The following is a 132789-nucleotide window of genomic DNA, read 5'->3' as shown; positions in this document are numbered from 1 at the left end:
ATGCATTGATCCTAAACACCTCAACCGGGCTCTGAGACACTCACATTACATTATGCCCACGTTGGAGGATGTTCTTTACAAGCTCCCGCAGGCCAGAGTCTTCACACTCGTGGACGCCAGAAATGCCTTCCTGCAGTGCAAGCTCGACGAGCCCAGCAGCTACATGACCACCCTTTGGACACCCTGGGGCAGGAAGAGGTGGTTGAAGCTCCCGTTTGGTGTCTCCGTGGCTCCAGAGGTGTATCAGCGGAAACAGCACGAGCTGTTGATGGGACTCAGTGGCGTGGAACCCATAGCAGATGACATCCTCGTAGTCGGCTGTGGGGACAGTGATGAGGAGGCAGAATGTGACCATGACGCCAAGCTGCTGGCCATGATGGTCAGATGTAGACAGGTCAAGCTAAGGCTAAGCATAAAAAAGCTTCAGTTTAAAGTGCCAGAGTTCCGCTTTCATGGGCACATCTTGTCCTCCACCGGATTGAAGGCGGATCCTGAAAAAGTGAAGGCTGTCTTGGAAATGCCCCACCCATCTGACGTGAAGGGAGTGCAGAGCTTCGTCGGATTCGTCACCTACCTGGCCAAGTTCCTACCGCGGCTCTCTGAAGTGTGTGAGTCACTAAGGAGGCTCATGGACAAGGACACCATCTGGCATTGGCTACCAAAACATGACGCAGCGGTGAGGGAAATAAAACAACTGGTCACCCAGACACCTGTACTGCGATACTACGATGTGTCAAAATCTGTCACGATTCAGAATGACTCAAGCCAGTATGGACTTGGCTGTTGCCTCATGCAGGAGGACCAGCCTGTGGCATTCACCTCTAGGGCACTCACCCCAACAGAGCAGAACTATGCCCAGATAGAGAAGGAGTGCCTTAGCATTGTGTTTGCATGCCAACGCTTCCACCACTACCTGTACGGGCGCGACAATATTACCGCAGAGACAGATCACAAGCCCCTTATTGCTATATTCAGCAAGCCTCTCCTGAATGCCCCGAAACGACTGCAGAGCATGCTACTGACCCTACAAAACTACAACCTCAAGGTGGTGTATAAGCCAGGGCCAGAGATGTATGTGAGTGACACGCTCAGCAGGGCTGCTGCATCAGACACTCACACACGCTCCATGCATGAACGACACAAAGTGTGCAGCTTACAAACAGAGCAAGTGGATGTTGAACACATCAACCAGGCTGACTACTTCAATGTCACGGACCAGCGCCTTATACAAATCAGACAGCACACAGACAGGGACAAGCAACTCCAGGCATTGAGGTCTATGATTCTGATGGGCTGGCCCGACTGCAAGGAAGAAACTGCTTTAGCCGTCAGAGATTATTGGCCAGTCAAAGAGGAGCTCAGTGTTCAAAACGGAGTAATATTCAAGGGTCAGAGAGTCGTTATTCCCCGGTCTCTGCGCCTTGAGATGTTGGCGCGCGTGCACTCAAGTCACATAGGAGGTGAGGCCTGTTACAGACAAGCACGTAACACACTGTATTGACCAGGAATGCAGAGTGAAATCAAAGACTATGTCAGTAAATGCACAATCTGCAATGAATATGCCATTGAGCAACAGAGAGAGACGATGATGTCCCACGAGCTACCGATGTGCCCCTGGCAGATAGTAAGTCTAGATCTCTTCCAGCACAGTGGCAAAGACTTTCTGCTGGTAGTCGATCATTACTCAAACTTCTGGGAGATTGACCTCCTCCCCGACCTCTCAGCAGAGACAACGATCAAACGCTGCAAGGCTCAGTTTGCCCGCTATGGCCAGCCAGATAGGGTAATTTCAGACAATGGACCCCAATTCTCCGGAGTTGAGTTCCGAAAATTTGCTGCAGAATGGGAATTCGAGCACGTCACTTCATCACCACGACACCCAAAAGCTAATGGGAAGGCGGAGTCCGCAGTCAAAATCGCAAAGAACCTCTGCAAAAAAGCTCTGCGAGAGGGCAAAGATGCCTGGAAAGCAATCCTGCAGTGGCGCAATACCCCGACAGAAGGCATGGATAGCAGCTCGGCCCAGCGCCTCATGGCACGGTGCTTAAAAGCAGCTCTGCCAGTAGCCAGCACTCTCCTGGAGCCATGTGTGGTGACAGACGTGCTGGTGAAGCTACATCACAGAAGACAGGTCTCCAAGTTCATCTATGACAAATCAGCAAAAGACTTACCTGAGCTCAGGGTGGGTGAAACGGTGCGGATGAAGCCACTACCAGGGGACCGGACGGGCCTCTGGAGACTCGGATCCTGTGCACAGAAAGTGGCAACACGCTCCTACTTGGTCGAAGTGAATGGATTGCTGTACCGTCGTAACAGGGTTGACCTTCGGATTGCTGAGCCAGCACCTACTCAGAACCCTGATGGTCAAAGGGGTCGCATGACAAAAGACAGAACCCCAGCAAGTCACATGGGGCCTGAGGCACTGGGCGAAGAGCCAGGGGATCACAGGTCGGCCGCTCCCTCGCCCATCAATACTCCCCTTAGACAGTCAGGTGACACGCCTGTGCGGGAACCCGCAGTCCTCGCAGACAAGCCCCCTGTCTTTTCACACTGTGGGTGTCTGTCCCAGCCACCAAAAATACTTAATCTGTAGGTTTCCCATTAGGGATTGTTGACAGACAGATAAAAGTGAAGAGAGTATCAAAATGTGTTAAGTTGTTACCTGAAAAAAAAAAAAAAAAATGTTCATGTTGGAAATTATTACTAGGATTGTTTTGTAAGTGAATTGACAGATCCTCTCCTATTTTATAAAAGGGAAGATGTTATGGGTGTAAAATGGCACAGCGATGCCATCTGTTGGTAAATGTTAATTACTGCAACTCCAGTGTTTTTACCGGTGTGCTTGAAATACCCGGATGTATTGCAATTTACTGAACAAGACTGGTTACTCGCATCAATGCCTCTGTCTCGTCATTTAACATACAAACAGTACGGATCATAAGAAAATCCATACCTAAATTGTTAGGATTGTAAGAAAAGCCATTCGTGAAACATGAATGTAAACGTTAAATTTCATCTGTGAACATACAAACACCATGTTACGATTACAGACAACATTTTAGACTTGAGCAAATCTTGTGTTGCAATTCTGATGTACAATAATACCTTTCAGAGTTTTGGCAGTTTCATCTCACCAACAAAAAAAACATGCACCAAACAGTTTGTGAGGAGTGCTACTTCACATTTTCAAGTTAAAAGTTTCCATTCTCTATTACTCCTGTTGAGTTTACCTCATATTTAGGTAGCTAATATAATGGATTTGTTTGCCAGCGTAAGTCTAGATAGCACTAGCTGTATTATGCCTACAACAGTGAAATTTCAGTCCGCTAGGTGTATCTCTACAGCATGGACATATCTCTGGGTGACGTGGATATCCCCATGCATGCACGACTAATTTAATATTGTACCATCCCATTCTCTGGGCTCTGTCTGCAATCATAACCAGTATTATATACCAGGAATAATGAAACATAGAATAATAGATGTTTGGTGAATCTATGAATTATGTTTGCCACTCAAAATATTTTGATATTTCTTTCACCACTCTTGCCAAATCATATTCTGTAGGAGGGGTTAATATGAATTTCAAATAATTTGACATGATTTATATGAATCGGGTCATGAACATTTGGACTTTGAAATGAACATGGGAGAGGTTAAACACAGGCTAAGTCTGGCATGAGCTTATTCCCACACTTTACAATAATTCTGTTGCAGTGGTCTTAGGTAGTCTCTTTATAGGCTATTCCCTCCATCGCGACACTGCTGCCCAGTTGAAGAGTTTGTGACCTCCATGCAGCACCACAGCACCATGCGCCTTCGGAAAAGCACCCCTTCTGGAGGCATGCAGTCATAGAGTCATTATACCCTAATATAGGCCTATTTGCCTACTAGCCAAATAAAGTGCAGAGCATGCATGATGCATGCAACTTGTCATTCCAACATAATAGAACATTTAATTCATCCTTCATTCAGTTCAGTCAGTTGTAATAGGAACTAAATCAATGAGAATAGAACAGTCTTATCCATTTGTTGATTGAAATTCATGTGTATTCAAAATTATCTAAATTCCCCAAAGTTCTTTAGCTTATCACTTTAATAATTCAATGTTAAATTTAGGCCTATCCAAATAAAAAAACTTGAACTTGTAGGCATTGCAATTTAGGTTATAATTTTGGGTATTGGTGTCTTGCAGAATCATTTTAGAGTTCTATTTGTGTTTTATAACTGTTTTTATTATAGGGCTCCCCTTAAACAGAGACTCTATCTCACAAGCCTCTAAATATAGCCTCTAAATATAGCCTCTAAATAAGTGTTCAACAAAATAGTTGAAGAAGCATGTGCATATGGGACTCTATTTCGCTCAGGACAGGTTATAGCCAAGACTTAATAAAAAAATATATTGTCTCATTTATTGAAATGGATATAGCCTCTGCCGATAACGTTGTGCAACGCAAATGGCTATAACAAGCCTACATACAGAGTAGAATTCACTAATACAATTCACTAGTCAAAATGCCTAATACAAGGTCTACAGTCCGTGCTCCCAAATACTGGAAAAAGTGTGATTCATTAGGTTACATGATCACCACAATAGCCCACGCGGATATAAAAATGAATTATGAAATTATATGACCATTAAATAACACACAACAGCATTGCATAGGCTTAGCATAAACAGGTGTAGACTTTTTTTGTGAAATTGAGTTAAAATATTTACTAAATAAACTAAAGTAAAAATAAAATAAAAAATATAAAATAATATAACAATAACGAGGCTATATACAGGGGGTACCGGTACCGAGTCAATGTGCGGGGGTACAGGTTAGTCAAGGTAATTTATACATGTAGATAGGGGTAAAGTGCCTATGCACTTTACCCCTAAACAGTGAGTGGCAGCAAAAAAGGGGGGGGGGGCAATGGAAATAGTCTGGGTGACCATTTGATTAATTGTTCAGCAGTCTTATGGCTTGGGGGTAGAAGCTGTTAAGGAGCCTTTTGGACCTAGACTTGGCGCTCCGGTACCGCTTGCCGTGCGGTAGCAGAGAGAACAGTCTATGAGTTGGGTGGCTGGAGTCTTTGACAATTTTTTGTGTCTTCCTCTGACATCACTCACTATATAGGTCCTGGATGGCAGGAAGCTTGGCCCAAGTGATGTACTAGGCCGTAAGCACTACCCTCACCAGGCAGTGATTCAACCGGTCAGGATGCTCTCGATGGTGCGGCTATAGAACTTTTTAAGGATCTGGGGACCCATGACAAATCTTTTCAGTCTCCTGAGGGGGAAAGGTGTTGTCGTGTCCTCTTCACGACTGTCTTGGTGTGTTTGGACCATGATCATTTGTTGATGATGTGGACACAATAGAACTTAAAACTCTAAACAGCTCAGGCGATTATTCTAGACAAGGCTTTTCTGTGTCTTTTTCATTCTCACACAAGTAATTTGCTGAAGGCTGAAGGCTGTACTACGTCATCTACTGGTATAACGTCGTTATTGAATGCAGTTCTAAAACAAGCTCTAGACTTTCATTTTGGAAAGGAAACCAGAAGCTGTATACTCTAACGTCTGGGCTAGTGTTGCTTAATTGACTAGCTAACTTCAACTAGCTATGCTTGGTTCATGTCCTTTTCAGATGCCACATTACTGACAAAAGTTTGTACGCATAAAAAAGATCTGTTACCGAGTAAAGGGAGATGTAAAGTAAGAATTGAACATGTAAATGTTCATTCATAGTCATAACATCTATTCTAACGTTTACATTTCATGTTTCACGCATGGCTTTTCTTACGATCCTAACAATTTACGTATGGATTTTCTTTCCATCCTAATGATACGTACGTTCAACTTTTTGGCAAGTATTTGGCTCTATAGAAAAAACCCTGTGCCCAAGAAACATGAGTGGACAACAGAAGTCCAGAAAGATGAATGGACAACAGTGAAGTCCAACAATGGAACAAAAAGAGCTAAAATTGTTGTGGAAAAGGAGTCTGATGAATCGTTGCTTGTTGGAGTATGTTTTTTGGATAAAGATGTTTATTTGGGAAACCCTTCTGAAGTCACGAGGATGGTGAAGAAGGCATTGGGAAAAGTGGATACAGTCAAAGTAACAAAGGAGTGGTATGGTGTTGACATCGTGTGTATCTAAAGAGCAAAAGGAGCGTGCATTGTGGCTCACGAAATTATCGACGCATGAAGTAAACAGCTTTGATTTTTGGAGCAGGGCACTGGTAAAACTTATTATCTCTGGTGTCCCGCTGGACATTGATAGTCAATATCTTAGGCTAAAAATTCCAGGAGTAGTTCATGCACATCACTTGACCCATATGGAGAATGGGAAAAGGAGCAAAGTGTATCTGTATTATTGATGTTTGACGAGTATTTACTATGGAAAGTTAGGTTATATAAGATACGCCGGAAGAGCGTTCGTGCAAAACCTGATGCAATGTAAGAAGTGTAAAAAGTTTGATGAAAGAGGTTGAGGTGTCAAGGATCAGGGCTGTACAGCAAATCTCCTACAATATGTGGAGGCGGTGAAGAGCGTTGAAGGGGGAAGAGGCCACAATTCTGAAGTAGATATGGGGGTGGATGCACCACAACCAGTTGCAAATGTTATACGTTAATCAAGTGATTTGGATACACTTATTGTGAAAAGGTGGATTTTGTGCATGTATATGTTACCAATGTGAAATGGCTAGCTAGTTAGCGGTGTGCGCGCTAATAGCGTTTCAATTGGTGACGTCACTCTGAGACCTTGAAGTAGTTGTTCCCCTTGCTCTGCAAGGGCCGCGGCTTTTGTGGAGCGATGGGTATGCTTCGAGGGTGGCTGTTGTCAATGTGTGCAGAATGTCCCTGGTTCGAGCCCAGGTAGGGGCGAGGAGAGGGACGGAAGCAAAACTGTTACATTGTAGTTGGCTGTTTTGGCTTCCAGCGCAAATTCGCTCTGTAAACAGAACATGTAAGGTCCTTGGAATAAGGGGTAACATTAGGCACCTTTGGTCCAATATTGGGCTTGGGTCAAAGGTGATTAGGAGCCTTAGGCCAATACAGAGATTTGAGTTTGTGCTTCAGTAAGGTTGGCTTCTTAGCGTTCAATGCCATGGTCATCAACTGTACCTCAGAAATGGATCGTAAATCACAGAAAACAGATGTTGTGGTGACACCTGCCGAGATGTACTTGGGTGTATGAGGTTTTATTGCAGAAGAGTTTCAAGGTGTGTTTGTTGAACGAAATAGTCCCGTCCTCCAAGGCCGTCAGGCTGGTGTAGGATCAGTTAGGGTCAAAGTAGAGGAAAGGGGTGGTGTTTTTTATTTTTATGAAATTGTGGTATATTGGTGTAGGATCAGTTGGTGGTGCCATTTTTTTTCCTGGATAAGAGGCAATCCGTAATTTCAATTAAGACATTAATAAGCGAGCTAGGACAGACATAGTCAATATAACTATTTCTTCAGCACTTTTGAAATGTACAGCGACAGAATTCAGAAAATGGGCCATTCTTACAGTATTCTCCCTGTACACCAAGTCAGAACCGTAGGATAAATAAAGGGGGCATACACGCACAAAATGAAAGCTCTTTTAATATTCAGTGATTACATTTCTCTAAAACAGGCTTTAGGCTACATGTGCATCACCAAGTCAGAACAGTAGGCTAAGTTATGAGGGGGAAAGGGACCAAATTATTAGGGTGGGGCACATGGAATACTTACAGCTTGCTACACAACATACACTTAATATTACTTTCTTAGCTACATTATACATACCTCCCTGACATACTACATCATTTATGCAGCAGCATATAATATATTTTTGGACTCACCTTGATGTGCTGTGCTCACTTGAACAGGAAGGTGGTGCAGCGGGCCTTGTGGGCAAATTTTGTCATCAAACTTTGTCATCAAAGTCTGGCATTCTCTGGATTAATGGTGCTTTCAAGACCACTAGGAACTCTGAAAAAAAAACAAGGTTGAATCATGACGTCAGTGATCTTCAGGTCGGCAATCTAGAAAGAGGTCAAAGTTCCCAACTTGGAATTCCAAGTTGGATAACTGTTCAAAACGTATTTTCCCAGTCGGAGCCCGTTTTAGTCAGAGTTCCCAGTTGTCTTGAACTCACTGAAGTCTGAGGTTTCCCAGTTACGAGTTTCCAGTTGTTTTGAACTCGGCAGAAGTCATGCTGGATTGACAGCGTGGCCAATGTATTCAACCTTCTCTGGCTCATGGCATGTGAATGTTTATCCGTTTAAGCTTGAAAAAGAGACCCTTAAACCCAGACTTGGACCACACACTCACTTCACTGAATAGCAGCCTAGTGATTTATTTGAAATCCTTGCAGTTAGCCATTGATTCCTTCCAAACCAGTCATTGTTGAATTTACGATTTACAACTTGTTGTGTAATGTTTATGTCCAATGGCAGATGAGCATCGATACGTTTTATCTATAATTGCTCTTCAAATGTCAAGGATGGAAAAGGATTTTCCAGTAGATTGTCGACGTGATTCATGATGATGACTGCTTGTCTAGCTTGCTAGCTAAGATTTTGAAAGTATGACGTTGACATGATCAGTTCAGTCAAAGCTACGGTAGATTTAACATGATTTGATGTCCTTTCATCTGTGGCCAATGACCTTGAGCCTTCTTGGATGGACACTTCTAATGTAACTCTATGGCAGCACCCAAGGGGCTTGAATTTTTGAGCTGTCCTTGTTGATTTTGCGGTAATGAAGTGTCCCCATGAGTGACAGAACACTGAGCCAATCACGGTGCAACTAGAGAACATTACCAACCTCTACGCTCCGTATTTTCCGCTGGCTGCCCCACCACCACAGAAAGCACTGAGCAAGGCTGAAACACTGCCTTACTCAAGAAAGACAAAAGAGACCATTTTTTTGTATTGTTTGCAAACCAATATGTGACACGTATTAATGTCAAAATAACATGAAAAACATAATTAAAAAATGTATGTATTATTTGTATTATTTTTAGCTAAACATGTGGGGCTCAAATGACGGGTTGCCACTGAATGTAGCAAAAATAACCTAAGTTAGAACAAAAACACACAATAAATAAAAATAAGAAATAACAAGAATATAAGAGAAAGTAAGAAGCAATTTACAGGGTCAGTGTGAAAAGATGGCGGAAGCAGAAGCTGATGTGGAGTGTGAATAAAATGGCAGGGGAATCAAGAAGAATTTGAATATTGTTCAAAAGAATAGAAAATGGAGCAAAGTAGCATACAGTAATGAGAATGTCCCTTCTTATCTTGTAGGAGTACATTTTCTTAATGAGGAGCAGCTGATTGAATTACCAATTTTGAAAAATGAATTTGATATATTCAAACTGGTGGAGAGAGTGCTGGGTGAAGTGAAGGCAGTGAGGATTTTTTTGATCTTCTGAGGATCAGAAGGAGCGTGTGTTGCGTCTCACGCAATTTGAGAAGTTTGATGTGTCCTGCGTGTCTCTTCGGAACAGGGACCCCTGGGACAGGGGTAATATCTGGCGGTTCGTGGCCAGTTGATGTTGCAGAGATATAAAATATTCCTGGAGTAATTGATGCTCGTTGGATGAATTGTGTTGTCAAGGAAGAAAAAGTGTTTTTTATGCTCTGTTCTTTATCTCTCCCTACTCAAGTGCAGTTGGGATCTATAAACTACAGAGTCCGAGCATTTGTTCCAAGAACAATGCAGTGTGTTCATTGTAAAGCTTTTGAACATGTTTCAAGTGTTTGTATAAGGGAGAAGCCGAGATGTTCAATTTGTGGAAAAGATCATATGTTTTTAAACGTGATGAAAATGTGACATGTCGCAACTGTGGTGGGAACCATGAAGCCATTTCTTCAGAATGTGGTCAAAGTCAGGGCTGTCCAGAGCATTTCATATGCAGCAGCTGTTAAAAGGGTTGAGGATTCAAATGGTGCTCCTGAAGAGTCCATGGTGGTGGATAGGCCTTCACTGAAGGCTGCAGGGGTTGCCGTTCAACAGCAGGACCCAGATATGTTAAAAGGTTAACTTCCGTCCCACCCTAGTCAACAGCCAGTGGAATCTCGTGGCGCGAAATACAAATACCTAAAAAATGCTATAACTTCAATTTCTCAAACATATGACTATTTTACACCATTTTAAAGACAAGACTCTCGTTAATCTAACCACATTGTCCGATTTCAAAAAGGCTTTACAGCGAAAGCAAAACATTAGATTATGTCAGGAGAGTACCCTGCCAAAAATAATCACACAGCCATTTTCAAAGCAAGCATATATGTCACAAAAACCAAAACCACAGCTAAATGCAGCACTAACCTTTGATGATCTTCATCAGATGACACTCCTAGGACATTATGTTATACAATACATGCATGTTTTGTCCAATTTTTTTACATTAGCATGTGATGTTCAGAACTAGCATACCCACCGAAAACTTCCGGTGAATTTACTCAATTACTCATGATAAACGTTCACAAAATACATAACAATTATTTTAAGAATTATAGATACAGACAGGGGCGGAAATCCCAGGGGGGACGGGGGGGACACAACCCCCCATCCTGGGAAAAATATGATTTGTCCCCCCCAATATATCACTGTAAACATAACTATGTAATTTAAATAATATTAATAATACGCAATGAAAGCAATTGTGCTGATTATAGACACTTGATAGCGCGTTTTTAAGTTTCAAAAGATTGCGACCACCCCGCCCTTTGCCTCACAATGGTTTGATCCACTGCCAGTTCCTTAGTTGTCAATGTAACAGAGTGTTAGTATCTACTGTCTGAAAGGCACTCAATGCACGTAACTGACGTGAGGTTAATCCAGTCAATCGCGCCAGGGTTCACACACACCCTAGCTGAATTTGCAGAGCTAGCGCGCAAATATTAACTATTAAGCTAGCTAGTACCTATTCCATTTACGTGGCGTCGTCAAAGATGGAATCTTTGCTATCGTCAATTTATTCCAAGATCAGCATGCATGTAAGTTAGTGCTTCAAAGTCCCTGTGATAAGGTTAGCGATAAACTGAACAGAACTACACTCTCTTCTACCATTGTTTTAAATATATTTAATGGTCTCGTTGCAAAAGCTAAATTGTCGCAAGGGAACTTTTATTTATTTATTTTATTTCACCTTTATTTAACCCGGGTAGCAAAGATTATAGCAAACACCACTGAATTGGTGCTCGCTAGCTTTGCAAATTCAGCTATTGCTGGAAGCCAGCCAATATGAAACAAACTATTAAAATTACAAAAGGTTGCAGCATATGTTGTGTAAATGGTGAACTCATACAGCTGTCAACTCTTGTCACTGCAATCCGTTTCACATTTGCTAGCTACCTTTTAGAATGAAGCCCATATAGAATGATAGAAGATAAGATGATAGAAGCCCATCTCCTACTGTAAATAACCTACACACTGTGTGTGTGTGTAGCCAGCCAGGTAGAAAAATGGCAGAAAAAAGACGGACATCAGAATATTTTTCAGTACACCAAAACGCAAAGTAAGAACCCTAGTAGCCTAATATCTCAGACTAGTTGATAAAATGTTCATAAGAAAGAAGTTAAATGCTAATGGCAATGTTTCACAATGATGTCATTAGGCAGAGCAGGCAACAGATGGCACACAGACAGCAGAGTTGGGGACAGATATGCAGGGACAGACTGGCAGAGACAGGGAGTCTCAGGTAAGTTTGTTGAGTCTTTGTTTGGCAACATTATGAAAGGTTCTCAATTTTTTTTACTTGTAAAATAGGAACATAATTGGAAAATGCCATGGATACCCCCACTCTCAACTTAAACTGGTGACTGAACTATGATTTGTTAAAGGCAATGGTATTGCTGTTGTGATTAGTTGTGTAGTTTTGGGTACAGGTAGTTAGGAGTACGGCAAACACCTTATTTCTTTGGTTCCTCAATATACATTTACCATATTACAACGTAGGCTATGTGTTACAGCACTACTTTTGGTGTCCCCCTCAGGAATTGCTCTTGAGAAAATGTAATGTAATTGTCCCCTCCAAAGTTGATATCAGATTTTCGCCCCTGGATACAGAACTCCTTTATGCAATCACGGTGTCAGATTTTAAAATAGCTTTTCGGCGAAGCACATTTTGCAATATTCTGAGTACATAGCTCGGCCATCACGGCTAGCTATTTTGACACCCACCAAGTTTGGGAATCCCTAAACTCAGAATTACTATTAGAAAAATTGGATTACCTTTGCTGTTCTTCGTCAGAATGCACTCCCAGGACTTCTACTTCAACAACAAATGTTGTTTTGGTTCCAAATAATCCATAGTTATATTCAAATAGCTCCATTTTGTTTGTGCGTTCAGGTCACTATCCAAAAGGGTGACGCGCGAGTGCATTTCGTGACAAAAAAATTCAAAATATTCCATTACCGTACTTAGAAGCATGTCAAACGCTGTTTAAAATCAACTTTTATAATATTTTTCTCGTAAAATAGCGATAATATTTGAACCGGGCAACGTTGTATTCATTCAAAGGCTGAAATAATTTTTTTTTGAATTCTCGTGAACGTGCATCTCCAGTGTCACTGTCCCCAGGCTGACCACTCACAAACTCTCCTGCTGTTCTTCGCCCAGAGACAGCAGACACCCCATGTCACTTTCTGGCGGCTTTAGAGAGCCAATGGGAGCCTTAGAAAGTGTCACGTTACAGGACAGATGCTGTATTTTGATAGAGATGCAACAGAAGGGCAACAAATTGTCAGACAGGGCACTTCCTGTATGGAATCTTCTCAGGTTTTGGCCTGCCATATGAGTTCTGTTATACTCACAGACACCATTCAAAAAGTTTTAGAAACTTTAGAGTGTTTTCTATCCAAATCTACTAATTATATGCATATTCTCGTTTCTGGGCAAGAGTAGTAACCAGTTTAAATCGGGTACGTTTTTTATCCGGCCGTGCAAATACTGCCCCCTAGCCCCAACAGGTTGTTAAGAAGGTGGACTTTGTGGCCTTTATAGCTATGGTGATTAATGGCCCTGCCAAGGTGGAGAGGAAGTCCAGGAAAATAAATATCATTGTGGATGCGGCGAAACGGTTCCAGGGACTGAAAGACTTCACGGAGGAGTTACATGGAGTATTGTCACAAGTCATACCACCCTCTCAGGTCATAGAGCCCGAGAAGGGAGATATGGAGATTTGAAGGAAGGAAGAAGTGGGAGTTTTTGGTTTTGTCAATGTGTTTTATTTTTAAAAAGTATTTTTTTTGGGGAGGGGTTTTTAAACCGTAATGTATCATGGGTACATTGTAACTGACTGACTACAAATAATACTGACTACAAATAATAATGAGTGGTTATTTATAGATCAGTCAATCGGCAGTTGCCTGCACCGTCGGCTGCAATGTCGAACAAGCCCAGTATTACCAGAGGAAAAGGCAAAGGGATTACTGGGCCCAAAATCTGTTTTCTTCAGCAGGTGGTATTTTTTTCGCTCACCAAGCAGAGTTTTTTTTTATGGCAGTCAATGAAAGTGTCGACTTTGGTTAACAGCAAATGTAATTTGCTACGTGTGGTTTATTTGATCGACTAGACGTTTCGTAATGCTTAGGTGTAGCGATATAAGTAGGACACGTCCTAGCAACTTTTGAGAAAGACACTTTATATCGGTTGTTCACACGAGTATCTGCCCTCATTGGCTAGAATGGTCCCACCTGATCTGGCCTCCTCCCGTTTGCCTTCCTTTTAAACGAGTGGGGACAAGACATGTGAATTGTTTTGCTTTCAAGAAAAGGGCGCCATTGAAAGGAGTGATTACTGGGGTAGCGGTAAATGTGAACGCTGATCAACTGAAGGGGTAGATTCAAAGTGTTTGTGATGCTCATCGTTTGGTGTGACGCAGACCGGGTGGCGTGAGCGGTAAAACAGAAGAGTCGTTGTCTGTTCTTTTGAGTTTTGATGTTGAGTCTTTTCCGAACAAAGTGATTGTAGGATATACGTTATCCCGTACAAACGTATGTGCTGAATGCATTACATTGATACAGGTGTCAAGTTTATGGGCATGTGACATCAGTGTGTAGGAGGGAGGGTCCTACGTGTGAGAAGTGTGCAAAAGGGCATGAGACAGGAATGTGTAGCATTGGGGAAAGTAATGGTATGTGTTCATTGTAGGGGTGTCCATGTGGCTGGAGATCAGAAATGTCAGGTGTGAGAGAGGCAGGTTGTTTCCAGGGTTAGAGTAGTGCAGAAGTTGTATGCTGAGGCAGTGATGAAAGTAGAGGAAGATGGGTCAAGGGGGAGGGATCCTGAGAGCAGTGGTGTGAGTAGTAGATCTGTACCAGTTGTGAGGGCATTTTCTGTTAAACCTTACTAATGCTTGTGTACTAAAATATCCTTCTTTAAGCCTAGGCATTGAGATTGACAAAGAAACAAACTCATATAAGATAGAAAAGTGTGCGTGCATTAATCAGAGGCCTGTTCTAACTGTTCTGTGTGTAGCATGACCCCGTGATGTCTGGCCACTCAGCCAAGAGCTGACAGAAACTAACTGGTTCCTCTTAGCTTAACTGGAGACAGGGCAAGGTGTTATATTCTGCACACCAGTGATACAACTATTGTTCTGTTTGGAGCCTATTTCTGGGCGAAAGATTCATGTTTTGTGTGTTTGTGTGTGTGACCAGTACGACCATACATCATCTGAGCTGACAATCAAAGGCGCTTGCTTGTCCAACTTGGGGGAACTGTTGAGCTACTGTTGGAGGAAGTATGTCTGGAGTGACTTCCTGTCATTCTGGCACCTATTGTCCTCACTCATTTGCGACAGATTGAGGCAACCTTTTCACCCAGGTGTCTGTCTCCCTCACACACACATACACATACATAGAGTCACGTGTTTTGCAGATTCTTGCATGGGGTAGCTTGACTATATAAATGCTCCTGTACTCTTTGTACAGCAGGCTCTCACTCCATTTCACCTGTGTGGATGGTGCGACCAGCCTTGTGCGCGGCCCAGTGGGTCTCCCGGTCGCGGCAGAGCCTGGACTCGAGCTCAGAATCTCTAGTGGCACAGCTAGTACTTTGATGCAGTGCCTTAGACCACTGCGCCACTCGGGAGGCTAATCAAAATATATTTTATACTTGAGATTCTTCAAAGTAGCCACCCTTTACCTTGATGACAGCTTTGCACACTCTTGGCATTCTCTAAACCAGCTTCATGAGGAATGCTATTCCATCAGTCTTGAAGGAGTTCCCAGATATGCTGAGCACTTATTGGCTGCTTTTCCTTCACTCTGTGGTCCAACTCATCCCAAACCATCTCAATTGGGTTGAGGTTGGGTGACTGTGGAGGCCATGTCATCTAATGCAGCACCATCACTCTCCTTGGTCAAATAGTCCTTACACAGCCTGGAGGTGTGTTGGGTCATTGTCCTGTTAAAAAACAAATGATCGTCCCACTAAGCGCAAACCATATGGGACGGCGTATCGCTTGCAGAATGCTGTGGTAGCCATGCTGGTTAAGTGTGCCTTGAATTCTAAATAAATCACTGACAGTGTCACCAGCAAAGCACTCCCATACCATCACACCTCCCTCTCCATGCTTGACGGTAGGGAATCAGACGTGGAGATCATACGTTTACCTACTCTGCGTCTCACAAAGACACCGGTTGGAACCAAAAATCTCAAATTTGGACTCATCAGACCAAAGGGAATATTTCCACTGGTCTAATGTCCATTGCTCATGTTTCTTGGCCCAAGCAAGTCTCTTCCTCTTATTGGTGTCCTTTAATAGTGGTTTATTTTCAGCAATTCGACCATGAAAGCCTGACTCACTCACTGTCCTATGAACAGTTAATGTTGAGATTTGTCTTTTACTTTAACTATGTGAAGGATTTATTTAACTCAAATGAACTTATCCTCTGCAGCAAAGGTAACTCTGGGTCTTCCTTTCCTGTGGCGGTCCTCACGAGAGCCAGTTTCATCATAGCACTTGATAGTTTTTGTGACGGCACTTGAAGAAACTTTAAGTTCATTAAATGTTTTTTTTGACTGACCTTCATGCCGTAAAAAAGTAATGGACTGTCGTTTCTCTTTGCTTATTTGTGCTGTTCTTGCCATAATATGGACTTGGTATTTGGTATAGGACTCCCGAGTGTCGCAGCAGTTTAAGGCACTGCATCTCAGTGCTTGAGGCATCACTACAGACACCCTGGTTCGAATCCAGGCTGTATTACAACTGGCCATGATTGAGAGTCCCATAGGGCAGCGCACAATTGGCCCAGCGTCATCCAGGTTTGGCCGGTGTAAGCCGTCATTGTAAATAAGAATTTGTTCTTAACTGACTTGCCAAATTAAATTAAGGTTAAATAAACAAAATAAAAAAATGACCAAATAGGGCTATCTTCTCTATACCACCCCTACCTTGTCACAACACAACTGATTTGCTCAAACGCATTAAGAAGGAAATAAATTCCACAAGTTAACTTAACAAGGCACACCTGTTAATTGAAATGCATTCCAGGTGACTACCTCATGAAGCTGGTTGAGAGAATGCCAAGTGTGTGCAAAACTCACCAAGGCAAAGGGTGGCTATTTGAAGATTCTCAAATATAACATATTTTGATTTGTTTAGCACTTTTTTTAGTTACAAGATGATTCCATATGTGGTATTCCATAGTTTTGATGTCTTCACTATTATTCTACAATGTAGAAAATAGTCAAAATATAGAAAAATCCTTGAATGAGTAGGTGTGTCCAAACGTTTGACTGGTACTGTACATGCAATGAATTTTCCACCAGGTTTATGTGCCAGTGCACCACAAATAAGCAACGCATAACTACATAGGATTACCGATTTTTGGGGATTATCATCAAGGTTTGTGTTTTCAACACCACAACCAAGTAGAGTATGTCAATCTCGACAAACAGATATACTTGGTTTGACAATCTCCGAATGTCATTAAACTTTTTGGTGTTTTGTAACAATGTCTCTTTCCATGAATCGAGTGGCTGTTGTGCAGTTTGGATACTGGAATTATATTAGTGAAGGGGATGAACATGTGCAAGTAGCCTACAGGAGACTTTTGAAGTAGCCTGATCAGAGTAAATCATTGTGACTAAATGTGTTTATGCCACACATAATAGGTAATACATTTTAAGTCAAATGACAAATATTTAGGCTGTATTGAAGCGTTATGTTCTAGGTTCATGAATAGCCGCTCAGATCGGAAAAGGAGGCAGAACATATTAAGCTTTCCTGAATAACTGGGCCTGCTGGAAGCATAGGCCTATATGATCAGAGTACGATTTGGTAGAATTGATGGGCAACAGACAGTGCATCGGTAGGTAATCAGAAGTAAAAATACAGCCAGGCTGGCCTGCTACTGTGCCTTTCCGTAATCTTCTGAGATTAGACCCAGAACTGTGTGGTGCTGTAGCCTAGTCTATGTAGGATCATTGTATTGTCCCTAAACAAGATCAATAGGGGATATTTTTCAGCTACTTGTTTTCACTGTTCTTTCATGCGCACCTGGCCTCTGCTGCCTATTGGCTATTTATATAGAAAATGGGGTAGATTTGAATGATTTTTATGTGTGTTATGATTGCTACTTAGCCTATTGCAAATCTGGACGATCCACCTACCATTATTGTTGCTATGGATAGAGGGCAGGATAGTCAGTTCACTGGTAGACTATTAGGCTATTGATCTGTGGTATAGTAAGCATGCGGAAAAGCGTAGTGCATAAGGGAAGTACCAAAACACCTTGATATGGGAGGTACAAGCAGATGAGGAAAATGTGGCTATATGGAAGACATTATATAGTAAATCCTGCAAAATGGCTAATGTAAATCAGGGGAAAATGCACTACCCTCCCCTGTACCCAATAAAAAAAACACAACCCTCCCCAAAGCAAAACAAATAACGTTTGACAACCATCCCTAACTCACTGTATGTTGAGGATAAAGATACTTTAGGTTGCTTACTCCAAAACATGATTAGTGACTTAAGTTTCCAGACATTGCTTTTTGTGTCTTCCCCTTTTAATAAAAAGTTGACCGGCTAGTTAGGTACATTGTGTTGGCACTAGTGATGGGTCGTTTGCGAACGAGTCGGCTCTAAGAGATGGCTCTTGTAGGTGAACGTTGGGATCCGGCTCGCATATCAGAAGAGCAGAATCTATCATTTTTATATTAAGATATGAATAATCAAGAGATTTAAATTAATAGAATTAACTAATTCAAAGAACCTGAGAAATAAAAAAAATATAGGCCTAAATGCTCAAGCGCACACATTCGTTCTGACTGTCTGCTCAGACTAACAGCCTCACCTGTTGTTCCTGTCAATCAGACACGCAGAGTCAACCAATGAACCAAAGATGCGTGGGGGAGGGCCAGAGCCAACTCACACAGTCACACACTTAGCAGCCGAGGAGAGAAAGGAAGGACAGCTGTGAAAACAACAGCTGAAAAATGAGTCAGAAGCACAGTAGCATTTGGATGCATTTTAATAATGTAGAATTTGCCAAAACAAAATCTCATATAAAGCCTGTTCTACGCCCAACCTTCACCGGCACATGCGAACTGTGCACCCAACTGTGAAGCTTGCTGTAGCGGAGCTTCGAGAAACTAGTGGGCCTGCTAGTGATAGTGGTGGAGCCAGCACCTCCACACGTGGTGATGTATCCACTCAGTCAAGTACGCCTACTCCGCGACCCACAGCAACGCAGTCTTCTATGGACCAGTTTATGTCAAATTCTATGTCTGTAGCAAAACAAGGCCAAATTGATATTGCATTGGCTAAAATGATTGTCACTGATTTCCAGCCATTTTCAATTGTGGAGGACAGAGGGTTTAGAAATTATAGCAATAGTCTAAATCCAATGTACACAATTCCAAGCAGGAAAACCCTATTCTGTTGTTTTCACAGCTGTCCTTCCTCTCTCTCTCCTCGGCTGCTAAGTGTGTGACTGTGTGAGTTGGCTCGCATCTTTGGTTCATTGGTCACTTCATTGAAGATTTTTCGATGTCTAGCTGTCTTTTGGACTGCTTTGAGTTCGGCGACAGACACACCTCAGAACTTGGCAGAGGAACTGTTGAGTGGCAAGTAGATGGAAAAGTGGTCTGTTGTGTTAGCGACAATGCAGCTAACATAACCAAAGCCATGAACATTTTTAAATGAACTCATCATCCATGTCTCGCCCACACAATCAACCTGATTGTAAGAGATGCTCTGAAGGTGATGAAGCCAACTGTGGACAAAGTGAAAGCAGCAGTGGAATACTTCCACAGGAGCACAGTAGGTGCTGAAAAACTAGTCTACACAACGCAAGATGGGGATGCCTGAGCTGCGGCCTAACAAGACTGCACTACAAGGTGGAATTCAATAGTTTATATGTTGAAGCAGTTTCTTGAGTCAAAGGATGCTATCATCTCTACCCTGGCCATTGTCAATGCACCCGTTGATGCTCTGACCCAAGAGGAATGGGAGGTGGTGGTGGAGGAGGAGTTGTGTAGAGTCCTGGTACCCTTTGAGCAGGTCACTGTGGAGATCAGTGGAGAGAGGAACAGTAAGCAGTTATTACTACATCATTATTTAATCCAGTATTATATATGTACAGTTGAAGTCGGAAGTTTACAGACACCTTAGCCAAGTACATGTAAACTCAGTTTCACAATTCCTGACATTTAATACTAGTAAAAATTCCCTGTCTTAGGTCAGTTAGGATCACCATTTTATTTTAAGAATGTGACATGTCAGAATAATAGTAGAGTGACTTATTTCAGCTTTTATTTCTTTCATCACATTCCCAGTGGGTCAGAAGATTACATTCACTCAATTAGTATTTTGTAGCATTGCCTTTAAATTGTTTAACTTGGGTCAAACGTTTTGGGTAGCCTTCCACAAGCTTCCCACAATAAGTTGGGTGAGATTTGGCCCATTCCTCCTGACAGAGCTAGTGTAACGGAGTCAGGTTTGTAGGCCTCCTTGCTCGCACACACTTTTTCAGATCTGCCCACAAATTTTCTAGAGGATTGAGGTCAGGGCTTTGTGATGGCCACTCCAATACCTTGACTTTGTTGTCCTTAAGCCATTTTGCCACACCTTTGGAAGTATGCTTAGGGTCATTGTCCATTTGGAATGATGTTGCCAGCCCCCGTGCTTCCCAGTTGGGATGGTGTTCTTCGGCTTGCCCCTTTTTCCTCCAAACATAATGATAGTCATTATGGCCAAACTGTTCCATTTGTTTCATCAGACCAGAGGACATTTCTCAAAAAAGTACAATCTTTGTTCCCATGTGCAGTTGCAAACCGTAGTCTGACTTTTTCATGGCGGTTTTGGAGCAGTGGCTTCTTCCTTGCTGAGCGGCCTTTCAGGTTGTCGATAAAAGACTTTACTGTGGATATAGATACTTTTGTACCTTTTTCCTCCAGCATCTTCAAGGTCCTTTGTTGTTCTGGGATTGATTTGTACTTTTCTCACCAAAGTACGTTCATCTCTAGGAGACAGAACGCGTTTCCTTCCTGAGTGGTATGACGGCTGCGTGGTCCCATGGTGTTTATACTTGCGCACTATTGTTTGTACAGATGAATGTCGTACCTTCAGCAGACGCTTGGAAATTGCTCCCAAGGATGAACCAGACTTGTGGAGGTCTACAATTGTTTTTCTGAGGTCTTGGCTGATTTCTTTAGATTTTCCCATGATGTCAAGCAAGCAAAGAGGCACTGAGTTTGAAGGTAGGCCTTGAAATGCATCCACAGGTACACCTCCAATTGACTCAAATGATGTCAATTAGCCTATCAGAAGCTTCTAAAGCCATGACATCATTTTCTGGAATTTTCCAAGCTGTTTAAAGGCACAGTCAACTTAGTAAACTTCTGACCCACTGGAATTGTGATACAGTGAATTATAAGTAAAATAATCTGTCTGTAAACAATTGTTGGAAAAATGACTTGTGTCATGCAGAAAGTAGATGTCCTAACCAACTTGCCAAAACTATAGTTTGTTAACAAGAAATTTGTGGAGTGGTTGAAAAACGAGTTTTAATGACTCCAACCTAAGTGTATGTAAACTTCCGACATCAACTGTATATGAGCAGTAGATGAGAATGTAGTATCAGTAGACAAAACATGAACCTGAACTAATAAGTTACTGTTCTCTCTTTTCAGCTATGTGACAGCCTCAAGAATTATGCTCCTGTGTAATGGTCTGCAGCGAGTCACAGCCAGCCGCCAGAGAGAAGCAAATGTAACCACAGGACATGTGACAGAGTTGATAGACACCCTTTGTTCATCAATGGACAAAAAGTTCCATGAATGGAATATAATCACGTGCTATCAGAAACCGCTGCACTTGACCCCAGGTTTAAGAAGTTAGCCTTCAGTGATGCCAGAACGATTGATGAGGCTCTTCAAAGAATAACCTCAGCAGCAGGGAGGGACAGCCCCAGCAGTCAGCTGGCTCAGGCACCAGGGCAACAAGAAGAGGGATCAGATGGAGCAGAAGCACCAGCAGTAGTGCCACAAACTTCTGCTGTTTGGATGCTGTTTGACGAGAGAGCAACTGGGGTTGCAGCCTCCGAAGGAATCCCTCAGCAGATGCCATAATGGAGGTCCGATCCTATTTGGAGGAGACCCTCCAAAGATCTGCAGATCCTCTGAGCTGGTGGAAGAACAAGGCCTCTGTCTACCTACGGCTTACTAAAGTCATGACAGGGAGACTCTGCATAGTGGCCACATCCGTTCCCTCTGAGAGGGTCTTCTCGAAAACGGGACAAGTAATTACTGAGAGAAGAAACCGCATCAGCCCCTCGAAAATGAAGCAGCTTGCATTTCTGAATGCAAATTTCTCATAAAAGGAAAATATGGTCAGCATTGCTGTGTGCTGCTGGTTATAACATGGCAATAAAGAAGAGAGAGAAAAGAGGGACCAGTTTAATGTTTTAAGTGGGATGCTGCAGTTTTGCACATTGTTATTTATTTTTCTTTGATATGGTGCAATATTCTGTTATGTTGTTCAGATTGTATTCGTTTTGAATGGTTACATTTATATGTACTTTGTTTGTATACATTAAAAAAGTTATACTTTAAATGCACATGTGTAATAGCATCCTTTTTTACATTTATTTCAATTTGTGGGATGCTGCAGTTATGCAAATAGTTTATTTTTCTTTGATGTGGTGCAATATTCTATTATGCTGTTCAGATTGTATTCGTTTTGAATGGTTAGATTTATATTCACTTTGTTTATACATTAAAAAGTTATACTTTAAATGCAAATGTTTAATATGATTATATTTATAAGCACTTTGTTTATATACATTAAAAAAGTTATACTTTAAATGCACATGTGTAATAGCATCCTTTTTTACATTTATTTCAATTTGTGGGATGCTGCAGTTATGCAAATAGTTTATTTTTCTTTGATGTGGTGCAATATTCTATTATGCTGTTCAGATTGTATTCGTTTTGAATGGTTAGATTTATATTCACTTTGTTTATACATTAAAAAGTTATACTTTAAATGCAAATGTTTAATATGATTATTTTTCATAACAAACCAATGCATTTGTACATGCATTGTGGTTAAGGTAGAGTATGATTTCATTTAATAATTTAATTAGAATTGTTTTAACCCCAATCATAGTCAAACTATCGCAAACTGTATGACTTGAAAAAATACAAAACATATATTTTTTTCAGAGCCGTTTGGGAGCTGAAAGAGCCGAACGAGCTGGCTCACTGAAAAGAGCCGGAATGCCCATCACTAGTTGTCACGGGAAGTGCTGGTCCACTCTCGTTGAAAAGAAAATGGCTAGCTGTATCGTAAAAATTCATGAAAACTAATATACGTTTTTTGGTCTTAATGTAATGTTAGGCGTAAGGTTAGCAGTGTGGTTAATGTTTGCTTTAAAATCAAAATGTAAGAAGATAAATTGTAGAAATAGGCGGGGTTTATGACTTTGTGGCTGTGTAACTACTGACGCTCGTTTAAAACAAGCTAACAAAGTAAACATACTAACGTTAGCTAGCTAGCTGGCTTGCTAGCCAATATAGAATGAATGACCGGTTATTGAGTGCCTAGTTACTCCACAACATATAGTAAGGGGAAAATATATCTACAGTAGTAGCAGGTAAGGAAACACTAAACTAACGTCGAGTTTACTGTGTTTTAGCAGGCAGGTCACAAACGACGCCTAGCTAGCTAACGGCCTGTGGCTAGTAGGGGGGCAATAAGCTAGCTAGCGAGGTACTCCTAGCTGGGTAACGTTAGCTATGACAGAGATTGGATACACAATAACATTACCGTTTGCGAAATTTAAAACCTGCACAATTGACCTTAGCAAATTATGCTAGTGCTAACTAGCAAACGTTAGCTAGTAACGTTAACAGCAGCAGTAGTATTACGTTAGCTTTATAGTCACATAAAACAATGAGATATAGTTAACTAGTAGCTAACGTTAGGTCGAAAAACAATGTATGATTATCTTCAACCTAGGCTAGTAAACGCTTGATTTAATTTTTTGGCCATAGAGAACCATTTCATATAGCTGATTTCAGCTACTCGTTATGACCTGCCTGACAAACCTTGAAAACAAAACGAGCGAACAATGACTTCACCTACTCTAACATCAATTAATAATCACAGGGAATATTGGGTGTCAAGCCGGGATATGGGAGCTGATGTGCTTTTACTCTTTGACGTATAGTCAGACACCATCATGCCTCTTGTACAGCCATGGGGGTCTCTCGCTTGATCTCTGGTCTGAATTTGGCCAGTATGACTGTAGCTGGAGAAATGTCCAGACCCCAGAAAGTGCCACGTTTCCCTTTGGTTGATCCAGATGCTAAATGTTCCCTTTTAAAATATTTGTATTTTTATTATTGCAAAATTTCAAGAGTCCTCTTCATGTCTCTCCTATAGGCTCCACGGTAGCTAAGATGGAGGTGCTGTGTTTCCGGTTGCCGGGTCACGGTGACGCCACCCTGAAGAGCATGAACTCCCTGAGGTCCAGGCAGCAGTTTTGTGACATCACTATAGTGGCCAGCGGCAGGCAGACGTTCCGGGGACACAAAGTGGTCCTTGCTGCCTGCTCCCCCTTCCTTAGGGACCAGTTCCTGCTCAACCCCTCCTCTGAACTGCAGGTGGGTGCCAGGGAAAGCCACTGTGTTACACACTATTTAGGTTATGTTTGATAAATGTTGAGTGTCAACTTCAGATGTACTAGCCCCTGACAGACACTTCTTGTCACATACCCTTTCAATGATCTGACTGTTTTAATAGGCATATCTTTGAGCCTGGGAAGTTCTCAAATGTTGCATCATGCCAGCTGTGGTTCCAGTCCTATGCCTCATTATGGTAGATTCTATCACAAGTCTTGCAGGATATGACACTAATGGCTTACACGATTGATCATAAGAAAAATACACTACATGACCAAAACTATATGGACACCGGCTTGTTGGAACATCTCATTTCAAAATCATGGGAGTTGGTCCCCCCCCTTTGCTGCTCAAACAGCCTCCACTCTTTAGGGAGGCTTTCTACTAGATGTTGGAACATTTCTGCGGGGACTTGCTTCCATTCAGCCACAACAGCATTAGTGAGGTCGGGCACTGATGTTGGGCGATTAGGCCTGGCTCGCAGTTGGTGTTGAAGTCAGGGCTCTGTGTAGGCCAGTCAAGTTCTTCCACACTGATCTCGACAAACCATTTCTGTATGGACCTCTCATTGTCATGCTGAAACAGGAAAGGGCCTTCCTCAAACTGTTGCTGCAAAGTTGGAAGCATACAATGACATTCTAGACGATTCTATGCTGTAGCGTTAAGATTTTCCTTCATTGGAACTAAGGGGCCTAACCCGAACCATGAAAAACAGTCCCAGACCATTATTCCTCCTCCACCAAACTTTACAGTTGGCACTGCATTCGTGCAGGTAGTTGTTCTGGCATCCGCCAAACCCAGATTCGCCCGTCGGACTGCCAGACGGTGAAGCGTGATTCATCACTCCAGAGAAAGCGTTTCCATTGCTCCAGAGTCCAATGGCAGTGAGCTTTACACCACTCCAGCCGATGCTTGGCACTGCGCATAATGATCTTAGGCTTATGTGGAACTGCTCAGCCATGGACACCCATTTCATGAAGCTCCCAACGAACAGTTCTTGTGCTGATGTTGCTTCCAGAGGCAGTTTGGAACTCAGTAGTGAGTGTTTCAACCGAGGACAGACGATTTTTACGCACTACGTGCTTCACCACTTGGCAGTCCCGTTCTGTGAGCTTGTATGGGCTACCACTTTGCGGCTGAGCTGTTGTAGCTCCTAGATGTTTCCACTTAACATAATTTCCAATAACAGCACTTCCAGTTGACCGCGGCAGCTCTAACAGGGCAGAAATTTGACGAATTCACTTGTTGGAAAGGTGACATCCTATGACGGTGCCATTTGGAAAGTCACTGCGCCCTTCAGTAAGGCCAGTCTACTGCCAATGTCTATGGAGATTGCATTTGAAGGGGTGTCCACATACTTTTTTGTGTATATATAGTGTATCTGAGACGTAACAGCAAAATATCTGTTTGTGTTTTTTTCCCCTCTATTTTGCCCTCTAGGTGTCAGTCCTTCACAGCTCCTCGGTGGTATGTGAGCTGCTCCAGTCCTGTTACACTGGTGTGCTGCAGTTCAGCCCCAAGGAGATAGTGAATTACCTGACGGCCGCTAGCTACCTGCAGATGGAGCATGTTGTGGAGAAGTGCCGGGGAGCCCTGGGCAAGTACATGCAGCCAAAGAACCCCAGCTCACCAAAGGTTAGTTACTTATTTTGGTTAATGTATAGTCAAAGGCACCCTATTGAAATAATTGTTTGAAATCACAACGTAAAATGTTATTGTACCGTGCTTCAATTGTAGAAGGCAAAATAATTACTGAACTTATCTATTATGTGATTTATCAAAGGCTGGATTGTTTTTACCTGTGAAGACGTTGAACTGGCTCGTCTTCATTCTTTTTCTCTCCACCGCTCATTTTCAGATCAAGTCAGAAGAGAGCCAATCGATGCCAGTGACAGTCAGTGGCAGCAGCCACTCCCTTATGTCAACCTCTGCTGATCATTCCTCACTGCAGCCTCACAGCCCTGTACAGTCTCAGGCTGATGACCATACAGACTCAAACACTAAGACAGATATACAACACGATGATGACCCTAACACAATGGATGAGATCAAAGTAAGGCAATTCAGGAACAACACTTACCACTGCATCCATCTGTACATTTTTTGTTGAGTATTTGAATGCTTTTTTTTGTTGTAAAAAAAATTGTTTACCAAGTTATATTTGAGAGTAATTTCCAAATACTTATTTCAAATACATTTAACCATGGTATTTACAAATAGTATGCAGTGCATTTGAGGATTTTCAACTACTTGTCTTTTCAAATAAAATATATATCTGAATAAATACTTTGATCAAATGTATGTGAAAGTAGTTGAGATATTTTAAATAGTATTTGAACCCAGGTCTGGTAGCACACTCAAATCGGTCTCATGTTGTTCCAGGTGAGAGTAACAGAGGAGGGCAGGGAGGATTATGACGTGTTCCGGATCTGCATCGAGGATGAGCAGGAGCCGGAAGAGAGGCGAGAGGCAGAGGAAGGCGGAGAGGAAGCCACAGAGGGGCATCAGGGGTGCCAGTACCAAGATACGGACAGTGACATAGTGGGAGGAGGCAGGGGTGATGATATGGCCCCAGCTGAAATGGCCATCCGCAACAGCGGCTTCGAGAGGGAGGGGCTCCAAGGCTGGAGGCGTAGACTCACCGACTCACCCAAAGTGGGCCGGGGGAGGGGGAGGGGTTTCAAGAGGAAGCGTGGCTCGTACCGCGAGAGGGAGAGGAGGCCTCTGGGTATGCAATACCAGGAGGCGTGGCGTCTACCCACCGGGGCGGAGATGATGCAGGGCTTCGGCCTGGACTTCAGCCAGGAAGCCATGAGGTCAGCATTCCTCTCGGGGGGCGATCTCCCACGGCTAGACTACGGGATGGGGGAGGTTCAGGGAGAGGAGCTGGTGCCCCGGGACGGGAATGGTCAGGCTCACTACAACCTGGATGACCCCAGTGGTGATGGAGGTGAAGGTAACATGGGGATGGCGGCTGTGCCAACAGGTGGTGACGGGGCGGGGGATGAATCTGTGGCTGTGGTGGGCTCCACCTCCAGCACAGCGGGGCCGGTGGCATGCGAGCAATGCGGCCTGACCTTCCCCTCGGCCCACTCCCTGGCCGTCCACACGCGCGCCACCCACTTGCTGTACGTGTGCCCCTGCTGCGGGAAACACTTCAACCACTCCAGCAACCTCAACCGCCACATGACCGTGCACCGCGGTGCCAAGGTCCACCGCTGCCCGCTCTGCGACAAGACATTCACGCAGAAGTCCACGCTGTGCGATCACATGAATCTACACAGCGGTGAGCGGCCTCACTGCTGCGCCTACTGCCACTCGCGCTTCGCCCACAAGCCGGCGCTGCGGCGCCACCTCAAGGAGCAGCATGGGAAGACGACCGCTCAGAACAGCCTGGAGGCACAGGCCGAGATGGAGCGAGTGGCAGGGCCAGGGGAAGGAGAGGGAGACACTCAGGACAGATTTGACTTTTGAAAAGGACACTGGAACAGGGAGGGGGGAGGAGATGCTCCCTTACCCCTCCTCTCAGCCAAAATGTACACTCATTGACTAAGCGTTGCAGTTGGAGGTACAGGGGGGTTATTCAAGCAAGTGGCTGTGTGCTTACCTTCTGCTCTAATTGCCAAAATAGTGGTTTGGAGTGTGCCTTTGAGTTTGTGGGTTGGAAATGAGGTTGTGTGTGCTGGAGGGATTTACTAAGATCTTGAAAGGGAAAACCCCTACTTTTAGACCTGGGGTGCACAACTCCGGTTTGAAGCTCTGGCCAGTCAATGACATGGCTTGATTATTTCTCTTAATTATTTAATTGAAGGGGGGAAACGATGACCTACTGTACAGCACCGTGGCTCTGGAGGACTGGAGTTGTGCACACCTCAGTTTTAGACCTTATTGTCTCATTTGTAACTCACTGGCTGACCAATAAAATATTTTACATTTGTGTATTTGAAGGTGAGCTTCTTGTTGGATGTTGGTATGTACCAGCTGATTTGTAATGTGTAATTAGTTACAAACATTTATTTGTAACAATGCGTACTTAATTAAGTGTAAGACAGTATATTTAAAGAGGTACCCAAAATAAAGTAGGCTGTCATTCCATAATCATGCTTATCACAAAAGGACAAACAGTAAGAGACCTACACTTTGTGCAATGCGCGTTTACTCAAGACTCCAGACACTATTCTGTAAATGTGCACAAAATGACATGTGACTTGGTGTGCTCAGCTGACATGTTAATATACAGTGCATTTGGAAAGTGTTAAGAACCCTTCACTTTGTCCACATTTTGTTACGTTGCAGCTTTATACATCTCTGCACTGTATCGTGCTAAACCAAAGGAAACAGACAAATCGATGCATGTGAGAGGTAAGTGGATTTCATGGCCTACAGCTATGAGACATGCACTATTGTGTTATTACATTGATACAGTGCCAAATCTAATTCGATCCTTTGATTCAAAGCAAGACCGCATCAGACAACCAGATGGACAAATGTATTGACGTGATTTATTGAGCTCCACAAAACAATGAAACCCCTGGTTGCAAGATCAAACCACAATCTCTGTTCACATGGTCATTGCCATTACACATCCTGGCCATGAATGAAATGTAGCATCTACTCAGAACTGACACATGGTGCCGTATCGCGCTAACAGGCAATCAACAATCAACACAAAATGCAATATAGAAAATGCATACAAAGCTAATTCGTTGATTCTTACAGATCTCCAATGTGGCACGCCTCTTAGCTCATAGGAAATCCTCACTGTACACAACCTGGTTTCTCTTGTCTCTGTAGGAACCTTTGGCACTGTTCTGCACAGCTGTGAGGGGAAAGAGAGAAAGTATACATGAATCCAGAGTTGACACTTCCTGTCATACACTGCTTGTTAGTCCGATCTGTGTTTGACTAGAACTGATATTTACCCAGAGTGGCCCAAACAGATTTGCCGGTGGCTGCCTCCAGCATGGGCTGCTTCCTGGCGATGCTGACTTTGATGGGGACGTCTCCCACCGTGCTTCCATTCAACTGGGAGAAGAAAGGTGTATAGATGATAGGTTTTACACTATAATGCCTTAAGTTGGGACAGGGAGCTAGAGCTATACTGACCTCTGATACAGCTTGGTCTGCAGACTCCATCTTCTCAAAGGTGATGAATGCACAGCTAGAAAGAGAAAGACAAGGCTGTGTTCATTATGCACCAAACAGAACAAAACAGTGAGGGACTTACTGGACTAGTTTTAGTTTAACTGTAAAACAATTTCAAACACTGAACATTTTCAGTTTTGGATGCTCTCCCAATCACACACCCACAAGGACATAAAAGTAATGTAGCCGTACTTGCGTGGTGAATCCATGGACAGGTCAATGATGGTGCCGTGTTGGGAGAAGGCTGAACGCAGGTTGTCCTCCACAAGGCCAGTTCCATACACGTACACCGTGTTCCCCTTCCTCACCCCCCTCCGCTCCGGGTACGAGTCTGATCCTGAGAGGGGGAAAGGGAGAGAAGGGAGAAGAAAAACAGTTCCATTATTCCATCCTTGAATTTGTATTTTGAGCTAAACATCCTTTTAAGAATGCCAATGATAAGACACATGAAAAGACAGAAGTCCAGTAAATGAATACTCACGTCTGAACGGTCCGTCTCGCTCCCGTGACTCTCTGTCTCCTCCCCTTTCCCGGTCTCCGTCCTGGCTCCTGTCTCTCTCGCGGTCACGCGGCTCTCTGTCCCTGCCCCGGTCGCCGCTGCCCCGGTCTCTCTCTCTGTCCCGGTCTCTCTCTCTGTCGCGCTCCCTTTCTCTGTCCATCTCTCGGTCTCCTCTGTCTCTCTCTCGCTCCATGTCTCTGCTGGTGGAAAGGCCGCCACTTCCCTCCTCCTCGTCACGAGCCGCCCGGTCACCTGGAGTGACGAAGCTGTTAGAGATCGAGATGTTAAACCGCCTTATACAGAGAACCAGCGTCTATTATTCATCAGAGCTTTTAGGCTTACCTCTCGTACAAAGATTTTCTGTGGGCTCTTTTGCCAGCCTGGAGTAGAAATTAAAATTTAAAAGCAACAGCATCAGTTGTATATTTCCCCCCAAAAAAATATCAAAGTCACTGGTTCTGTGGCCACAATACAGGTAGACAGCATTGGTAAAATACTGTAAATGCATGCCATTTTGTAGGTAGAGTTCATCAATTCATTGGCTGATTTTACATGGGATGTCATATAATTCTAATTTTACCTCAGAAAGTTCCTCATCAGTGGACATGCTCCTTTGGAATGGTTGGAAAGCCACAGGGCCTGGGACTTTCTCTGGATCCTGGTAAACAGAAAGAGAAAATATAACAAATCATTACTAAACCATAAATTGATACGTTTGAGTTCCATCACAGACTAGTTTGTGTCAGATTTAAAAGGCATTTGCAACTCTGTCAGCTTTAAACATGATTATTTTTATTATTATTATTATGTATATAAATTGTTGTATCAATAATTTATTCTATGATCAAGTCACATTACACATCCTTGCATATTGCATTTTGGATCTCACCTTGAGCTTGATCTCTAGCGTTCTAGAGCGCTTGAAGCCAGAATTCTTGTTCTCTGACTTGATGGCGCTGATGGCTCCAGACTTGATAAGCATCTTTGCCTGCTCTGTAGCAGTCGCTGTATCTAGCACCGGCTGGTCTGACAAAGCTAGGAGGGAGAGAGTAGATGCAACATAATCAACTGTGACAAAGTTTTAAAAAGTGAAGACAAAGCCACATACTTCGCTTCAATCCACTCTGATTGGTCTGGCTGGTTGAACTCTGCTGCTTCTTCAAAGCCAGCAGTGCCTTTTTCTAAAGGTGTGAGGATAGAGGGAGAGAAAGAGACAATAAGAGGTGTAAACACTAAGGCCAATCGGAGTTTGGTAACATAATAATGATATCTAACTTTCAACATTATGAGTGTGATGATGATGACTGACCGGTGAATTTAACAAAGACCTAGGACTACTCCTGATCACATCTGCAAATGTGGGGGCAGTGACACATCTCATTGTCAGAAGCAGGATATGGATACATAGATTTCTCTCTAGTCAAGTGAGGAGATTCTTAAAGTTTTTCACCTTTTTCTTGAGTTTGGCATATTTCTTCTGCAGAGACTCCTCTTCCTCTGTCAAAGAGCTTGGGAACACCACCATGTCGAACCCAGCTGGAAAGTATTGTGAAAAAGGAATGGACAACCAGAATACTGGACATATTTGCACAACACAATGAATACCAATACACAAGTGTGGTTGAATTCAACTCTATAATGCAATTGCATAAACTCAAAAACTACTATTCACACTTTGTTCACGACCAAATAGATTTCTGATTCTACATTCTGCATGCATCTGACAACATTTTAAAACCTTACGTTAGCTTGTTAGTTGGTTGGTTGGCTAGCTACCTATTAACATTAGCTGCTACTACTAGCCATCTACATTGTGTTACACAGGGCAGTGGAAAGTATATAATTGCTTATCAACAATATGGCAATGCAGCTTTCAGACTACAACAATAAACAAAATATCCTACATTGACACTATTGTATTTAGAAATGTAATTATTTTGTTACCTCTGTCACGTTACTATAGCTAGTTGTAATCACACCCATTCACGAACACAAAAACACAGGCGCATGAAAATGACGTCAACAGTTGTTAGGGCGCATGAATAAGAAAAATCACTATTCAACTTGCTAAAATTTATGGAATAAGTCAATTATAAGGAATGCATGGCCTACACTTGACAACATTTAGTAAGAGAATGTATTAATATTGAGATATATATCGTATTACATATGGCAATTTGACCTACTTCCGCCTACCAATCTTTGCCATTTCCGAATAGACAGTGAACTGCTGCACCAACTTTCATCTGCGGTGGAGAAATGGAAATAATAGGTGAAGGAGATTTAGATAATATCAGATAATATGTACAGATAATGAATTAGGCATACGGTTATGGCCATTGCTGTAAGCTTTGCTTTAAAGTAACTTGCTAGCAATACAGTTTGCTGGCGAATATAACAACTTGGGTTAGCCTAGCTAACGTTAGCTAGCCAGCTCAGCTCTCATTCAAGTTGCAGAAATGTAACGTTAGTCCCTCTCAACATGCGCAACGTGTTATGAGCAGAATCTTATCAGCTAAAGCAGTAAATGATGACATTGCAATATATGTTTATATGATTCAATATCTACAATGGACTCTAATGTATTGCGCGATAGAGGACAGCCCATAGAAACTAGGCTATTCATCTCAATCCCATGTCTCTCTCCATAGATCTTCCCCCTGTAGGCCCCACAGATCTCCCGCTATCCCTGCTGGAGATGGGTTGCTCTGGCAGGTTTGAGCTCATCACACATCCACAGCCCAATGACCAGACCCTGTATCCACAAAGCACGGTCAGTATGACTCGCATCAAATTTTATTTGTCACATGTGCAGAATACAACATGTGTATTCCTTGCTTACTTACAAGCCCTTAACCAACAATGCAGTTTTAAGAAAATACAAAAAAGTAAGAGATAAGAATAACAAATAATTAAAGAGCAGCAGTAAATAACAATAGCGGTGCTATATATAGGGGGTACCGGTACAGAGTCAATGTGTGGGGGTAATATGTGCATGTAGGTTGAGTTATTAAAGTGACTATGCATAAATAATAACAGAGTAGCAGCAGTGTAGAAAAGGGGGGATGCAAATAGTATGAGTAGCCATTTGATTAGATGCTCAGGAGTCTTATGGCTTGGAGTTAGAAGCTGTTTAGAAGCCTCTTGGACCTAGACTTGACACTCCGGTACCGCTTTCCGTGTGGTAGCAGAGAGAACAGTTTCTGACTAGGGTGGCTGGAGTCTTTAACAATTTTAGGGCCTTCCTCTGACACCGCCTGGTATAGAGGTCCTGGATGGCAGGAAGCTTGGCCACAGTGATTTACTGGGCCGTACGCACTACCCTCTGTAGTGCCTTGCGGTCGAGCAGTTGCCATACCAGGCAGGGATGCAACCCGTCAGGATGCTCACCATGGTGCAGCTGTCTCAGTCTGTGGTTGGATTCTTATCTGAAAACTCCCCGCCATTTCTACAGATATGAAATGACTGCTTAAAGTATGCACGCAATATATTGCATATCTCCATCTACCTCTACTTGTCTAAGTTACCTACAGTAGGTGTCACCTACCTATCCTAGGCCCTTAAGAACCGCAAAGGCCTGCCATCAAGTTTAAAGGAAAGGAGCAAACTTCAGTTTGGAAAGCATCCTGTGTTTACATAGGAGATGTAGATCCTATCTAATCTCTCCAGCCTATTATCTCCCTTATGTGTTTCTATCATTAATTTAACTACAGCTCCCCCATGGACTCCCTCCCACCAGTGTGGGCCTGGAGACAGAGGTAGAGAGGCGCTTCCTACGCGACCCTGCCTGGCTTCCCATACACGATACCGACGCTGCCTTCCACAGGTTTCTGAAGTGAGTCTGCCTACAGTGCCTTCAAGTATTCATACCCAAGGGCTTAATCCACATTTTGTTGTGTTACAGTCTGAATTCAAAATGGATGACGTTTCTTTTTTTAATATATTTTTTCCATGTACACACAATACTCCATAATGACGAAATGAAAACATGTTTAATTTTTTAGAAACAAATATATTGAAAATTAAATACAGAAATATTGAACATACATATTCACACCCCGGAGTCAATACACGTTAGAATCACCTTTGGCAGTGATTACAGCTGTGAGTCTTTCTGGTTAAGTCTCTAAATGCTTTACACACCTGGATTGTACACTATCTGCACATTATTCTTTATACAATTCTTCAAGCTCTGTCAAGTTGGTTGTTGATCATTGCTAGACAGCCATTTTCAAGTTTTGACATAGATATTAAACCCTCCATGGGTTGATAAATTGGATTTCCATGGATTATTTTTGTGTGATTTTGTTGTCAGCACATTCAACTATGTAAAGAAAAAAGTATTTAATAAGATTATTTCATTCATTCAGATCTAGGATGTGTTATTTTAGTGTTCCCTTTATTTTTTTGAGCAGTATATATAAACAAAGTGCATATAAATCTAACCATTCAAAACGAGTACAATCTGAACAGCATAATAGAATATTGCACCATATCAAAGAAAAATAAATAACAATGTGCAAAACTGCAGCATCCCACTTAAAACATTAAACTGGTCCCTCTTTTCTCTCTCTTCTTTATTGCCGTGTTATAACCAGCAGCACACAGCAATGCTGACCATATTTTGCTTTTATGAGAGATTTGCATCCAGAAATGCAAGCTGCCTCACTTTCGAGGGGCTGATGCGGTTTCTTCTCTCAGTAATTACTTGTCCCGTTTTCGAGAAGACCCTCTCAGAGGGAACGGATGTGGCCACTATGCAGAGTCTCCCTGTCATGACTTTAGTAAGCCGTAGGTAGACAGAGGCCTTGTTCTTCCACCAGCTCAGAGGATCTGCAGAGGGATCTGGAGGGGCTCCTCCAAATAGGATCGGACCTCCATTATGGCATCTGCTGAGGGATTCCTTCGAGGCTGTATCCCCAGTTGCTCTCGTCAAACAGCATCCAAACAGCAGACGTTTGTGGGACTGGTGCTTCTGCTCTATCTGATACCCTCTTCTTCCTGGTGCCAATATTATTTAATTACATTTTTCGTTCTTTGAATTAGTTAATTCTATTCATTTAAATCTTTTGATTATTCATATCTTAATTTTTATTTATTTTTATGAATAGATTCGGCACTTCTGATATGCGAGCTGGCTCCCAACGTTCACCTACAAGAGCCATCTCTTAGAGCCGTGAACGGCCCATCACTACAGTGTAGATTAATTATTAAATAATGATTTTTAAGCCTTGAGACAATTGAGACATGGATTGTGTATGTGTGCCATTCAGAGGGGGAATTGGCAAGACACAAGATTTGTGCATTTGAACGGGGTATGGTAGTAGGTGCCAGGTGCTCCAGTTTGTGCCAAGAACTGCAATGCTGCTGGGGTTTTCACACTCAACAGTTTCCCGTGTGTATCAAGAATGGTCCACCACTCAAAGGACATCCAGCCAACTTGACACAACTGTGGGAAGTATTGGAGTCAACAATTGAGGCTGTTCTGAGGGCAAAAGTGAAGGTGTTCTTAACTCAATATTAGGAAGGTGTTCTTCATGTTTTGTACAATCAGTATATTTTTAGCCTTGTGTTTTAGGTTATTGTCCAGCTGAAAGGGGCATTTGTCTCCCAGTGTCTGTTGGAAAGCAGACTGAACCAGGTTTTACTCTAGAATTTTGCCTGTGCTTAGCTCTATTCCGTTTTCTTTTTATCCTGCAAAAACTCCCTAGTTTTTGCCGATGACAAGCATACTCATAGCATGATGCAGCCCCTACCATTGATGTGTTGTGTTGGACTTGCCCCAAACATAACGTTTTGTATTTAGGACATTTGCCACTTTTTGCTACTTTTGCAGTTTTACTTTAGAGCTATAATGCAGACAGGACGCATGCTTTGGAATTGTTATATTCTGTACAGTCTTCCTTCTTTTCACTCATTTAGGTTAGTATTGTGTAGTAATTACAATGTGTTGCTCCATCATTAGTTTTCTCCTATCACAGCCATTAAACTCTAACTGTTTTAAAGTTACCATTGTCTTCATGGTGAAATCCATGCGCGGTTTCCTTCCTCTCCAGCAACTGAGTTAGGAAGGAAGCCTGTATCTTTGTAGTGACTGGGTGTATTGATACACCATTCAAAGTGTAATTAATAACTTCATGCTCAAAGGGATATTCAATATCTGCTTTTTAATTTTTTTACCCATCTACCAATAGGTGTCCTTCTTTGCGAGGCATTGGAAAACATCTCTCTTTTTTTTGTTGAATCTGTTATGTTTGAAATGTAATGCTTGACTGCGGGACCTTACAGATAATTGTACGTGTGGGGTACAGAGATGAGGTAGTCATTCAAAAATCATGTTAAACACTATTATTGCACACAGAGAGACACTGTACATCTTATTAGGGTTTTGCTTGTTTACTTTTTATTGCTTTGATGCCATATAAATCTCACTTGGAAAGTGGTGTTGAAGGGGGATTCAGTGGTCCAGATGAGGCTATTCACCTGTAGTGAAACACTGTTGTACCACATGGTCACAGAATTAATTTGAGGTAACAGACTTGTTGTTTTTCTCTAGGCTGACTGAGCGAGACGTTCATGTGGACTCTCTTCTCCATTGCTCTTCGTCTCCTCTACACTCTGGCATCTCAGTAGTCAGAGATCCAACGACAGGAATGCTTTTGGACTTCACTGAGGTACATGCTATTGTCATCTGTAATTAAGCTATGCTGTCTTAGTCTGTGTGTCTTAATAATACCGCTATGATCATAATGTGACTCATTGGGAACATTCAGAATTGTAGCACTTCCCTGAGTGATCTATTAATCTCATTAAAAGGTCTACTTCTTTTCATACACTTGCTACACATTTTACAACCCAGTGTCTTTAAATCTCCTTCTCACTCTCTGTCCAGGTGTTACTGGGAGACACAGGCATCTCTGCTAAGAATTCTATGTCCCTGCAGCGTCCACCAAACCCTAATCCCTCTGAGAGCCTCAGAGGAAGCAACACCAACTACCCCTTTCTGCCTGGTGGGTCTGAGTCCTCACCTAAATATATTATCAGATCCATATATACTACATGACCAATATGGAGTTGGTCCCCCATTTGCTGCTATAACAGTCTCCACTCTTCTGGGAAGGCTTTCCACTGGATGTTGGATGCACAGAATCGTCTAGAATGTCATTGTATGCTGTAGCGTTTCCCTTCACTGGAACTAAGGGGCCTAGCCTGAACCATGAAAAACAGCCCCAGACCATTATTCCACCTCCACCAAACTTTACAATTGGCACTATGTATTTGGGTAGGTAACGCTCTCCTGGCATCCACCAAACCCAGATTCATCTGTCAGACGGCCAGATGGTGAAATGTGATCCATCACTCCAGAGAAGGCGTTTCCACTGCCCCAGTGTCCAATAGCGGCGAGCTTTGCACCAGTCCAGCCAATGCTGCTTGGCATTGCATATGGTGATCTTAGGCTTGTGTGCGGGTCCCCGGCCATGGAAACCCATTTCATGAAGCTCCCAACGAACAGTTCTTGTGCTGATGTTTCTTCCAGAGGCAGTTTGGAACTCGGTAGTGAGTGTTGCAACCGAGGACAGATGATTTTTACGCACTTCAGCACTCTACGGTCCCATTCTGTGAGCTTGTATGGTCTTCCACTTCGCGGCTGAGCCGCTGTTGCTCCTCGACGTTTCTTCTTCACAGTAACAGCACTTACAGTTGACCGGGGCAGCTCTAGCAGGGCAGAAATTTGACAAACTGACCCGTTGGATGGAATGGTGGCATCCTATGACGGAGCCACATTGAAAGTCACTGAGTTCTTCAGTAAGGCCATTCTACTGCCAATATTTGTCTATGGAGATTGCATGGCTGTGTGCTCGATTTTATAGACCTGTCAGCAGCGGGTATGGCTGAAATAGCGTAATCCACAAATTTTAAGGGGTGTCCACATACTTTTGTATGTATAGTGTATATTCATATATGTATATATGGCTCTGAAATATATAATAAATATTTGTCGTAAGTTAAGTCTTGCCTTTAGTAAATATTTATATTCTATCTTGTTTACATAGGTGGTATGGACGAGCTGACACTGGAGCAACTCAAGACGAAATCCGAGCTGGAGGAAGACATAGACTTTGAGAACGGTGAATTTACCTTTTATTGTGGAGGGGCAATGGTCTTCCATACAAAAGGCTGCCTGTGCACAGGGAGGCGGGTTAGTGTGAGGCGGGATGCTTACTTTACAATGAAAATGCAGACTGAAAGGACCTTTGAAATAACAAACACTGTGTGCTGTTCCTGGGAACCAAATGGCTCTCTTCAAAAATCGGAATACAGATTTAAGTGATTACAGATCTTTTTGTGATTGAGTACATGTTTCTTGCTTGTGTCATGATGTTTGTGTAAGTAACATATCTATTTCCCTTTACTTCAGGGTTACTCACAGTGCCACCTGGACTTAAAGTTGGGATGGACTTCAGTGACAAAGGTTTGAATGGACATGCACTACATGACCAAAAGTATGTGGACACCTGCTCGTCGAACATCTCATTCCAAAATCATGGGCATTAATATGGAGTTGGTCTCCCCTTTGCTGCTATAACAGCATCCCCTCTTCTGGGAAGGCTTTCTACTGGATGTTGGAACATTGCTGCGGAGACTTGCTTCCATTCAGCCACAAGAGCATTGGTGAGGTCGGGCACTGATGTTGGGCGATTAGGCCTGGCTCGCAGTCGGCGTTCCAATTCATCCCAGAAGTGTTCGATGGGGATGAGTTCAGGGCTTTGTGCAGGCCAGTCAAGTTCTTCCACCAAAACCATTTCTGTATGGACCTCGCTTTGTGCACAGGAGCAGTGTGATGCTGAAACAGGAAAGGGCCTTACCTAAACTGATACCACAAAGTTGGAAGCACAGAATCGTCTAGAATGTCATTGTATGCTGTAGCGTTAAGATTTCCCTTCACTGGAACTAAGGGACCTAACCCGAACCATGAAAAACAGCCCCAGACCTATTCCTCCTCCACCGAACTTTACTGTTAGCACTACGCATTGGGGCAGGTAGCGTTCTCCTGACATCCGCCAAAACCAGATTCTTCCGTCAGACGGTGAAGCGTGATTCATCACTCCAGAGAACGAGTTTCCACTGCTCCAGAGTCCAATGGCGGCCGATGTTTGGCATGCCGCATGGTGAGCTTAGGCTTGTGTGCGGCTGCTCGGTCATGGAAACCCATTTCATGAAGCTCCCGACGAACAGTTATTGTGCTGAAGTTGCTTCCAGAGGCAGTTTGGAACTCGATAGTGAGTGTGGCAACCGAGGAAAGATGATTTTTACGCCCTACGTGCTTCAGCACTCTGCGGTCCCGTTCTGTGAGCTTGTGTGGCCTATCACTTCGTGGCTGAGCCATTGTTGCGCTAAGATGTTTCCACTTCACAATAATAGCACTTACAGTTGACCAGGGCAGCTCTAGCAGTGCAGACATTTGGTGAACTGGCTTGGTGGAAGGGTGGCATCCTATGACTGTGCCATGTTGAAAGTCACTGAGCTCTTCAGTAAGGCCATTCTACTGCCAATATGTGTCTATGGAGATTGCATGGCTGTGTGCTCGATTTTATATACCTGTCAGCAACAGGTCTGGCTGAAATAGTCAAATTCACTCATTTGAAGGGGTGTCCACATACAGTAGCTTCGTATATATAGTGTATGTTCCTAAGGGTTATCCTCTTAGCTTGAATAAATATATAATTTTCTTCCTTTTTTAAATTCTCTCTGTAGATGCCAAAACCACAAAGGGAGAAATCAACCTCCTGTCCCTCCTATCCACCTTTGATGACATCGTAGACTCCCAGCCCGAGGCAGAGGAGAAAGAGAAAGGACTCGGAAGCGGAGATGCTCTCAAACTACCCAGAACCAACAGCCTGGATGACCTGGGGATCAAGGTATTCAATAAATACTTTTTTTCTGTTTATTGATGAATAAAATCTACATCTAAAATGTAGTTTCCCCTCTTAACTTAGCTTCTGTTTGTTATGTTCATATACTTAAAGGTGGTTGTTTATTTCCTCCTGTAGGACTCTCCCTCTACACCTGGGACCACCTCGACAGAGAAGAAAGATGGAGGAACGACCAAACCAGGAAAGGGCCACGAGGAGAAGAAGAGATGGGCTATCCCAGTAGACATCACCTCCCCTTGCGATGACTTCTACAAACGCATCCCCAACCCTGCCTTCAAGGTACTGTGATGTAATGACAAAATATGTTGGTGGTTTGGTAGATGTAGTTGAATATGTCGATGACCAATGTGTTGATTAGTCCCATGTAGATTAAAGAAGCCTGTTCATTGACATTACCTGGTACCTACAAATATCGCAGGGTTTAGTTTTATAGTTTTATGACATTATTACACTCTATTCCCTTATTGGCATAGAGCCTTGTTCATTCCACAATACTAATGTGATCCCCACCTCTCCCAGTATCCCTTTGAGTTGGACATGTTCCAGAAACAGGCAGTGTTGAGGCTGGAGGCCCATGAGTCTGTGTTTGTGGCAGCTCACACATCAGCAGGCAAAACCGTGGTGGCAGAATACGCCATAGCACTCTCACAAAAACACATGACCAGGTGTGTGTATTTACATGTTTGACATGCTCTCTAAAATCTCTAATCCAACAAGGTAAAAATATGGGATTTTATCAGATTTATACAAATTACTGATTTTATGACCTGTATCATTGAAATTGATGAATAGGAAATTGACTTGTTCCTGGTTTTCCATGTTGTGCCCATCACAGCCAATCACAACATGGTGCATCTAACCTCCATGTGTTTGCACCCTCTGATAGGACCATCTACACCTCCCCCATCAAGGCGCTGTCCAATCAGAAGTTCCGGGACTTCAAGACCACCTTTGGGGATGTGGGGCTGCTGACTGGGGATGTTCAGCTGAGTCCTGAAGCCTCCTGTCTCATCATGACCACTGAGATATTGAGGTGACGTAATATATACATCATACAGTGCATTCAGAAAGTATTCAGACCCCTTCACTTTTTCCACATTTTGTTACATTACAGCCTTATTCTAAAATTGATAAAATAGTTGTTTTCCTTATCAATCTACACACCCAACTCCATAATGATAAAGCAAAAACAGTTTTTTAATCTGTAAATAAAAAACGTAAATATAATGTTTATATAAGTATTGAGACCCGTAACTCAGTACTTTGTTGAAGCACATTTGGCAGTGATTACATCCTCAAGTCTTCTTGGGTATGATGCTACAAGCTTGGCACACATGTATTTGGGGAGTTTCTCACATTCTTGTCTGCAGATCCTCTCAAGCTCTTGTCAGGTTTAATGGTGAGTGTTGCTGCACAGCTCTTTTCAGGTTTCTCCAGATATGTTTGATCGGGTTCAAGTCCGGGCTCTGGCTGGGCCACTCAAGGACATTCAGAGACTTGTCCCGAAGCCACTCCTGTGTTGTCTTGCCTGTGTGCTTAGAGTTGTTTTCCTGTTGGAAGGTGTACCTTCGCCCCAGTCTGAGATCCTGAGCGCTCTGGAGCAGGTTTTCATCAAGGATCTCTCTGGACTTTGCTCCGCTCATCTTTACCTCGATTCTGACTAGCCTCCCAGTCCCTGCCGCTGAAAAGCATCCCCACAGAATGATGCTGCCACCACCATGCTTCACCGTAGGGATGGTATTGGCCAGTTAATGAGCGGTGCCTGGTTTTCTTCAGACATGACGCTTGGCATTCAGGCCAAAAAGTTGAATCTTGGTTTCATCAGACCAGAGAGTCTTATTTCTCATGGTCTGAGAGTCCTTTAGGTTCCTTTTGGCAAACTCCAAGCGGGCTGTTGCGCCTTTTACTGAGGAATGGCTTCCGTCTGACCACTCTACCATAAAGGCCTGATTGGTGGAGTGCTGCAGAGATGGGTGTCCTTCTGGAAGGTTATCCCATCTAAACAGAGGAACTCTGGAGCTCTGTCAGAGTGACCATCGGGTTCTTGGTCATCTCCTTGACCAAGGCCCTTCTCCCCTGATTGCTCAGTTTGGCCGGGCGGCAAGCTCTAGGAAAGGTCTTGGTGGTTCCAAACTTCTTGCATATAAGAATGATGGAGGCCTCTGTGTTCTTTGGACCTTCAATGCTGCAGAAATGTTTTGGTACTTTTCTCCAGATCTGTGCTCCGACACAATCCTGTCTCGGAGATCTCCTGCCAATTCCTTCGACTTCATGGCTTGGTTTTTGCTCTGACATGCACTGTCAACTGTGGGACATTATGTGTGTGTCTTCCCAAATCATGTCCAATCAATTGAATTTACCACAGGTGGATTCCAATCAATTTGTAGAAACATCTCAAGGATGATCAATGGAAACAAGATGCACCCGAGCTCAATTTCGTGTCTCATAGCAAAGGGTTTGAATACTTATGTACAGTAAATGACGCATTTTTGTTTTTTTATTTGTAATAAATTTGCAAAAATGTCTAAAAACGTGTTTTCACTTTGCCATTATGGGGTATTGTGTGTAGATTGATTAGGAAACATTTTAATTTAATCCATTTTAGAATAAGGCTGTAACGTAACAAAATGTGGAAAAGAGGAAGGGGTCTGAATCCTTTCAAAATGCACTGTATATAGTTGAAGTCAGAAGTTTGCATACACTTAGGTTGGAATCATTAAAACTAGTTTTTCAACCACTCCACTAATTTCTTGTTAACAAACTATAGTTTTGGCAAGTCGGTTAGGACATCTACTTTGTGCATGACACAAGTCATTTTTCCAACAATTATTTACAGACAGATTATTTATCTTATAATGCACTGTATCACAATTCCAGTGGGTCAGAAGTTTACATACACTAAGTTGACTGTGCCTTTAAACAGCTTGGAAAATTCCAGAAAATGATGTCATGGCTTTAGAAGCTTCTGATAGGCTAATTGACATCATTTGAGTCAATTGGAGGTGTACATGTGGATGTATTTCAAGGCCCACCTTCCAACTCAGTGCCTCTTTGCTTGACATCATGAGAAAATCAAAAGAAATCAGCCAAGACCTCAGAAAAAAATTGGATACCTCCACAAGTCTGGTTCATCCTTGGGAGCAATTTCCAAGCGCCTGAAGGTACCACGTTCGTCTGTACAAGCAATCGTACGCAAGTATAAACACCATGGGACCACACAGCCGTCACACCGCTCAGGAAGGAGACGCGTTTTGTCTCCTAGAGATGAACGTACTTTGGTGCGAAAAGTGCAAATGATTCCCAGAACAACAGCAAAGGACCTTGTGAAGATGCTGGAGGAAACCGGTACAAAAGTATCTATATCCACAGTAAAACGAGTCCTATATCGACATAACCTGAAAGGCCACTCAGCAAGGAAGAAGCCACTGTTCCAAAACCGCCATAAAAAAGCCAGACTACAGTTTGCAACTGCACATGGGGACAAAGATCATACTTTTTGGAGAAATGTCCTCTGGTCTGATGAAACAAAAATAGAACTGTTTGGCCATAATGACCACTGTTATGTTTGGAGGAAAAAGGGGGAGGCTTGCAAGCTGAAGAACACCATCCCAACCGTGAAGCACGGGGGTGGTAGCATCATGTTGTGGGGGTGCTTTGCTGCAGGAGGGACTGGTGCACTTCACAAAATAGATGGCATCGTGAGGAAGGATTAAATTATGTGAATATATTGAAGCAACGTCTGAAGACATCAGTCAGGAAGTTAAAGCTTGGTCGCAAATGGGTCTTCCAAATGGACAATGACCCTAAGCATACTTCCAAAGTTGTGGCAAAATGGCTTAAGGACAACAAAATCAAGGTATTGGAGTGGCCATCACAAAGCCCTGACCTCAATCCCATAGAAAATTGTGGGCAGATCTGAAAAAGTGTGTGCGAGCAAGGAGGCCTACAAACCTGACTCAGTTACACCAGCTTTGTCAGGAGGAATGGGCCAAAATTCACCCAACTTATTGTGGGAAGCTTGTGGAAGGCTACCCAAAACGTTTGACCCAAGTTAACCAATTTAAAGGCAATGCTACCAAATACTAAGTGAGTGTATGTAAACTTCTGACCCACTGGGAATGTGCTGAAAAAAATAAAAGCTGAAATAAATCATTCTCTCTACTATTATTCTGACATTTCACATTCTTAAAATATTGTAGGGATCCTAACTGACCTAAGACAGGGAATTTTTACTTAGATGAAATGTCAGGAATTGAAAAACTGAGTTTAATTGTATTTGGCTGAGGTGTATGTAAACTTCCGACTTCCACTGTACATATAACATTACACGTGATATCACACATCAACCCTATGGAACACTGTTTTTATACTGTCTAACATTCTCACTGAACGCATACTATGGTTATACATTGAGTCATGTAGGCCAACACATCAGCTTGACTAACATATTCTATCTCCCTCTCTCTCGTAGGTCCATGCTCTATAACGGTTCAGAGGTCATCAGAGATTTAGAGTGGGTGATCTTTGACGAGGTTCACTACATCAATGATGCTGAGGTAACAGAGAAGCCTCGCTGTCAAAACCTTCCCCTCTCACTGTTTTAGTCAGTCGCGTATCACTAAATCTCATTCTCACGTTTTCTTTCCCTCCCCTTCTGTCTTTCTCTCCCTCTTAGAGAGGAGTGGTGTGGGAGGAGGTTCTGATCATGTTACCTGACCACGTCAGCATTATTCTGCTGAGTGCCACTGTCCCCAACGCTGTGGAGTTCAGTGAGTGGATCGGGTACGTTGTCAACTATTGCCTACTGTCAACACCTGTCAACACCAAACCCAACGCATGTATGCTCGGAAAGACACGGTTAAACCATGCACGCTTGCTTGAGTACATGACCTACTGAGGAAAAACTCTGGACCCTAATTCTAGGCTATATCTAGGGCCCAGAGTATTTCTTGTTTAAGTCACATGGTTCGAAACAACTCCTGGTCCTAGTTAAAGTGCAGTAATAGCCGTTACGGTATGGAGCTTTTATAGTGTTCAGTGTTGTGCTTGGCTTCTAGTATATAAATGGAATGATGTCTGAGCTGTGTGTGGATGCTTCAGTTTCTCCGCTCCCTTCCTCTCCCCTCTCCAGGCGCATTAAGAAGAAGCACATCTATGTGATCAGCACAGCGAAGAGACCTGTGCCTCTGGAGCACTACCTGTACACAGGCAACAGCACCAAGACCCAGAAAGAGCTGTTCCTACTGCTGGACCCTATAGGCAACTTCCAAACCAAAGGGTACGTACACACACACACACACACACACACACCTGGGCTCATGGATATGTTTGGGTTGTCATTAGACTTGGGACGATAAAACTAAAATTATTGATACCAACCGTTGGTGGTTTCTTTGTTTTTAAGGTACTATTCTGCAATAGATGCCAAAAAGGAACGCACCAGTAAACACGCCCAGTCCTTTGGGACGAAAAATGCATCTCAGAAGACTACACCCAACCAGGTACAGAATATCACACCTACTCACTCTGTCTCTGCCCCCCTTACCCTCTCTGTCACTCATTCATCCTCATTGAAGCACATCTGTCAGTCTTTGAACATCTTCTCCACTTTGCCATTTCTCCATATGCCATCTTCTCTCTGTATAATTTCTTTACTCTTTCCCTCTCCATTTTCTCATCCCTCTCTCCATTTCTCCAACAGGACCGGGCGGTGTGGCTTTCCCTCCTCCACTTCCTGTCCCAGCGCCAGCAGACCCCCGTGGTGGCGTTCACCTTCTCCAGGACGCGCTGCGATGACAACGCCCGCTCTCTAGCCTCCATGGACCTCACCAGCTCGGGGGAGAAGAGCGAGATCCACTCCTTCTTCCAGAAGAGCCTGAGCCGCCTCAGGGGAGGGGACCGCCAGCTGCCCCAGGTAAGGGTGCACTCTGGCTGGGACCGGTTTTCTTCCATGTCTGGAAGAACTAAGACCTGCCTATCAAGTGTACCCATGTTCTACTGTTCTACTGTTTCATGCAACCATCAACAATGCAATGAATTCGGCTCACATTGCTTCAAATGTATTATTCCCTATCATAGCCAATTGTAGCAAATAGATTGAACTGTTGGAAATGTGACCTAGGAATTGTTAGATTGTACATTTACATTTTAGTTGTTACTTTTGGCTAATATTAAAGATAATTTACTGATTCATTACTGGAATAATTAATTGATTTGATTAATTTGGTTATCCTATCCAGTAGTTATCATTAAGCGTTATACCATTAATCACCATCGACAATAGTCTAATCAACAGTCAATTTACTATATTCTCATTCTGAATAGCCGTCAGTTCTGGAACTGCAAAAACCCAGTCGCTCGTAAATGACTTCAATGCCTATAATTAATTCAAGTTTTTTTTTACTAAACTAAACTTGTTGGAAAATGAGGTAGTTAAGAGATATGATATACTGTGGGGTACATTAGAGCATTTCCGTGAAGTGAATTCTTCCTCTGGTCCCAGCCCATCCCGATAGTGAACTCAGTCAGTTAGTCTTGAATGAGCATACAGTGCGTTCCGCACGATCACCTCTGGGATGATTGCTTCTGTCTTGAGTAGGATATGGTCTCGTCGATAGGTGTTTGGCTTCCAAGGAGATGTAGGTCATTCGTTCAACTGGTGTGGCCCACCGCGAAGTAACTTGATCTGCCAGTCTCTGTTTTAATTTTTAATTTTAATTTAACCTTTATTTAACTAGGCAAGTCCGTTAAGAACAAATTCTTATTTACAATGACGGCCCTAACCCGGACGACGCTAGGCCAATTGTGCGCAGCCCTATGGGACTCCTGATCACGGCCGGTTGTGATACAGCACAGGATTGAACCAGGGTCTGCAGTGATGCCTCTAGTACTGAGATGCAGTGCCTTAGACCGCTGCGCCACTCTGGAGCCCTGTTAGCAAGTCCTGTAGTTATATTCATAGAGGCCGGGCTGATTAGGCCGGACAAGGTGTCACAGGACCACCCTGTTGATTCTGAGAATTCAGCACAGTTATGCCCATTGAGATTTCCTCATAAGTGTCAACAGTATGTTCCTACTATGCAGAAAACAGTCCAGAGGATGAAATATGTAGCATGTAGGTTCTAAACATGCTTTGAGTAAAATATACATTAAATTCCCTTTTAATGACATAGAAATATCAGGAGAAAACTCTCACAGTATGCTTCAAGTTATACCAACATGTTACGAGTCCTTCAGTTTGAAACGTGTTTAACTGTCGCTGGTGCAATTGCCGCTACTTTTCCCTCTTGTTCAAAGGAAAATCAGAGCCTGACCCCCCCCTCTTTCTTTGAATCTACATCCACGGTGCCTGAAAGTCTAGTTAGTAATCAACAGTAACACATGCAGGTCGTAAGATGGTCTGTAAGATGGTCTGTAAGATGGTCTGTAAGATGGTCTGTAAGATGGTCTGCTGATCGGAAGAAAGCGTCTGTTCTTTGTCTCCTCAACATCCCCAGGGGACACTCGGAGTCCTAAAACGGGGAAAGGGAGAAGGGTTCATGTTGTTCTTGTGATAGGGGCGTCTCGTAAGCTACTCAGTGACTGGAAGGGCTGACCCCCCTTTCACCACATCGATACGTGCACAGGGAACATCTGCCCCTTCATCATTCATAGCTTGAGGGAGGCACTGTCGATAACAAAACTACTCGTCTTGGCCTGGAGGGCGCGTGACCCTCGTCGTGGGCTCTCGTTACAACAGGGTCATTTAGCAGATGGTCTTATCCAGAGCGACTTACAGGAGCAATTAGGGTTAAGTGCCTTGCAGCGACCATTCAGTTACTGGCCCAATGCTCTTAGCCGCTATGCTACTCGCCGCTTCACCTGTCTTGTTACCAACCCCTCCTCTGTTAGATCCTGTTGATGAGGGACCTGCTGAAGAGGGGGATCGCCGTGCATCACAGCGGCATCCTGCCAATCCTAAAGGAGGTCATTGAGATGCTGTTCTCACGGGGGCTAGTAAAGGTGAGTCTTATTGGTCCAATTTTTGAATCAGTGTGACAATTTGTCAATATCTTGAAACGCCATGTTTGATCAAAAGCCCTAACTTACATCCTCTACCTCTGTCATCAAATCCCAATTTATTTAAAGTGCATTTAACGTCTTGACACACTTTACAAATGAATGTCTCTCTCTCAGGTTCTGTTTGCCACTGAGACGTTTGCTATGGGAGTGAATATGCCCGCGAGGACAGTTGTGTTTGACAGCATACGGAAACACGATGGTACCGGCTTCAGAAACCTGCTGCCTGGTACGCTCCCTTCCTTCCCTTCCTTCTTATGCGTTTATATACACAACTTCCTTTTCATTCTTTCACTCTCTCTTTCTTAGTCTCTCTCTCTGTCGCTCACTATCACTCTCTGTGAAGCAGACGTAACATCAGCACTTTCGTTATGGCAAAAGGAAAAGTAATTTAATTAATCAAGGGCTTAATGTTTTTGAAGGCACTCTTGAATTAACAGCTGATTTGCACATGAATTCAAATGAGGAGGAGAATTTGAAACGGATAGAAAAGCTGAGTGTGAGTGCTTACCGGAAGTATTTTCATCTGATGCCACTTCAATCTCTCTCTCGCTCTCTCTCGCTCTCTCTGATGTTTGAGTGGAGAGGAAAAAATAGAATGGATGTTTTTCTACATGTTTAAGAGCTCTTAGTAACGTATGACCAGGGTTTCCGTTAGCCGGTAAATGCCAATAAATATAATTGTTCCGGTCAAATTGTCCGGGAGAAAAATAAAGTCCATTGCAAAATAAGGTTTTTTATTCATTGATGGAAAACCAGTCTATGTGTTCCAACTTCAAAGGCAAATATATTTCATAGGCTAATAAATCCTCAAGCTGCTGGGTAATTTGTGTCGGGTGTGTGTGTTTCTAATTTTACTCACGCAAAAGATGCAAGGTCCTCATAAGGGATTTAAGCTGCCGCCCTAGGCCAGATCAACATATGCCGCCCCTGTGTCATGTATAGCATAGAGATTTGGAATGAATTGATAGGGTAGAGTAATGATGTGTATCATGCGCAATTGGTGCATTTCAGTTTCCACGTATTCACATCGGAGAGTTGCAATCACTAGGCAGCCAACTGCCTGTAGTAGGAAACAGAGTTGTTATCAATAAGCCACGTATATCATACATGACACAAGTCACGACCCCACAATAGTTCAAATTACAATAACCGTAATGTTTATTAACATCATCCAGTAGAAATGTTTATTTTAATTCGATTTCATTTACAATGACGGCCTACCCCGGCCAAACCCTCCCCTAACCCGGACGACGCTGAGCTAATTGTGCGCCGCCCTATGGGACTCCCGATCACGGCCGGTTGTGATACAGCCCGGGATCGAACCAGGGTCTGTAGTGACGCCTCTGGCCGCTGCACCACTCGGATGCCTCAACTGTTAAAAAGAGCGAGATATCGTTTGAGCTTTGCCAAATTTTCATAATGGAAACCCTGAGTATGACTAACCTCTTTTGTCTCTGTCTCTGTCCCGGCTTGCTCTCTCTCTATGTCTGTAATCTGTAATCATGAAGTGCTTTGAGAGGCTGGTTATAGCACACATAAACTCCATCATCCCAGACACAGTAGACCCACTCCAATTTGCATACCGCCTCAACAGATCCATAGACAACACAATCTCTATTGCACTCCACACTACCCTCACCCACCGAGATAAGAGGAACACCTATGTGAGAATGATGTTCATTGACTACAGCTCTGCGTACAGCACCATTTCCCCATCCAAGCCTCATCACCAAGCGTAGGACTCTGGGACTGAACACCTTCCTCTGCAACTGGATCCTGGACTTCCTGACAGGCCGACCCTAGGTCTGTGAAGGAAGGCAACATCACATCCGCCACACTGACCCTCAAAACGGGGGCCCCACAGGGGTGTGTGCTTAGTCCCTTCCTGTACTCCATGTTCACACACGACTGCGTGGCCATGCACAACTCCAACACCATCATCAAGTTTGCTGACGACAGGACAGGGACCTGGCAGTGTGGGGCGGAACAGCAACCTCTCCCTTAACGTCAGTAAGACTAAGGAGCTGTTTGTGGACTACAGGAAGGGGGGGAAGCACGTCCCCATCCACATCGACAGGGCTGCAGTGGAATGGGTCGAGAGCTTTAAGTTCCTCTATGTTCAAATCACAAAGAACTTAAAATTGTCCACTCACACGCGCACAGTCGTGAAGAAGCTTTCATCAAGGCAAGGTGTGACTACTTTGAAGAATCTCAAATATAAAATATATTTTGATTCGTTTTTTGGGTTACTACGTGATTCCAAATATGTTATTTCATGTCTTCACTGTTATTCTACAATGTAGAAAATAGTCAAAATAAAGAAACACCCTTGAATAAGTAGGTGTGTCCAAACTTTTGACTGGTACTGTACATATACTCACTCCATCATTTGCTCACACATACATTTATACCGACTCTACACACACCCACTCACATACAATCATCATATACGCTGCTGCTACTCTGTTTATCATATCCTGATGCCTAGTCAACTTACACCGGTACATATCTACCTCTATCGATTCAGTATCGCTGCACATTGTAAATATGCTACTGGAACTGACCCTGTTTATAGTATGCTTGCTTACTTTGTGTCCTATTTTTAAATCTCGTGCGTTTTTGTTCTACCTTCATTTTAGTGTTACATTGTTATTGATTACTGCGTTGTCGTGGTTAGAGCTTGCAAGAAAGGCATTTCACTGCATGTGGCATTAACTTGAAACTTCTCTCTCTCGTGTTTGAGTGGAGAGGAGAAAATAGAATGGATGTTTTTCCACATGTTTAAGAGCTGTTAACTGTATGACTAACCTCTTTGTCTGTCTCGCTCTCTCTCAGGTGAGTACATCCAAATGGCTGGTAGAGCTGGTAGGAGAGGTCTGGACGCCACAGGCACTGTCATCATCCTCTGCAAGTCAGGGGTACATGACATGGGAGACCTACATGTCATGATGCTGGTAAGGCTTCCATCAGAATGTACTGTCGTCTTCCATTTAATACCACTATATCAGTGTTATATTACAGTTTTTTGTGATCAAGTTTTTATAATTTTTTGGGTTGACAGGACAAACACAAACTAACAGATATTACACAAATACACATTTATCCCCCAAAATCCCTCTCCACTTTCCACCTGCAGGATCCTATTACTTGAGTGCATATATCAAAGTAGTAATTTTAAAGTGTTGTAGTCCATATGTTAATATTGTCTGACTTTGGACCATACAGTTCAAGTTGAACAATGTCCATGAATGAGAAAATCTGCTGATGTGGCAGAATGTGTGGGGCTTGCCATCGTAAGGAAACCGTTCTCTTGGCTGCTGTTAGGCCGGCAAGCCAAATCCTTCTTTGCCTGTATGTTAGGTTCAGTGAAGTATAATCCTTAAGCAGTAGCACATTGGAAGGACTTGGGATGGGTCTAGACAAAATGCTTGATAATGATGAAGCCACCGATTGCCAAAAGGAACCATATGAAGGAGGAGTACCCTGAGGGCAGAGCATACAGAGGGGTTGAATTTATGTTCATCTGAAAAAGTTTTTTCAGAGTCTCATAACTCATGTGTGCAAAATTGTAGTTGGTGATGTGGGTTTCTTGAGAATGTAATATCGGACCAGAAATTACTCCAGTTAATATCTACTGCTGGTATAGCTTAGGTATGGGCATTTCAAGTCATTTCACTATTTACATTTTGACACATATCCGGATAGTCAAAAAATGTCATTTTTTCCTTCCCTTTATTTAAACTTGGACAATTGTTTTCTGCGCACCCTGCACAACATGGGAGAGACTGCGCGCTGCAGCACGACGGGGGATCTGCAGGGGCTGGTGGTGTGCATGGGAGGGAGCTACAGATAAAGTAGCCACTGACTTGCAAATGCCATAGGTTATCTATGATCCCATCTGTCAAATCAATCAATGTAAAGAAGCTAGCTGAGATAGCCAGATGCAGTAGATGGTATAGAGTACAGTATATACATACAACATACAACATGCAACAATTTCAAAGATTGAACTGAGTTGCGGTTCATATTAGGAAATCAGTCAATTGAAATAAATTCATTAGGCCCTAATCTATGGATTTCACATGACTGGGAATACAGATAGGCATCTGTTGGTCACAGATATCTTTTAAAAAAAGTCAGGGGCATGGATCAGAAAACCAGTCATTATCTGGTGTGACCACCATTTGCCTCAAGTAGAACGACACATCTCCTTCACATAGAGTTGATCAGGCCGTTGATCAGGCTGTTGACTCTGGAATCTTGTCCCACTCCTCTTCAATGGCTGTGCGAAGTTGCTGGATATCGGCGGGAACTGGAACACGCTGTCGTACACGTCGATCCAGAGCATCCCAAACATGCTCAATGGGTGAAATGTCTGGTGAATATGCATAACTGGGACATTTTCAGATTCCAGGAATTGTGTACTTGCGACATGGGGCAGTGCATTATCCTGTTGAAACATGAGGTGATGGCGGCAGATGAATGTCACGACAATGGGCCTCAGGATCTCGTCACAGTATCTCTGCATTCAAATTGCCGTCGATAAAATGCAATTGTGTTAGTTGTCCGTAGCTTATGCCTGCCCATACCATAACCCCACCGCCTCCGTGAGGCACTCTGTTCACAACGTTGACATCAGCAAACCGCTCGCCCACATGACGCCGTGTCTGCCATCTGCCCGGTACAGTTGAACCCAGGATTCATCCATGAAGAGCACACTTCTCCACCGTGCCAGTGGCCTTTGAAGGTGAGCATTTGCACACTGAAGTCGGTTACGACGTCGAACTGCAGTCAGGTCAAGAGCCTAGTGAGGACAACGAGGACACAGATTCGCAGTTTGTGAAGAAATGTTTCGGTTGTGGACTTCCACAGTTGTCTGGGAGGCTGGTCTCAGATAATCCCGCAGGTGAAGAAGCCGGATGTGGAGGTCCTGGGCTGGCGTGGTTACATGTGGTCTGCGGTTGTGAGGCGGGTTGTTCGTACTGCCAAATTCTCTAAAATGACATGTAGGTGGATTATGCTAGAGAAATTAACTTTAAATTCTCTGAACAGCTCTGGTGGACATTCCTGCAGTCATCATGCCAAACTTGAGACATCTGTGGCATTGTGTTCTGTGACAAAACTGCACATTTTAGAGTTGTCTTTTATTGTCCCCCAGCACAAGGTGCACCAGTGTAATAATCACGCTGTTTAATCTGCTTCTTGATATGCCACACCTGTCAGGTGGATGCATTATCTTGGCAAAGGAGAAATGTGCACTAAAACGGATGTAAACACATTTCTGCAAACCCGCCAAAAATTCTGTGTATATAATTTGGTCAAGACTATGCCCTTTCTTACCCTTGCTGTCTTTGTTTTGTGAATTGGATGAGATACTATCTCTGAACCCCAGGGTACTCCATAAGCACTTAGAGTAGAACAAAGCTGCAAATAAAAGAAAAATGAAGAACCAGGCCAATCATATTGCTTTTCAAGTCTTGGTGATTTATTTATTTATTGTTTATTTTTTCTGCCAAAAAGAATAACAGTTGGGAGTATTAATGATTTTTAACAATTCTACGTAACTTTTTACAATGAAAATTGTTTAATAAACATCCATGTTACTTTCACTGATTAAACTGCTATAAAATTTGACCGCTAAAATATTTGATTGAAGTAAAATCTGCGACTCTGCTAACATTTGACAGTGATTTGGTGGTCCCTGGAGAGGACACGTTTAGAAACCGCTGCTCTACATCAGTCAGTTCTTTTTTAGAAGTGTATTACTTGGCTTACTTAGAAAGGGATTGCTATTCTACCAAGGATATAATAATTAAAATCCCATATTTCCTATTTAAATCCAAAATCCCCCAATAGGTTCCATCTACCTTGCCCACTAAGTGCTCCGCCATTGAACAGAATATAGTCTGTGTCCCAATTGGCACCCTATGTAGTGCACTACTTTTGACCAGGGCCCATAGGGAACTGGTCAAAAGTAGTGCGTTATGTAGGGTTTGGGAATAGGGTGCCATTTAGGGAAAAGCCATACATTCCTCTAGGGTTGCTGCGTGCTAGATTGTATAAACAAGTGCCTCATTAAACTGTCAAGGGCCTTATTTTTAACCGACCTCTCTAATGTGGGGCATTTGAGTGGACTTTAATATGGGGCTTTGGAGTGGACTATTTCCACCCTGAATTGGTCCTCCTGTTGCTATACTGTAGAAAATATGATCAATTCTCCCTATTACCCTCTCGCTGCCCACTACCATTGTTGATCAATTGTTGGATCAGTCTTCGGATAAGTTGTTTTAGCCTTATGCTAACAGTAATTGCTCGATAGCAGTGGTAGCTAATCGCTGACTGTTAGTGTATAACTATGGGCCAAAGTTGTTCCTGGTCAGATCAGGGGGAAATGTAGGCTCCTATAACAGTTGTTTGCTTTTCTAATTGCTGTCTATATGATTAGAAATGCTCAACTTCATCCTCCGTACCTCCGCCCTGTGTGATCTAGCACTAACCTTTCTCAATCCACTTTAAAAAGGTTCCTGCTCCATTACCTCCAATTATTTCTATTTTTTGTGTGTACAACATAAAAGTGACATTCATTTTAAATGACATCCATTTTAATGACACTTCTTCTTTGTCGCCCAGGGTAAGTGAGGGGGTGATTTTCACCGTTTCCTACTACAAAAAGAGTCTAAATGGATCCACCTCCTAGATATTATCACTCCCCACGGATTAAACTAACAACTATAGCTAACTGTTTTCTCTAGTATACCTTCCCAGACTTGACCAGTAGCCTTTTGTGTTTTATTCCTTGTTCTTCTGACTTATTGATAATTGCAACAGTGCATATATTGTCTTTTACGCACACAACTCTAAAACATTATCCCTTTATGCACATCCTGTACATCCCTGTGCGTTATTTTCCATGTTGCCTCTGTACACTGACGTGATCATGATTTGTGTATTTATGTTTTGTCGATAATTTATTTTCCTGACATGACATTTACTTGCCCAATCTCTATTTCTAGAGACACGTCACCTTCCGTCTACAACGCTGCCTGAGGAAGACTAGTAGTCGAAATGCGTTGCAGTTGTGCGTTTATTTTCAGCAAACTTAACATGTGTAAATATTTGTATGAACATAACAAGATTCAACAACTGAGACATAAACTGAGCAAGTTCCACAGACATGTGACTAGCAGAAATTGAATAATGTGTCCCTGAACAAAGAGGGGGTCAAAATCAAAAGTAACAATCAGTATCTGGTGTGGCCACCAGCTGCATTAAGTACTGCAGTGCATCTCCTCATGGACTGCACCAGATTTGCCAGTTCTTGCTGTGAGATGTTACCCCGCTCTTCCACCAAGGCACCTGCAAGTTCCCGGACATTTCTGGGGGGGGGGGAATGGCCCTAGCCCTCAACCTCCGATCCAACAGGTCCCAGACGTGCTCAATGGGATTGAGATCCGGGCTCTTCGCTGGCCATGGCAGAACACTGACATTCCTGTCTTGCAGGAAATCACGCACAGAATGAGCAGTATGGCTGGTGGCATTGTCATGCTGTAGGGTCATGCCAGGATGAGCCTGCAGGAAGGGTACCACATGAGGGAGGAGGATGTCTTCCCTGTAACGCACAGCGTTGAGATTTCCTGCAATGACAACAAGCTCAGTCCGATGATGCTGTGACACACCGCCCCAGACCATGACGGACCCTCCACCTCCAAATCGATCCCGCTCCAGAGTACAGGCCTCGGTGTAATGCTCATTCCTTCGACGATAAACGCGAATCCGACCATCACCCCTGGTGAGACAAAACCGCGACTCTTCAGTGAAGAGCACTTTTTTCCAGTCCTGTCTGATCCTTCGGCGGTGGGTTTGTGCCCGTAGGCGACGTTGTTGCCGGTGATGTCTGGTGAGGACCTGCCTTACAACAGGGCTACAAGCCCTCAGTCCAGCCTCTCTCAGCCTATTGTGGACAGTCTGAGTACTGATGGAGGGATTGTGCGTGTCGCGCAGGTGTGATGTTCGGATGTACTAATCCTGTGCTGGTGTTGTTACACGTGGTCTGCCACTGTGAGGACGATTAGCTGTCCGTCCTGTCTCCCTGTAGCGCTGTCTTAGGCGTCTCACAGTACGGAATTTATTGCCCTGGCCACATCTGTAGTCCTCATGCTGCCATCCAGCATGTCTAAGTCATGTTCACGCAGATGAGCAGGGACCCTGGGCATCTTTCTTTTGGTGTTTTTCAGAGTCAGTAGAAAGGCCTCTTTAGTGTCCTAAGTTTTCATAACTGTGACCTTAATTGCCTAACCGTCTGTTAGCTGTTAGTGTCTTAACAATTGTTCCGCAGGTGCATGTTCATTAATTGTTTATGATTCATTGAACAAGCATGGGAAACAGTGTTTAAACCTTTAACAATGAAGATCTGTGAAGTTATTTGGATTTTTACGAATTATCTTTGAAAGACAGGGTCCTGAAAAAAAGGGGCTTTTTTTCTGATGAGTTTATATTCTGTAAGTAGTTCACTAAAGTTTAATGCGACGTACTGGCCGCCTACTCGTCTTCTTTCGTCGTTCTAGGGGAAGCCCACAGTGCTGCAGTCCCAGTTCAGGCTGACCTACACCATGATTCTCAACCTGCTGCGTGTGGAGGCCCTCCGTGTCACAGACATGATGAGGAGGAGCTTCTCTGAGAGCCACAGAGACACACAGGTACTGTGCTACATTACCCACAAGCACTTGGGGCAAAATACTAGAGATAATGCATGACACGACAGTTGAGGACTACCAGTTTTAAAAATTGGTAGTCCTCAACTGAATGGTTCTTAACTGAATGGTCAAAGGACCGTTCAGCTTTTGATGGAAGGAGTCAGAACAGAAATATTGTCCGTAATATTCATATTTAATGTCACGTTTATTCATGCTTATTGAGGATCTACATTAATCTACATTCCTTTTAGATTTTATTTTACATAAGTACTTTACATACTTTACATAAGTATGAGAGGGGTTGGGTCAAAAAAAAAAAGCAGAAGACAAATTTCCAGCTCATATGATCTAATAAAGGTGTATATTTTCCTCTTCTCTTTCTCTCAGGCCCATGAGCAACAGATAGGTCAGTTGAAACAGACTCTGTCCTCTCTTCCTCCTCTGGACACGGAGGGGCAGCTGTCTGACCTGCTGCCGTACTACTACACTGTCACTGAGCTACGCATCACCGCTGAGGCGCTGCAGGTACACACACAACATACTGTAGAGGCACGCACTCACAAAGATACGTGCTCGCGGACACACACTTACGTATGTATAACACACACACACGGTCTCAAAACACTCAAGCTCAAACCACATCACAAAACGACTCAATATAATTGATTGTGCAAAAGTGTCAATCTGAAGAAGAAGAAAAAATACAACATCACTGTGATTTGCTAATTGTCCATCTTTCAGTGTGCAGTTCTGGGGTCTGTGAATGGGTTGAAGGCTCTCTCCGTGGGACGAGTGGTAGTGGTCAACAACAAACAGCACTTCAACGCCCTTGGAGTCCTCCTACAGGTGTGTGTGTCTGTGTGTGTTTGTCTGTGTGGGTGTGTCTGTGTTTCTGTGTGGGTGTGTGTTTGTCTGTGGGTGTGTGTGTGTGTGTCTGTGCGGGTGTGTGTGTGTGTGGACTGCTTTTTAAGTTGACAAAGGCATGTAATGCAGTTATCGTTCCCCTTTCTCACTTCTCCTCTCGTCAATTCTTTCTTTAATATCTCTCCCAGGTGTCTAGCGACTCAGTGAATCGTACGTTTACTGCTCTCGTCATCTGTGAGAAAGGCAACGAGGAGGGAGGAGGGGACAACCCCAACGCCAGTGCCTTCCCCCACCTCTACAACACTGCCCTCTTCCTACCTGAGGGTCAGTTCATGCACACCTTTATTCATGGGAACGCACACGGATTGATGCTCGACTTCTCCCTGTTAGAGACATACACATTTACCAATAAAGACTCAACACACACACAGCTGCCTAAACACACACACACACACACACACAGCTAAGTGAACACACACACACACAGCTACCTCAACACGCACACATGCTAACACTAACTAACAAGCCCGCATACGCTTCAACGGAATAACCAATAACGAGTGTGCACATTCTATATGATCCGCTGATAGGTCCCTGCAGTCACACGGTCCAGAAGCTGAAGCTACAGGACGTGTCAGCCATCACAGTCAAGACCCTGAAGGTGATCCCTGACCGAATCATCGACAACTACAACAAGAGGCAGCAGCCGCGCTTCAGGTGTGTGTGTCCGTGTGTGTGTGACAGTGTGGGACAATTTGTGTGTGTACATTCATGCATTATCATGGAGCGTATACAGTGTGTTTCCGCCTTTTTGCACATTATGGCTCCACTAAGCCCACATAACCATGTTTTATCTATGCAAATGAGGGGTTTATATGTGTGATGTCTTCCATCTGCCTTTATTTTGTGAACAGCACTCTACATATCATTGAATGCACAGAAATAAAGAGCCACCACTCTTGAGTCTATTTTCATCTTTCTCTCCTTCCTTCCATCCTTTCTCCCTCCCTCCCATTTCTCACAGGCTTGATCCTCCGGGCCAAGCCATCTCCACGGCAACCCAGGAGCTCCTGCGATTGGCGGAGGCCAACCCAGGCGGGGTGGTGACCCTTGACGCGGTGAATGACCTCCAGCTGAAGAGTGTGGATGTGGTGGAGGGCACCATGAGGCTGCGCGTGCTGCAGGACAGCCTCAAAGACTTCAACTGCATCCACTCACCCACCTTCTCAGAACAGGTGTGTGTGTGTGAGTGTGTGTGTCACCTCCAAACACTGACCTGATATTGCCGTAATGAAGTTGGAGCACTCATATAATGAACAGAGACAGGTCTGACAGACTGTCTCCACACACCTGCGTCTTCCTCTGTCTTCCTCTCTTTCCGTCTATCTTTTCCACTTCGTTCTCCCTTTCCTTCCTTCTTTGTTTCAATCTATGGTACAGGACAAAGGGTGTCAAGAGTAGGAGTTCTGATATAGGATCTGTTATTGTCTTTTTGATCATAATGAATTGGATTACATGGACAGGGTCGACCTGATCCTAGATCAGCACTTCTACTCTGAGACTCTTTATGAATACAAGCCCTGGCCTCTTTTTATACTGCTTTCTAATAGTCATTATGTCAGACTGTAATTTATTTGGGCCTGCACCATTGTTTCCGGTAATAGCCGGCTTTTGGTCGATTAAAAAAAATATCAAAAGATGCTAAATAAAAATGGTGCTGGCCAATTGTTCGAAAAAATAATAATCCCTTTGCGAAATGATGCATTTTAGCCTATTCGTTGATTGAAATACAAGTCGATGTAGCGCAAGAATTCAAACAGCTGTTTGTTGCTGCTGGAGCGAAATGTGTTTTAATGTGCGCATTGCTGCGCTTATAATGTGAAGAAATAATAGTTTATCAACATTTTATGCTAAACGTTCTGATCTGCTACATGAACCTCATTGCTTTTTAACGTTTTTGGGGATGCAGCCTAGGCCTACTGGTTAAACGAATTTGGGATCTATTGTCCCACAACGGTCCCAGAGTCTGTTTGGAATAGGCTTTCTTTCTCGCACAGAATGACAAGCTGACCAATAGAATAGGTTCACTTTTCTACTATGGGGGATAGTAGGTTGACATAGGCTAGTGTTTTTGTTGTTCGTTACTCGTCTTGTTGGCTGATGAAAAGTAAATGTGGGCTGTTATTCTAATCTAGGCGGCGTGTGGGTTTGAAGTTTGGGGAAGCAAATTTTCACCATTTAAAATAATAATAAAGGATTGCTCGCATTTGCAGACTTATGTAAGATCAACTACTACTCGTAATGTGATGATTAGATTGGATCGTCACAATTTAGGCTAATAATATAACTTAATTACTGTTCACAAAAAAGACTGTTCAATGCAGCTCGAAGTTGCATAGAGTAGGCTTAGACTATATCAGCCTACATTTTTTTCTCTTTTCTTTGCACAAGACAATGTTGGCCTTTTTATAAGCACATTTCATGCAATTTTACTTCACTTTATATGACTGAAGACCTTATGGGGTATTGTGTGTAGATTTATTAAAATATGACAAATTACAGGGTGCCTACTCTGCTGACACTGACAGATCAATAAAAACGACGTTGTCTGATTCACATGTTTGGCTTACGAAAAAGGGAGACAAAAATACAATATGACGTCCATCTAACCTGGAGGAGGAAATTATTGTCCAAAAACACTGGCACTGAGAGCAATGACAATGACAGTGAATATGCACACTCACTGGGCATATGGCTGATGTTCTCCGCTGGTGCCAATAAGATGGGTTACTTTTCGCTCAGTTAAGTTGAGAATTTTGATAACTTAACGTCAGATTGGAGTCTTTTCGTTGTCTTCTCTTTACAGCAATAGCCATTTGTTTTCCAAACTGTTTTTGCGAGATGATATTTTTAAATATCGCGATATGCCTGGCTGGGTCACTGCTTTTCACTCAGTCGCAACTCAACAGTTACCTGTTTGGTATTTGTTGCGCTACGTCCAAATTGCGGGCCCTTCTGACTTTAGGCGATGTGATTTAAAACAATTCACAGCTTTAAATTTGTTTTGAGGAAGCTAATGATCCTCTGTGGCCAAATCATGCTTTCTGGTGTAGTAGCCTATTTTGAATGATTTTATGTATTTCTGTATAGACAGGAGTAAGTTTATACAATTTGACCATTTTTTGGAATGCTTCCGTTAGCCTTGTTCTAACATCTTTAAATTACTTGTCGGAATTCAGTAAGAATGACGCACGTCGTTGCATCCGAGTTGCATGTCCTGTTAAGATGAATTACCATAAACTAAATGGGATTTCTGTCATTCTGAGAACCCGTGGATGAACGCCCTAATCAGGATACGCAACCAATGCAACCAAGTCCAGTAAATTTCTTAAATGTCCGGTAAATTAAAATGCTGCCGGTCAAGTGTCCTAACGGGAACCCTGGCCTGCACTAAGCATTGTAAAACTAAGCCTTGTTAGATATTTTCATGCCTTGTTCAGTGGCCAACTCTGTGGCCTTTTGGTTAGTGTCGGCCCTGAGATTGGAAGGTTGGGAGTTCGATCCCCAGGAGAGTCATACCAAAGACTGTAAAAATGGGACCCGCTACGTCTCTGACTGGCACTCCGCATTAAGGAGATAGATTGGGGGGCCAGGCCCTGTGATAGACTAGCGAAGTACTTGCACATCAAGCTGCATCACGCTACAGAAACAGGAAATAGGCTCCAGCTCCTCTCGTGCAAGGCTACTTACTGCCATGTTCCAGGGTGAGATGAGAACAGCAGAGCAGGAAGTTCAATAATTACCCATGTAGAGTGAGCAGAGTCACCGCTGTCTGTCTCACTGAAGGGATACATTAGGACTGCATGTCATTAGAGCCATCGCTCAGTTAGACAGTAGGCTTTGTGCTGCTGAGCTCTAATTTCTTTGGGAGATAGTGTATGTGAGCTATCGACTCTCTATTAAACAGGCCATTCCATTTTTGGGGGCATATATTATACAGTGCATTCGAATAGTATTCAGACCATTTCACTTTTTCCACATTTTGTTTTTACGTTACAGCCTGATTCTAAAATATGACAAAGCGAAAACAGGTTGTTTTGACATTTTTGCTAACTTATTACAAATTTTAAAAAAAAATGGATACCTTGTTTACGTAAGTATTCAGACCCTTTGCTATGAGACTCGAAATTGTGCTCAGGTGCATCCTGTTTCTATTGATCATCCTTGAGATGTTTCTACAAGTTGATTGGAGTCCACCTGTGGTAAATTGGACATGATTTGGAAAGGCACACACCTGTCTATATAAGGTCCCACAGTGCATGTCCGAGCAAAAACCAAGCCATGAGGTCGAAGGAATTGTCCATGGAGCTCCAAGACAGGATTGTGTTGAGGCACGGATCTGGCGAAGGGTACCAAAACATTTCTGCAGCATTGAATGTCCCCAAGAACACAGTGGCCTCCATCATTCTTAAATGGAAAAAGTTGGCTGGCTACCCAGCCAAACGGATAAATCTGTTGTTCTGCCCCTGAACAAGGCAGTTAACCAACTGTTCCTAGGCCGTCATTGAAAATAAGAATTTGTTCTTAACTGACTTGCCTAGTTAAATAAAGGTGTAAAAAAAAAAGGGCCTTGGTCAGGGAGGTGACCAAGAACCCGATGGTTACTCTGACAGAGCTCCAGAGTTTCTCTGTGGAGATGGGAGAACCTGTTTTTGCTTTGTCATTATGGGGTGCCCAAGAACAGAAAGGCAACCTGCCTAAGTGACTACAGACCCGTAAGCACTCACGTCCGTAGCCATGAAGTGCTTTGAAAGGTTGGTAATGGCTCACATCAATACCATTATCCCAGAAACCCTAGACCCACTCCAATTTGCATACCTCCCAAACAGATCCACAGATGATGCAATCTCTATTGCACTCCACACTGCCCTTTCCCACCTGGACAAAAGGAACACTTATGTGAGAATGCTATTCATTGACTACAGCTCAGCTTTCAACGCCATAGTACCCTCAAAGCTCATCACTAAGCTAAGGATCCTGGGACTAAACACCTCCCTCTGCAACTGGATCCTGGACTTCCTGACGGGCCGTCCCCAGGTGGTGAGGGTAGCAACACATCTGCCACGCTGATCCTCAACACTGGAGCTCCCCAGGGGTGCATGCTCAGTCCCCTCCTGTACTCCCTGTTCACCCACGACTGCATGGCCAGGCACGACTCCAACACCATCATTAAGTTTCCAGACGACACAACAGTGGTAGGCCTGATCACCGACAACGACGAGACAGCCTATAGGGAGGAAGTCAGAGACCTGGCCGGGTGGTGCCAGAATAACAACCTATCCCTCAACGTAACCAAGACTAAGGAGATGATTGTGGACTACAGGAAAAGGAGGACCGAGCATGCCCCCATTCTCATCGACGGGGCTGTAATGGAGCAGGTTGAGAGCTTCAAGTTCCTTGGTGTCCACATCAACAACCAACTAGAATGGTCCAAACACACCAAGACAGTCATGAAGAGGGCACGACAAAGCCTATTCCCCCTCAGGAAACTAAAAAGATTTGGCATGGGTCCTGAGATCCTCAAAAGGTTCTACAGCTGCAACATCGAGAGCATCCTGACTGGTTGCGTCACTGCCTGGTACAGCAATTGCTCGGCCTCTGACCACATGGCACTACAGAGGGTAGTGAACAGGAAATCAAATGGCTACCCAGACTATTTGCATTGTGTGCCCCCCAACCCCTCTTTTACGCTGCTGCTACTCTCTGTTTATCATATATGCATAGTCACTTTAACTATCTATTCATGTACATACTACCTCAATTGGGCCGACCAACCAGTGCTCCCGCACATTGGCTAACCGGGCTATCTCCATTGTGTCCCACCCACCACCCGCCAAACCCTCTTTTACGCTACTGCTACTCTCTGTTCATCATATATGCATAGTCACTTTAACCAAATCTACATGTACATACTACCTCAATCAGCCTGACTAACCGGTGCCTGTATGTAGCCTTGCTACTTTTATAGCCTTGCTACTGTATATAGCCTGTCTTTTTACTGTTGTTTTATTTCTTTACCTACCTATTGTTCACCTAATTCCTTTTTTGCACTATTGGTTAGAGCCTGCATTTCACTATAAGGTCTACTCCTGTTGTATTCGGCGCACGTGACAAATAAACTTTGATTTGATTTGTTGTGTGCAGATTGATAAAAAATAGAACATTTTATCCATTTTAGAATAAGGCTGTAACGTAACAAAATGTGGAAAAAGTCAAGGGGTCTGTAGCTCAGTTTGTATTATGTATTTTATACAGTCTTTTTTGCTCATCTTTATCAAGGGTCCAATTATTTTGGACCCCACTGTATGTGTGTGTGAGAGCCTATCCATGTACAGGCTCACCTTTAGAATAAATGTATTGTGAATTAGGTGAAATTGCTGTGCAATCTATGTGATCAAATAGTTGCACAGTATATGAAATAATTCTACAGACCTCTTCTCTATTGCTGTTCGGAGTGCATAGATAAAGTGATTGTACACTACATGACCAAAGGTATTTTTGGACACCTGCTCGTCGAGCATCTCATTCCAAAATCATGGGCATTAATGTGGAGTTGGTCCCCCCTTTGCTGCTATAACAGCCTCCACTCTTCTGGGAAGGCTTTCCACTCGGTGTTGGAACATTGCTGCGGGGACTTGCTTCCATTCAGCCACAAGAACATTAGTGAGGTCAGGCACTGATGTTGGTCGATTAGGCCTGGCTCGCAGTCGGCGTTCCAATTCATCCCAAAGTTGTTCGATGGGGTTGAGGTCAGGGCTCTGTGCAGGCCAGTCAAGTTCTTCCACACCGGTCTCGACAAACCATTTCTGTTATGGACCTCGCTTTGTGCACGGGTGCATTGTCATGTTGAAACAGGGCCTTCCCCAAACTGTTGCCACAAAGTTGTAAGCACAGAATCGTCTAGAATGTTACTGTATGCTGTAGCATTAAGATTTCCATTCACTGGAACTAAGGGGCCTAGCCCGAACTATGAAAAACAGTCCCAGACCATTATTCCTCCACTTCACGGCTGAGCCGTTGTTGTTCCGAGACGTTTCCACAATAACAGCACTTACAGTTGAACGGGACAGCTCCAGCAAAGCAGAAATTTGACGAACTGACTTGCTGGAAAGGTGGCATCCTATGACGGTGCCACGTTGAAAGTCACTGAGGTCTTCAGTAAGGCCATTCTACTGCCAATGTTTGTCTATGGAGATTGCATGGCTGTGTGCTATATTTTATACACTTGTCAGCAACGTGTGTGGCTGAAATAAGCAAATCCACTCATTTGAAGGGGTGCCCACATACTTTTGTATATAGTGTATATAATTTTCACCTTTTTTCCACACAGTTTCTGCGGGTGCAGGAGAGGATGAGTGTTCAGGAGGAGCTGGACAAACTGCTCTTCCTCATCTCAGATCAGTCCCTGTCTCTACTGCCAGAGTACCACCAGAGAATCAAGGTATGTCTGACTTCCATTGTCTTAATGCACATCCAATATTCAATTCAAAACTATTCATACAGTAGCTTTCTTCCTTGGTTCCAGCCTTCTATGGAGTTTTTCCTATGGAGTTTTTCCTAGCCACTGTGCTTCTGCCTCTGCATTGCTTGCTCTTTGGGGTTTTAGGCTGGGTATCTGTAAAGCACTTTTTGACAACTGCTGATGTAAAAAGGCTTTAGAAAATACATTTGATTTGATTTAAGGTGTAATATGCAGAAATCGCTCCGCCATTTCCTAGTTGCTAAAATCCTAATAGTTTCCCTTATTTCAGTTTGTGACAAAACAAGCTGTCATTGTGTAGAGAATCATTGTACCGTCTAAACCGCTGTGAAATATATTTTCCAGAACTAAAATTATTGTATTTTCAGCTGTTTGAAGCTGGTGTACTGAACCAAAAGTAAAATACTAAATGTAATTATGAGAAGCATAGAACATATCTACTTTGCTTTCAAAGAGAATGACAGATCTATAACTCACATTTCTGTGTGAATTTGGTTGTCGCCCCAAAAAGTGACACATTGTAGCTTTAACTAGTTCATACACATGCAGAGCTCTAAAGTAACATTTTCCATTGGTTGCACCGGTGCTCCCAACTTTAAAAAGTTAGGAGCAAAGCATCAAATTTAGAAGCAGCAGAAAATGTTAATTTATTTAAATAGATTGAGATATAGCATATGTACATTTTAGCTACTTCTGAAGCTCATGTTGTGCCCTACAAACTAATATTTAACCCTGTAAATACATTTGTTTATTATAAAACGCTCAAATGTTGACACAAATACCTGTATTTTGAAATTAAGTCATTTGTGGAATATTCGGTTTCTACATTATGTTAAAGCACTATTTTTCTATTGAAATTGTACACATTGTCAAGTTTGTGATTATAACATGGAAGAGATAAGTCATTCATTCATTGCTATGATTGTTGATCTCCCGAAGAAGCTATCCCTTTTCCTCTCTTTCTGTGCCCCCAGATGTTTGGATATACTGGTAAAGTTACCAGGTTGTTAGCTAGATAGCTAATGAGGTAACAAACATGACTGAACAAGGTGTAAAGCAAATGGTTAACGGCTCGTGAAATGTTTTGGAAGTGCCCGCAACATGGTTTATGAATGTAAAATGCGGGCCCCCCAATCCTCGACAGGAAGAAAAAAACAGTTCAGTAGTGCTTAAAATGTACCTAAAAACATGAATAATTGATCATCTCTGATGTAAAAGCCTACAAAGTTGCCTGCCATTATGTCAGATCGTGACATTGAGTTCAAATACATTTTTAACTGACCAAATTAAGAATTGTTGTTGACGCACTGCAAAAATGTGTGTGGACCAGAAAGAGGCTCTCTTGCAATGAGGAATTACCATCGTCAGAGAAGTTATAAAACATATCTGCAGATCATTTTTGTCTGGAGCTCAAAAATCTGTAGTAACAGTATGCAAATCAGGGAGCCAAATGAACGACTTGTCCAAAAATCCAATTCTGTTCCCGACATTCACCAAAAATATCTATTTAAAAACAGCCTTTCGTTCGCAAACGATCCATCACTATGTAACACTAGTGTAATTAAGGCATTATCCTCCATCCCCAGGTGCTCCAGTCCCTGCAGTACGTGGACAATAGCGGTGCTGTGCAGCTGAAGGGCAGGGTGGCCTGCCAGATCAGTAGCCATGAGCTGCTCCTCACAGAGCTACTGTTTGAGAACGCCCTGAGTCCCCTGGCCCCTGAGGAGAGCGCCGCCCTGCTGTCCTGTCTGGTCTTTCAACAGAAGACCCAGGTGGAGCCCCACATCACCAACACACTGCAGGAGGTATGGGGGAACTGGGGGGGAGGTTTGGGTTTAGGGGGAGAGGGGTAGGGATGAGAGTGTGTGAGAATGCATTTCCTTGGTTCCTTGGGTCCTTTTTTTTGCCTCTTCAAAACCTATTGAATGAGAAGATCAGAGGTCCCTCCCCTCTGACCTCATCCAATGGGTTTTGAGGAGCCGAGGAGAGAGGACGCAAGGAATTTAATGAAATGCAATTGAGATTCTCCCTGTGTGTGTGTGTGTGTGTTGGGGTGGTAGAATGTGCTTGGTTGTCTACTGGGGTAGGGTTGAGGTTACACTTTTGTGTTTTTGTGTCTGTCCCCTATGTGTTATAGTTGTGAAGGTTGCGCAACAATTTTTTTCTCCCCCATCTACACTCAGTACCCCATAATGACAAAATGAAAACATGTTTTTAGAAATATTTGCAAATTTATTGAAAATGAAATTCAGAAATATCTCATATACATAAATATTCACACCCCTTAGTGAATGCTTTGCAGAAGCACGTTTGGAAGTGATTATAGCTGTGGGTTTTGCATCAAATGCTAAATGAATCATACCGGCTGTATTTCTGTATTGTGAAAGTTATATATCTTAACTTGATTGCTGACATGCAAAAGAATGTGGGACTATATCAACAATGGACTAATGAAACAAATACCAACAAATAGTTTTTGGTTTGTGATTTCCTTTAAAACCTCTTATGGATCCCTTCACACACCAATCCCTTTAGCGGGATTGATTTGACAATATCCAGTGAAATGGCAGCGCGCCAAATTCAAACTACAGGAATATCAATATTCAACATTCACGAAAATATGTGTAATACATCAAAATAAAGCTTAACTTCTTGTTAATCCAGCCGCTGTGTCAGATTTCAAAAAGGCTTTATGGCGAAAGCAGACCATGCGATTATCTGAGGACAGCCCCCCGCATACAAACACATGAAAATTATTTCAACTAAGCAGGTGCGCCACAAAAGTCAGAAATAGCGATATAATGAATGCCTTACCTTTGATGATCTTCTTCTGTTGGCACTCCAAAATGTCCCAGAAACATCACAAATGGTCCTTTTATTCGATAATGTCCTTCTTTATGTCCCAAAAATGTCCATTTATTTGGCGCGTTTCATTCAGAAATACACCGGTTTCAACTCGCCCAACATGCCTACAAAGTATCTAAGAAGTTACCTGTAAACTTGGTCCAAACATTTCAAACAACATTCCTAATCCAACCTCGGGTACCCTAAAACGTAAATAATCGATAACATTTAAGACGGAATAAACTGTTTCTAATACCAGATAACAACAACGTGAAGTGCGTTCCAGTTCACGCGCACCAAAACAGTAGAGTCCACCTGGAGTGACACTTACAATGAATAGCCCTACTTCTTCATTTCTCAAAAGAAAAACATCAACCAATTTCTAAAGACTGTTGACATCTAGTGGAAGCCATAGGAACTGCAACCAGGTTCCTCATAAATATGGCTTCCCATGGAAAACAATTGGAAAACAGGGTTTCGCCTGCCAAATCAGTCCTGTTATACTCACAGACATTATTCTAACAGTTTTAGAAACTTCAGAGTGTTTTCTATCCAACTCTACTAATTATATGCATATCCTAGCTTCTAGGCCTGAGTAGCAGGCAGTTTACTTTGGGCACGCTTTTCATCCGGCCGTGAAAATACTGCCCCCTAGCCCAAAGAGGTTCCTTTAAGTAATACTGCAAAAAAAATGTGGCAAAGAAATAAACTTTTTGCCCAGAATACGAAGCATTATTGTTTGGGGAATATTTTCAAACAGGATGCATGTTTTGGAATATTTTTATTCTGTACACGCTTCCATTTTTATTTTTATTTTATTTCACCTTTATTTAACTAGGCAAGTCAGTTAAGAACAAATTCTTATTTTCAATAATGGCCTAGGAACAGTGGGTTAACTGCCTTGTTTAGGGGCAGAACATCAGATTTGTACCTTGTCAGCTCGGGGATTCGAACTTGCAACACTCGGTTACTGGCCCAACGCTCTAACCACTAGGCTACCCTGCCGCCCGCTCCACAGTAACTACAATGTTGTTGATCCATCCTCCATTTTCTCATATCACAACCATTAAACTCTGTAACTGTTTTAAAATCACCATTGGCCTCATGGTGAAATCCCTGAGCAGTTACCTTCCTCTCCAGCAGCTGAGTTAGAAAGGACGCCTGTATCTTTGTCGTGACTGGGTGTATTGATACACCATCCAAAGTGTAATTAATAACAGGATATTCCATGCTCAAAAGGATATTCAGTGTGCTTTTTACACATCTGCCAATCGGTGCCCTTCTTTGCCTGGCAATGATAAACCTCCCTGGTCTTTGTGGTTTAATCTGTGTTTGAAAATCACTGCTCGATTGAGGGACCTTACATATAAGTGTGGTGTTACAGAGATGGGGTTGTCATAAAGAAATCATGTTAAACACTATTATTGAACATGGAATGTGTCCATGTAACTTATTATGCGATTTGCTAAGCACATTTTTACTCCTGAACTTATTTAGGCTTGCCATAACAAGTGGTTGAATACTCATTGACTCAGCTTTCAATTTTGTATTCAATTGTAAATCATTCTACAAGCAAAATTCCACCTTGACATTATGGAGTATTGTGTGAAGATCAGTAACACAACATCTCATTTAAATCTATTTTTAATTCAGGCTGTAACACAACAAAATGTGGAGAAAGTAAAGGGGTGTGAATACTTTCAGAAAGCACTAACTATACATTTCAATGTGTCATCTGTAATGTACATGGATGGAGGATGGACATGTTGGCTTCTGAGTTTGAGTAGTACCAGCCTAGCCGCGCCACTGGTGACACACACGCTGGTTTGAGCTCAGGCTAGACGCACACAGCTGTCTTACCCCGCAGCAAGGGCGCCACACCCGATACACACTCTCCTGAACACAGCCCTGAAACATGGAAGTGCTCTAAAGAGGGCTGAATTAGTGATGGGCGAGGCGAGAGCCATGTCTGGAGTGGTTTATGAAGGTGCCATCCAAGGGGCGAGCAGCAAGGAACAGTGATCACTGACAGGGAAAACAATCACCCAACACAGGTAACAGGGCTCCGAGTGGGATTTCAGATGACGTGCAGCTAAACACTTAACAGAGGGGAGGCTGAGGTTGAAGTGGAGTGGGCAAAGTAAGGCGGATGTGATTGGAAAAGTGTCACGTGTTTAAGTGGTCCTTGTATGACTAATCTGTATCTGTCTGCCTTTCTCTATCCTTCCTCTCTCTCTCGCTCTCAATCTCCACTCTTCTCTGTCCTTCTCCTTGTATTAACCCACTTTTGACCGTGCCCCATTACTACCTCCCTAATTACTACCTCATATCTCTCTCCTCTCTCTCTCTCCTTTCTTTCTCTTTCTTTCTTTGCCCTTCTCCTTACATTACCCCACTCTGTCTGTGTGCCCCGTCTATTACTTTCTTCTTTTGCCACATCTCTCCCTCCCTCTCTCCTTTCCTCTCTCCCATAGGGTATTGAGAGAGTGCTGGCAGTGGCCCAGCGTATTGGGGAACTGCAGAGGGACTGTGGGATAACCCAGACAGCTGAAGAATTTGTGGGCCAGTTCAAGTTTGGCCTGACCGAAGTGGTATACTGCTGGGCCAGAGGCATGGTGAGTGGCGTAAGCTAACTGTAATTTTAGACTCTTCTTGATTGACCTCATTTCAATCAAGACACTCGTGGACAGTTTCCTGGACACAGAATAAGCCTAGTCCTGGACCGAAAAGCATGTCCATTTTAAAGTACTTTGTACTCCAGAACTAGGCTTAATCCCATGTCCTGGAACCTGGCCCCTCTAAGCTCCATGAACCTGGCCCCTCAAAGCTCCATAAACCTGGCCCCAAAAAGATCTTCACCAGGAGCTAGGTTTCTATCCAATTGGGGGGGGGGCATCAATTATGGTAATTCCTCAGTGCAGAAACAATATATTGAGGAGAGAGCCTCATTCTGGTCCACGCACATTTTTTCGGTGAGTTAAATTGACAAAGGTAGGCAACGTTTTAAGTTTTACATTAGAGATTGACAATTTTTTCATGGTTTTAGGTACATTTCTAAGCATTACTGAATGAAGAGCCATTTGGGAGCCAAATGAACAGCTCTTTTAGGTGAATGGAGCCAAGTGATCCGGGTCACAGAAAAGACTCTAAATGCCCATCACTGTGCAACAGAGCTCAAAGGGGACACTGGTGTCTTAAAAGGGCAATGACATACACAACATGACCAAAAGTATGTGGACAACACCTCGTCAAACATCTCATTCCAAATTCATGGGCATTAATATGGAGTTGGTCCCCCCTTTGCTGCTATAATAGCCTTCACTCTTCTGGGAAGGCTTTCTATTAGACGTTGGAACATTGCTGCGGGGTCATGCTTCCATTCAGCTAGAAGCGCATTGGTGAGGTCGGGTACTGATGTTGGGTGATAAGGCCTGGCTCGCAGTCGGCGTTCCAATTTAACCCAAAGGTGTTCCATGGGTTTGAGGTCAGGGCTCTTGACAAACCGTTTCTGTATGGACCTTGCTTTGTGCACGGGGGCATTATCATGCTGAAACCGGAAAGGACCTTCCCCAAACTGTTGCCACAAAGTTAGAAGCCCAGTATCGTCTAGAATGTCATTGTATGCTGTAGCGTTATGATGAAAAACATCCCCAAACCATTATTCCTCCATTATCCCGCACTTTGCATTGGTGCAGGTAGCGTTCTCCTGGCCATCCTGCCAGATGGTGAAGCGTGATTAATCACTTCAGAGAACGAGCTTCCACTGCTGCAGAGTCCAATGGCGGCGAGCTTTACACCACTTCTGTGCGGCTGCTCAGCCATGGAAACCCATTTCATGAATCTCCCGACAAACAGTTCTTGTGCTGACGTTGCTTCCAGAGGCAGTTTGGAACTCTGTAGTGATTGTTGCAACCGAGTACAGGCAATTTTTGAGCTTGTATGGCCTACCACTTCACGGCTGAGCCGTTGTTGCTCATAGACGTTTCCATTTCACAATAACAGCACTTACAGTTCACCGTGGCAGCTCTAGCAGGGCAGAAATTTGACGAACTGACTTGTTGGAAAGGTGGCATCCTATGACGGTGCCACGTTGAAAGTCACTGAGCTCTTCAGTAAGGCCATTCTACTGCCAATGTTTGTCTATGGAGATTGCATGGCTGTGTGCTCGATTTTATACACCTGTCAGCAACTGGTGTGGCTGAAATAGCCGCATCCACAAATTTGAAGGGGTGTCCACATACTTTTGTGTATATAGTGTGCTTTGTAATATATATTTTTTATGTATTATTTATATTTATAATAAGTTAATAATAATGATAACAATCAGGATGTTGTGTCCAATGGGGTAAATGCAGATGGATAAACCCCATGTTTCAGCCTGTGCACATGTTATAGCCACTATGCTACAGGTGATGAAGCTTATTGCTAATAACACATCTGATAATAGACTCCATGCATGGTCCAATATGCTAAAATAATTCTAACTGCGTTTTCACCAATATGTTTTGGGGCTTTTAAAAAGTCATCAGAACAGAGCTTCTCAGACTGAAATTGGCCAAACTCACAGTTTAATACATGTACAAAATGATCCCTAAAAGCACGATGGTCATGACTTTCTTACATGAAAGGGGAGGTTAAATTGGCTCCAGACAATCGATCTGAGATCGACTTAAGTTTCAGTCATGGGATTTGTTTTTTATTCAATCCCTGCTTTCACCACCTTGTGAAGTTCTTCATAACTTATTTCTTCTGTAGTCTAATTATCTGCATGGTTTCCCGAGTCGTAGTGGTACGACCACACATAGTGTCGTCGAGTGACACCAAGTTTGATTCGATACGATGGTTATTATATCAATATTTGTGCATGAAGGCACTTCCACCGCCATTTCTCGCATAATTAATTTTACCGACATAAAAAGATCCCACCATGTCGAACGAACAAATGATCTGTCGGCATTTATGAAACTTCCTGTTTCCATCACAGCCGTCGTGATTTTTTTAATATGGTATGACTTTACTCACATAAAAATTGTGGATGGAAACGTGGTTACTGATGATGGTCTTTTCGACACAGAAGTTCATACCAAATTATTGCCTGATGATCTTCTGAACTTCCTAATACCTTTCTGATTTCAGTTACTTCAAACCATATATCCTTCAAATTGAAATACTGTCAAAACTACTGGCAGATTGATTTGAAATAGACTGTCATAGCCCCTTTCAAAAAAAGTTAACATTTGCTTTGATTACATCGCCTTTTTTACTTGATGGGGTCGCTATTTTTTTTATATATATAAAAAATGGGGTCACGGGCCAAAAACGTTTGGGGACCCCTGCTGTACTTTATCTTAAGTTTAAACTAACTGGTATCTGTCACGCCCTGACCTTAGAGAGCCTTTAGGGGTGATTTGGGTGGGCATTCTAGTTTTTCTATTTCTTTGTATGGTTCCCAATCAGAGGCAGCTGTCTATCGTTGTCTCTGATTGGGGATCATACTTAGGCAGCCTTTTTTCCCACCTTAGTTTGTGTTTTCTTGTTTTTGGTACTGTGCTGTATGCCCTACTGAACGTTACGTTTTCGTTTGTATTTGTTTTGTTTCGGTGTTCATTTAATAAATTTAAAATGTACGCCTACCACGCTGCACCTTGGTCCGATCCTTCAATCAACGAACGTAACAGTATCCCTACTGCCTGGCCTATTTATTTAAAAAGAGATGCAGAGTGTCGGGGTGGCAGGTAGCCTAGTGGTTAGAGCATTGGGCCAGTAACCGAAAGGTTTCTAGATCTAATCCCCGAGCTGACAAGGTAAAAATCTGTCGTTCTGTCCCTGAATAAGACCGTTAACCCACTGTTTCTAGGTGTTTCTAGGCCGTCATTGTAAATAAGAATTTGTTCTTAACTGACTTGCCTAGTAAAATAAAAGTAAAAAATACAGGGGAGACCAAGAAGGCAGCAGTCCTGTACTCAACTGTGTCTAAATTAACTGGTACATTTTCCTATTTCCTACCCCAGCCATTTGCAGAGATTGCGCAGTTAACAGACGTCCAGGAGGGCACGGTGGTGCGCTGCATCCAGAGACTAGACGAGGTGCTGAAGGAGGTGCGCCAGGCAGCACGCATCGTGGGAGACTCGGTCTTGGGCAGCAAGATGGAGAAGGCCTCCCTGGCCATTCGCAGAGACATCGTGTTCACGGCTTCGCTCTACACACACTGAGATGAGAATGAGAGGGGAAGAGGGAGAGAGAGAGAGGGTGTAGATAGTGTTTGCATTGTAGGTGAAAGAGTGTGGAGAGGAGATGGAGAGGATGTAGGTACGGTATTGTAGGTGAGAGAGTGCCAAGGTGCCTGAGCCAAGTCCCAAGCTCGATCAATGTGTGTGAGCATGGTGGGAGAACGGGTGAGTGTATGAGGGAGGGGTGTGTGGGTGTGTTTGTGTGCACGTTTGTGTGCGAGTGAATGGACATACTATTGTTTACGTGAGTCCTAATTAAATTCCTTGACATGGAAAGGGAATGCTCTTAAACAAATCAGACCAAAGTAGTAATGATGATGAAATATATTTGTAATTTATTGTACAGTAATAAAATCCACTGTGGACTACCATTTTAGAGTACTTTGATTTTAGCAATTGTCCCCCAAGGGCTCCTGTGATTATGTCTGAGTAAGTGGCTGTATGCATGAGTTTGACATTGGTTTAAACATTATGACACTGCTAACTATTGCTCTTGCTGTATACTGTAGGAACAACAATCTGTACATATCCTATTCTGTGAAACAATGTCATTTACAGTCAACTATCTAACCCTAATCAAAGTCATGATCCGTTCTAGACTCATGCTCATGTTATGACAGCAAGATGATTCTCAACACTTCCTACAGCGTCCACGGGTATAAAGAGTTGTCAGCATAGCATAAAAAGTATTCAAATCCAATATCCGGTCACCTCTTTAAAAGGTTTGTGTCGGATTTTCCAGCTCAGTGGCATATGTATTTCCCAGTCTCGGCTGTCTCTTTAAGACAACGATAGCTTTGTGTCTGATTAATTCAATGTAACGAGAGATGCATTGGAGAAACCTATTTTCCGCTGTAACTGATGTACCAGCTACAGAGAGTGTGAAAAAGCTTGACATTTCTTTCCTATTGGTCATGATCATCGGATAATCCAATTGGCGGTTATCATATACTAAAGTTATAACGTGATACCGTTATTATAGGCAACGGATGTGGGGATTTAAAACAAAAAATGGATTTAAATTAGCTGGAAATTAAGTCATCATTTTTCTGTTAGAGGGTTTACCAAAAGTCGTATTGGAGGAATAAGAATATTTACATTAAATTGTTTGGAGGGGAGTTTTATTCTGACTGCACGAAATGTCTGAAAAACACGGTAAGCTTTTTTTCTCTTGTTCTGTTGCGTCTTTAATGTCAGCACTGTAATTGATAATTGAGCCAATTCTTCCCCTCCCCGCTGTCTATTCTCTCTGTTGGATTGTGATAAATGTGTACATTTGGGATAATTATTTGACTATAGGTAGTTTTGGTGTTTTTTTGTTGTGGTGCATAACTAACAATTGGCTACATGGTGACGTATGATATCTGTTTCCATCTCTGTTTTCACCTCCCCATGTCAACATCTCCGACAAACTCATCCTTCTATTTATCTGCATGCCCTACATCTGTAGTCTGCTATGTTTTTTTATTCCCAATAGGGTACGCTCTATTTAATTGCCTATGCATGTACATTTATTTAAATAACTAAAATGAAATAAGGGTTTGTGTGCGTGTGTTTCCCTGAGTGTGGGTGGATTTGCGTGCGTTTGTACAGTGTATCAGGGCGAAGGAACGAGAGCGTGTGATGTTAACATAAGACATGCAGCACAATAATTTGCTTCATTTCTCTTTTTAACTCCCCTGGATTCGTTGTATCCTAGGAGGTTACCAAGGTAAGAGCCATGCTACTGAGTGAGATGCCTCCCTAATTCTAAATGAAAGCCTATAGTACAGAAACAGGTTTCGGTTGGAAAAGCCCTGTATAGGGGCCTGCCGTGCATGTTCATGGCATGCACATCACCCCAATGAATGAAGTTTATAGGCTATATAGCTGTATCATGTGATAGACAGACAGCTGAGGTTTTGTTTTATGTATTGAATAGACAGAACATTGTAATCCAATATGGATGATAAGACATGCCAGATATAATCGTATTGTTCAATATGGAGAGATGGCAACAGATATAGGACTTCCCCCTCTCAAAGGAATCGGCTAATCTTAATTATTGACACCCAAAGAAATCCTATCATAATTTGACTAGAGATCTACAACATAAGACATTTGGAATGCTCAAACAATATATGTTCTTTGAGTAGTATGCTATCTGGTATATGCCTTAGTTGTGAATGGGCCATTAATTCAAACAGTCAATGAAAGTATACATTAGTGCATTAGGAGTTCATATGGATCTGATAGTTCACTATCACATGTCCCCCATCCATCCACTTATAACCCTTCCTTTCTTCACTGTTGTCCTCTCCTTTTTTACTTGACTATCTCTCCCATTGCATCCTATGAAACAGATTTCCCTGTTTCACATTCCGTTCCTGATGTGCGCCATGTACCCTTGAAAGGTGTCCCTCCCGCTGTGTCAGGATCCCATCCCCCTTCTGTGTCTGAGTGGTCTTACACTGGCTGTGGTGACAGTGTTAGTGGGTTATGTAATGGTGTGTGTATCCCCAAGCACAGCTCTCTCTCTCTCTGTCTCTCTCTCTCTCTGTCTCTCTCTCTCTGTCTGCCTCATCAACTGCTGAGTAGGCTAGTCAGCATGCTGTGTATTGCTGTACTGTACAAAGTCAACCTGGCTACTGTGTGAACGTGGTGCTTTTTGTTTCTCTTTGTGTGTGAAATGTATTCAACATTTTCACACTCTACATACGTTCGTGTGATTTACATACCCGTAGGTGACAAACCTGTTATAGTGCTTGTATTGCGTAAGCGGTGACCAAAATGTCAGAGTGATGGCTAGTTAGATAACATTTCTGCCGACTCTTCACTCACTCACTCACTCACTCACTCACTCACTCACTCACTCACTCACTCACTCACATATTTATTTCTCTCTCTAATTTCTTTCCATCTCTTCCTCTCTCAGGTCTGGAGGACTCCAATCGGCAGGCCATGTCCCAACCCATGCAGCAAATGCAGCCCCCTCCATACCTCCCCTCCCAGGACCCTAACATGGGCCAACAACACCCCAACATGCAGAACCCCAACATGCAGCACCCCAACATGGGCCCTCCGCCCGGCTGTGGCCCCCAGCCCAACTACCCCCCTCCACCCCCGCCCCCTGGCTCCGATGGCTACCAGGAGACCCAGTTCCACAATGGCTCCTACGGACACCCAGGGGCCCCACAGGGCTACACAGTCCAGACCCAGGGCCCGGGAGGGGGGGTCCCACACGCCCCTGTAGGGTATTTTCAACCAGGATACCCTCTCCAGCTGCAGCCCTGCACAGCCTACGTTCCTGTCTACCCCATGGCGTCGGTGAGTCAGTGTATTCATCTACGATAGCAGTAATTATTCCAAAGCATTTTGTGTTTGCCGAAAAGAGAACGAAGCATATGAGGGTGGTATGCTCACCTGAATCTTTAGAACACCGGTGCTGGGTGGGCAAAAATATACAAGAACGGAAAGGCATAATGCTGCTCCCCAGTGTTTTACTTCTGCACCATGATACATTCTGTAAGGGATAATCAACAAGGGGTTAATGCTCTAGAATGCTTTTCAAGCCAATCAGAAACAAGTATTCAACCATGCCATGGCATATGTTTTTGTATCATCATAATGCAGTAGTAAATCACTGTGGAGCAGGCGCAGCATTATAGTGACCTGGCATTTCATTTCTTAATCGAATGGAGAATGAGTCACCCACACAGCCAATTTCCATTGGTTCTTAGATTAAGGCTGTGGAAAGTAAACATTGGTTTGCTCCTCTTGAGGGGTACAGAGAAATCCCAAAAGGCTTTTCCAAGGTCAGTGGCCATGAAGAGATCAAGCATCTCACCGTTGGAGTACTGGTTTTGGATCAGTTTTGCCATGTAGATCACAATGAATAAGATTACATGGACAAGGGGGGACCTGATCCTAGATAAGCACTCCTACTCTGATCTCTCTCTCTCTCTCTCTCTCTCTTTCACTCTCTCACTGACTCTCTCACTCAGGGACAGCCCTACCAGGGGATGCCCCAGGGTCAGATGGGCATGCAGATGCCCCATGGCATCGCCCTGATGGAGCCCCGGCGCCCGCCTCACGACTACCTGCCCATCGCTGTGCTCACCACGGTCTGCTGCTTCTGGCCCACAGGAATCATAGCCATCATCAAGGCAGTACAGGTTGGTGTTAGGCTAGCACGGAATTGTCTGCACAGTATGTTTGTTAGCTAGCCAGTCATTTTTTGTGAAATTATTGATTGTTTTGTTGTTTCTCTGTTTATTACGGTATTATGTTTATTTATTATATGCTGGCTTTGTTGGTTAGCCTGATCGCTATGCACAAGACTCTACAACAGTCTACATCATGTAATTGCAGCATTGTTTACACAGGCTAAAATTGATTTTTGCAATGGGCTTCCTACCGATTTGTTTGAGTTGAGCTAAACTGACAGCCAGGCATAGATAGCCCTGCAAACCTGGGTCTTGAACCATTAGTATTGTTATTGTTATGGTTGTTTAATTTAAGGCCTGATAAACTGTCTTTTGTGGCTTTTTGTGTGAGTATGTGCGGTTGTCAACACCACTCTTTCCCTCTCTCAACTAAATTCAGTTTAAGGTTCATAAACGGCATGAAATAGATTCTATAAATATGGCCAAGCACTCCAAAAACCATAGTTTGTGAGGGGAAAAAACATTCTCTCCCTCCTTCCCTCCCTCAGGTGCGTACAGCAGTGGCCAGGGGGGACATGGTGACGGCGGAGATAGCGTCCCGCGAGGCGCGTAACTTCTCCTTCATCAGCCTGGCGGTGGGCATTGCCTCCATCGTCCTGTGTACCATCCTCACCGTGGTAGTCATCATCGCCTCCCAACACCATGACGATGACTGGGAACCCTAATACATAACGCAGTGTGGCATCATGGGATATGTAGCTTTGGGTGGAGATTGAAGAATAAGAGCACCGGAATTCACTCTCTGAAACTGGTATGTTATATTGGGGGGTGTATATATATATATATATATATATATATATATGTGTGTGTGTGTGTGTGTGTGTGTGTGTGTGTGTGTGTGTGTGTGTGTATGTATATATATATATATATATATATATATGCACCCTGTGTACTGTATATACAGTACTGACCTGACCTACTGACTACTAATGGGTTGAGAACCAATCACACTTATATTCAATTGCCAAAACAAATAGGTACACATTATTTGCCAGTATTACTTACCATTTACACTCGGATATAATAGCGCTCCATAGCACTTATGGGGGAAACAGAGTACATAGTACATACACAGAGGCATTAAAGGGCAATTACACCACATTTCAACCTCATTTTCATTATCTATAGCACAGTACCAGTGTCTACATTTGTGAAAATGTTGCATGACATCATCAAAAGTACAAAGAAATAACAACTGTGATTTTCAAAAACTATGAGATTCACAGTGATGTGGGGAGTAAGAAAATGCCCTCCCTCTGGCTAGAAACTCATTGCAGGTTTTGAAAATCACAGTTTTTCTTACTTTTACTCCTGCCTTGTGATGTCACAGAGAATAATTTTTAGGACCTTCTTCTCTTTTTAACCACAGATCATAGAAACGTGCAATTTTCACATATGTAGACACTGGTATGGTGCTGGAGATAATGAATATGAGGTTGAAAAGTGGCAGAATTGCCCTTTAACTATGAATTACAGATGAATTTATGGTCCCCTTGAACCTAGGTAGACCATACCATGGATCACACTGTATCTTGATAAACTATTTTAGCCTTCACAAAACTGCCAAATAGATCACAAATCATGACTGACATTAGTGCCATATATAATTAGTATTGTGTAAAGAGGTTGTTTTGAATTACTTCTAATATAAATACTTTTAGTCATTTATAGTTTTTGATTTATGATTTTCATAAACACCCGCCATCTAACGATAGTATTTTTAAAATATTGATTAAATGGATAGTATAAATTATAGTATAAGACTGCCAAACGGACGTAGGTATGGAGGGATACAAATGATCAGTATTCATTTTACACACAATCAAATGGAAAGTAAATGAAGACATATTGTCTTATTATGAGATTAATATATGAAAATTGTGAAAAAAGATTGAGATTTTTCTCGTTGGATGAATGACATCTCTAGTTAAAGTTATGCTGATGGAGGGATACACCATAGGGTGTACTGTGTCGGTGTCTTTTTCCCCGCCTTTTTTTTTTTACATGACATGGACTTTTTTAGCTACAAATTGTTTGTTGCATAAGATTGTTTAATACTTGTTCACTTTATTTATGTATGTATTTATGTATATTATAATTTATTAGTTTATTTATAATATTTATTTTTCATAGATTTTTAGCATGTCACTTGTGTTTTAGTTGAAATCAATAGTTTATTGTATCCCTATTGGCCTAGAAAACCTTAACTAAACTCAGCAAAAAAAGAAACGTCCTCTCACTGTCAACTGCGTTTATTTTCAGCAAACTTAACATGTGTAAATATTTGTATGAATATAAGATTCAACAACTGAGACATAAACTGAACAAGTTCCACAGACATGTGACTAACAGAAATGGAATAATGTGTCCCTGAACAAAGGGGGGGTTAAAATCAAAAGTAACAGTCAGTATATGGTGTGGCCACCAGCTGCATTAAGTACTGCAGTGTTGCCAGTTCTTGCTGTGAGATGTTACCCCACTCTTCCACCAAGGCACCTGCAAGTTTCCTGACATTCCCTAGCCCTCACCCTCTGATTCAACAGGTCCCAGACGTGCTCAATGGGATTGAGATCCAGGCTCTTCGCTGGCCATGGCAGAACACTGACATTCCTGTCTTGCAGGAAATCACGCACAGAACGAGCAGTATGGCTGGTGGCATTGTCATGCTGGAGGGTCATGTCAGGATGAGCCTGCATCATGTGGATGAGGGAGGAGGATGTCTTCCCTGTAACGCATAGCGTTGAGATTTCTTGCAATGACAACAAGCTCAGTCCGATGATGCTGTGACATCGCCCCAGACCATGACGGACCCTCCAACTCCAAATCGATCCCACTCCAGAGTACAGGCCTCGGTGTAATGCTCATTCCTTCGACGATTAACGCGAATCCGACCATCCCCCCGGTGAGAGAAAACCGCGACTCGTCAGTGAAGAGCACTTTTTGCCAGTCCTGTCTGGTCCAGCGACGGTGGGTTTGTGCCCATAGGCGACGTTGTTGCCGGTGATGTCTAGTGAGGACCTGTCTAAAAACAGGCCTACAAGCCCTCAGTCCAGCCTCTCTCAGCCTATTGCGGACAGTCTGAGCACTGATGGAGGGATTGTGCGTTCCAGGTGTAACTCGGGCAGTTGTTGTTGCCATCCTGTACCTGTTCCGCAGGTGTGATGTTCGGATGTACCGATCCTGTGCAGGTGTTATTACACGTGGTCTGCAACTGCGAGGACGATCAGCTGTCCGTCCTGTCTCCCTGTAGCGCTGTCTTAGGCGTCTCACAGTACGGACATTGCAATTTATAGCCTTCGCCACATCTGCAGTCCTCATGCCTCCTTGCAGCATGCCTAAGGCACGTTGACGCAGATGAGCAGGGACCCTGGGCATCTTTCTTTTGGTGTTTTTCAGAGTCAGTAGAAAGGCCTCTTTAGCGTCCAAATTTTTCATAACTGTGACCTTAATTGCCTAACGTCTGTAAGCTGTTAGTGTCTTAACGACCGTTCCACAGGTGCATGCTCATTAATTGTTTATGGTTCATTGAACAAGCATGGGAAACAGTGTTTAAACCCTTTACGATGAAGATCTGTGAAGTTATTTGGATATTTACAAATTATCTTTGAAAGACAGGGTCCTTAAAAAGAGACGTTTCTTTTTTTGCTGAGTTTACATTACATTTGATGACGTTTGTGATGACTTGCACTTCCCAGCGTTGACATAGCACAGAAACTGACATAATTACTTTGTACACCTTGGCTAATGTCAGCAGGCTTAGAATTGTTTTTATACACTCCAATAGAAAATTGTATAATTGTAGAAATAGACACATTTAGAACAAAAGTTGCTTGTCTAATTGAAGTGGTTGATCCATTTTCTAATTCCATATAGAATAAAGTATTGCAGTACTAAGAAAAGAAAGCTACACATTTGATGGAAAGTGCTTGGATGGACGCAAAATGTAAAAAAAAAAATAATAATTATATATAGGGCTAGTGCAGTGTAAATTTGAGAAATTGCAGCTTTTGCAAAGAATGTTTTGCTAATATTAATGGTTTTAATAGCCAATAAAATAGTATTATCTTAGTTAATAGTTTATCAGAGTAAAAGGTTGTAGACAAAGAACTTATATGCTACAGACAATACTCTGTAATGCATGCCATTGTGAGACATTATTACAATTCTCTCAGCTTTTCCCTAATTGTCTTATCTGATAGTAAGGGTTGCGTCAAACACATTTGGTCTCTAATCTAGCCTATCACTTTATGAGGTGTGCTGCCCCGTGTTAGAGAGCCGAGAGGGCTGTCGTGTAACAGCGTGAGCTAGAATGACCTGAGGACGGAATCAGTGAAGCAGAAATACTGATGGTGGCACTGAAAACGAATGTCTCTGAGGAGAGAGAAAAAAATCTATGCCTAATAATACAGTACACTAGCATTTTACTCTCCTCAACTTGTTTCTATTACCCCAAGCCCCCTCTATGTCTCTCTGTCTCTCTTTCTGATGTCCATTGCAAAATTGGGACCGTAGTTATCGACATATCTCTAATCTGCTTCTCTGTTTTCTTCTGTTTTCAATTCCTATGATAAAGTTATTCAGAGATATAGAAAATGCATTGTTTCTCGTGAAGGACCATGATTACAGATTTGAATATTGTATTAGGGTGTATGACATTTTATTCCAAAAGTATTATTAAATTATTATTACTACTATGGTTATTATTCTGTTACATGGAAATCACTTTTACATTTGATTATCATTACTATATTTATAATGTACATTGTATTTGGAGAATATGTTCTTATTCCGATAACACGGTGTTCTAGAAATATGTTGAGTGCAAAGTAAACACAGTACTGTGACCCGTAGTGCTGTTACTCACCTCTATACAAGAGAAGTATTGGTATGGAATGTTCTTATGCTTTTTAGGCTCACTCCTAGCATATCTAGTTGTGTTTAGATCTACACTGTGCTTTCCCCACATACTTGTTTTGTGAGGCAGTTCTATGTCATTGAAGATGACAGGCTTGCTACTGCTTCTTTGCAGTATTGATACCTTTTCTCTGAGCTTGTAAATGTAATAGATTGCCATTTTCAAATTGGCTGGCGAATCACAGTGTACATGTACTTTTCTTGGGGTTTATTTCTGTTCGTGGATATTACACATGCATCTGTTGTGTATGAATTGTTTGAATAAAATGTTTTTTTTTTGTGCAAGAGTAGGTAACAGTGATGTGTACTCTACAGCTATCTCACTCTTTGTCTTTCACTCTCTCCCACTCTCTCTCTGTGGCCTTTCCACTCCCTACATCTCTTAGGTGCTTATTTATAGTTGGCCCGGATTCCTCCATCCCTGTATCTCTCTTTTTCTCACTGTCAGAACATGAACGATCACTCAATATCTGGTGGGAGGCTGGTGGGAGGAGCTATAGGAGGACGGGCTCATTGTAGCTGGAGTGAAATCAATGGAACGGTATCAAACACGTTTGACTCTCTTCCATTTATTCCATTCCACACATTACAATGAGCCCGTCCTCCTATTGCTCCTCCCACCAGCCTCCTCTGAGATAGAGATCGAGAGGGAGGTGGTGGGACTAGGCCAGACCGTGTCTGCAGAATCACAGATGGTCATTTAGCCTCCCGAAGAGCGACCCAGCATCTCTGCGATCGTTTTACTCGGTCTGTCGCAACATGCATCTCTGTTCCACTACACCTCCCTGCCTCCCCTGAGCAGGACCTGCACTGTCGCTCACTGTGTGCGTTTGTGTCATCGGGCTGAGCACCGGATACTTATGAGCCAATCACCTCGGCAGTTGCGTTAAGGCTGATTAATAACGATGGGTAATGAATGAAACTGTGTGCCACATGCTCCTTCTGTGCAGTCAGCCAAGACCAATGATTCATGTTGACCCCTTGAGCTTAATACTTTCTCTGCATCAATGAATCTGTTCTCTCTTGCCCCCACTCTCTCTTTTTATATCTCCCCAAAATCTATTTATTTGTATTTATTTAACCTTTATTTAACTAGGCAAGTCGGTTAAGAACATAGTCTTATTCATACTTTGCCCTGTTTATCTAAATGCACTCCCAAAATGTCTTAGCATGTACTGTAAATTAATATCCCTGTCTACATAAGAACAAACCTCTTAAAGATATATATTTATTGTTTGTATAATGTAATGCAAAATGTACACAAGTGGGTACTAAGTCGTGACTTTTACATTGTCAGTGCAAATATCCTATTGTCCTACAGTAACATATTATTTAAAGTGGAACGCATTAGCTTTTCTGTGTCCCAGTCTTATAATCCTAGGACCTTGGTTTTTATATACTGACAGAGACAAAGGGAGGTGGTGGTGCAGTGATTCCTCCTGTGGTGTAGGGGGCGGTGTGTGGAGTTTGGCAGCTTTTCAGATACCAACAGCTTGACATACACCGCACCGTAGGTGAGTAGAAGTTGGAGTGCTTTGGCCTGCAAAAAGGGATATGTTAGTATAACATAACAACAAAAGAGACTTCGTAATACTGTATTGAACACATGCTACAGTCTAGTCTATAGGTAGGCTATATCTTAAACAGTGGTGGCTGGAGCCCGTCCTTCAGATTTCTCCCTCCACCAGCCTCCACTAATCTGGAATACCATTTGTTCAACATGAGGCACTAATGAAAAGTCCTTTAGCGAGCGGTCTACATTGTAACATAAGATTACAAGTATTATTGAAAGCAGTCTAACTAACCTGAGCTGGTACTTTTTGGTCTGGTACCAAAATGTAGTTAGTAGTGAGTTTGGTGTCCTCCCTCTGGCTGGTTGAGGTACTGCCTCCAGTCTCATCATTCATCAAGAGGGGCCTTTCCTCATCAGAACCTTCATTAACACTTGACCCCACCGCCACAGGGTCAAGGGTCATGACCTCTGACACCAGGACAAGGTGGGACATTCTCTTCTGGAGTCTCTTCTAGGGAGTGAGTGAAAAGTGAGGGGAACCCGTTACAGTGCATTGTCTGCTAGTGCAACACAGAAACATTGAATGGTGATCATCACAAGATTGCCTTACAAGGCAATTGAAAGGCAATACACACCAAATAAAACCCTCTGATAGGCCTAAAACACAAGACGTAATACTCAAATGTCTCCTATTGTCAATGTCCAATTTCATTTCAATTTTGCTAAGACAATTCCTTATAACAGTACACAGAGATTTGTCAGTATCGATCTATGCATATTATATCCCATTGGCTTCCCAAAACAGAATGTCCCTACTGAAAGCCTTGCCAAAGAGAACACAGACACAAATCAATAGAGCGAACATGGTGACATCATGATGTACCTACCTGGGCCTCGTCTCCGGCAAAGCTCATCTCTAGAGTTTCAGTCAGTGTCCTCAAGCAGCGGGCCGTATCCCAGTACACAATGAACAGCTGAGCGAGACGAGACACAGACAGGCAGGCAGACAGACGGTTAGAGACAAACAAACAGAGACAGATGGATGAATGTAATGAGGACAGTTTAGATGACTAAAGTTCATATTTGGTCTAAAGTGATCAACACAATATTTAGCATATGGAGTTTCTGTAATACACATCATTTCCCGTGTTCCGTTAGTGACACTCAAGGTGCGGGTCTATGGTCACTACCCCCTGGCACACACTGGTTGAATCAATGTTGTTTACACGTCATTTAAATGAAATGACATTGAACCAATGTGGAATAGACGTTGAATTGACGTCTGTGCCCAGTGGGTAGACTTGTTGTGGATTCATCTCATTCAGGTATCTGTTGATAGTGATTAATGCCGCTAATAAAGTCCCTGCTTTTTTTGTTTTGACTTCCTACGAGCCAGAACATTTGTTACTGTCTGATTAGGATATAAAAGGGCCTATTTCAATTAAACTACAGAATCAATTAATCGATATATAACTTCAAAGTGTCTTGCCGTAATGATCGGTCTATGGATGCGGTTAGATTTATACCACAAAAAACAGTAAAGGTATTTCGAAGTAACCTCGATTACAAGAAAGTGAGTGTGATAAAAAGGTTTGACACAAAATGCCTGCCATCTCAGAATAAGCTGCCTATATGTGCAGGTTACGGTAGCCTACCTGTAGAGTTCCAGTGCAGTTCTGCACCCAGTCAGCCACGCCCACCAGCAGCATATGTTGGCTCAGCCTCTCATTCACCTGGATGAGTCGCACGTCAATGTTGATGTTTATCTGTAGGAAGACCGTTAAATGTTACAGGTACATCTATGTTAATGTTTTTTGGTCTTAAAACTGTTTTCAGACTATAGTCCAATATCTCTATAGAATTGATGGTGTTCAATAACGAACCACATAGGTTTCAAAGTGTCTGAATATTTATCATCAATCCTCTTGTGTGGCATATCTATGTAGTCTATTCATTTGCTTCCACAAGCACAGATGTATTCCTATTAATATTGATGCATAATTTATGTTGCTACCACAGCTCACTAATTTTAGCACTGCGATTAAAGATTAGAAGGCATTTATAATTAGGCTACCCATTAAGACTATTTTTTCCTGCAGTGGGATTTCATTCATATTTTTCATAATTCATTTAAATTGTAATTAAAACTGCTGAAAATCAGGTGTTTCTATGTCAAACAGGCCCTCAGCCAGCCAAATCACCAGTTAAGATCTTTATCAGCCTTGCTCCCCTCCAACACAAGGTCACAAATCCCCAGCTGTCAGCAGAGTCATAAATTACCAGCTGCTCACTGCTCATTTACATTTTCATCATTTAGCAGATGTTCTTGCCCAAAAATCCATATTATATATTTTCCCTGCTCACGTCAGCTATTGAAATCCATGCACATTCGGTTTGATCACAACAATACGTTATCCAATAAACCACCAATAAGCCATTGGTTAAAAAAACATAATGACTTACCTTTTATTAAAGCTATGGTGTTTATGTAATTATTCCATCACAACCATTTGATAATCTTTTCAGATGTACCGGAAAAGATGGCCTCGTTAATGTTAATGTATTGTTGACGTTTTAGCTAGGCGTAAATTCATTTCTGGGAAAAATGTGCAAATATTCTGTGCAGCACCTATGCACATTCGGTTTCTACAGTCTTTGACCTTTCCAACTATGTAGAACTTGTCCTATTCGGTTGTAGTATCATAATATAGCATGTATGAGTATCCCTCCCTATGCTGTGACTTAGTGTGTACTGCTCAGACAACAGTGTTGCATGTGAAATTTCTGACCAATGCCCACTCAAAACCCGCCCAAAAAGCCTGAAAACTACACCAATTGTATTTTTATACAGCAAGAGAGGAGTTGCCATATTTATACAATTAACCCTTTTTCATAACGCTATTGAGCCAAATAAGGAATATCGTAGTAACCTGTAATGACGTTAGAAGCAAATTTCGTTTTCCTCAAAATAATAAGTATTGCGAGCTAGGACATGACGTAATAAAGGAATTTGAATATGTTGCAAGAGAAAAGACAATTTGCCCTTATTAAACTCGCCAGATCATTTTCCATCAATGGATGTCTATTAAACTCATTTGACTGCTATGGATGTCGATTTACCTCGTTTGACTGCTATGGATGTCGATTTACCTCGTTTGACTGCTATGGATGTCGATTTACCTCGTTTGACTGCTATGGATGTCGATTTACCTAATTTGACTGATATCTCATTTAAACAATAAGGCACAAGGGGGGTATGGTATATAGCCAATAACCACGGCTAAGGGCTGTTCTTAAGCATGACGCCTGGATACAGCCGTTAGCCGTCCCAAATAGATCCACAGATGATGCATCACTCTGCACACTGCCCTATTCCATCTGGACAAGAGGAATACCTATGTAAGAATGCTGTTTATTGACTATAGCTCAGCATGCAACACCATAGTACCCTCGAAGCTCATTATTAAGCTCGAGTCCCTGGGTCTGAACCCTGCCCTGGCAACTGGGTCCTGGACTTCCTGACGGGCCGCCCACAGGTGGTGAAGGTAGGAAACATCACCTCCACTCCGCTGATCCTCAACACTGGGGCCCCACAAGGGTGCGTGCTCAGCCCCCTCCTGTACTCCCTGTTCACCCATGACTGCGTGGCCAAGCACGCCTCCAATTCAATCATCAAGTTTGCAGACGACACAACTGTAGTAGGCTTGATTACCAACGATGACGAAACAGCCTACAGGGAGGAGGTGAGGGCTCTGGGAGTGTGGTGCCTGGAAAACAACCTCTCACTCAATGTCAACAAAAGAAAGGAGATGATCGTGGACTTCAAGAAACAGCAGAGGGTACACCCCCCTATCTACATCGATGGGAGCGCAGTGGAGTAGGTGGAAAGCTTCAAGTTCCTTGGCGTACACATCACTGACAAACTGAAATGGACCACCCACACAGACAGTGTGGTGAAGGCGATGCAACTGAGCCTCTTCAACCTCAGGAGGCTAAAGAAATTTGGCTTGTCATCTAAAACCCTCACACATTTTTACAGATGCACAATTGAAAGCATCCTGTCCGGCTGTATCACCGCCTGGTACGGCAACTGCATCGCCCGCAACCGCAAGGCTCTCCAGAGGGTGATGCGGTCTGCCCAACGCATTACCGGGGTAAAACTACCTGCCCTCCAGGACACCTACAGCACCTGATGTCACAGGAAGGCCAAAAAGATCAACAAGGACATCAACCACCCGAGCCACTGCCTGTTCACCCCGCTATCATCCAGAAGGCGAGGTCAGTACAGGTGAATCAAGGCTGGGACCGAGAGACTGAAAAACAGTTTCTAGCTGAAGGCCATCAGACTGTTAAACAGCCATCACTAGCACATTAGAGGCTGCCGCCTATAGGCATAGACTAGAAATCACTGGCCACTTTAAGGAATGTAACACTAGTCACTTTAATAATGTTTACATATCTGGCATTACTCATCTCATATGTATATACTGTATTCTATACTTTTGTACAGTATCTTAGTCACTTAATAATGTTTACCTATCTTGTATTACTCATCTCATATGTATAAACAGTATTCTATACTATTCTATGGTATCTTAGTCACTTAATGTTTACATATCTGGCATTACTCATCTCATGTATGTTTACTGTTTTCTATACTATTCTACGGTATTCAGGTTTATAATTGTAAACACATCCCCTTTGCGCATAACTATAGATAAATCTGACAGGAGAGTTTGAGTGATGAAAGTTGGACAGAGGATCTCAAGATCGCAAGAAACACTTAGACGAACATAAAAAAATAAATATTAGCCTACTTTCTGGCAATTGTGCTGTTATGTGCCAGATGTTAAGACTACAAACCATTATAAATGGCCTATTTTCGAGATTGACTTGTCATTTCAATAGGCATAGGCTACAGACTAAAATCTGGGTTTATAATTGTAATTCAACTTTGCCATGGTTTGCTTAGATAAAGGAAGGATGCCTATAGCCCCTGATAGGCCTACATCTCATTTCAAATAGTCTACAGTAGCCTAGACAAGATGTAGGCAAGCTGTAAACTGAACGATTTAGCAGCTTGCTTAGTTCAAATGAACAGAAAAATGTATTCAACATGAATAGCGAGGCGATTTCGAGGTTAGACGTGCTTGTTTCTCCCAATAGCCTGCCTGAATAGGCTACTGAGGATGCGGTCATAATTTCAATCACTGAATTTAATATTAATAATATGTACATGAACTAAATATGCTTGTCAATAACAGCCAGTGTTTTTTTTACTTTTTAAAAAAATGTTTTACCTGAAGCCTAATTTGACTACTGTTACCGTCAATCTAACGCGTTCTAACAACAGCTCGGCAATTGTGATAGAGCTTTGATAACTTTCACTTTAATTAATTAATCATGCCCATTAATAATTGCATAATAACATAAGGCTACAACAACAATAAACATAAGTTATTTTGGCAATTTATTAAATTGGTTTACCAGCTCCAGGTAGGCTACACAAGTGGCTAAAATGTATTTGCAATGACTCCAGTGATATTTTCATTTGTGTTTAGATTTATGAGGGGGAAAAAACAATTTAATCCATTTTAGAATAAGGCTGTAACGTAACAAAATGTGGAAAAAATGAAGGTGTCTGAATACTTTCTGAATGCACTGTAAAGTGTAATTGCGATGCAAACTCAAAATGTAATAAATGTAAATTCTATATCTGACAAGGTGTTTTCTTTTTTAAGCGCATAACCATGTGTGTGAGGTGTATAATTTTGCTTCAAAGTAGATTTGTTTAAGACTGCCAAGAAACCCTACTTTAGCCCAAAGCAGTAAAGTGCTGTCAGACTGATAAACAGATTGAACACACACCTCCTTGTTACTATAGTGGAGGATGACGATGATGAATGTGGTGAAGAAGATGGAGACCAGACTGACAGACAGGCAGAGGACCCAGTAGTCAGTGACCGAGAGATGCATATGAAGAGTGGAGAACCCAGCACACCATATCACCACATATATAATCTGGAGGGGAGATAAAATGATACACAGTATAAACTAAACATACAAGAACTAACTCTGAACAAATACAGGACACATTAGTAGAAGACACCCAGATGGTGTGTGAGATCAACAGATACTGGACACTATTGTGAATAATGTAATGGGTGTAAAAAAATTAACAAAATGACCCTTGTGTTATTAATCAATACTTTGAGGGACCCTACCGGTGCCATGATGAAGTGGAAGAGAGAAGAGTTAAGGAACAGGTATCTCCTGACCGATGGCACATCCAGTGCTATGTCTAGAGGTGTCTCAAAGTCTGCTACAGGAATCTACAGTGGAGAAACCAAATGAACCAAACAGTGAATACACGGTAATAATGTATTCTAAATGTAATTTTCCATGCAATGGCCTTCATACTTTACTAAAATGCATTCCACAAAATAAACAAGATAAGGGAAAAAGATAAGGGAGAAAAAGACTTGTAAAAGACCTGCAATATGTGTCAGGGATGTGGGTGGTCAAACGTTTGTAAAAGTGTGTGACAAAATTATTTAAAAAACATTGAATATCCCTTTGAGTGGTGAAGTTATTAATTACACTTGGGGCGGTGTATCAATACACCCAGTCACTACAAATATACAGTGACCTTAAAACTCAGTTGCCGGAGAGGAAGGAATCCTCTCAGGGATTTCACCATGAGGCCAGTGGTGACTTTAAAATAGTTACAGAGTATAATGGCAATACTAACCTAGACCTAATTGACAGAGTGAAAAGAAGGAAGCTTGTACAGAAAATATTTTTTTTTTCAAAACACGCATTCTGTTTACAAGGCACTACAGTAATACTGCAAAAAATGTGGCAAAGCAATTCACTTTTTGTCCTGAATACAAAGTGTTATGTTTGGGGAAAGTCCACATTGGTACACATGACTGAGTACCACTCTCCATATTTTTTTAAGCATAGTGGTGGCTGCATCATGTTATGGGTATGCTTGTAATCCTTAAGGACTGGGGAGTTTTTTAGGATAACAAAAAGAAACGGAATGGAGCTAAGCACACACAAAATCTTAGAAAACCTGGTTCCGTCTGCTTTCCACCACACACTGGGAGATTAATTCACCTTTAAGCAGGACAATAACCTAAAACACTAGGCCAAATCTACACGAGAGTTACCTAGAAGACAGTGAATGTTCCTGAGTTACAGTTTTGGCTTAAATCTGTTTGAAAATCTATGGCAAGATCTGAAAATGGTTGTCTAGTAATGATCAACAAACAATTTGACAGAGCTTGAAGGATTTTCAAAAGAATAATTGCACAATTCACATGTGGAAAGCTCTTATAATTACCCAGAAAGACTCACAGCTGTAATTGCTGCCAAATGTGATTCTAACCTGAATTGAGTCTTTTATTGACAAGAGCCAGCTTTGGTAAGAGGTAAAGTCAATAATATTTGCAAGGTAATGCCAACATTGGAAAACTGCTTGTATTATATTCCTCTGTCTCACCGTGTGAAGCAATGCCCTATCATATGTGTGTTTGTCACTTTTTTATTTTTATTCTTTAAACTGGACCATTTCATCTGGAAAAGCATGTTGCAAGTCAGATTGACATTTCCTCTGAAGGTTGATTGCAGATGAATGTAGGTTTTGTGAGGAAAGTGAAGGCATATTGTTTAAAAAGCCAAAGCAGTGGTTTAGCTCCTTGTATGACTTATACCTCCTATCCGCCTTAAGTGTGTCAATCACAACAAATTTACCGCCGGTAAATTTCTGCTGACTTGTCATTGATAAACGATGTCAGGCTCTGCCTCTTACGACTCATTAGCATGTTTTTTTGCATCATCTATGTCATTGTGTGTCAGGTTTGTAAAGCGGTGACATGTCCTTTCCTTTTGCCTCAAAGCTATCATACTGATCCCGGAGCCCAGAAGCAAAATCTCTCAAGGAGGCCACGAAACGAACAGCGCTAGACAGGTCCAGTTGGACTGCCTGAAGTGCAGTGCTTGCATTCTGAAAACGTTGGAAGTAAAAAGCAATTTTAAATTAATCCATTTTGTAATAGAGCGTTAGAGCCTTGTTAAGCGTGCAAGAGTTAGATTTTTGTCCTCAGATATTTCTAGAAGAGACTAACATTTGCATAATTGAGGCATAATGCTTATGAGGCATGTGCATGGGCAGACCACCTCATACCGGAAAGAGATTTGCGGGTTGCTATTCAACTGTTTTCATTTGGCTGTAAACCTGATTTAACAATCTGCCATCGCCAAGTGGATTTGGAGCAAAAGTTAAATATTGACGGCACAAATGTGAAAAAAGAATCTGTCTCAGGGCAGTAGTTACCACAACCAAATTAAGAATATGTGCAGCACAAGGCACCCACTCTGCCAATGGGTTGATCTCTCGTATGCGCGATTGCAGGCCTTTGGTTGTCATTGTCCTTTGAGTCTATGTGTTGCACTGAACAATAACCAGTGGGACCTCCCGAGTGGCGCAGCGGTCTAAGGCACTGCATCGCAGTACTAGAGGCATCACTGCAGACCTGGGTTTGATCCCAGGCTGTGTCGCAGCCGGCCGCGACCGGGAGACCCATGAGGCGGCGCACAATTGGCCCAGCGTCGTCCGGGTTGTGGGAGGGTTTGGTCGGCCGGGATGTCCTTGTCCAATCGCATTCTAGCGACTCCTTGTGGTGGGGCGGGCGCATGCACGCTGACTTCGGTCGCCAGCTGTACAGTGTTTCCTCCGACACATTGGTGCGGCTGGCTTCCGGGTTAAGCGAGCAATGTGTCAAGAAGCAGTGCGGCTTGGCGGGTCCTGTATCAGAGGACGCATGGCTCTCGACCTTCGCCTCTCCCGAGTCCGTACGGGAGTTGCAGTGATGGGACAAGACTGTAACTACCAATTGGGGAGAAAAAAGGGGTAAAACGTACCAAAAAAATGAATAAATCAAATAACAGTCAGTTTGGGCATTTTTTTGTTTAAGTTCTTGCTCCTGCTGTTGTTTTATTTTCTGTACTTTGCTTTTCTGGGCCCCACTCAAGCCACTCTGACTTTTTCCTACTAGGTAAAAATGCTGTGGCTACCACAGAATTCTGCAGCAATACGCCATCCCATCTGGTTTGCACTTAGTGGGACTATAATTTGTTTTTCAACAGGACAATGACCCAACACACCTCCAGGCTGTGTAAGGGCTATTTGACCAAGAAGGAGAGTGATGGTGTGCTGCATCAGATGAAAAAAGCAGGAAAAGCGGCCAACAAGTGCTCAGCATATGTGGGAACTTCTTCAAGACTGTTGGAAAAGCATTCCAGGTGATACTGGTTGAGAGAATGCCAAGAGTGTGCAAAGCTGTCATCAAGGCAAAGGGTGGCTACTGTCATGACGTTGCCCTCTTTGAGTATAGGGAGGACAGTTGACTCCCTCCCCCTTGCACCATCCCCCAACCTACCTCCCCCCACCCTGGCCCTGTGTGAAGGGGTCGTAAAATTCTAAAGGATAATGTCCTGCCACCTGGCCCAGTTGAGACACAGAGGGGTTTCATAGAGAGACAAAGGAAATTCTTCCAACTCACAGAATTGGGGAACCGAACAACATTTATGTTCTGGAGAAGGTATAAAAGATCGGTGAAGAATCCAGCTACGAACTGGTCCACTTGGTACAATTTTGTGATACTCAGAAGAGACAATATAGCCATATTACCATAATACTGTTTATATAATAGCCTCAGCTATGGGACTTGCATCTAAATGGTTGTATAAAATCTATTAATAAGGATAAAGCTATTTGGAATATTTTGAGATGCTATGTACTGATGTTAATGTGATAGAATGTATTTCTGTTCAAAGCTTAAATCAGTCATCGGCACGCCCCCCAGGGACACAGACAGAACAGGCTTGTCACATGACGCCTGGTCCTATGTTCACGTATAAAACCCCCACCCTGATTTACTTTCTTCAGACCAGGCCTCCACTCCATTACGAGTTGGCCAATAGGTTTGACCATCCAATTCCTCAACTGAAAGTTAACTACACCACGTGGTTAACTTTTAGACTATCGATACCGACAGAATAAGAAAAAGTCTTTGATATTAATTATTAGTCTGCAGCTAAGTAAATTATATCATTGAACGCGAAGACCGACGAAACATCCATTCTATAACGACATTAATGAATGTCGCTTTGAAAGAACAATTCTAACCGAGAGAGAGAGAACGCGGACAAAAACTCTCCAACAGGACAAAAACTCTCCAACAAGGATCCCGACGACACACTGAGCGTAAATATATATTGATTGCAATTGTTCCCGAATGAGTGAGCGTTCATGTGCAAAGGATTAGCATATCAATTGTTAATATTTATCAACTCTGTAGTGTCTTCTCAGCTGCCCTTTATGACCCTTTGTTTAACAAGACACCAGCCATGCCTGTTTAGCCCACTAGGGCACATTACTCCACCAATGCTTTGTGACGATAACCAACTGTTTGTATGCTTTCTGTGAATTACTTAGTTTAGTAAATAAATGATTTTAAGACAATTGATGTATGGATGACTTTTAGTAAAGGCTGGATTCCTGCAGATACAACAATTTACGACGTTTGGAATGAGACTGGACGCGAGGTAAAACACACCATTTAAACCAGAAGATAATCGGCCTATACTATAATACAATATATAATGTTATAATATAGGAAAGTTATATTAGGAAAATTATAACTTTGTAATCTGAATATTTTCCTTGGTGCCCCGATCTCCTAGTTAATTACAGTTAAACGATTAATCAGTTTAATCGCGTAATAATAATAACAGGGAGTTATTTTGATAAACATGTCTTCAGTTTAATGGTGCCCAAAGACACGACACTACTTTGAAGAATCTCAAATATAAAATATATTTTGATCTGTTTAACACCTTTTTGGTTACTACATGATTCCATATGTGTTATTTCATAGTTTTGATGTCTTCACTATTATTCTACAATGTAGAAAATAGTCAAAGTAAAGGAAAACTCTTGAATGAGTAGGTGTGTCCAAACTTTTGACTGGTACTGTATATATACTTAAAAAAATGTTTTGCTGCCTCTCGGGGCCCCCCACGGGCCTGGGCCCAGGGACCCTGCATTATCTGACCCTGCCCCTCCCTAATTATCTCAGACAACCCGATCCAGGTGTAGAACTCTAAAGGGTCGAAAGTCTTGATTAGGGTTTTGATGAACTGGTGTTCCAAGTTTGCTCCCTAAATCACACAGTATGACTCAGCGGCTGCCCAGTCCAGTCATGTGGAATTGTACTTATAGCAGCATCCATTAAAGTCGTACCAGCCCATGGGGCAGGATTTTTGGGATAGCTCTTCACCCTGGTCAGGAGTGTCACGTTCAGCACCCAAAGCAAGGCTGAAGATGGAGACAACACAGAGGAACACAAACATGGTTCTGGTTGGGCTGGTAGGTATGCTGGGCTGCAGTGGGTCCTGTCTTTTTATCTAATTTACAGAAGGAAGGTTTGGTTGGTGGACATCATGTCATAGGCGGATCATGTACAGACGTGACACATCCACTATCTCAGAGTAAATGTTATATGAATCTACTATTAACCTCATCCTTTACTGAAGCTGTTTAATCTGTAAATTGCACTCCAGAACCTGACAAAAACATATTCAAAGAGAAAAAAGAGAGAAAGTGTCACGTCCTGACCATAGTAAGATATTATTTTCTATGGTAGAGTAGGTCAGGGCGTGACAGGGGGTGTTTTGTGTTTTTCTATGTTTTATATTTCTATGTTTATGTTCTAGGTTTCTATTTCTATGTTGTTGTTTTTTGGGATGATCTCCAATTAGAGGCAGCTGGTCCTCGTTGTCTGTAATTGGAGATCATATTTAAGTGGGGGTTTTTTCCACCTGTGTTTGTGGGCAGTTGCATTCTGTTTAGTCTCTGTACCTGACAGAACTGTGGGTTGATCGGTGTCCGTTTGTCATTAGTGGTTTTGAGTTAATAAATTTCATCATGAGCACTCAACACGCTGCGCTTTGGTCCCCTCTCTACGACAGCTGTTACAGAACTGCCCACCACAACTGGATCAAGCAGCGTGCTTGGGAGGAGATGGATACCTGGTCTCTGGAGGAGAGGCTAGAGAGGGTAAACTGGACTTGGGGCCAGGCTATAGAAACCCAAATAATTTTTTGGGGGGGCACGTGGAGCAGTCGGCGGAGCCGAGGAGTAAACCAGAGACAATCCGGGAGAAGAAAGAAAATTTGGAGAAGGGAAAGTTATTGAGTTGGAGGATGCACAAGTTTTTCCCAAAGGAACGTGTCGTCAGTTTGGTGCCACCTGAGTCAGCTCCGTACTCGTCCTGAGAAGTGTGTGGAAGTTCCGGGAACAAGTGATACCGGCTATACACACCAGGTCTCCAGTACGTCTCAACAGCCCGGTACGTCCTGTGCCTCCTCTCCGCACTCGCCCTGAGGTGTGTGTCATCAGCCCGGTGCCACCTGTACCGGTCCCACGCATCAGACCTCCGGTGCGCCTCCACAGCCCAGTACGTCCTGTGCCTGCTCCTCGCACTCTCCCTCCAGTGCGCTTCCACAGCCCAGTATGTCCTGTGCCTCCTCCCCGCACTCGACCTGAGGTGCGTGTTACCAGTCTGGCGCTACCTATGCCAGTCCCATGCATCAGACCTCCAGTACGCATCTCCAGTCCAGCGCCTCCAGCAACGCTCCCCAGTCTGGAGCCTCCAGCGACGCTCCCCAGTCCGGAACCTCCAGCGGCGGCCTGCAGCCCAGAACCTCTGACGATCCACGGTCCGGTGGTACTAAAGCAGAGGGATCAGTGGGTGGAGCGGGGGTTACGCCCCGGAGCCGCCTCCTCTGCTGGAGGTTATGTGGACTGCATTTGAGCCGCCATAGATAGGAGTTACCCACCCAACCCTTCCTTTAGTTTTTTGTTGTGTATGTTTAGTGGCATTCGGAGTCTGCACCTTTGGGGGGGGGGGGGGTACTGTCACGTCCTGACCATAGTAAGATATTATTTTCTATGGTAGAGTAGATCAGGGGGTGTTTTGTGTTTTTCTATGTTTATGTTCTAGGTTTCTGTTTTTTTGGGGGATGATCTCCAATTAGAGGCAGCTGGTCCTCGTTGTCTCTAATTGGAAATCATATTTAAGTAGGGTTTTTTTTCCACCTGTGTTTGTGGGCAGTTGCATTCTGTTTAGTCTCTGTACCTGACAGAACTGTGGGTTGATCGGTGTCCGTTTGTTATTTTGTCATTAGTGTTTTTGTTAATAAATTTCATCATGAGCACTCAACACGCTGCGCTTTGGTCCCCTCTCTACGACAGCCGTTACAGGAAGTTATTTCTCACTTCCCTGTGCTCAAAAGGGCTGATGCTGAGCAACCAAAGGTAATCGCCTCGTTCCGCCCCAGTTTCACCCCCCTTGACACCTTCCCTTCTCCATTCATCATTGAAATTGTCCAGTGTAACCTGTTCTCTGGGCAGCCAAACAAATCCTGCACATGCGCAGAAGGGTTGGTTCTTTAGCTATCGCGAAGAGGTGTCCAGAGAATTTGGCAACACTGCCACTCCGCTCCAAAAGCATCGCTACAGCCAGTCTAGATAAGGGGGTATTGCCACGCAACCCAGAAGTCATATCACATCTGGAGATGTATTCTTCTCATAATTCCTGTGCCATGTTTTGGTACAGGGCTTTTGACATAAACACACACTGGATGTGATGTTTTGGCCAACAACTTTGACTTGAGGTAAAATTTTCAACATTAACTGCGGTTCAATCTTTATTTCAATTAATTAGACACTGAATTTTAAGAATATAACTTAGAAATGCTTCATGAGCTTAGTACACCGGTCTTACCCCATAACCCAAAATATAAGGATAGGCTGGGATTCATTCCGATCTGTAAATTAATTTCTGATTGAGCCGACAGCGTTTGTCTCTGCGAACACGGAAACATTGCCTTTAAAAGGTGCATAGCCGAAAAGGGGCAATAGGCTGGAATCGCGGCCTCGCTCCATGGTTTATATTTTGATTTAGTCTAAGTTGCCTATAGCTTAAAAATATGTTTAACTATCATGTTGATCTCATGGACTAAGTCATGGCATGCAAAACTTTAGCAGTGAATTTGCTTGCATTTCTCCAGCCTAGCAAACTAAGTTTTGGGGGTGCTGTTTGCTTACACACAAATTCAAGATTGTGGCTTTAGCACGTTTTTGTAAGGGTCCTGTGTGTAGCTGGTGTAGAGAGTCAGGCGCAGTACAGCAAATATGAGTAATGTATTTTTACGCAAAATGACAAACGTACAAAGTAACATACGAGCACACAATAATGGACCGAAAATACAATCACTCACAAACAAACATGGGGAACAGAGGGTTAAATAATAAACAGGTAATTGGGTGAGTGAAACCAGGTGTGTAAGACAAAACAAATGGAAAATGAAAAGTGGATCAGCGGTGGCTAGAAGGCCGGTGACGCCGAACGCCGCCCGAACAAGGAGAGGGACCGACTTCGGCGGAAGTCGTGACAGTTTTTCTTCATGAACACTTTTCAGATCGATAAAATAACAGTAGGTGTCATGATCTTCACCTTCATCTGAAGATATTTCAAAATCACTGTCAGACCAATACGCAGCGGGTTGCGTGCTCCACATCATTTTATTAAATATGATGTACACGAATAAACACGACAGATGACAGTTTCACAGGCTGCAGAGACAGCAATGCAAAAGATAACTACCCACAAACTACCAAACAAACACACACCCCTATATAGGACTCTCAATCAGAGGCAACTAGAAACACCTGCCTCCAATTGAGAGTCCAGCACCCAAACCTAAACATAGAAAACCTAAACTAGACAGAATGCAGAAATACAATCTAGAACATACTAACCTAGAACATACACCCAAAACCCAAGAACACATAAATCAAACACCCCTCTACAACACACACAAAACCACCACCATACAAAACAAACATCCCTCTGCCACGTCCTGACCAAAATACTAAACAACTACTCCCTCTGCTGGTCAGGACGTGACAGTAGGCCTATATTTTGGTGAGACATAAAACAGTTTGATAGAGGAAGTGAGATAACAAGTTAATTTAAACTCAGCAAAAACAAAAACATCCCTTTTTCAGGTCCCCGTCTTTTAAAGATAATTCATAAAAATCCAAATAACTTCACAGATCTTCATTGCAAAGGGTTTAAACACTGTTTCCCATGCTTGTTCAATGAACCATAAACAATTAATGAACATGCACCTGTGGAACGGTCGTTAAGACACTAACAGCTTACAGACGTTAGGCAATTAAGGTCACAGTTATGAAAAATTAGGACACTAAAGAGGACTTTCTACTGACTCTGAAAAACACCAAACGAAAGATGCCCAGGGTCCCTGCTCATCTGCGGGAAGGTGCCTTAGGCATGCTGCAAGGAGGCATGAGGACTGCAGATGTGGCCAGGGCAATAAATTGCAATGTCCGTACTGAGACGCCTTAGACTGCGCTACAGAGAGACAGGAAGGACAGCTGATTGTCCTCGCAGTGGCAGACCACGTGTAACAACACCTGCACAGGATCGGTACATCCGAACATTACACCTGGATGGCAACAACAACTGCCCGAGGTACACCAGGAACGCACAATCCCTCCATCAGTGCACAGACTGTCCGCAATAGGCTGAGAGAGGCTGGACTGAGGGCTTGTAGGCCTTTTGTAAGGCAGGTCCTCACCAGACATCACCGGCACAAATCCACCGTCGCTGGACCAGACAGGACTGGGAAAAAGTGCTCTTCTCTGATGAGTGGTGGTTTTGTCTCACCAGGGGTGATGGTCGGATTTGCATTTATCGTCGAAGGAATGAGCATTACACCGCGGCTTGTACTCTGGAGCGGGATCGATTTGGAGGTGGAAGGTCCGTCATGGTCTGGGGCGGTGTGTCACTGCATCATCGGACTGAGCTTGTTGTCATTGCAGGCTCATCCTGACATGACCCTCCAGCATGACAATGCCACCAGCCATACTGCTCGTTCTGTGCGTGATTTCCTGCAAGACGGGAATGTCAGTATTCTGCATAGCCAACAAAGATCCCAGATCTCAATCCCATTGAGCACGTCTGGGACCTGTTGGATCGGAGGGTGAGGGCTAGGGAATGTCCGTGAAGTTGCAGGTGCCTTGGTGGAAGCGTGGGGTAACATCTCACAGCAACAACTGGCAACACTGCAGTACTTAATGCAGCTGGTGGCCACACCAGATAATGACTGTTACTTTTGATTTTGACCCCCCCTTTGTTCAGGGACACATCATTCTATATCTGTTAGTCACATGTGTGTGGAACTTGTTCAGTGTATGTCTCAGTTGTTGAATCTTGTTATGTTCATACAAATATTTACAAATGTTAAGTTAAACGCAGTTGACAGTGAGAGGACGTTTCTTTTTTTTGCTGAGTTTAGTTCAAGCTCCCCACACAAGTGGACAGGCTGCTTGACATTTGATGAGAATAAAAATTGCCAGTGGGCACCCAGAGAGAGGGAGAGAGTGTGTGTTTACGTGTATGTGTGTGTGCTCTGACCTGGAAGCCGTCCCTCTCCAGCAGAGCCCTGCAGAGCGACAGATCAAACCTGGGGCTCAGCACGGAGGAGGTTGGTACGGCCAGCACACACTGACCTGGAGAAGAGAAAGAGGGGAAAGAGAGGGGAGAGGGGGAGAGAGAGACGTGAGGAGGGAGAGAGAGAGGCGGGGGAGAGTGTTAATTCTGACAATAACACATTCTGACAGTTTTTAACAGTGGTGAAAAAGGAGAGAGTCAAAACATTGAGAAATAATCAATAAGGTATTAAGGGTAAATAAATAAAGTGGGACATTGTGAAAAGGGTTTGTTTATCCCAAAAACTTGCCAAGAGGGAAAAATAGAACAAGGAAGAGAAACAAACCAAGAATAATTATTTGACAAATACCATATTTTGCATGTGTAACCGATGTGAAATGGCTAGCTAGTTAGTTAGCGGTGGTGCGCGCTAATAGCATTTCAATCAGTGACGTCACTCGCTCTGAGACTTGAAGTAGGGTTTCCCCTTGCGTTGCAAGGGCCGCGGCTTTTGTGGCACGATGGGTAATGATGCTTCGTGGGGTGTCAGTTGTTGATGTGTGCAAGGGTCCCTGGTTCGAGCCCGGGTTGGGGCGAAGAGAGGGACGGAACCTACACTGTTACACATGATCAGACTTTTACCCATAGTAAAATTTGATAACTACGTTATTACGCACCATTCTTCCATCTAGACGTTCTTCTGTTTTCTGGCTGGATCTTGGATGATCGTCTAAGGTCAGCTTCAACATCACTCTCTTCTGAATGCACAGAAGTCTTGTCCTCCATCTCATCCATGATGACGAGACCCTGAACAAGCAAAAACAGTCATACAGTTGAATCAAAATCCCTGGAACCGTAATTCAGAGGAAATTAGTAAGAGCGTGAACGGCTCTGACCGTCAGCGTGAAATACACAGTGCATCTGACCACAGCAACACAATTCTGTTAGCCTGGTCCCAGATCTGTTTTTGCTGTCTTGCCAACTGCTACAATGACGAAAAGAGTTGGCAAGCCTGCACAAATAGATCGTGGACTAGGCTACATCCGTTGCTCAAGCAGACAGATGCTTGGTCTGATTACAACACCACTTCCTAGTTGTTCCATGTGCTGTAGGTTGTCAGATATGTGTGTGATGTATACACACTATATGAAGTGAGTAATAACATTACAGCAAGCAAGCAGCACATTCCAGTGTGATGCAAAACAAAGAAAGACATTGAAATTAGAACATTTGATGAATATTCTCTCAGTAGATAGTGTTTGGCTTGCACTGACACTGTTGGAGAAAACATGTCCTACGTGAAAACATGTCCTACAGCTTTATCTAGCAATGGCATCAAACGCCAAAGCTTAACTTTGGAGAAGTCAGTTGAGTTAAGACAAGCACTTGATGTGTCCTATGTTTCAAAAGCAACTGGAAACCACATCACTTCTCCTTTTAGAACAGATTACATTGCTCTGCTATGTTATGTCAGCATGTTGGAGAAACCAACAGAAGAATGAAACTAAAGTTTACAAACAAGGTTTCTGATTCAGCACTTTCGAGTTTCAACTTAAGTTTCAACAATAATTTTTGTAGCAGACTTTTTTTCCCGGCTACAGACTTCACAGGTTTCTGTTAAAAGTGGCTAAGCTGTACCACAGTTATAAGATAGACATACTGCACCTCAACAGGGTCCGTCTTCAACACACAAGTTCGCTCTGCTTTCAACAGCTACAAACTCTGAAAGAGAAAGTGAGAAAATAAAGGGACAGAGAGCAGCTACATTTTTAGACACTGTTGCTTTCTCATTCTCTTGTTCTTGCTCTCTCTCTCCCACCGTCCCTCTTTCCCTCTCCCGCTCTGTGTCTCTCGTTTGATTGTTAGAGAGGGAGACACATTTTAGCACAAACGTGTGAAAATCCTGTCGGCAAGCGTGACTTTAAGCTGTCTTCTTTTTTCCCTACACAAGTTCTCTCTCTCCTCTCTCTATTTTCCTCTCTCTCTTGCCCTCTATCTCTCTCTCCTTTTCTCTCTCTCAATTCAATTTTAAGGCCTTTATTGGCATGGGAAACACATGTTTATATTGCCAAAGCAAGTGAAATAGATAATAAACAAAAGTGAAATAAACAATAAAAAATTAACAGTAAACATTACACTTACAAAAGTTCCAAAATAATAAAGGCATTTCACATGTCATATTATGTATATATACAGTGTTGTAATGATGTGCAAATAGTTAAAGTACAATAAAATAAATAAACATAAATATAGATTGTATTTACAATGGTGTTTGTTCTTCACTGGTTGCCCTTTTCTTGTGGCAACAGGTCACAAATCTTGCTTCTGTGATTGCACACTGTGGTATTTCACCCAGTAGATACAGGATTTATCAAAATTGGATTTGTTTTCAAATTCTTTGTGGGTCTGTGTAATCTGAGGGAAATATGTGTCTCTAATATGGTCATACATTTGGCAAGAGGTTAGGAAGTGCAGCTCAGTTTCCACCTCATTTTGTGGGCAGTGTGCACATAGTCTGTCTTAGCTTGAGAGCCAGGTCTGCCTATTGTCAATTCAATTCAAGGGCTTTATTGGCATGGGAAACATATGTTAACATTGCCAAAGCAAGTGAAGTATATAATAAACAAAAGTGAAATAAACAATAAAAATGAACAGTAAACATTACACTCACAGAAGTTCCAAAAGAATAAAGACATTTCCAATGTCATATTATGTTTATATACAGTGTTGTAACGATGTGCAAATAAAACTACAAAAGTACAAAAGGGAAAATAAATCAACATAAATAAATCTCTCTCTCAAGCACACAATCTCATTCTCACTTCCTGCTGTAAGTAAGTGAGTTGCCAACTTTCAGTTTGACCACGCTGGTGCCCCAAATTAAAAAAGTACCTTACAAGTGCCTGTTTACACTTTTATGTGAATGACTGTATATTGGGTACGAGCATGTGATGTTTGATGTGTTTTATGTGTGTCTGTGTGTATCTCTACGAAAGGTTTTAAGACAGAGAAGAGAAACCAATTTTAGGGGAAAAGCTCTTCTGCGTTTTCTCCTTTTCTATTCTCTCTACTCCTAATTCTAGGAATGTTTTTTAAAGATAAAAATTATTTTACAGAATCGTTATCTGCACCAGTTACAGTTACAATTGAGGTTCTGAACATAAAGAAATACACATGACTAATAGGACAACTCTCCAGAGACTATACAATGTAGAAACTATTACATTAAAGGTCCTACCTACCCACACTTAAGATCAAAGTAATTTCAATGACTGGAAGTCTATGTGTATCTGTTAGCATACCCATAGACTTACAGTCATTGCGCCAACTCTAGTTAGCATTGGCTCGCAAAACGAACTCTAAGGTCCTTCATCTGACTTTGGGGAAATAGATAAAGAGCCTCATTACCAAAATCCCCAAATCCCCTTTTAAAGTCCCATTTACTTTAATACAGTTACAGCATTTCAAACATTCCCCCAGAAGCATTTAACCTTTTCCGTCTCAACTATTTGGTCCTTTTTCCTCACATACAACTACACTTCCCAATATACACTACATGGCCCAAAGTATGTGGACACCTGCTCATCTAACATCGCATTCCAAAATCATGGGCATTAATATGGAGTTGGTCCCCCCTTTGCTGCAATAACCGCCTCTTCTCTTCTGGGAAGGCTTTCCATTAGATGTTGGAACATTGCTGTGGGGACTCAGCCACAAGAGCATTAGTGAAGTCAGGCACTGATGTTGGGCGATTAGGCTTGGTTCGCAGTCGGCATTCCAATTCATCCCAAAGGTGTTTGATGGGGTTGAGGTCAGGGCTCTGTGCAAGCTAGTCAAGTTCTTCCACACTGATCTCGACAAACCATTTGTGTATGGACCTCACTTTGTGTACAGGGGCATTGTCATGCTGAAACAAGAAAGGGCCTTCAACAAACTGTTGCCACAAAGTTGGAAACACAGAATCATCTAGAAGGTCATTGTATGCTGTAGCGTTAAGATTTCCCTTCACTGGAAGTAAGGAGCCTAGTCCGAACCATGAAAACAGCCCCAGACCTTCTCCACCAAACTTTACAGTGGGCACTATGCATTCGTGTGCTTTACACCACTCCGGCCAATGTTTGGCAATGCGCATGGTGATCTTAGGCTTGTGTACGGCTGTTCAGCCATGGAAACCCAATTCATGAAGCTCCTGACGAACAGTTATTGTGCTGAAGTTGCTTCCAGAGGCAGTTTGGAACTCGGTAGTGAGTGTTGCAATCGAGGACAGATGATTTGTACGCACTACGCGCTTCAGCACTAGCCGATCTCGTTCTGTGAGCTTGTGTGGCCTACCACTTCACGGCTGAGCCGTTGTTGCTCCTAGACGTTTCCACTTCACAATAACAGCATTTCCAGTTTACCAGAGCAGCTCTAGCAGAGCAGAAATTTGACAAACTGACTTGTTGAAAATCCTATGACGGTGCCACGTTGAAAGTCACTGAGCTCTTCAGTACGGGCCATTCTACTGCCAATGTTTGTCTATGGAGATTGCATGGCTATGTGCTCCATTTTATACACCTGTCAGCAGCGGGTGTGGCCAAATCCACTAATTTGAAGGGGTGTTGGCGCTGTTGTGTATTTTACTTTTACTTGACCCCCTCTAACTCACTACACCCCTCTCTCTCCCTCTCTCGCTCTGTTACTTTTTCTTTCTCTCCCAGCTTATGACTCATTAGTCTAACCACATGACTGGTGGAATGAGGTCTACACTTCTGAGAATGAGAGAGTGAATGAGACAATGAGTCCACAACATCAACAAACTTTTCTTGTAATAAACAAATGGAAATAACCTCACAGAGGTGACAGAACTAGGATCGTACTTGAAATATATGAGGCAGCAATGCACACACATGGCCTACACACACAAACACTATTCCTTACATACCTTACATTGGTGTTGTTGTCCCAGCTGGTGTGTGAGTTGATCTTGATGCCAGTGAGTTTAGCAGATGTTCTCCAGGTTGTCATGACTCTGGTCTGGTGGTCTACTGCTATGGGCTGGGACTGTCACACATTAACTCATGCCCCACAGGCATACACACACACACACACACACACACACACACACACACACACACACACACACACACACACACACACACACACACACACACACACACACACACACACACACGAGCGTGCACAAACACACACACGAGCACACACACACTGACAAATTAGAACATGCAGAGAGATTGATGGGATCGATAGTAACTTGGGACCATGGAAATCTGTATACTTTTGTGAGACTAAATAGATTAACTCAGTTGACCTGAAACATTGTCTGGAGACAACAATCTGATGACCCATGTAATAAACGCGTGAAGGATTCCACCTTGGTGTTGAGATTACAATAAAGTTTCATTTTGTTTTCTCTATAATTTCAGGAACTTGATGAGGGCAAAGTTGAGATGAAATGTTGACTCGGTGTCTCAATGGTTTATTACCCAGACTACAGTAAACAGTGTGACCGTGGCATGGCAGAACACAGACATGGTGGCCAGTCTTTCACAGCACTACAGCTCTCTGCCTAGAATGCCATCTTGGGGTATGAAGGAGTGAATAAAATGTAATACTTAGCTAGTTGTGTCAGTCACTTATCATCATCCTAATGGTAATATTGCAGGTGAACAAAGTTCATATTCAGTTTAGAGTGATTAACAATGTTTAGCATATTTATATATTTTCCCTTTCTGTAATACACATTATGTCCAGTGTTCTTTCTGTAATGTTCACTAGACGAGATGCTGCATGTCATGGAGTAAACTCATATCTGTTTATAGTGATTGACGCCAGACTGGAGGTACAAGGACCAAGGACACACTGATTATTGTGTGGGTGGCAGGTAGGCTAGTGGTTAGAGCGTTGTGCCATTAACCGAAAGGTTGCTAGATCGAATCCCCGAGCTGACAAAGTCGTTCTGCCCCTGAACAAGGCAGTTAACCCACTCTTCCTAGGCTGTTATTGTAAATAAGAATTTGTTCTTAACTGACTTGCTTAGTTAAATAAATAAAAAATATTTTGTGAAACACTGTGTGATTCTGTAGCAGCTGACAGTCACTGCCTTTTGTTTTGACTTCCTGCAAGCCTCTCAGACTGGTGTTTACAGTACACCTGGTGCTGTCTGATTAGTATATAAGGGGCCTGTCTCCAAGAGGCCAGTTAGACATTTCTCTGCTTCTATGCTGGATGGTATCTCCCTGTTGCAACTTATATTAAACTCAATTTGTCTGTATGTTACGAAGTTATCAACTTCCAAATAGGCCGCTGAGTGAGCTGCACATCATTGGGTGAGTCAGTGAAACAGGAAAACTTTTTTAGGACTATAATTTCCTCCTCATATTGTACATATTCTAGGCCTGCCAATGCTGTTTTTATTGATCTCAGATTCTCAGTTTGTCAGTGTCAAAGTAGCCTGTCATTTTGATCATTTGTGAAGTATTATTTTAGGGCTCCTGAGTGGCGCAGCGGTCTAAGGCAGCGCATCTCAGTGCTAGAGGCGTCACTACACACCCTGGTTTGATTCCAGACTGTATCACAACCGGCAGTGATTGGGAGTCCCATAGGGTGGCGCACAATTGGCCCAGCGTCGTCCGGGTTAGGGTTTGGCCGGGGTAAGCCATCATTGTAAATAAGAATTTGTTCTTAACTGACTTGCCTAGTTAAATAAAGGTTAAATAAAAAACAGTCATCTAAAATGATGTAGAATAGCATGAAATCCATTTATAAAAGGCAACATTTTCCAGGACTCTAGGCTACAAAAAATTTACTCCATGTGTGCAACTTCTGCAACCAGCCCCACACTGTTGCTCTATGCCAGTACTCAAAAGCGATGATAATGCATGCAATGCTTTATTATAAATCAGATTTTTTTATGCTTCCGGTACCTCATAGCCCCCAGGTCACCCACCCCTCGGGCTCACTTTTACATGCACGTTCACATGCACACCAATATCCCGTTTTTTAAAGCTAAACTTTATTTTGCCTGAGTAACCTCTGGTGGCAAAGCATTCCACTATACATAACTGAGTGACGCATTAAATCTGTTTTTGGTTTGGGTACCGTGAAGAAACCCATAGTGGCGTCTGGTGGGTTTATATTGTAGCGGCTTTACTATGCACCACAGGAGAACCAAGAAATGAAGAGCGACACCACGGCTGTCTTTTAGGCTTTTATGTTGATCTGCAATAGTATTGTGAAAAGACAGGACAGGAACACATCAGTCTCCAATGCACCACCTGACAAGCTGTTCTACACAGGCGCATGAAGAAAGGTGAAACACATATCCTGTCTCACATCCCCAATATATTGCTAGGTGCTTTCAGTGTTGACAGTACCAAAATACAACAATTCATGTACAAAAACACTGCAACACAAACAAGTTACAACGTGAAATCGCCTTTATCCCATTCAGACCTTAGTGGGCCAAAACTACATCTCCCATAATGCAACACCATTACTAGTCGGTAGCTCAGCTAGCCGTCTGCATCACAGAAAGGCATGCTAGCTAGCCACACTTTTAGCACTCTGTAAAATATATTAATAACAACAATAAAACTCTGAAAGTTACGTGTTTCAATAGTCTCCACTCCCTTATAACAATATCTACAGCATTAACCTTGGGACGTTTTATTTATTTCACGTTACGGACTTCTACAAAGGAGTAATCTGCAACCCATACATTTCTCTCTCAGTGTTTTCTCAGACTGAGGAGAACGGGAGCTATGGGTAGTACCAGGGTGTTAGTAGGTGACGTAAGCACCCAGATAAAATAAAATACATTTAATGAAATAAAATCCGAAGATGTTAACATCATTCAGCTACTGTAGCTGCCCACCTAACATCAACAGGCATCACCAGTAGCGCAACAATTAAAATTAGAAACCAAAAGCAAAGTTCCTGGCGATCATAGCGATCTGACTCCCCCCTTCTGTCTGAACTTGGAACATTCCTGTTCGCGGGCTTTGGCCACTGACCCTCAACCTGATTGTTCTGCTCTGCGTTGTGTACTATTCCAATAATCTGAAGTTTGCTGGAATAACCATTTTAACTCTACTACACTCACCCCTTCTTAATTTCAGCAAACTTTAAGACATAAGGTAAGAGTTCTTCCTCCACAGGGGTAACCTTGACCAAGAGTCGTCCAGAAGGACAGCAAAGAGACTTTGCCAGGTAGAAATATGCCCATATACATACAACCTATGACCCCCTAATAAAGTATTTCTCATTTCCTTAATCTATCCTCTGGCTTCTGTTTCACTGGGGTACTGTCACTTCAACAAAAGTTGATAAGGCTTGAATCAGGGCAGCTAGATTCTCTCTTTTGTCCGGCTCAGCAATCACTTGACTCATTGACTTTAAAAGTATTTTGACAGGCTTCACAACTCTTCCAGTTCGAGTTCTCAAAGTGCCTTCACTTGGTCTCAGGACTGTATCAGTGAGCTCAGACGTCTGGCTGTTTCTGCGCTCTACCTCTCTCTGGTTACTCATTCTCTTCTTAGTAGATCTTATGCATACAGAGCCGCTGACTGATGAACTTCTACTGCTGATGCCATCTAGACTGCTCAGTGACGTTGCTTTTCTACTTGTGTCATCTTCAGAAGGATCACTTGAATCATCACCAGGCATCATTGAGGAGCTTCCTGTGCTTGATTTAGCTGCTTGTCCTGAGATTATGTTCTTCGCTGGGCTTTGAGGAGCAGCTTCTCTCATGTTCACGCCATCTTCCAGTCCCAAAGATTTTTGACCTTCAGCTTCCGTGGGCCCCTCAGGGTTCTGGCCCTCGAGAATCCAGACAGCAGTCCTTCGATCCTCTGAATCCTCATCCACATCGAATACCGGTCTTTCGTCACCGCTGTCTGCGTTTATGTCCTCCTCTGAAGCAGTAGAGGCTACTGTGGACATCTCGTCTGTCTGTCCCACCGGCAGGAAGTTCACTGGCAGTATGAAGTTTTGATGAACTACTTCGACTCTGTAGATGTGCACAGACGGGTCTTTCCATGTGATCACATAGACCGTTGAATCCCACAAGTCGGCAAGTTTACCTTTTCCTCTTTCCTTTCGGTTTGCCAAGAGAACTCGGTCCCCAATCTCCAGGGCAGTACCTTTCACTCTCTTGTTATACTGCCTTGCTTGCTTTTTCTGAGCTTCAGTGGTGTTGGCCTGAGCGATCCTGACAGCCTCTCGCAGGTCCTTTTGGAACGAGTCAACATACTCGTCATGAGTCAACACGTCTTCGTTTTTCAAAGTACTTCCAAACATGATATCCACTGGCAGCCGTGGAATTCGGCCGAACATCAGGAAGAACGGTGCGAATCCTGTCGTTTCGTGTGTGGTACAGTTGTACGAGAAGGTGAGCGTCTGTATCATCTGGGGCCATCTTTCTTTTGCTCTCGCTGGCAACGATCGGACCATGTTTCCGAGCGTGCGGTTGAATCTTTCCGTCTGGCCGTTGCCCATAGGATGATATGGAGTGGTATGGGACTTTTTGACTCCTGAGACTTGTAGCAATTCTACGATTAAGTGACTCTCAAAGTTTGCTCCTTTGTCAGAGTGTATCCGCTGGGGAAACCCATAGACATAGAAGAACTAGTTCCATAACTTCTGGGCAACCACCTTTGCTGTCTGGTTCGGTCAAGGAAATGCATGTGCCAGCTTCGTAAAATTATCTGTGATGACGAGTACATCAACGCTCTCTCCATCCCTTCCTTCTGCTGACCAGAAGTCTATGCACACCAGTTCCAACGCTGTGCTGGTCTGAATAGATTCCAACGGTGCCCTAGCCTCTGGCTCCATTGTCTTGCCAACCACACAGTGCTTACGGTAGGAGACATACTTCTTCACTTCCCCTTCCATCCCAGTCCAGAAGAACCTTTGACGTACCAAATGGAGTGTTCTAGTCTGGCCTTGGTGGCCGGCTTCATCATGGGTTCCCCTCAGAACGATGGCTTTAAGGGAGTCTGGCACCACCAGCTGGTACCTCTTCTTGACAACTCTGTCCTTAGATCTTCGGTAGAGGATCTCATCCTTGATTTCGAGTTTATCCCAATGCTTCAGCATTCTCAACACTTGGGCAGTCTCATGAGCCCTCTCTCTCTGCAAAGGTCTCCTCCTCCTCTCAACAAAGTACGCCACTCGGGCCAGCACCTGATCCGCCATCTGTTTTCTCCGTATCACATCAGAAGAAAGGACTGGAAGAGTAGCCACTCCCCTTTCATGCTGAAGGATGCTGGCAGAATACTGGGCTAATTGGAATTTGCGCACTGGCACACTCGCATCCCACTCCAGACAGGATTCCAAAACTGCTTTCCCTCCTTCAGAAGAGACTTGAGCCAGGATCTCACCACCTTGGATATTGACTGACAGTTTGAATGCGTCCTGGATGGACTCTGAAGTCACATATTCTGGGAACTCACTTGCCTTCCTAGCTCCAACGAACGGCTGTCGACTAAGCAGGTCTGCTGGGACATTCTGGGGCCTGGGGATGTACTTCAAGTCAAAGTCGAAGGGGGCCAGTTTAGAGACCCACCGCTGCTCACAGGCATCTAGCTTTGGTTTCGTCATTATATATGTCAGGGGGTTGTTATCTGTTAGGACTGTGAATCTATTCCCCTTCAGCCAATGGGTGAACTTATCACACACAGCCCACTTAAGATCGAAGAACTCTAATCTGTGTGCTGGGTAACGGGACTGGGACCTCGACAGAGTCTTGCTTGCAAAAGCTACTGGTCTGGGCCTACTCTCACCCTCAAATGTCTGGCTAAGTACTGCACCTAAGCCATCCATTGATGCATCTGTTGATAGGAGAAACGGTCTGCTAAAGTCTGGGTGAGCCAGCACGGCTGTTTGGGAGACAGCAACTTTTAGCTGCTCCAGCGCCTCCCCACATTCAGAAGTCCAGTCTTCAGGTTTCAGACGTTTATAGGCCATGCCATGAGGTTTTCCTTTTTCTCCTTTCCGCTTACTTTTCTGTCCTGCAATCAGACGAAACAGTGGTTTGGCTAAACCTGAGAAACTCACAATGAAGTGGGAATAATAGTTTGCCATACCAAGAAATGATCTGACCTTGGTGGGTGAAGGTGTTTTCCCATCATTTTCCATCAGGTCAGCTGCTGTGATGTCGTTGATTGCAGACACTTTTCCTGGGTCGGTTGCAATGTCTCTGCCGTGACGATATGGCCTAAAAACTTGACAGATTTTCTGAGGAGGTAACATTTTTTTTGCGCTAGCTTCAGGTTGTGTTCCTTAAGGCGGGAGAACACCATTTCAAGACGGTCCAGGGCTTCCTGCTCACTCTTCCCGAAAACCAGGAGATCATCCAAGTAGCACAGGAGGGCCAAGTAGTTCTGGTCGCCGAAGATCGAGGTCATCATTCTGGCGAATGTTGCTGGGCTGTTACATAATCCCTGAGCCATTCTGATGTACTCAAATAAACCTGTGGGTGTTGTGCACGCTGTGTACTTGCGATCATCTTCATGTATGGGGATGTTGTAGAATCCCGAAGTCAAATCCATAGTACTGAAGAAGCAGTTCCTTCCCAAAGCAGTGAGAGCATCGGCTTGATGGGGCAATGGGTATGCATCTTTCTCTGTCCTCTGGTTCAACCATCTGAAATCAGTGCAAATTCTAAACTCTCCTGACGGCTTCCAAACCAGGACAAGGGGGGAGGCCCACTCACTACTGGACTTTCGAATGATGCCCCACTCCTCCATTTCCTCCAACGTCTGTCTCAGTTTCTGGTAGTCGGATGGAGAGACCCTCCTGTATGGCAGCCGGAAAGGCTTTTCATCTTTGAGTCGGATACGGTGGATGACGTTCTTCGCTTCCCCACAGTCAAGTCGGTCCCTGGAGAAGATGCCTTCATACTGAGCAATAAGGTCCACTAGTTTTCCTTTCCACATGTCAGACACTTCACAGGACTCTATGTCAACTTCTTTTAAGCCCAACTCTTCCAACTTTTGTAGATACTCCTTCTTTGCCCTTTTTCCACTAACTGAACATTCTTCCCCAGCTTGGGTGACATTCTGAAGAGCAGACTGGACCTTACTGGGGTTCTCAGCATGGCTGGCATAGAGCTCTAGGTCTTGTAGGGCTAGGCATGGGTGCACATCGGCCAATTTGGTGTTACGACGGAGAATAATAGGGTGGTCCAACATGTTGATCACTTTCATGGGGACCCACTTGTCCCCCCTCAAAGGACATACAGTGCATCCTACTAGGATATTTCTTGGTGCAGATCGTGCTGTAGTGGCCTCTATGACTACAGTACTACCAACTGATAGCAGCACCTTTTCTTTCAGTTTTCCCCAGACCAAATGTTCATGTTGAGGCATGAGAGTCACACTCTGCTTGAGCATTACAGTTCCCACTTTGTCTGGTATTTTGTCACCGTGCCAACGGTTCACTTTGGCTAGCATGCTGAGTAAAAGTCCATGTGAATCTCCTTTGGCAGGTTTGGAGAGGCTGTCCCAATACCACTTTGTTTTCTTAACCTGTTGCATTATGTGTTTTATGGCGTTCGATCCAACTATCATGTCATCTGTCTGTCCAGGTACAACTAAAACAGACACTGCCATCTTGCAATCTAAAAGATCAATGTTCAAGTCATATTCATACTTAGGCTGTGCCTGGTTGCCCCCACAGCCTACAATAACTACTTGAGTTGGCTTTCTAGACTCTGGTTTTATCACATTACATCTCAGAAGTGTGTCTTCAGCTGACTCACTTAACGTGCAGGTCATAGACCCACTATCTATCAGAGCTTGAAATTCTACAATTTCTTGCACCATTACTGGAACATAGAAAAGACTGTCATTACTCTCTATTTTCGGATAAATCACCTCGGTTTTCATTGTGTTTCCAGTCCTTATATCTGTGCTGTTCTGTGGGGGTGTAACATGTTCGCCCACACTGCCCCCCTCTTGGCGTGAGCATGTTAGTTTAAAGCGGGGCCAGGGGGAGCCTCGGCAGTTGCCTCTCCAACTTGTTTTCTTGCTGGACATTCAAAGCCTCTGTGGCCTGTCCTGTGACACTTGAAGCATAAACCCTCCTTAAAGCAGTGCCACTGAGTTGAATGGACTGAGGCCTTACAAATTCTACAGGGACCAGCAGCAGTATTAGTTTGTGGCGTTCTGGCTGAAGTTCTCCTTTGATTTTGTTCCTGGGTTGACAGGAGCTTTTCCAGGAGAGAAATCACTTTGTTCAATGGAGCCTGATCACTGTTAGTGGGTGTGGCTGAATTATTATGACCGACTGCTTGTTGTTGAGTCATACACCAAGCATCGGGGGTCATCACAACTTCTACCTTGGCAGTACTTTGCGCCCTGTGTCTGGCTGATTGTTTGTCTCGGTGATGGCAGTCAATCATTGCCTGCAAATCTCCAACGGTCCAATTTTCAATAGGCCTGCACCTAAGAGCGGCATATAGTGCTGGATCAGGGCAGTGCTTAACAAACATCATGGTCACCTCGTGACCTGGATCATCCACTCTTTTTCCCTGTCTTTGCAAGCACTCATTGGCAAGGTCAATTGCTTTGTTCAGTCTAACCCAATAATCCAAGCAGCTCTCTGACTGTCTTGGTAAGGTTTCATAGAAGTATCCTAATGGAATTGTGGATGAGATTGCCTCTTCAAAGTGCTGCCTCAAGATATTGTATATGGCTTCAGGATCTCTGCTTATGTTAACAAGAGGGTTTCCATGGAGCCCAATTCTGACTATGTCTTTAGCCCGCCCCATCAGTCTGTCCTGTATCTCTTGCCCCTGTTCTGATATACTGCATCCCTTCTTTTTCATTTAAGCTTGCATACGTTCTTGCCATTCAGTCACTGTGCACCGGTCTGTGCTATCACCCCGGAAGTGGGGTGGTTCTCTGACGTCTGACTTCAGAATTAGGTTGACCTTTGACCAATCAGGTATTTCTACTATTGGTTGGGGAGGGGGAGTGCTTGGTCCAGCCCCTGCTAGACTAGCGGCAACTTGATTTCCTATTTCACTGCCCAGTTGTTTGACTAACTCTGCTAGGGCTTGCAATTGTGTTCGGTTTTCATTTTCACCCCCTATGGCCTTCTGGGACTCTTCACTGTTATCGTTGCCTGGTTGGCTACTGCTAACATGCTCTGGTTGGCTACTACTAACACTTGGCACTCTAGTGTCGACTGCTGGGTATCTAAGAGGACTGGCTCTAGCACCATGTTCCACCATACTGGCCAACTGAGCCCCCAGCCCCACCGCACTGGCAATATCTTGTGGGCCTCTCACAGTAACACCAACCGGAGTAACATGTACATTGTTATCACCAACACCTGATGTCTTCTCTCTCCTGTTCTGTAATTTCATACAACTGAGGTGTACGCAACATATTGTCCAAAGTTCACCTTGCCCTCAAATGTTCTAAACGTGTGATGTCGATCCAGTTCTGTGTAGGAGTCCCCCGGCGATCTGCTGCAGCTGATCTGTTGATCCGGGTCACGGCACCAATCTGTAGCGGCTTTACTATGCACCACAGGAGAACCAAGAAATGAAGAGCGACACCACGGCTGTCTTTTAGGCTTTTATGTTGATCTGCAATAGTATTGTGAAAAGACAGGACAGGAACACATCAGTCTCCAATGCACCACCTGACAAGCTGTTCTTTCTCTCTCAGTGTTTTCTCAGACTCTCACAATCACACTCATACATAAAGCCATAATGTATAGTATAAAATAATAACCAGTCCTTAATACAAAGAATGTATAATCTTAATTCTTAGACAATAGAACCATACCTGCAATAGTATTGTGAAAAGACAGGACAGGAACACATCAGTCTCCAATGCACCACCTGACAAGCTGTTCTACACAGGAGCATGAAAAAAGGTAAAACACATATCCTGTCTCACATCCCCAATACATTGCTAGGTGCTTTCAGTGTTGACAGTACCAAAATACACCTAACATCAACAGGCATCACCAGTAGCGCAACAATTAAAATTAGAAACCAAAAGCAAAGTTCCTGGCGATCATAGCGATCTGACTCCCCCCTTCTGTCTGAACTTGGAACATTCCTGTTCGCGGGCTTTGGCCACTGACCCTCAACCTGATTGTTCTGCTCTGCGTTGTGTACTATTCCAATAATCTGAAGTTTGCTGGAATAACCATTTTAACTCTATTACAATATGTCTATTCGAAGTGTATGCAAATAAATTATACAAGTGGTTAAAATAACCCTTACCTAACCTATTTAAAATGACAACGTCAATGGGGTAGAATCCCGGATAGACGTCCCAAGTACCCTGCATAGCAAGGCCCACAAAGTCATAAACCCCGCCTATTTCGAAAATGTATCTATTCAAATTAGATTTTAAACCAAACCCTAACCGTAACCACACTGCTAACCTTAAATTAAGGTAAAACATCTATTGTTTGTTTTCATGAATTTTTACGATATGCACAATTTTGACTTTGTGGCGGTGGCAACTTTTCCCTTCCCAGTTTTGTTATTTATTTTCAGTGTATGACGGGTTCATCATGTGACCGCCCACCTCAGTCATATGACCGCGGTGTTTAGGGTTTCGTTGAGGAAGAGGAGGTGAGTATGGTTGTTGCTCATTGCGACATGTTACTTTTTGACGAAGTGTGTCAGTTTTCCCACTTTCACGAGGTTGGAGCAATAAAATGTTCGACTACTTATGACGGTTCGAATCTAGGTTCCCGGAAGCATCGCCTCTGGTTTTAGAAAGTCTGTGGCTCTACAGTGTAGCATTCTTTTTTTTTTTTGCCTTGATTCCACAGTATCACAACTTTCTTTGTCAAAGAGCCGAGAGAATACCGAACAGACCTACCAGCATGGTTGCAACGGCTGGTTTGATGGGGCTACAAAGCCGACTCGCAGTGCTTTTCTCGGTTGTGCTATCTCCGTGTCTATGCACCTCTTTTGGCCAGGTAGGAAACTTGACCGGTTTTTCGGTCATGGGTTGACTTACTGATTCACTATCTATGAATGTATTTTACAGTTTGCAGAATTCTGCACAGCTTTGCAAGATGTACATATGTTGTAGATTGTTCACTGCAAGAAAGCATAGCAGTATAATTATTTTGGGTACAATAAAGTTATGGCCCAATAGCTGTTCTCTGTGACCAACAGTACAATAGACTTGCTGTAAGTTTGCACTCACAGGCCGTTGCAAAGCTAAGCGACCAAAACAGACCTTAACCTCAAAATGTAGTCATCCGTCCTGTCTTCAGAGTACATTTTACATTTTAGCAGACGCTCTTATCCAGAGCGACTTACAGTAGTGAATGCGTACATTTCATTTTTTTTTTCTTCTTCCGTACTGGGCCTCCGTGGGACTCGAACCCACAACCCTGGCGTTGCAAACACCATGCTCAACCAACTGAGCCACACGGGACCGAGAGTATAATATAATAGCAGATGCGTTCACTTGCTGAATTGGTGGCATATGTGAACAAGAATAGCACGTGTTATCATGGGTGTTGTGTGATTATGATTGTCAAAAAATCACTTTAAAAAGATGGCTAGTTCGATCCACCATAATTCCATAATTGATTTAGCTGATACTCCGTAGGCTACTGGACCGTATAGCCCACTGGCTACTTTAACAACTCATTTAGACAACTCATTCTGCTTATAATTCATTTCCGACGTTGTGTAGGCCATTTTGTATATTAACTAGTTAGATACATGCAATGTCTTTTGTCTTAACTTGTTGCCAGAGAAGACTAAATAAAGTAGTGCTTACCAGAATAATGTCTTCCATCGATAGAATGAACGCATTAATTATCTAGTTAACACCTGTGAAGTTGTCTGATTCGTTTAGGGACCGGAGAGAACGCAATAACTCAAATAGTCAACATTGGTCCTGTGCAAAATGCCCACGTCATCCATTTTTTAATTTCACTAGGCAAGTCAGTTAAGAACAAATTCTTATTTACAATGATGCCCTACCAGGGAACAGTGGGGTGACTGCCTTGTTCAGGGGCAGAACGACAGCTTTTTACCTTGTCAGCTCGGGGATTCAATCCAGCAACCTTTAGGTTACTGGCCCTAGGTTACCTGCTGCCCCAAATGAAAAGTTGAGCAAACGATGAAACACATTTCTGATAATACTTCAGTTCGTCTTGGGTGCATATTTTATGTGGTTGAAATAACTGTCTGCTTGCATAAGTGTCAAAGATAACACAGGCATTCTCATTTTCTCAAGAGATGCTGAAAGAAGGAAATTATATTAATCCACTTCTATTCCTGAGACAATTAACATTTGTTATATAATTTTACTGCAAGAAATGCATCATTATGTTAATATTATACAATACTACATGTGAGAAGTTAAAAACCTACAGACAGTGTCCATATTTCAGTTACTATTACATTTAATCCATATTAATTTAAATTAGGAATATTCTGTTTATTCATGAACACAGGGATATTCGTGAACAGGATATGAAAGGTGCATGTAAACAGCTTATCCCTAATAAGACCTTAAGTGGGATATGAGCTACTATCCAGGATACTGTGTGTATGTAAATGTCGTTACTGTCAAATGCTGTCTTTTTATAATTGTCACTTTCAGCCGTTCTTGTTGGCTAAAATCCAAGCTTCTTCCAAGAGGGAACTCTGAGGTTTTCTTTCTGCACACTCAGTTTTACCTGGCCTAACCTGGCAAGTGGCTGCTTATGCCAAGCAATGAGCCAAGTTGACATTCTCTCTTTCTTTCTCCCAGATTGAACCCCTGGTTTATGATGAGCAGTTGCTGTGGGTGAGTGGCGGGGCGGGGGAGGTGAGCACCTACCGGGTCCCACTGCTCTCCTTCACCCCCAAGGGCAGTCTGCTGGCCTTCGCTGAGGCCCGCAAGAAGTCTGCCAATGATGGGGGGGCCAAGTTCCTTGCCATGCGACGCTCCACAGACAGAGGTAGGCAGGCTGTCAGGGTGAGCAGACAGACGGCTGGACAAATGTTTGCAGTGTTTAATATGATATCTGATGATCAATGGGGGTCCCCCTTGGTCGGTAATTCGGCCATGATTTGATAGCTGGCCACTAGACTAATTTAGCAATGTTAAAACATTTTAGCTGACATGGGTTAATTGAGTGACTCACATAACAGAAACTGCTGATGCACAACTGCATTTTGAAATTGTACCTTGTGTATTCTACTATTCTAACTTTCAACAGTAAGTAAGGAATTGATCAGGCCGTCTGTTGCCCATCCCTGGTGTAATAAGTGATTCCTCACGAAACCCAGACAAAAAAATACTCAGGTTTTCACAAAATGTAATCCATTGAATAGTCCTTTGGAGGAAGGATTGTTGACATATATTTGACATTTGTATCTAAAAGCAAAATTGAGAAATAATTAATCAAAGTTGGCAAATTTATGACATTTTATTCTACAATGTAAAAATATAGAAAAACCCTTGAATGAGTAGGTGTGTCCAAACTGTTGACTGGTACCGTGTGTGTATATATACAGTACCAGTCAAATGTTTGGACACACCTACGCATTCAAGGGTTTTTCTTTATTTTTACTATTTTCTACATAGAATAATAGTAATGACATAAACTATGAAATAACACATGGAATCATGTAGTAACCAAAAAAGTGTTAATCAAATCAAAATATATTTTTTATTTTAAATTCAAAGTAGCCACCCTTTGCCTTGATGACAGCTTTGCACACTCTTGGCGTTCTCTCAACCAGCTTCACCTGGAATGCTTTTCCAACAGCCTTGAAGGAGTTCCCACATATGCTGAGCACTTGTTGGTTGCTTTTCCTTCACTCTGCAGTCCAACTCATCCCAAACCATCTCAACTGGGTTGAGGTCAGGTGATTGTGGAGGCCAGGTCATCTGATGCAGCACTCCTTCACTTTCCTTCTTGGTCACATAGCCCTTACACAGCCTGGAGGTGTGCTGGGTCATTGTCCTGTTGAAAAACAAATGATAGTCCCAATAAGGGCCAACCAGATGGGATGGCGTATCGCTGCAGGATTCTGCTGGTTAAGTGTGCCTTGGATTCAAAATAAATCACTGACAGTGTCACCAGCCAAGCACCATCACACCTCCTCCATGATTCACGGTGGGAACCAACACATGCGGAGATCATCCGTTCACATACTCTGTGTCTCAGACACGGCGGTTGGAACCAAAAATCTCAGATTTGCACTCATCAGCCCAAAGGACAGATTTCCACCAGGCAAATGTCCATTGCTTGTGTTTCTATAAAAAAAAATTAAACCTTTATTTAACTAGTCAAGTCAGTTAAGAACAAATTCTTATTTACAATGACTGCCTAGGAACAGTGGGTTAACTTCCTTGTTCAGGAGCAGAAGGACAGATTTTTACCTTGTCTGACCAAGAAGGAGAGTGATGGAGTGCTGCATCAGATGACCTTGGCCTCCACAATCACCTGACTTCAACCCAGTTGAGATGGTTTGGGATGAGTTGGACCACAAAGTGACGGAAAAGCAGCCAACAAGTGCTCAGCAAATGTGGGAAGTCCTGGCAGGTTAAAATTCAATCCCACCAAAAAAGGCAGACATTTTGGGGGGGGGGGGGGGTTTTATTACATTTTTTGTTTTAACAGCTCTTACACGAAAAGGGCTTATCATTTTCGTAATTTCACAGTATTATTCCTACCTCGTATTGTTTAAATATATTATGTATAACACAGGAAATTCACATTTTTTTACTCCACTGGGCCTTTAACACCAGTCTGAGAGGCTTGTAGGAAGTCCAAACAAAATGCAGTCCCTTTGCCAGTTGATACAGAATCACGCAGTATTCAAAGAATGTCATCAATACAACAGTGAATAATCAGTGTCCTTGTACCTCCAGTCTGATATCAATCACTATCAACAGATATGAGAATAATCCAATAGGACACTGGAAATTGTTTATTAGACACTCCAAATATGCTAAACATTGTGTTCACTCTAAATTAAATATGAACTTTAGTCATCTTAAATATTCCCGTTACAGAATGACAGGACAGAGAACTCACACACTCGCATTTGAATCGACTTTGCTTTGTATTGGCCCATCGTCACTCTAGTGCATTCGGAAAGTATTCAGACCCCTTCCTTTTCACACATTTTGTTATGTTACAGCCTTATCATAAAATTGTTTAATCAATCTACACACAATACCCCATAAGGACAAAGCGAAAACATGTTTTTAGAACTTTTTGCAAATGTATTAAAAACAGAAATAGCTTATTTACATAAGTATTCAGACCCTTTGCTATGAGACTCGAAATTGAGCTCAGGTGCGTCCTGTTTCTATTGATCATCCTTGATGTTTTTACAACTTGGGAAATTCAATTGATTGGACATGATTTGTAAAGGCACACACCTGTCTATATAAGGTGCCACAGTTGGCAGAGCAAAAACCAAGCCATGAGGTCTAAGGAATTGTCCGTAGAGCTCCGAGACAGGATTGTCGAGGCACATATCTGGTAAAGGGTACCAAAACATGTCTGCAGCATTGAAGGTCCCCAAGAACACAGTGCCCTCCATCATTCTTAAATGGAATAAGTTTGGAGCCACCAAGACTCTTCTTAGAGCTGGCTGCCCGGCCAAACTGAGCAATTGGGGGAGAAGGGCCTTGGTCAGGGAGGTGACCAAGAACCCGACGGTTACTCTGACAGAGCTCCCGAGTTCCTCTGTGGAGATGGGAGAACCATCCAGAAGGACAACCTTCTCTGCAGCTATCCACCAATCAGGCCTTTACGGTAGAGTGGCCAGACGGAAGCCACTCCCCAGTAAAAGACACATGACAGCCCGCTTGGAGATTGCCAAAGGGCACCTAAAGGACTCAGGCCACGAGAAACAAGATTCTCTTGTCTGATGAAACCAAGATTGAACTTTTTGGCCTGAATGCCAAGCGACACGTCTGGAGGAAACCTGGCACCATCCCTACAGTGAAGCATCATGCTGTGGGGATATTTTTCAGCGGCAGGGACTGGGAGACTAGTCAGGAAAGATGAATGGCGCAAAGTACAGAGAGATCCTTGATGAAAACCTGCTCAGGACCTCAGGCTGGGGTGAAGGTTCACCTTCCAACATGACAATGACACTAAGCGCACACAGCCAAGACAACGCAGGAGTGGCTTCAGTACAAGTCTCTGAAAGTCCTTGAGTGGCCCAGCCAGAGCCCGGACTTGAAACCGATCGAACATCTTTGGAGAGACCTGAAAATAGATGTGCAGCGACGCTCCCCATCCAACCTGACAGAGCTTTAGAGGATCTGCAGAGAAGAATGGGAGAAACTCCTCAAATACAGGTGTGTCAAGCTTGTTGTGTCATACCCAAGAAGACTCAAGGCTTGATGAGAGAAACAAACTATTTCATCCATTTTAGAATACGCCTGTAATGTAACAATGTGGAAAAAGTGAAGTGGTCTGAATACTTTCCGAATGCACTCTATTTTACAACACTTTACTTACGACGGATAGTTTCCTCCTCCCCTCTCCGATCTCTATCCTCTACTTCCCCTCCACACTAGGTGCCACGTGGTCTCCCACCTCCTTCATATTGGACGATGGCTACTTGGCTGACGGGCTGAACCTGGGTTCCGTGGTGGTAGATGAGGAGACTGGCTCTGTGCTGCTGATCTACTCTATGTGCTTCCACCAGTACCAGTGTGACCCTGCCAGTATTATGTTGGTGGAGAGCATGGATGACGGTCTCAGCTGGAGCCCACCAAGGAACCTCTCAGTCCAGCTAGGGGTTAAGAACTTCGCCCCTGGGCCTGGCTTTGGCGTTCAGGTGGGTCACCACCGTCCATGGCTTTGATACTTCTCTTCATCTCCCTCTCTCAATGTATCTAATCGGGTGAAAGTAGATTCAATTTCATGCCAGTACGGGGACCTCCTGTGTGTGCATGTGCTTTTTAAAATCTTTTTTATGGGCCTAATCATCGAATGACATAGAGATCCTATTAAATGAATAGGGATTCTATGGGCCTAATAGTAAAGATTTGTCGTTTCACTTTTAAAATGTATGTGCCTACCTTTTTTTTTTATGTGACATAACTGGTTGGTTGTTTTCATCTGATTGTCAAACAATTACTTCAAAGGCTGATGAAGATTACCTCCGCACGTTACTCAAGGACGGCTAAATGATGCGGTGCTAGAACAAAATGTTTTTAAGCCTCAAAATGCAGCATCTCTTCTGTCATTACTTGATGCTCGTCTAGAATGCTAAATAAAGCCTTGCTCACCAGAATGTCATAAATTGATAGATCAGTGCATCATCAGTTGACATTGGTAAAGTTTTCTCTTTCGTTTCGGCTTCTCTCACAGAGCGAGGACATTTAGGGACCAGGGAGATTTCCAAATGACATCAGACCGGTTTAAAGGAAGTTTAAAAGCTGTGAAAAAGAGCCAACATGATTTTGATAGTATTTCAGTTCGTCTTGGATGCATATTTTGTGGTTGAAAATGAAATACTGTCAGCTTTTGTCGCTGAAAGAAATTGCACGTTTAGGCTACACAACAGGTCCTTAAGCGCGCAATCCCATTCTCAAGATGCTGAAAAAATTAAGCATATTTTTCCACTCCTGTTCCCTAGACCAAATTTTTATTATATTTTGGACCATTTTAATGTGAGGAACATTAAATTGTGCAGGAGTTAACAATTTATAATAGGCTTAGACTGTTTCCAGACTTCAGTTACTATTCCAACCATTAGGCTACTCCGATAACAATTTGAATAATTCTGGCATCCATACAGTGCCATTTGATAAGGCAAAGAGACAACACTTTTTGGTGTTCTGTAAGTGATGTGCAGGTCTAATGAATGACATAAGTCTCGATCTCGGCCACTAATCTCTGCCTTCGAAAAATGTTTATTGTTGATCCACACTCTATTTTGGAGCGTATTGGTTAAATCTTTAGACTCCAACCACCCAAGCTGTTCTCTCTGCTTCTGCATGGCAAGCGGTACCGGTACATCAAGTCTGACACCAACAGGCTCCAGAACAGCTTCTATCCCCATGCCATAAGACTGCTGAATAGCTAACTAAAGAATTAGCAAAATGGCAAAACAGAGTATCTGAGTTGACCTTTGTATTTTATTCTTATCTTTACACTGTCTCTATGCACACTCACAGGGCCCTACACACTACGCACATTGATACTCCAACACACGTACACTACCGTTCAAAAGTTTCGGGTTAATTAGAAATGTCCTTGTTTTTGAAAGGAAAGCACATTTGTCCATTTTTTTAAAAAACAGCAAATTGTGCAGAAATACAGTGTAGACATTGTTAATGTTGTAAATGACTATTGTAACTGGAATATCTACATAGGCGTACAGAGGCCCATTATCAGCAATCATCACTCCTGTGTTCCAATGGCACAGTGTGTTAACTAATCGTTATAATTTTAAATAGCTAATTGATCATTAGAAAACCCTTTTGCAATCATGTTAGCACAGCGGAAAACTGTTGTGCTGATTTAAAGAAGCAAAAAAAACGGGCCTTCTTTAGACTAGTTGAGAATCTGGAGCATCAGCATTTTGTGGGTTCGATTACAGGCTCAATGAACTTTCTAATGAAACTCGTCAGTCTATTCTTGTTCTGAGAAATGAAGGCTGTTCCATGTGAGAAATTGCCAAGAAACTGAAGATCTCGTACAACGCTGTGTACTACTCCCTTCACAGGACAGTGCAAACTGTCTCTAACCAGAATAGAAAGAGTGGGAGGCCCCGGTGCACAACTGAGCAAGAGGACCAGTACAATAGTGTCTAGTTTTTGAAACGGACGCCTCACAAGTCCTCAACTGGCAGCTTCATTAAATTGTACCCGCAAAACACCAGTCTCAATGTCAACAATGAAGAGGCGACTCCGGGATGCTGGCCTTCTAGGCAGAGTTGCAAAGAAAAAGCTATATCTCAAACTGGCCATTAAAAAGATTAAGATGGGCAAAAGAACACAGACACTGGACAGAGGAACTCTGCCTAGAAGGCCAGAATCCCGGAGTCGCCTCTTCACTGTTGACGTTGAGACTGGTGTTTTGCAGGTACTATTTAATGAAGCTGCCTGTTGAGGACGTGAGGCGTATGTTTCTCAAACTAGACACTCTAATGTACTTGTCCTCTTGCTCAGTTGTGCACTGGGGCCTCCCACTCTTTCTATTCTGGTTAAAGACAGTTTGCTCTGTTCTGTGAAGGGAGTAGTACACAGAGTGGTACGAGATCTTCAGTTTCTTGGCAATTTCTCACATGGAATAGCCTTAATTTCTCTGAACGAGAATAGACTTGACGAGTTTCAGAAGAAAGGTCTTTGTTTCTGGACATTTTGAGCCCGTAATCGAAGCTACAAATGCTGATGCTCCAGATACTCAACTAGTCTAAAGAAGGCTAGTTTTATTACTTTAATCAGCACAACAGTTTTCAGCTGTGCTAACATAATTGCAAAAGGGGTTTCTAATTATCAATTACCCTTTTTAAAATGATCAATTTGGATTAGCTAACACAATGTGACATTGGAACACAGGAGTGATGGTTGCTGATAATGGGCCTCTGTACGCTTATATAGATATTCCATAAAAAAATCAGCCGTTTCCAGCTGCAATAGTCATTTACAACATTAACAATGTCTACATTGTATTTCTGATCAATTTGATGTTCTTTTCACGGACAAATGTGCTTTTCTTTCAAAAACAAGGACATTTCTAAATGACCACAAACTTTTGAACGGTAGTGTACATGCATGGCATGGGGATAGAAGCTGTTCTGGAGCCTGTTCAAATGTATTTATATAGCCCTTCTTACATCAGCTGATATCTCAAAGTGCTGTACAGAAACCCAGCCTAAAACCCCAAACAGCAAGTAATGCAGGTGTAGAAGCACGGTGGCTAGGAAAAACTCCCTAGAAAGGCCAAAACCTAGGAAGAAACCTAGAGAGGAACCAGGCTATGAGGGGTGGCCAGTCCTCTTCTGGCTGTGCCGGGTGGAGATAATAACAGCACATGGCCAAGATGTTCAAATGTTCATAAATGACCAGCATGGTCAATTATTAATAATAATCACAGTAGTTGTCGAGGGTGCAACAAGTCAGTAACACACAAGTAAGTGTCAGTTGGCTTTTTCATAGCTGATCTTTGAGAGTATCTCTACCGCTCCTGCTGTCTCTAGAGAGTTGAAAACAGCAGGTCTGGGACAGGTAGCACGTCCGGTGAACAGGTCAGGGTTCCATAGCCGCAGGCAGAACAGTTGGAACTGGAGCAGCAGCACGGCCAGGTGGACTGGGGACAGCAAGGAGTCATCATGCCAGGTAGTCCTGAGGCATGGTCCTAGGGCTCAGGTCCTCCGAGAGAAAGAGAGAATTAGAGAGAGCATATTTTAAATTCACACAGGACACCGGAAAAGACAAGAGAAATACTCCAGATGTGACAGACTGACCCTAGCCCCCCCCCCGACACAAACTACTGCAGCATAAATACTGGAGGCTGTGACAGGAGGGGTCAGGAGACACTGTGGCCCCAGCCGATGACACCCACTTTGCCAAAGCACAGCCCCCACACCACTGGAGGGATATCTCCAACCACCAACTTACCATCCCGAGATAAGGCCGAGTATAGCCCACAAAGATCTCCGCCAAGGCACAACCCAAGGGGGGGCGCCAACCCAGACAGGAAGACCCACGTCAGTGACTCAACCCACTCAAGTGACGGCATGGAAGAACACCTTTAAGCCAGTGACTCGGCCCCTGTTGGTGTCAAACTTGATGTACTGGTACCGCTTCCCATGCGGAAGCAGAGAGAACACCTTGGGTGGTTGGAGTCTTTAAAGATTTAACCAATATGCTCCAAAATGCAGTGTGGTTCAACAATAACATACATTTTTACTCAGACACATAATATGCACATTTATACTGACTCTACACCCACATACAATCATCATATCCTGATGCCTAGTCACCTTACCCCTATACATATCTACCTCTATTGATACAGTATCCCTGCACATTGTAAATATGGTACTGAACCTGTATATCGTATGCTTAGTTACTTTTATCATGTTCTTATTTTTATTTATTGTGGGGTTTTTTTTCGTTCTACTTTATTTTTAGTATTACATTGTTATTGATTACTGGATTGTTGTGGTTAGAGCTTGCAAGAAATTAATTTCACTGTGCATGTGACTAACTTAAAACAGAACAAAAAAACTTGTATTCCACAAGTTTAAGTCTCTTTTCTCATTTTTCATGCGACTGAAATGTGGTAATGATAAATGGTGAAATAACCTACAGTTTTCTTAATCTATGTTTTAACTATTGTGATAGGCTCATGTTTTACCGGAATGGCGTACCTCCGCTATTTATTATGCTGGTACTCCGTACCGGACCATTCCGTCTTACTTTCACCCATGGATATCATTTAATTCATATAATTCCCCCTGCTTTATTTGTTTGTCATCTCTACCCTTATATGAGAAGAGAGCTCCTTATTTTTCCTTCCTCGTGATACCATTGCTGACGTAGCCTACTTTTGTGTTGTCAGTAAGTTTGAGTCATGTCTCCCATGATGGCTCTCTCTTTTTCAATACCTCTGCAGTTCTTAGTGTTGTTAACCTGCCTGTGTATTTGGACACAGCAGTATTTAGCTAGTCATTCTGAATGTTCTTTCCTTTTATGAGCCCAATTTCTATCATCCCTAACCCTTATATTGTGTGTAATAAACCTTAGTAATAAATCTTAGGGTCAATGCACTGAGGTCAGTTGTTTCGATTGAACTGTTGTGCTTTGATAGAGTACACTATTTTTGACTGTCTCTCCATGTCCCCTCTCGCAGAAGCACTACCCTCCTGCCAAGGGGCGTCTGGTGGTGTGTGGACATGGCACACTGGAGGGTGACGGGGTCTTCTGCATTCTGAGTGACAACCACGGGCGAAGCTGGAAGAATGGCGCCGCGCTGAAGAGCATCCCCTACAACCAGCCCAAACAAGCCCTGGACTTCAACCCAGATGAGTGCCAGGTAAAGCTATCCAGGGAGGGAATAGGTAGGAAGGACTGGAAACGATGCCACACAGTACAATACCCATATAGTTATTAGGCAACCCTTGAGTTTTACTAGTCTGGTAATAGTTTTATAGTCTGACGCTTTTGTTCTGGTTTTGTTCAAAAGTGATGTATACTGATTACAATGCAGTTCCTCTACTTTTTTTGTATCAGACATTGGAAAGATACTGTAGCTAATCCTTGTAGGACCACTTAAATTGATTCATTTGACTAACAACTATTAGTATCCCTTGATGAGAAGTGCTTGAGAAACACTATTGGCTTTATCTGTTAAAAGCCAAAAATCAGGCTGACCTCAGTTCCTCAATCAAACTCCTCTCTGCCTCTTTCTCCCCTCTGTAGCCTGTAGAGATGGAGGACGGTAGCATCGTCATCAACGTGCGCAACCAGAACAACTACCACTGCCACTGCCGCATGGTGGTGCGCAGCCTGGACGGGTGCGAGACTCTACCTGTGGAGCAGCTGGTGTTTGACTCCATCCTGATAGACCCAACGGTAGCAGCAGGGGCGCTGCAGAAGGAGGGCGTGATGTACTTCACCAACCCAGCTGACAGTACCCACAGTAAGGACTATGGGAAAGGGGTGGGGATGGGGCCCTCTGGTGGACAGAGTGGGTTGGACAGGGGGTTAGTGGTGAGCTATTAAAAAAAAAAAAAGTTAAGAATTACATTAAAAAAAAAAAAAAACATATTTTTTTTTTTTATCTTAACTTCCACCCTCAACCTTTCTGTCCCTCTCGCTTTCTTTCTCCTTCTGCCAGGGATCAATCTAACCCTGCGCTGGTCTCTAACCAATGGCACGTCATGGGAGAAGAACGCTGTCCAGATCTGGGCGGGCCCAAGCGGCTACTCCTGCATGACGTCACTTCCGAGCAGCGATGCTGAGGACAGGAAGTTCATCTTTGTCATCTACGAGAAAGGCCACAAAGACTACGATGAGACCATCTCCTTCGCCAAGATCCACCTCTACGGTGGATGGTAGTAGAATAAGGCTGGGGGGGTGCGACAACTAGGTAGAGTCTGCCTCTAACCACTGGTCCAGGGTCAGGATCCGTGTTCTCAAAGTGTCTGAGTGCTGAACTGCATCAGTTTTGCCTTTTTAGATCATAATGAATTAGATTATATAGACGGGGACCTGATCCTAAATCAGCACTTTTACTCAGACACTTTTTGAATACAGGCCCAGATATTTTTATCCTCTTTAAAAGTGGGGATTTTTATCCAAGATCTGTGGTTAGGAGCAGGTTCTACCTCCAGCTGGGGAGGGAAAGGGAAGGGGATGCTGAAGATTCTCTCAGGACGGAGGATTCATGGGACTTTGCAGCACCACTTTGTTTTGATAGGTGGAGGGAGACATACAAACTACTCCTGTTTTATTGTACCAATAATGACAGTTGTATGCCACTTTATCCTAAGGGGGACTTTTAAATACATCAGGGTTGTATTCATTAGAGCACACCGCAGCAAAATGTAGCAAAACATTCTGCGACAGGAAATGGAAAGTTCAGCTAGTCCCTTTCTGTTTTAGTCTGTTTTCCTCCATTTGGTGCCTAATATACATGTTATTAGTATGGCCCAAGCACAGGTGTCCTGTCCTTTACTGAAGCGATAAGTCTGTAATGATTGGTGGGATGTTGGTGTAGCTACGCTTCCTTTCTGTTGAGGCTCCTCTAGCTGAGACCCCCCCCATCCCACATCACAAAATAAAAGAGATGGGTGGAAGGAAAATGTTTAGAGGGTTGTGTCACCAAGCCATAAAAATATTGGGAAAAACTTGCAACTGTGCTGTTTCCATATGGCAAAAAAAAGGTAAAAATACAGATTTAGAGAGACATTTTAATGCCTAGTAAATGTAGCTCCCAGCCCTCTGCCTCCCAGTCCATAACAGAATGGTTGCACTTTCAGAATGTCAAGGCATTTTTACGGTTTCCTTTTTTGAAGGGTGGGGTTCTTGCCAACTTTTGACGTGAGAGATGTTTGTATGATGAGACTGTTTAATGTGAGTGAATGGACTGTAAAATGATTGACTTGTGTCCACTACAATATCTCAGATGAATAGGATACGCATAGTTTGAATACCATCAACTTGATGTTTTTACGAGGCATGGCGCCAGGGATCTGTAATTTCATTCACCCATTTTGTGCTATCAGTTGAAAGTTTAATTATCAACTGTGATTGTGTCACAAATTCTTCGACTCAGTGTTTCTGTAGCAGATTTGATCAGTCTCATCTAGCTAGCGCACTCCACAGCAGATGTAGTTGTTTCCCTCAGCTCACCATGCCGAACCTATCTGTGAAGCTGACATACTGATATGAAATAGATTCCTTGTTTAGTGGCAAGACACTGCATCTGGTTAATTGCACATAAGGGTTTGATTGGTAATTTATTTGAAAATGATTTTGATTAGAAACTGTTGCCTTGTATTGAGGAATCTGGCTGCATGTGAACACGTGTCAAGTTGAATTGCCAATGTTATGGTCAATGTCAGGGCACTTGATTTTGTATTAGATTTAGCATATATTCTTCTCTTTCCTGAAAGTGTGTACATTTAATAGAAGGGCTTCCTATGTTTATGTGGTTTTAATGTTTCAGGTATGTTTTTCTGATAGTGTTAAGGAGGTGTGATGTGTGTCTGAGTACTAATATAATATTATGTATGTACTTTTAGATACTGTACAATTAGTGGGAAAAGATCAGAACTTAGCTTCTTTAAAAACAGCAATTGAACCACAGTGTGTGTGTGGAAGTGTACTGTTAAAATCGTTCCAAGCCTCTTGTAATGTTTTGGGATATCCCCTGGGTCTGTATATAATGTAAAGTATTCTGTACTTCCCTGAAAAGTATAAATGTGAAATATGTGTTTGAAATTAAACAGGATCAAATCTGGTAGCATAAATTTACCTGCTAAAAGCAAGAGGACAAATGTGAAATGCTGCATTTCTGGTTCCAAAGATGATCTCTACAGCATTCAGTGTGCCACCATCATAATGAGATTGGTCTCATGAAGTTCATCTGCACTTAGGAAAAATGTGGGGGAAACGATTAGTGCAAGTATTGGATACCCGTAAAACAATGGAAACAAATAATACAATTTATGTAAATACAGGAACAGCGGGACTAAACCCGAAGTGCAACATAATAAAGTACTCAGGAAATAGGAGAGATTACTCTCAGGAAAACAAGCAATGATCGACAAAGACAAATGACAGAGGGAGTATATATACAGTGATAGAGCGGGGATTGGAACCAGGTGTGTATAATGATGATGAGACAAGTCCAGGGTTGATGAGTGAAGGGCATTTGCCAGCAGCAGGTTCGGCGAGAAGCCCCTGACTGCAGTGTGCAGTTCAGGGCTGGGCTCAATGTGGGCGGAGTCAAACGCATTTAACCTGAACCCTACCCATCTCCTTCAAGTTGAGGTAAACGTCCAAGCTCTCAATGTCAACGAAAGCGAATCTTAATCAAACCTAACCTACATGAATAAAAATACAAGCCAAAGTATATTATGCATAATGACAGTCTCACTTACTTCCATGGTTTATAATATTCATGTTATACCAGTACAGTGGTATATTTTTATATGACCAACTACCGAACCGATGTTAGCATAGCGTTAATTAGCACCCATTTGCACGTGAGCTAGCTAATTGCTCACAATGAGGGAATCTTATTTGGACAAATTTGCCTACTTGAGCAGTAACCCTAGGTTTACATGTACAAGTATGTAATCGATTTGATCGTTGATTTTCTGTGTTTCTTCAATGTATGCCTTGTTGTGTTTGGCTGGCTCTAAATGTGTATCGTTGATGCCATTTCCTTAGTTACACACAGAGAGTCTACACAGCCTACACATAGTATATACAATAATGAAATCACCTGGTCCCAACATACATGGCAAGTCAAGAAAAGTAATTGTAACTTGTCCACGCTGTAAACTGAAGTTAAATAAGAAAAACTTCAAAACACATTTACAAAGAAAGCATACACATTGCTTTGAAACAGTGTCAAAGGAAAGAGTTTTGGAATGTGAGTGCATTGATGTGAAAAATTGTGTGTTTGCAGTCAAAAATACATTTTCTGGTCCAGCGATACCCATACATATTGTGAAAAATACTTGGGCTAATTCAGTTCAACTGTGTTCAAAACTGTTATGCATGCTGGAGTATAAAAAGCTGTTGAATTGTACTTTTTCTTTACTTTCACATACACTCTTCACAGAAACATTGCTCGGATCTTGTCCCCTGGACCTTGGAGGACTTTTGGTGTGGATGATGTTCAGGTTAGATATTCCTTTCAATTATTCCACTGAACTGTACCATTTGATTGTCATTCCTTTATTGAAGATTTTACCTTATTAACACCACAGGGCCTACCAAAGCAAAACCTCAAACAACTTTGGGGTGTTTGTTTTGATGGTAAGATGCTAGCTATTCAGTATATTATATTAGTCAAATTTTTGAATTTCACCTTTATTTATAAGCCAGTTGAGAACAAGTTCTCATTTACAACTGCGACCTGGCCAAGATAAAGCAAAGCAGTGCGACACAAACAACAACACAGAGTTACACATGGAATAAGCAAACGCACAGTGAA

At 42.9% G+C, this 132789-nt stretch overlaps 6 protein-coding genes across 11 annotated transcripts; 4 read left to right on the top strand and 2 right to left on the bottom strand.

Annotated features, from left to right (window-relative positions):
* Positions 1-22689: 22689 nt before the first annotated feature.
* Positions 22690-28050, top strand: LOC115173405 (zinc finger and BTB domain-containing protein 12). The gene is made up of 5 exons (XM_029731443.1): positions 22690-23077; positions 23869-24089; positions 25548-25742; positions 25966-26160; positions 26490-28050. Exons 2-5 carry the CDS (start codon positions 23886-23888, stop codon positions 27579-27581), a joined length of 1686 nt encoding a protein of 561 aa, XP_029587303.1. The 5' UTR covers positions 22690-23077; positions 23869-23885; the 3' UTR covers positions 27582-28050.
* A 537-nt stretch (positions 28051-28587) lies between these two features.
* LOC115173406 (negative elongation factor E) lies at positions 28588-31776 on the bottom strand. The gene is made up of 11 exons (XM_029731444.1): positions 31696-31776; positions 31202-31287; positions 30860-30932; positions 30641-30786; positions 30332-30409; positions 30094-30131; positions 29734-30017; positions 29445-29589; positions 29214-29268; positions 29030-29132; positions 28588-28926 (listed from the first exon to the last, which is right to left on the bottom strand). The coding sequence occupies exons 2-11, from the start codon at positions 31274-31276 to the stop codon at positions 28853-28855; spliced, it is 1071 nt and encodes a 356-aa protein (XP_029587304.1). The 5' UTR covers positions 31277-31287; positions 31696-31776; the 3' UTR covers positions 28588-28852.
* A 19-nt stretch (positions 31777-31795) lies between these two features.
* Positions 31796-74289, top strand: LOC115173404 (helicase SKI2W). The gene is made up of 29 exons (XM_029731442.1): positions 31796-32023; positions 32403-32524; positions 33465-33586; positions 36308-36425; positions 36644-36761; positions 37806-37880; positions 38171-38224; positions 39508-39671; positions 39804-39965; positions 40206-40351; positions 40573-40719; positions 44158-44242; positions 44362-44468; positions 44818-44964; positions 45091-45187; positions 45388-45600; positions 47577-47687; positions 47862-47973; positions 50583-50701; positions 56312-56443; positions 56828-56965; positions 57182-57286; positions 57493-57628; positions 57895-58021; positions 58329-58539; positions 64695-64805; positions 66431-66649; positions 70163-70303; positions 73700-74289. The coding sequence occupies exons 1-29, from the start codon at positions 32011-32013 to the stop codon at positions 73898-73900; spliced, it is 3753 nt and encodes a 1250-aa protein (XP_029587302.1). The 5' UTR covers positions 31796-32010; the 3' UTR covers positions 73901-74289.
* A 101-nt stretch (positions 74290-74390) lies between these two features.
* On the top strand, positions 74391-78928 carry prrt1 (proline-rich transmembrane protein 1). 5 transcript variants are annotated; one of them, XM_029731445.1, is made up of 6 exons: positions 74391-75073; positions 75618-75629; positions 76261-76404; positions 76833-77224; positions 77902-78072; positions 78612-78928. In XM_029731445.1, exons 1-6 carry the CDS (start codon positions 75058-75060, stop codon positions 78786-78788), a joined length of 912 nt encoding a protein of 303 aa, XP_029587305.1. In that variant the 5' UTR covers positions 74391-75057; the 3' UTR covers positions 78789-78928. The 5 variants fall into 5 exon arrangements, with proteins under 5 accessions (XP_029587305.1, XP_029587306.1, XP_029587309.1 ...); XM_029731446.1 differs by lacking the exon at positions 76261-76404; XM_029731449.1 differs by lacking the exon at positions 76261-76404 and having other exon boundaries at positions 74391-75217.
* Positions 78929-84251: 5323 nt separating this feature from the next.
* On the bottom strand, positions 84252-106206 carry LOC115173403 (transmembrane protein 268). 2 transcript variants are annotated; one of them, XM_029731439.1, is made up of 10 exons: positions 106064-106206; positions 102805-102861; positions 101817-101946; positions 101125-101219; positions 90775-90882; positions 90419-90571; positions 86206-86316; positions 85438-85524; positions 84843-85061; positions 84252-84577 (listed from the first exon to the last, which is right to left on the bottom strand). In XM_029731439.1, the coding sequence occupies exons 3-10, from the start codon at positions 101932-101934 to the stop codon at positions 84407-84409; spliced, it is 1062 nt and encodes a 353-aa protein (XP_029587299.1). In that variant the 5' UTR covers positions 101935-101946; positions 102805-102861; positions 106064-106206; the 3' UTR covers positions 84252-84406. The 2 variants fall into 2 exon arrangements, with proteins under 2 accessions (XP_029587299.1, XP_029587301.1); XM_029731441.1 differs by having other exon boundaries at positions 106069-106174.
* A 10533-nt stretch (positions 106207-116739) lies between these two features.
* On the top strand, positions 116740-131108 carry LOC115173402 (sialidase-1). The gene is made up of 6 exons (XM_029731438.1): positions 116740-117096; positions 118896-119085; positions 122676-122938; positions 127969-128151; positions 128538-128757; positions 128956-131108. Exons 1-6 carry the CDS (start codon positions 117001-117003, stop codon positions 129174-129176), a joined length of 1173 nt encoding a protein of 390 aa, XP_029587298.1. The 5' UTR covers positions 116740-117000; the 3' UTR covers positions 129177-131108.
* The last annotated feature ends 1681 nt before the right edge of the window (positions 131109-132789 follow it).

Source organism: Salmo trutta, chromosome 34 (genome assembly GCF_901001165.1).
Source record: "Salmo trutta chromosome 34, fSalTru1.1, whole genome shotgun sequence".
NCBI lineage: Eukaryota > Metazoa > Chordata > Actinopteri > Salmoniformes > Salmonidae > Salmo > Salmo trutta.
Note: the sequence above shows the minus strand (reverse complement) of the source record. Positions and strands in the feature narration are given on the sequence as shown.

Excerpts from the sequence above, each read along its gene's own strand:
- LOC115173405 (XM_029731443.1), top strand. The coding sequence starts at position 23,886 with ATGGAGGTGCTGTGTTTCCGGTTGCCGGGTCACGGTGACGCCACCCTG. Across the intron at positions 24,090-25,547 it reads ACCCCTCCTCTGAACTGCAG|GTGTCAGTCCTTCACAGCTC; the intron begins GTGGGTGCCAGG and ends TTTGCCCTCTAG. Across the intron at positions 25,743-25,965 it reads AGAACCCCAGCTCACCAAAG|ATCAAGTCAGAAGAGAGCCA; the intron begins GTTAGTTACTTA and ends GCTCATTTTCAG.
- LOC115173406 (XM_029731444.1), bottom strand. The coding sequence starts at position 31,276 with ATGGTGGTGTTCCCAAGCTCTTTGACAGAGGAAGAGGAGTCTCTGCAG. Across the intron at positions 30,410-30,640 it reads CGCTAGAGATCAAGCTCAAG|GATCCAGAGAAAGTCCCAGG; the intron begins GTGAGATCCAAA and ends TCTGTTTACCAG. Across the intron at positions 28,927-29,029 it reads ATCTGTTTGGGCCACTCTGG|CTGTGCAGAACAGTGCCAAA; the intron begins GTAAATATCAGT and ends TTCCCCTCACAG.
- LOC115173404 (XM_029731442.1), top strand. Across the intron at positions 44,469-44,817 it reads GAGTTCAGTGAGTGGATCGG|GCGCATTAAGAAGAAGCACA; the intron begins GTACGTTGTCAA and ends TCCCCTCTCCAG. Across the intron at positions 57,287-57,492 it reads CCCTTGGAGTCCTCCTACAG|GTGTCTAGCGACTCAGTGAA; the intron begins GTGTGTGTGTCT and ends TATCTCTCCCAG.
- prrt1 (XM_029731445.1), top strand. Across the intron at positions 76,405-76,832 it reads TGTTAGTGGGTTATGTAATG|GTCTGGAGGACTCCAATCGG; the intron begins GTGTGTGTATCC and ends TTCCTCTCTCAG. Across the intron at positions 78,073-78,611 it reads CCATCATCAAGGCAGTACAG|GTGCGTACAGCAGTGGCCAG; the intron begins GTTGGTGTTAGG and ends TCCCTCCCTCAG.
- LOC115173403 (XM_029731439.1), bottom strand. The coding sequence starts at position 101,934 with ATGGATGAGATGGAGGACAAGACTTCTGTGCATTCAGAAGAGAGTGAT. Across the intron at positions 101,220-101,816 it reads AACGTCTAGATGGAAGAATG|GTCAGTGTGTGCTGGCCGTA; the intron begins GTGCGTAATAAC and ends TCTCTTCTCCAG. Across the intron at positions 86,317-90,418 it reads TCCACTATAGTAACAAGGAG|ATAAACATCAACATTGACGT; the intron begins GTGTGTGTTCAA and ends GTCTTCCTACAG.
- LOC115173402 (XM_029731438.1), top strand. The coding sequence starts at position 117,001 with ATGGTTGCAACGGCTGGTTTGATGGGGCTACAAAGCCGACTCGCAGTG. Across the intron at positions 119,086-122,675 it reads GCGACGCTCCACAGACAGAG|GTGCCACGTGGTCTCCCACC; the intron begins GTAGGCAGGCTG and ends CCTCCACACTAG. Across the intron at positions 122,939-127,968 it reads GGCCTGGCTTTGGCGTTCAG|AAGCACTACCCTCCTGCCAA; the intron begins GTGGGTCACCAC and ends CCCCTCTCGCAG.